Here is a 128,370-nt window from a genome sequence, read left to right on the forward strand (position 1 = left end):
TAAAGATGAGTAAGATTCTTGGTGCCATGATCAGGGCTGTAAAAAACTGACATAGTGGCTCATTATTGTTTGCCTGGATAATAATCCAGCTGGGACTCGGACCTTTCATTTCCAGCAGGAATATGAAAAGTTGCACCCAGACTTTTCACAAAACAAGTTTCTTTCTCCCTCCCAAAACCCAAGGTCTTCAGGTATTGGACAATTGGCTTTCCCATGCAATCCCTGTAAAGGGCTGATATTTAAACCCAGACTGATGACACCAAGAAGTCTGTAGACCAGGTCATTCTCACTCTAACCATGTACAAAGGAAAGATAAAGGGCAAGCCTAGAGAATGTCTTAAAGAGTAGATAGCTCTATCCAAACATAATTTGAATATCAGTGGGTATCCACTATAGATTAAGTGTCCCATTCTCTCTCTCTCTTTTTTTTTCCTTTAACTTGGAACTTACTATCCAAACAAAGACTCATTATGATGGGTACATCCCTTAAAGATCAGAAGGGAGCCAAAGCTACCTCTTGGTCATTCCCTGTGTCTGTCATGCTCTCCACATGTATGGTCTTTTATCCAAATGGTGGACAAGAAAGGCCACCTCTGCATTTGAGTAACAGGAGGTGGGTTGTTCATTTGTCTAAACTACTGCTAAAAGTTGATAAAGTGCTATCAATACATCTCCAAACCTGGAGGTCTGTTGTCCTGTAGGCCAAGCATTATTATCTCAAGGGCTAAGCATGAAAGCTAAGTGAAGCCTGGCTAATGAGCTCATCTACATTTCAGAACGATGAAGAAACCGTGGGTCACTTCTCCCCAGTAACTTTACAAATAATTTTGACAACAGCCTCCTCAAAACCTATAGAAATTTTTTTAAATGTCCTTGCTCCCTGTGATTGCTTCCTTTTCTTCTTATTTCCATTCCTTGTATCCTTTTCCCTTCTTCTCTACTTCTTGTTGTTCCCTTTTTCTCTTCTTCCTCCCTCATAAAGATGATGCTTGGGAATTGAAAGTATAATAATTAAAGCAATTATTTCTTTTTCACGTGGTTCTCTGGCCCTTCACAAAAAATAATTCTTCTATCTTAGGCTGACTCACATAACATTGCCTAAATGATCATTATATATGTAAATTTACTACATTAAAAGGTAAAAAGTTTAAAAATTAACATTTAGGCCCTTTTTTGGTGGTGCAACAGGGTAAGACGCAGCCTTGCAAGCTATCGCAGCTGCTTCAGTGTGAGTTGGATCCCTGGCCCCAGAGGTGATCCACAAGGCACAGCAGACTTCTCCTGTCTCACTCGCTGCTCCCCTCAAGAGTGTGTTTCGTGGCCCTCCCTGGTGGCGCAGCGGGTTAAAAGCACAGCAAAAAGAAGCTTAAGCCACTTCCGCATGAGTTCGATCCCTGCCTGCCCTGGAGGAGATCCACATGGCGCGGCAGACCTCTCCTGACCCGCCCGCTGCTCCCCTCAGCAGTGTACTTCGTCATCTGCCTGTTCTGTACCCCACTGTGTCTCTGGTGAATCCTCGTACCCTCCGCATCTCTGGCCTGTACCCCAGTTCTGTACAAATAAATAAATCTTTAAAAAAAAAAAAGGGAATTCCGGGATCTGACATGTTTACTTCTGCTCCACACTCTGTGCCTGGTGAAACCTCTCACTGCCCCTGCTCTCTGGCCTGTGCCCGAGCTCCGTATGTATAAATGAATGAAATCTTTTTTAAAAATTAACTTTTAAATATTCTAGTTTCTATTATTTTAAAATTAGACTTTGATTAAATACCATTTATATTGGAACTCCTACAATTACAACCATCATTTATGTTTTCTATTTTCCTTTGTCTATACAGGTATTTCTTGTTCCATTTTCTCTTTCTCTAGAAACCCATTAGAATATACTTATTATTGGTTTGAAGTTTTATTGGGGGTGAGGCTGAGGTGTGGAAGACTTATTAAACTAACATGAATCTAAACTTTTGTGGAAAGGTAGAGGAAGGCAAGAAGACATGAGATACCATGAGTTGAGCTCTAGATAGACATGTTTACTTGTGCCTGGCTGAGTTCATTTTAAAAGATAAATGTCTTCCCACTTCACTAAATTAAAATTGGCTTCTGGAATGTGTTTTTCAAAAGCCATCATACCCATACAGTTATAATGTCACATCTGTGGACAACATCACTGGTTCTTAAAACCCAGGTTCACAGATCTGAGGTCAGCCATGTCAGTTAACCCTTATGCAAAGCTTCCTGTGCACCAGGCACTGTGGGAGAAGCTCTTTATGTGGATTTGACTTACTAATTTTTTTAAACAATCATACAAAGTGTTTTAGTTGACTTGGGTTATCATTTTAAAAAAAGCACCAGAGACCAATGACTTAAACAAGAGTTGTTTTCTCACTGCTTATATAGCTTAAACATCTAGTAAAAACTTCCTCTAAGTTTCTATAATCATATCCTAATGGTTATAAATCCGTTCAGTAATAATTATTTGAAGATTTCACTACCTCTTCAGGATTTAAAAGTTTTATAGCATTTTAATCCAAATGTCTGCTCAGAAAACTGGAGTGTGGTTATTTGATGAGACTACTCTTAGATATCTTGCCTGCCAGTGAAGAAACCATTCCCCACCAGCTTACAGACTCACTATGTTCCAGTCAAAAATGTATTGAGAAGAATCTGATTACCTGACTGACACAGTCCTAGGCTTTTTAATGACAATGGGCTAAAGAGACAGTGCACTATTTGAGGGCAAAGTCTGTGGACTGTGGCTCTCTGGGTCTGAATCCCAGTTCAACCAGGTCCTTGAGCAAGTCACTCCACTTCCCTCTTCATAAAATGAAGTCTATTAGTTAAATGAAATGAATAGCAGGCTTTTGCCTTATGTGAGAATTAAGTGAGAGAATACATATTAAGTATAAATTAAACAAAGCTTGGCTCTTAAAAAGTCTGTTTTTTTTCCAGCTTCATTGAGATTTAATTAGCGTGTGGCACCATGTAAGTTTAAAATGCACATGTAATAATTACACAACTATTATTATAAGGTTAGTTAATACGCTTGCAATGTCACACATTTATAATTTTGTGTGTGGTAGGAACTTTTAAAATCTACTCTTAGCAACTTTGAAACATACATATAGCACTGTTAACTCAAGTCAAGCTGCACACTACACTCCCAGAATGTATTCCTCTCACAGTGGAATTCTTTTTACGTACATGTGTGCCTTTGACTGCCTTCATTCACTTCCCCTACCCCACACTCACCCTTCACCCCTGGTAATCACCAATCTGTTCTCTGTTTCTATGAGTTCAGATTATTTTAGATCCTACATGTGAGGCCACATGATATTTGTCTTTGACTTGTATCACTGACCATAATACCCTCAACTAAATAATTTTTTTTAAAGTGTAAGCTTCTAAAGAGAATGTTTTAAGTTTTTCATTTTTAATTTCCCAGTGTTTACCACGAGGGGATACAATGTTATGTAAAAGAATGAAATTTTTGAGGGATTATGTCTCTCTCCGACTCATTCTATTTCATTAGTTTCTCCAGGAAATAGTGGAAGCACTATCTTAAAGTGAAATGGGGCCTCAGAGAGGCAAGAACATTGCTAGACCACAGGCTTTGCTCTTAAACCGCAGCTACACACCCTATGAGAACTGAAAAGGAACTCTTGCTCAGTTCTCATGATAACAAGTTCTTATTGATGTCATTGTTGTGAGTTACTTAACAGAAATGTGCACATATGTTCAGTCTTTTTTGAGGAAGACCTTGTGATATAGGTCTTCCTTTTCAGAATCCATTAAAACAAGGTCTTTCAGTTAGTAAAGTAAAATGAAACTTTTAATATTACATAAACTATACTTTGGCCAGCGGAGTCTAATTTTAAACTCTTGCCATAGGTCAGCACAAGACCAACCCTACAACCACTGCAGAATCTGTTTTTGTCTCTTGTTATGGTTGGAAACTTTTGTTTTGTGACTTGGAGAGTGGACCCAAGCGTAGTTGCTGTATGACTCAGATGACTAAGAACGAAAAGCTCTGAGGGATGGTATATAGATTCTAGTCTACCTAGCTTGTTGGATTTGGGGTTAAGCCCTGATTACTAGATAGGTGAACATCAGAGAGCGGAAACACTACTCACAAAAATCTTTTATGGTCCTCAGTCCCAAGCACCATTGCTTCAAGTGTAGATAGAAGGAAGAGAAAGGAAGAGGCCATTTTCTCTGCTTGCTTGCAAATTCCACTCCATACTCCAGCCCCAGGAGGGAATCTGGATTCGACTGTTTTCAGGATGTTCAGTGACAGCTCTGCTGTTTTCCAAGTGGGTCCATCAGGAAGCAGACCTGGAAGAATCAGACCAAGAGAGAAAGGAGCAGGTGGCTCTGTGGCAGGTGGCAACTGGTTGATGCAACCTGTGGAAGATGCCCAGAAATAGCTGGAGGCCACTAAGGTCAAGTTAAGATCCTGTTATTACCTTTGTAATTTAGAGACATCAGAAGGAAACATAACCTGATTTTATATAGTCTAGGAGACCTGGACATGCTGTAACTAAACCATAATTAATGGACTACTTTATAAGTAACCTAATTTCACAGAATAATTGAGGGCTTACAATAAAAGGAGAATGATGATTTATAGTAAAACAAGAGGACTATAGCCATTGCCAAAATGTCAAGGAATTAGAAAGACTGAGACATAGTAGGAGAAAAAAATTGAGTTAGCATAAGCAAGAAGAGAAAAATACAGAGCTTAAGAAGACTGAAACTTCAGGTATAGTTTTTCCACAAGTTTCCAGCATTTCATTTCAAGAGTTAGGAAAGGAAATATGGATGGAAGGCAGCTGAAGGGCTTGTCTTGGGCATTTGTAGCCACTCTAAGACAGAAAATGTCAATTAGTCCCATCAAAGCAGTGGTTGTGAACATGAGTTTGGTACCACTGCTGATAGTCTCAGCTTTTAAGTCACTTCCAATCCAGCCTTGTCAACAAGCACAGGAACCCAAACACTGTCTTCCTCTCTTCCTGGTGAGAGCCCCTGGGGGTGTGGACCAAGAGTTCAACACTGTAGAAGGCATGGCTATGACACCAGAAGACCAAGTCCACAGATTCTCTGCACACTTTCAGTCAGCTGGCATTCAGCCAGAAGTTACAAGGAGACCCCTGTAGCGAACTCTTATTAGAGCAGCTTCCCTGTGAACAGGAACCAGCAAAGCAATCAGTGGCTTCCCAGCTTGACCACCTCTACTTGGCTTTATCTGCTCATCTTTCTGTTCTCAGCAGTAAGTCATTTCCTCAGGAAAGCCTCCTCTGATTAGGTTAAGCCTTTCACTGCCCTTTTTGCTTCTTCATAATACTTTAATTAATTGAGACATAACTGTGTGTTTAATTGTTGCATGTAATATGAGCAGGATTCTTGCCCATAGTTCACTGATGGACCCTCAGTGCCTGACACTGTAAATAAAAATATTTGTTCAATGCATAAATATATTGCCACCTGCAGAGTTTTCCCCCAGATGGCTTAGGCATTGGCTAACAGACTTGGTGTGTTGTCTCTTTCATCCAACTCCTGCTATTAATTTTTTAATTACTTATTTTATAATGTAAGCAACATGTGATGACATGTTCCTTGTCAGAAATGAAAATAACACATATGTACATAGGAAATTACAGTCGGACATATAAATTATGCCACAATGAAGCTATTTTTAAAAAGTTCCCCTGGCCCCAGGCAATTAGGCGCCCACCCAGACCCATTGCTTTCCCAGTCATAAACCACTGGAAACAGTTTCATAAGCAAACCTCCAGGTCATCTGTGTGTCTTCATAAGCACACATGTATTTTCATATACATATATTCACATAATTATTCATATTTTTATGCATACACATGATGTGCACATATACTCAGGGCATTTTAGTAAGATTCCAATCAAAAGGAAGAAGCCACACTAGATATTGCATACAGAAAGAATTTAATAAAGATGATGGGGAAGTTGAAAGGTCAGAGAAAAGCATGGAGCCACTATCAACCCCGGGGCAAGAGAAGTAAAGGTTTAAGGCACCACTATTATTTGACAAGGATTTACAAACAACTATTTTTGCTTCATTTTCATCTCATTATATAATGGAACCCTCCCCACCCCCAACCCCACTCCAACGCACACACTCCTAGAAGAATCTGGAACCAGGGCAGTACTTGCAAGCTATAGCTGGAACAATGGGAAAAGGGTATAGACACAGCAGGGGCTGGGGACAGCGACAAGATGCTACCAGACAGCATCTGAAACACAAAAACGTAGAAATAACCTGAATTCTTCCCTCCTCTCATTCTTCAGTCTTCCATCACCAGCTTTCTTTGACTGGGTCTGCAAGAGAGACTAAGAAAATGTAGCTGCCTGCAATGCAAAGCCGGGAACAGAGGGTGGTAGAACATAGATCTGGGAACAAACAGACAAAGACCAGCTTATGTGGTTTAAAATAAAATACATAAATAGCATCATGATATATTTAGTGTTCTAAATTTAGCATATCATTTTATAGAGATCTGGTTAAAAATGCCAAGGAAAGCAGGATTGATCCACAGAATCAAAGGGGTGGTAGAGAGCACAGGCGAGCAGCAGAAGGCAAGTGTGGTGCAAGAGAAATGAGCGCTCCACAGAAGGCAAGACACCTCGTGAGGTCAGGTCAAGGGTGACTGATGTGGGAACAGGTCTTATTCCCAGGGAAGCAGGCCTGTTCAGGGTTACAGACAGATTATTACTGACAAATTGGTTCAAAGGCTCATACATTTAGGACCTAGAGGGAAAACAGGTTTTCTAATTCAACACTGTTTTTTACAGAATAAGAGCTCAAAAGGCAGAGAAGGGAAATGATGGTTCCGGCAGCGCAAAGGATCTCAAGCCAATCTTATGTCATTTGGGGGTTTGGGGAGTGGCGGGAGAGAAGGGTGAAAAGTAGTTTAGCACCAATGTCTCTTCTTCCTGCTTCAATTACTGAACAGTCCAGCAGAAAAGATGAGAAAAGAGTAGCATTGAAAGCAACTTTCCAATGTGACCCATTTGGACATAGTGCTGGGTACTTGGCTTGACTACAGAGAAATTCACCAAAGAACATCTTTTCCACAGAAACTCCTTCAGCCTCGAAAATCTGGTGTTACTTGCCTTTAGCAAAATATTGGAAACCTTCAGTAAATTTCAGGCCCTGTAGGCAATATATAGGTGAACAAGATACAATAACCAATATACCAGGTCTTTCCACGAGTTCTGAGTCTCATGAGGAATCAGAAAGGAACACAAATGACTATGATGCAATAGATTAAATGTAGTAGTACTATCTGCAGAATAGAAGAGGAAGTGAATAATTGCTGGTGGAGGAGAACTCAGAAAGAAGGCTTCACAAAGGTGATACCAGAGAAAGTGTAGAAGGAAGGTTAAGGCTCTTCAGACCTCTAATTCCAATTTTAAAATAACAGCATTAAACCGACCTTCCCCAAAACACTACCATTATTCTGCAAGGATTTACAAAACAACTATCCTTACCTCATTGGCATCTCATTACATCCTGCAAACCACACATACACACACATCCCTTTTTTTTTTTTTAAAGATTTATTTATTTATGTATACAGAACTGGGGTACAGGCCAGAGGTGCAGAGCGGTGAGAGGATTCACCAGAGATAGAGTGGGGAGCAGAACAGGCAGATCGACGAAGTACACTGCTGAGGAGAGCAGCAGGCGGGCCAGGAGAGGTCTGCCACACCATGTGGTCACCTCTGGGGCAGGCGGGAATCGGGTTCAGCTTCTTAGTGCAGTGCTTTAACCCACTGCACCACCAGGGAGGGCCACACATCCCATTTTTTAAAGTAACTGATACATTGATGAATTCACAGATCCCATCAATTAGGATCAGCAGCTACAGATGAAAACCTTTGTAGACTCTGCAACAAAAAGTTGATAATGGTCCCCACATGTAACTTAATATCAAAATAAAATTCAGCGAAGTTCTGGCTTTTCCTAAAATAGCACCTTTTACATGCTTTTGAAAACTGTCAAATAGCTAAAGTGTTAACCATATAACATTTTTCTTACTACTTTGATTCCCTTGCATTGCTGGTACCTACAGGTGACCCTGTTGTGAGGAGGCAGCCCCTTCTCTAATCAAGACTCCCCAGGTGAGTTTGACCTCAACAAGTTCATGTTCCTATTTTAACCTAACAGACTTAAAATTGTTCTTTCACTTCCACACATAGTGCATGCATGATGATTTTCTTTTCTGTCCTTTTTTTGTCAATAAACACTTGCAGGAAATCAGCTGAAGGCCTAGTGGTCTAGTTAATCATAAAGAAAGGCTAATGTGAGATGTGTTTCCTTATACTGAGTTCAGCAGCTAATCACAAAAGGAAGACCGTATTATGTGGGGAGTAGTTCTGAGCACAGTTTAGAGACAGACATGACTGGTTTCAACACTTGCTCTTTCACTGTGCCCTGTGAGCTTGGCCAAGTTACTTTACCCTTGTAAGCACTAGTTTTATCATCTGTAGAATGCGCTTAGTAGTAGCACTATCAGCAATAATTCTGTCATCAAATTCTGTCAATGATGTGCCAGATATCTTTCTTGAAGAGGGAGAGAGCAATGAACAAACATCTTTGCCCTTCCACAGAGCTTATAGTCTAGTGGAGGAGGACAGACAACAAAATAACTAGATTGTATTTTATGTTAGAAGGGAAAGGGGCAAGGGAGCACTGTGAAAGTTGCCATTTAGATGGAGTAACCAGAGGAGCCTGAGCGGTGACTTGGTGAGGAGGTGACTTGCTGGTTACATGACAACAGCTGTTAGACATCCAGAGGCACCACCTTCCACGCAAAGGGAACAGCCTATGCAGAGTCCCTGAGGCAGGAAGAGGTCTAGAATGTTTGAGGAACAGTGTATCTGACTGAACTGACTGAGGGTGGGGACAGAGTGGAGGAAATGAGGTCAAGAATATGAGAACAGAGGAGTGGCATGCTCTGACTCACACTTGAATAGCATCACTCAGGCTGCTGGGTTAGAACAGACCTAGAAGAATGAGGGTGGAATCCAGGAAACTAGTTAGGAAACTAGTGCATTGATCCAGGTGAGAGATGAAGCATGCACACCCTTACTTTGGTGCCTGAGAAATGACTCCACTCTGCTAACCTGATGCAAATATACACATGAATGGCTGGCAAAGAAGAGCTCAGCTTTGTTCTTCTCAGCATTTTCCTCAGCTCTCCATCTATGGCTACCCTGGTAGTCTTCCTCAGTAAACCTGCTTTTAATCTTCCCCTTTTCTGGTCCCACTGCCTCCTGCTCATTCTGCTGTCTATTTTTTCCAAGGTACAGTTTTGGAGGTCTGTCTTGAGTCATAGGGAGAAACTGTGTGTCTCTTCACCCCTTGGTTCCACACAGTGCATCCAAAGGATGAAGGAACAGAGGTAGAGTGAAAGGCACAGAAGTTGCCAGAAGTTAGTACTAATGCCATGGACAGATCTTATGTCCCCCAGTCAAAATTCAGCCACAAAGAGAAAAGCCCTTCTAGGTGTTTCAGGTAATTCTTGAAAGGAAGATAATGCAGAGAGTAAAAGGCTGACATGATCATTGAATAGACCAGAAAAGCAAAGATCAAAAAACCATTTTCAGGGAATTAACAAATATAGGAAGTTTAGGGAAGCTACCATCTGTATAGTCTCATAGCTTAAAGCACCAAATCAAAAGATTCTCAGTAGGGATCTTTTGATATTGGCCACCACCTTGGTGTCACGATACCAGATAAGTTGTCAGAGTGGATAGTAAGGGTATTCCAAAAGATACACTGACCCTGGAACTACCCATGATTTAACCATAAACAGAATTGTCTGAAAAATCATATGAACTAAAGCCCAATTAAGTGAGTCCCCAATTTAACTTCCCCATAATCTGAACCTCAAGACACTAATAGCCACTCCAATTCCCCTGACAAGACAATGGAAAGGAAGTCATAGTGGAGAGAGACAGGATCCTACATGAGATCTTAAATATCCTGACTTTTGCTAAATTTACGTAAGCCTATAGCCCTGTGCATATATTGTTAGGCCCCTCCCAGGGCAAGGACTCCTAAGACTTAAGCTTCTCATGGAAAATCTGCCTCTGCCTAGAACATAGTAATGTACCTGTACTGGCTGGAAAGCAATTGTCTCATAGGAAAGGGCTCCACGTCACTGCAGTGGGTAGCATGCTGGCTGGATGGAAGGAGGCAGTCAGCCTCCAAAATGGCCCACATGATCCTCATTACCTGGGATTTGTATCATTGTGTTGACCCTTCCAAATCGGAATAAGGGTTGGCTTAATGACGACAGAGTTCTAGGAAAGTCATAGCTTATCAAAGCTATGTTATCAAAATCACAGCACAGTCTGCTTTGGTTCCTTGGGCCACATGTAGGAGAAGCAGCCTCCACGCTCAGAGGACACAAGCAGAGCAGACCTTTGAAGCTGCTCATGCAGACAGGCACTGAAGCCTCTCTCCAATAGTACTAACTAGCCAACTATTACTGACTCTCAAGAACAATGAGATATATATTGTTATGGTTGTTTAAATCACTAAGTTCTGGGGTCATGTCATGACAGATTACTCACAGAGATTTATAAATGGGTGGATGAATGGATAGCAGTAGATGGAAAGGTAGGTTGATGGATGGATGGAATTTTCAGTTTATAATAACATTTTATTCAGCTTGGAAGCTTCTGGTAACACTAGTAGGTTACTAAATTAATACAAATTTGAATTGGTAGATAATTGGTCTCCTCACTTAACCTTTGCCCTCTGACTTCTAAGTCACTCCCTTTTAAATCAATAGGCCCCAAGCCTGTCCATTCAACAAAAATTTATTGAGGTAACTCTGTAGTCACTGTGTAGTTCAAAAGTACACAGAAACTTTGTCTGCATGGGACCCTCAGGGAAAGGGACAAATAATCAAATAATCAGTCAGGTCTATAATTACAGCACTCGAAGGGAAAAGTTCAGGCTCCTACTGAAACTACATGACAAGAGAGCTTGATCTAGTAGAGACGACAGGGAAAAATCAAAGGATTCGTTTATTTAGTAATTATTTGGAGGTGCTTACTCTTTGCCTACTCAGGGCTAAGGGCCAAAAAAATCATAGGCAAGAAATATACCCCTGCTCTCCTGGAGGAGACATTCTCACAGCATCAGACTGAATCTTTCAGCAAATGTTAGGCTGATGATGATGGGTGATATGGGTGTCATTGAGAAGATGCAAAAGTTGGTGAAGTAGCATGGGCTTTCCGAAATGGTGACAGTGTGCTGAGGGGCCAGCAGAGGCAGAAATAACCAGATGGGGAGAAAGAGGAAGGGACTTGTGGGAGCTTCCTAGGCAAAAGCAGCTTTGGAAACAATGGCCCAGGGGTGAGATAGAGCTATAGGAAGGAGAAAAAAGACAAAATGGGACTGATATGGGTGGGGCAGCTCCAGGGCAGGACTAGTATTATAGCTACCAGGGGCTTGGAACTCAGGAACACTCTGGTGTTTCTAAACCAGTGGAAGCCCCAGAAGGTTCTGAGGAATGGAGAAACATGGCCCTATTGGCATTTAAACAAATAGCTCCAGCTACAGCAAGAATTGGATTACAAAGATTGCTTTGGAAGTACTTGCATCCTAATTACTTCCCTCTTTCACACTTCTTTCTGGTAGCCCTGGAGATTTAAATAAATGCACACCAGATAGGCAATTCAAAGCACCCAACAATGAGGGGCTGTGTGGCTTGAAGGAGCACACACTGCCTTAGTCAGGTAGGGCAGATTAGATCTTCCCTCCACCTCCAATCGACTGGTGGCATGGAGAAGTCACTTGCCCTTTCAAAAACTCACTTTCCAGCCCATACAGAACTCGGGAGAACAAAGTCTACTCCACTGAACTGAATGAGCACTAAAACAAGCGTGTGCCAATTACCTGGTATTTGGCAGACTCAGTACAACTGTAATGGGAAGTAATCTAGGAAGTAATTGCAATACAGTCTAGTTAGTAGAAAAATATTTATTCAAAAGTTATACAAGAGCACTGGGAATAGAACACAATATCTCCCATTAAGAAATAAATGAATTTGTGCAATATTTTACTTGTATGTAAATATATACAATTAAAATGTATTGCATACAGGTTATAAAATTTGAAACCTTTTTCAATAAATTATGTACAATTGTTCTCTGGGGAAACTGAATTCATTTGTTAATCTACCCACTCCCCACCCCAGACTGAAAAACATTAACTTCTCAAAAGTGATTTAATTTTTCTTTGTTTCTCCAGAGTCTATTAGAAAGCCTCACATTCAGTAATAGGTGCTCAGTAAAAACTTGAAGGATGGCACTGCTTATGGGAATACAAACTAGTACAACCACTATGGAAAGCTGTTTGGAGGTTTCTCAAAACTGCTAAAAATGGAGCTTCCATATGACCCAGCAATCCCACTCCTAGGTATCTACCCAAAAGCACAAAAACGCTGATTCAAAAAGACACCTACACCCCCATGTTTATTGATGCTTTATTTACAATAGGAAAGACATGGAATCAACCCAAATGCCCAAAAGTAGATAACTGGATTAAAAAGATGCAGTACAGATACACAATGGAATATTAGCCAGCAATCAAAAAAGTAAACTCATGCCTTTTGCAGCAACATGGATGGAGCTGGAAGGGATCATGCACAGTCAAATAAGCCAGAAAAAAAAGGAAAAATACCAGATGGTTTCACTCATAACAGAAGTATAAAGGACCAGGGATGGGGGAAATAATAATAACGAACAACTATATACCAGAGACATTTTACTGGGGTAGAGTGGGGAATGGGATCAAAAACAGGGAAGGGGGGAGTTCACTGGACTATGGTAATGGCACATGGGTGATTTGGTGATGGGAAGCCCATGGGGATTACAACTGAGATGGAAAAAGGCACAAAATGATTTAAAAATAAACTATTATATTATTTTTTAAAAAGTTGCTTGTGGGGCCCTCCCTGCTGGCTCAGCGGGTTAAAGCACTGCACTAAAAAGTTGCTTGTTTGCTTATAAATAAAAATTGAAATGTGGACCCCCCCAAAAAAAAATACACACACACACACACAAACTTGCAGGATGGAAAAATAGATCTAGAACAAATGAATAAATTTAACTTATGAGTATGGCAACTCTATTGTATAAGCCAAAATCCAGATACATTTTCTGTTATATAGAATAAATGTCTCAGGTAACACTTGAAATATTTGAAATGCAGACTATCCTAGAAAATTCTAAATGTATGACTCACATAGATGACAACTAGTGGAGTATAGTTTAACAAAGCTACACCAAACATTTCTAACAAGTCCCACTGTTAGCTGGTGTTATTCTTACTTTTCAGCATAAACACTGTCCTTTGTTCATAGTAAAGGGAACTATCTGAAAGATTTTAAAGGGCTCCCTTTAACCATTGACATAAGGACCCAGGATAAGCTTTTCTCTTATCTCACTCAGTATAATTAAATAATTGCTCCATCAGATCTCTAGTGGCCATGCAAGTGAAAAAGCCATACATTTTGTTTGCTGAACACAGCTGAGCCTGACTCAACAGAGTGTCAATTCAAAAGAAGGAAATAAAATATGCAGCAAAGTGAGGAGATGGGAAACAAAGAATACAATTAACAGAAGAGTTAAACAAGCAATTAAAATACCATCAAGAAGGAAAAGCCTTGAGATTCTAGAGAAAAAAAAAAGCTGGAGGGAAATGGCTGAGAGAAACTGGAAGCCAACATAAAATCAATGAAAACTTTGAAAACAATTTTTAAAATAATATCTTTAAAAGCCAGGTTTATTGAAGGATAACTTATATGCAATAAAATTTGCCCTTTTAGTGTTTTATGTGCTTTTCAATATTTCATATAGTTGTGTAGTTACCATCACAATAAAGATGTGTAAGTTTCAGTGTGGCAGACCTCTCCAGACCCGCTCGCTGCACCAGCAGGGAGGGCCCTAAAATAATTGCCTTTATAAATTTATATATAAGTGCATACTAGGTGTGTATATATAATATATTATATATAAATATATAATAAAATAAATATTATAAATTATATAAATAAATATATAATAAAGATTTATTATATATATATATACACACACACACAAGATCATATATGAAAGAAAGGATGTGAGGGAACATGCTGGAAAGGTGGTAATGTTCTGATCATGATCAGGATTCATGTTACACTAACAAAAACTGCTTGTCAAAAGTCATAGAGTGATACACTTTGTTGTATATAAATTTTATCTTACTAAAAACAAACACACAAAAAGAATCATAACTAAATATTGAACTTTAATGAAGTACACACTTAAATATGTGGGGCAAAGTGTTTGCAATATATGAAATGAATCAAAAATAATTGAAAAGAAGAATGAATATTCAGCTAGATACATGATAAAACCAATAAATACACTAAAAACTTAATTCAAGAAGCCAGTTGTGGTTGAATATGTGTGCGTGTGTGTGCGTGTATATATATATGTTCTAAAGATGATATTCTTTCATCTTTTCTAGGTACTTCATATTTTTTATAATAAAAATGTTGGGGGGTAGGTTAGGATTTAGGAGAAAGGAAAAATGAAGGTCAGACAAAAAGGGTGAAATTAGAAGAACATCAGAAAGACATATAACCCTGCATTTGAATATTCTAAGAACAATGTAAAAGAGAAGTGGGACAGAAAAGAGGAAAAGGGAGAAATATGGAGAAAAAGAGGGAGGAAGAGAAACAAAAAGAGTGACTCTGACTCTCTCTGAAGGAACATGGAGGTTACCAGAAAAATATGATGGCTACTAGAAGGGAAGGGGATAGGAGGTAGAAGGTAGAGGTAAAGGGGGTAATTTGATATTATAATGGCACTAGAACTTTGCTGGTGGGTGCAATGGTGTATATAAACCTATTGAGGTTTGAAACTACTCCTAAATTTATACAGTATTGTAAAGCATGTTGCATGGGATTTTTAAAAAATGTTTTAATAAAGTACCATTTTAAGGAGTTTTCATTGAAAGACAATGCAATGTGATTCTATTAGGGTATGAAATCAGCACAGAGGATACTCCTTCAAAAGCAAGAAATGCATTTCTTTCACATATACAGTCTCCAAGTAGTGCTCTGGAATCAACTCAGTGGCCCTGTTCAAGGGAAAATAGATGATTGGAACTCTAAAACTCTACATAAAAGAAAATGGCTGTCATGAGTTTAGCAGAAGGGTAGGAGGGAGGGTTTGGGTATGAATGTATCTGAAGGTAGACACTTGAAAATCTCTAAGATATATGCTATCATTTGTCTCATTGGTCCACTCAATTGCATCTCGCTTAGTGCATTCCTGTCTGAACATGCACCATATGCTAGGTACCGTAGGGAATAATATTAATAGCTTTCTTGTATCATGTTCCAACAAGTCTGAGATACATAATTTTTTCTTCACAATTTGGTATCTTTGTAATCAGGACAGGTCTTACAGTCAATGTTATGTCATAATACGGGCTATTTGCTTTCTAAATGGTACATAACATAATGTCAGATTGAATAAAACCCAGTACCTAGTGTTTCATGGTTGAAGATATTTTTATCTTATTTAAGCATCACAACATGATATTTTGGTGAGATGAGTAATTGTTCCTATTCCAAACATAGAAATTAAGATTCAAGGAGTTTTAAGTGACCTTTCCAAGGTCTTCAGTTAGACTATGATGAAACCAAAACTCTAATTTAAGCTCTTATTTGAAATATACTGTTTCTCTTAATATCACAAAGTACAGAGCAGAAACATGATCTTTGTCTTATTCACTCAAAGAGGTAGTGCAGCATCAGAGTATATGACATTGTTAAACACATAGCAGCTATTTAGAAAATACTTACTGAATAAATAAATATTACAGAAGGGATTAAAAGATCAGAATGGAAAGAGTCAGGTAAACTACAGTGGGCTGGGAAGTTTATGCTTTCCTCTCTTCTCTGCTTTGATGAACTTGTCTTTAATCACTCAAATAGTCCCTCTTCCATGACACCTTCTTTAGATTAAGCTATATGTTCCCTAATAACTTGACAAAGCATACTGATTTTTGCATGAGAAAACCTGAGCTTAATCCCTCCTTATTCGAATAACCTACTAAACATAAGATCTGGGGGGGGGGGGGGATTACTTAACATTGCTGAACTTCAGTTTTTTTATCTGCAAAATTGGAATAATAAAACCTGCCAGATCATATCACTGTGAGACTTAAATGAGACCAGATATGTAAATAGAGTCATGTAAGGGAGCATCTTGCTCTTCCCTATACCTCATTCTATCTGATGATGGTAAGCCTTTTTATCTGTACACTTCAAATTTCTCCCCCACGTGATTGTAAGATACTACTAGACCTCTATTTTGCCCATATCCACATTTTTGGAACCCAGGAGAATTCCTGACATATGCTAAATACCTTTAACTATAGTCAGAGTTTATACATTTAATTATTTAGTTCATAAATATTTATAGCATGCCTGTTATGTGTCAGGCACTTTCTTAGTTTCAGTGACCCAAACTAACAAATACCTATCTTTGTGCAGTTAAATGCACACATACATGAATAGGTAGAATATGATGAGGAGGAGAAAAACAAAACAGAATGGAGGCAGGAAGTGTGGGTGCAGCTAGGGTGATCTGTAACATTAATTTGAGTATTAAAGTCTTACTCATGTAGTGACCTTTGAGCACAGACTTCAAGGAAATGAGGATAAACTCATGCAGATGTCCAGGTTCAATTTGAAGAACAATGTAAATATTTGTTGGAAAAATAAATGAAAAAAAAAAAAAAGTAGGCAGAGCATTCCAGAATGTAGTGACATTTAACCAAAAATATGATGGAATTAAGTAGAAGGTTTGTATGGGCAATATTAAATGGACCAATCTAACAGGAATATCAGGACCTAGAACATCAAGAAAAGAATTTGTATTTTGGGGACTTCCCTGGTGGCAAGTCTCAGCACTATCAAGTCATCAGCAGCCACTGCAGCATGAGTTCAATCCCAGCAAGATTGCTGACCCACATGGTGTAGCAGACCTCTCTGGTCTCGCCTGCTGTTCCCCTAACAGTGTATTTTAATAGCTCTGCCTGTTCTGCCCCCCACTCTGTCTCTGCTGAATCCTCTCAACACCTCCCGCCCCAAACTCCCCGACCACACATACACACCTCTGGCCTGTACTTCTGTACCTCAATTCTTATTTGCATAAATAAATAAAAATAAACCTTTTTATAAAAAGAATTTGTGGCCCTTCCTGGTGGCGCAACAGGTTAAGATGCTGCACTGCATGCTGGATGCAGCCGCTTCAGTGTGAGTTTGATCCCTGGCCCCTGAGGTGGTCCACATGGTGTGGTAGACCTCTCCTGACCTGCCTGCTACTCCCCTCAGCAGTGTACTTCATTGTTCTGCCTGTTCTGCTCCCCACTCTTGTTTCTGGTGAAGCCTCTCGCTGCCCCTGCACCCCTCGCTTATACCCCAGGTCTGTATGAATAAATAAATTAAAAAAAAAAGAATTTGTGTTTTATCTTATGGACAATGGGGAATGACTACAGGCTTTTGAGCAAGAGGGTGTGACAGGGTCAAAAACAGAACCTCACACAGCATAGTTAGGTACAGCACCAGGAAGTATTAAAGGGAGAAGAGAGCAGCTTCTTTACTGACATTTAGAGCTTGACATCATGGTAAGCTTTCAAAAGAACATGCTCAGCAAATAGTTAGAACTACAGGTCTGGAGTTGAGAGAGAGAGGTAAGTGCCCGAGACTTGAGGCATACAGTCTATCTAAATCCTAACAGCTGATTATAATCATCTTCCAAGAGTCACAGACTCTGTGAGCAGCAAACAGATCTTGTAAGAATTTTACTTCTGGCCTGAAAACTGGTAGAACATTCCTCTTTGGAATTTTCCAAGCTTTGGCCAAGACTAGACAATCAAAGTCAGCAGTAATGTGAATGATATGCAAAACCCAGCAGGGAGACAGGGCAACAAACTAAGTAGGGGGGGAAATCCTGAAAGGTGGGACACAAAGTGCCTTGGGAAGCTTAGCATCGCGAGAAGTAGGGAAGAACATATATCATACCAGATGCTTCAGCCTTAAGGGAGGGCTTTTGTTTAAAAGTGTGCTGTGTGAAATGATTTAGGCACCCTTCAAAAAGCAACATGCCAATGATTCATCCTGTCTGAAAAAGATTACACAGCCCCTCACATTTGAATTTTCAATCTAACACTAACTGAAAATAACAAAAAAGAAACAAAAGTGATTTCTTTGCCATTTATAATGATTTTTCATTCACTCACCAATAAACAGTATGCGGGGGGGGGGGGTCTCACCTGCTCTGTGAAAAATGAGGAGTGAGATTTGTAAAAGGCAGGGAGAAAAGTTGCAGGAAACAGCTGCAGCTTTATATAAGGTTCTGGAGTCCTACCAATGTGCTTTGTGGCAATATGAAAGTGGAAATCTACCACTGAGAGAAAATAAAAGAAAAATGTTATTGAAATAAATTTGGTTCTTACCAGCAAAAGCAAAGGCCTGCCATTTTGTCTGGAATCTTGATCAGGAGTATCGTGTGTCTATTATTAGCCATTACTCCTGAGGAAAAATGGGAGAGAGAGGGCCTCCTTAACTTGAAATATATTATTTTAGCTTGAGAATCTTTAAATATTTTGCTTACATAAACCCCAAAAGACTTTTAATTATTTAACTCCTCTCATACTTTTACTTGACATCTAAAATCATAAGGTAGTGATGATAGATTATAATTGGGACAGGTATTTTAGGACACTATTTTATAAAACAGATTTTTAACTTCTCAACAAATAAAACACTCCAAATTTCTTGAAGAAATTATGTAAAATTTTTATAAGCTAATTAAAGCTTGCAAGACAAACTTTAACAGAAACAGCACCACTAACATACACAGTTTGTTTCAGATTCAGAGGTTCCCCTATAAAGATCAATTATTCCACATCTAAGCCAAACTTCAGCCTAAAGAGAAATATATAAATGATAGGGAAAGAATGAAAGCTAATTATAATAAATAAAGGGGTCTTAGCAAAGCCAATATTTATTTTTTCTTCTATATGCATCTACATATATTAATTAAAAAACTTCCTACACAGCCAAAATAGCACTGTCACACCTGACAAAAGTATCCAGTCCATATTAAAATTTCTCACATGCCCTCCCCTGACCCAAAGGCTATTATGGCTGATTTATCCAATCCAGGATCTATCTAATTCTGGGCCATACATTGTATGTGGTTGTCATATACCTTATATCTCTTTAATCTAGGCAATATTGTTCCCAAGAAGTGAAAATTGTTTCTTTGGAGATCATAAAAATCTTACTCTTTTTATATGCAAAGCACAGATACACACACATAGTATATAAATAAATATGTGATACTACATTTTTTTTATTACAAAGTTTATTTTTACATCATTTTGCACATTTTTTTTTCCATCTCGATTGTAATCCCCGCGGGTTTCCCATCACCAAATCACCCCTGTGCCACCACCATAGTCCCGTGCATTTCCCTCCCTTCCCCACCCCCCGTTTTTGATCCCATTCCCCACTCCACCCCCACAAAATGTCTCTGGTATATGGTTGTTCATTATTTTTGTTATTTTCTCGCCTGGTCCATTATACTCCTGCTATGAGTGACACCATCCGGTATTTTTCTTTCTCTTTCTGGCTTATCTCACTAAGCATGATCTTTTCCAGCTCCATCCAAGTTGCTGCAAAAGACATGTGTTTCTCTTTTTTGGTTGCTGAGTAATATTCCATTGCATATATGTACCACATCTTTCTAATCCAGTCATCTACTTTTGGGCATTTAGGATACTACATTTTAATAGGAAGGAGCAGTAATGTCTAAAAAGGTTCCTGAGATGGAACAGGGGGACAGATGGGCAATAAAAGAAAAAAAAAAAACTGGACTATGGCACATGGGTGATTTGGTGATGGGAAACCCAAGGGGATTGCAACTGAGATGGAAAAATGCACAAAAATACATAAAATTAAACTATTATAAAATTAAAAAAAAAAAGTTGAGGGCCTCTCTAGTGGCACAGCAGGTTAAAGCACAGCCCTAAGAAGTTAAAGCCACTTCAGCATAAGTTCAATCCCCACCCTGGAGGTGATACACATGGGGCAGCAGACCTCTCCTGACCCGCCCGCTGCTCCCCTCAGCAGTGTACTTAATCAGTGGACCTGTTCTGCTCCCCAGTCTGTCTCTGGTGAATCCTCTCACCACCTGGAACTTCTGGCCTATACCCGAGCTTTGTATATGCATAAATAAATAAATCTTTTTTAAAAACAGTTGAAAAATATCAATGAAGAGTTATTCCGCATTCATGACACTGATGAATTGATGAGGCTCCCCCCAACCAATATTTCACTGTACCCCCTTTGGCTCCTAGTCCAGCTTTTCACAGCTCAGGGCAATGGTCATAAGACTTAGGATGAGATGGGTGAAGACCTCAAATGTGCTGCCCAGCTGTGAGGAGTGTGGTTAGCTAAGATTCCTCAAGGTCTCCTTTCAGCTTTCCAGAACAGTTTACACACTTGCAGGATGCCCCTCACCAATGAGTGAGCACGGCTGGGGTGCAAAGGTCTGGCAACTTCTATCCAACATGAAACATACAACTTCTATGGAGCCTCCACAATAGCTGGTAGACTTTGTGGGATTTGCATTTATGTCAAATGACTTCAACTGCCCAACCCTGCCTTCTTCCTTTTCATGTCTGTCATTCCCCACATTCTTTCAGCATCTTTTTTCCTGAAAAACCAAACTGGGTTGTTCTTGGGAAAACATTTAAGAAAGGGTAAGCAGAGAAGTTGAAAATCTGGGAAATGATTGCCGTAGAACTATTCGTAACCTCTAAGTCTTCACTTCCCTAGGTGGAAAGAACCAAGTAGGGTTGAATTTAAAAAGCAAAACACTAGAAAATATATATCATTTTAATGAAGATTATATTATAGGGATTTGGTTGTACCCAACTGAAGGAGTTGGATTTACAACTATGTGAGGCTCTCTTTTCTATGTTCGGTGCTAAAGCCTGAAATTCTCAGAGAAGATATTTGGGAAATTATTGTCTAGACACCTTTGGGGTCTACACAAAGGTGGTTTGGGGGAGGGAAAATTTTTAAATAAGTTTTTAAAAGTATTAAATATATATGTATATGTGTGTGTATACACATATATGTATGTGTATATATATATATACATATATATATATAAAGGAAACTTCATTTACTTGCATTAATGCAAAATGTAAACATAAGCTGCTTTGCTTACATTATTAAACAAACAAATAAAAAATAATGGCTGTGAAGGGGAGAGCAAAAGCAAACTGCAGCCCACCAGCATGGATTGGAATCTATAATCTATTACTGATCTAAGCCCCCACTTTTTTTTTTAAGATTTATTTATTTATTCATACAGAACTGGAGTACAAGCCAGAGGTGCAGGGATCGTGAGAGCCTTCACCAGAGACAAAGTGGGGAGTGGAACAGGCAAATCAACGATGTACACTGCTGAGGGGAGCATCAGGCAGGTCAGGAGAGGTCTGCCATGCCATGTGGATCACCTCTGGGGCCGGGGATAGAACTCCCACTGTACTTTAAGCCCCCAGTTTTAATGGCAAAGTTATCTGTAGGAGAACTGGTGTCTTTTCACCATAGTTAAACACAAATCTGGTCCAGAGAGATTGGAGAAAATGCAGGCCCAGCCTCTGTTCTACTCCCAGCAATATGAGTCAGCAGTAAGTGTCCGTGTTGAATAATTATGATAGCATCTGTATCCTGTTACCAGTCTTCCAAGTACAAAGAGAATAAAGCTGCCATTTCACTGCTTCACTTTTCTCTTCCTATCTTGCACAAAATGTTTCTAGAAACCACACTAAGCCAGGGCTATGCAGGCAAGGTGATTCTGGTTGCTGTAGTTTCCCGTTATCTGAATTGGTATACAAATCCACCCCGTGGCGGGGGGGGGGGGGGGTCTCCATACCCAGTTTAAGATTCACTGATTTAACCAAGGAAAAAAGACCAGAAAATCTTTTTGAAATTTACACCTGGGAATTTATAATTATATTTCTAGCCTTGTTGCATATCATAAGAGTAAACATGTGCGATCTAAAATCTGACATTCAGCCATTAAGTAGGCGGTAGAGTATGTCTGAGAGACTGGGGAGGTGAAGGGAAGACATAGGGTAAGCTTTTGGTCTTACAGGTCTGGGGTTGAGAGACTAGTGGCTTTTAATCTCCCTGAATTTCAATTTCATCATTTATAAAAGGGACTGATAATATATAATTGAAAGGTTCTGCAAAAACCACATTACACAAATAGATAATGCACATAGAGCCTAAGTAAACAGTGGTAGTATATAGAAAGTTCTTAGTAAATGGCATCTGTGATTTTAAGGATGTTTTATAGCTTCCAGATTAATATAAGCATGTTGAGATCTTAGATATGCTGAATCTTTGGAGGATCACATAAGGCAAAGACAATTTAAGTCCAAGGTTAGGCCTCAAAGAACTATCAATTCATGTCCCCTGAAGCCAGCGTTCTCTCTACCTCTAAGAATAGGAGGAAAAATCACAATATTTTCTATTGGTTAGCTTCCTATTGTCATCTACAGCTGCAGGCAGATATTAGTCACTCAGAAACCGTGTACCAGGTTACAATTGCAATTCAGTGTTTCCTGGAGGCAGTTGCCGCCTTCATGCCTCAAAGAGTTGGAATCAATCTGGGAATCATGGGAGCAAATAGTTGTGGAAGATGGGGAAAAATTCACCCCTGTTTTATCATAATTGAAATCTCTCCATCCCTGGTTCTCTTACACTAATAAATCACTTAAGAGACACAAACACATTTTTGGTCTGAATATATTTGGTCTTGAATTAGTCAAGACTCTGGCTGCAAGAAACAGAAGCCCATGTCAAACCAGCTATAAACAAATAAATGAGTATAGAAGGATGAAGAAAGTAAGGGAGGGGGAGTGGAGTAAGATTGTTGCCTATTTGTTTATTGTTTATTTGGCTACTGCAATGGGAGCTAGACCTTGGATTACAAGGATTTAACAATGAGGTAGATATCTATTTTTTTTTTTAATCTCAATCTCTGTTCTGTTTCTATGCTACATCCTCTGCTACTACAGGTGGGCTTGCTCTTCTTTGAAGTGGAAAAGAAATAAACATGGTTCAGAAAATTCCTGGTTATTTCATCTCAGTTTAGTGACACAGCTTCCTTCACCCATAATCCATGTATTAAAACCCCAGGGAAAGGATCTCATTGGCTTATTTTCACCATAAACACATTTCTAAACAATCACTCTGACCAAGTGATTGTACAAATCTAAGGAGGCTGTAGTTGGCCAAATCTGGATCTAATGTTCATATCAATAGTGAAGACTGGTTTGGCAGCATATTGAAACCACAAAGAGAAGGGGTGAATCATTTCCCCCAAGTGAAATTGTATTGTAACAAGAGTTTCTGAACAGACACAATTGACAGGTATCCATTGTAGGTTTTTACTGTATTAAGGTTTTGTTTTGCATTCTAACAAATGTCTCTGAAAACAGAAAGGAATGGAAAAGCTCTTTGTTGGCAGAAAGATGAAAAAAAGTGTACAGAAGATTGGAGCCAAATGAATGATTGTATTAAAATTCTTTTGGAGGTATTTAATCTCTGTAAAAGCCATTCTCATGTTTACTTCTACCAGCATCTAACCCTCATGTGCAAAGCTTCCATGAGGATTATATGAGCGAATGCAGGCAGCACAAAGTTTGGTGCACAGAAAGCTATTTTTTATAACTAATCTGTGTATTTTCATATAGCATCCATATCCCCCCCCCACTATACACAGTGGGGGGTCTTTATAGCAAAAGCCTCTGCCTTTCTGCCCAAGGTATTTTTCTGACCAGGAACCCCATTCATAGAGTTAATGCCCTCAACTGACAGGAGTTAGTGAATTAACAATCCAGTTCCTCATCTCTCAGTGAGGCAACTGAGTTCCCTATGATGACAGGCTCTAATTGACCCATTTGAGAACATGCCTTTTGGGGGAATTTCCTTTCCTGTCTGCCTTACTAGTCTGACTCCCCAACCAGTATTTCCTGAAATAACCTCATAAATAAACTACTTGCTTTTGAATCCTTAACCCAAGATCTGCCTTTGGGACAATAAGTTCATCAAGAAAATATGTGGGAGAATATGCACTGAAATAAATGTTCACCATCATTACTCTATGACCAGTGAGATTATAAATGACTTTATTTTTAATCTACATTTAAATATTTTCTACAAATAGGAACATGAATAGCAATCAATTCATTATTCACACAGTGTATAGTTGTAGGCTTGGTTCTTAGACTCTGTAGGGCCTATGTAACCTTCTCTTCTGCCTGGTTCTAACTATGTACCTAGTAAACAAATCTTACTACCTCTGTATACACTAAGTCTATTCCTAGCTCCACACCTTACTCAGCACTTTCTAGTAATCTAACCTCATCCATAGGACCTCCCTTTATTCATTCAGCCCAAGATGCCACTTTATTTACTTTTCTCTTAAGAATTGTTTGCTATTATCAGTCTCCTATACCGTACATCATTTTGAAGAAATGTGTATAAAATAATACTTTGGTATATGTCTTTCAACTTTGTAGAAAATTTGGATCATCAGCAGAACTACTTGCAGTACAAAAACTGACGGTGGGTCAATTCCAGATAAACTACTGCCACTACCCTCTAGTTTTTTAAGATAATATTTGAGCTGCATCTTCTGTTTTAGTCTTTAACAAAAGATCTCTTTTACAGGATAGAAGCAATGGGGGAAGAAAGGGAAAGAACAGAAGCTGACTCTGATGCACTCATTCCACCATCCATAAATGATCTTTTCATGAGGACACAGCAGATAAGGAGTGAAGGAAGACAAAAAGCATTCTTGACTTGGGAATAGGATAGCAGCTTCCCCCATGTCTGATTCAGTTACTCAGAATGGCTTTCTTATGGCTGTGACTCTTGTGAATTATGAGTGTCTCTCTTTCTCTTCGCCCCAGGCTTCATACTAAAGACAAGACGCAGCTGCCAGGGCCTCCAGGGATTTCCTAGCAGCCTAGTATGGTGAAATAAAATACCATGTTATGCTGGAAAACTCTCCAGTCCTTTCTTCACATGGGCTGTGCTATCTCATGGCCAGGATAAAGGATCCCAGGCCTGGATATAAGTGCTTCTCCTGAGACTTGTGGCATGATCTTCCAGACAGTACTCAGTCTTTCTGTGTGTCTGCTTCCCTGCATGGTACTGATAATTGTCTTCTAAAAGAATCATATGTTTATATGATATATGCCACCTTCTTGAAATACTGTCCTGCAGGACACTTACCATTACAGTAACTATTATACTTCCAAAGAAAGAGATTCTGTGGCCCTGTTGTCACAGATGAATTGGAACTCTGACAGGCTTGTGATCTTCCCTGTTTGCATCTTTGGTGTTCTTACTACCAGAAGGATCGCATTATATAAATGGGCTGAGGTTTATACATAATGATTGGTTGAACTGTGTATGATTTTGCAATCTCAGTTTTATCTGCCCCAAAGGAAAATGCAGCCAGCTAAAACAGATCTATAGCATTGCATAGAGACTTGGAGTATACTAGTGAAATATTAGAAAGGTATCAAATTGAAGGCTCTCTCTAGGTAAACAGATCAAACCTTATAAAAGACTGAGGTTGAAACTAAACATCATGTCTCATCTTTGTAACCTGATTTCAATCTTTAAATAATAGTCTAGGCTTCAAATCCCAGTGAAGGCTTGGGTGAGCTTATAGTACAGAAGGAGGAATCATCTAAGAAATAACTGAGTTGTTCTTTGGATGACAATGGCTCTCCAAGTGTTGACAAAGAACCCTTCTTACACATTCTTTCCTCCCTCTCCCATTTTATCCTACCTATTAGGTGGCAGAAAGGATAACTAAAGGCCCCCTTTCTTGTTGGTTTTACTATACATTCTGCTCTCTAGTAGACTAAATTCACCAAATGCTAAAATTCTAATTTCTTTCTGACTTCTGGGGGGTGTACATTAAAGGATAGATAAGGATCAAAATGATGATACAAATGTTAATTTATATTCAATCAGAAAAATAGGTCCTTCCAGGAGCACACAAATAAAATCTGAAAATAGTTCAATTTACAACCGAGGAGCATAGAGGAGTCTTTTTTTTTTTTTTTTTGCAATAGATGCTCAGTAGAGTTGGACTGAATTATTAAATTGAAAACATCCATGTCTATTTTAAAGGACATAATCTGAAAGGAAATTATCAAATGCAACAAACATATAAACTATGCCTTGCTACATACATTGTAACAGTTGTTCAATTGTGAGGTTAGTTTTCCACATATTTTACTTTTTTAATATTTCCAAATATAATTAATGTTTACAAGTTGCAACAGTCCCCAAAAGAAGAGAATTGAGAGTCACCATCTTTTCATTTCACAGATGTGAAAACTAAAGTTGAAAGCACCCAGCCCAACTTAAGCCAGTTGGACCGGTCAGAATAGAATGATGAGAAGCTGTGCGAGAGAGAATAGAAATAACACCCAGAAATCTGCTTCTGCTTTGGGCTCCTTTTCATATGTCCTTGATCCCTCTGACTATGTAACATCTTAGGAAGCCCTGGTATTATGCCCTGACACATCAGGAGAAATCTATCCCTGCCCATTAGAGGAGAAGACAAAGAAAAGAGTCAAATCCCTGATCTTGGTTAAGGCAAGAGCTATATTTGTCCCCACTGTATGTATGCCACCTTACCCTGCATGCTCTTGCCTACCTAACTGTAGGCCCTATGCTTACACTAAATGTATGCCCACCTTACCGAACTCAGCACTTGACTTGGGTGTACTAAACTAGGAAAGAAAGGAAGGAAGGAAGCAAGAAGGGAGAGAGGGAGGGGAGGAGGGAAAATTTTGTGACTTCCATTTTGACTTTGGGACATTAAATCAATATTTCTTCAAATGGTAGTGTCAGTCCCCTCAGTAGAGAAAACAACAACAATAAACAAACAAAAACCCCTTAGCAACAACTATCTATTATTGTCCCTAAACAAAATGTGATAATCTTCGTCTCCAGACTGACCAGGGAACATATGTATTTGTTTCTAGTGAAGCCCTTTTCTAATACCTAGGTAAAAAAAAAAAAAAAAAATGAGAAAATGTGAATATCATCCATGAGGAAGGGTCTTCAACTATGATGAAAGGAGAAAGTAGAACAGCACATCCACTGAGCTACATGCCCTCAAATCCATCTTTTCATTTGGTCCTCACTAAAATTTTCTGAAGTGGATGCTGTTTTTTGTTCCCTTTTATATAGGTAAGGAAAATGAGAGGTTAAGTGTGGTTCTTGCAGTGTGATTCTTGCATAGAATCACACCATTTGCAAATGAGAATTTTAAACTAAGTCCATTTAATTCAGCTCTTTCAATGTTATGGTCTTCCTGTGTGATTTTTGTTCCCACTTTGATATCTTGACTCCTCTCCCAATTTTCCTTCTTTTTTCTCTCAAGTTCTGTATAGATGGTCCCAACTGACAATGATTCAATTTACAATTTTGGGCTTTCAACTACAGTTGAAAGCAAGATGGATTCAGTTGAAGTTGTGCTTCAAATTTTGAATTAGGATATTCTGCTGTTCCCTTTCAGTACTGTATTCAATAAATTAATGAGATATTTGTTTATTTATTATAAAACATTTGTTACATTCAATGATTTTGCCCAACTGTAAACTAATGAAAGTATTCCGAGCAGTTTTAAGGTGAACTAGGTTAAGTTGGTAGTTTAGGTGTATTAAATGCACTCCAGCTTACAATATTTTCAATTTACAATGTATTTATTGGTACATTATCCCATCAAGTAGCAAAGATCTATGACTTTCTGTTTCCTCTTACCTCTCTCTCTCCCTCCCCCTTCATATGTTTTATCTATGCACAGCTTTCTTTACATTCTCCAGGGGATCCATGATTCAGAACAATTCAATCTCAGAGAGTCTTGCCAATCCCAAATTCAAAAGCCAAGCAGGTATCTGACATCCCAGTTGCTGCCTAATTGCTGACTACATTCCAGATTCACAGGTTCTTTGAGGCTGGGGCATCCATGCATTTTGTCACATGGATTTCAAAACAGCAATTATTAATTTAAAAACCAGTGTTTAGTAAAGGTTGCCTTTTAGATTTTGTTAATTAGTTTGTACATATATATGCTATCAATATAAATAATTTGCATGGGATTTTCTGTAGGAATACTCTTTGCACTCCAGAAATTGTGTCCATCATGATAGTCCAGGTAGCAAATGTACTTCTTCAATCCAACATGTATAGACACACTTCTAACAGCTAACACTAATAAGGACTCTGTGGTTTACATACATTATTTTATTTAGCCAAGGTTTTAGGGGGTTAAACAGGAACCTAGTTGTCACTTACTAGTAGGTGGCAGCACCAGGCCTTCAATATAGGTGGGTTCAGTCATGAGGCTTAAGTTCTCAATCCTTCTGCTCTCAGTGACAAGCTTTGAGTTATAGAAGCTACAGAAGACAAACACACAGACACACACACACAGTAGCCTAATAAGGATCTTAGAATCCAGTTGCAAAGATTTTGTACATATTCACAAATATAATAAAAAAGGGCAGAATACAACTTAATATCATCCTCTTGGCCCAACCAATAAGGAATAGTAATAATTTCTTTAAAAGAAATTTTGTTTCTTTCATTTCTGTGTGATTTTAAAAAAAAAAAAAACTTGGAGGAAAGAGGAAACCACAGAGCATATTCTGAAGTGGGCAGCCTTCCAAACATCACAATTACTTCTGTGCAAAAGCAGAGCTAAGACTGAAAGGTTAAAAGTCCAGAATGGCAATGGCTGGGCGCGGGTTTAAAGCATGTCTTGTGTTTCTAGAGATAAAGGGTTCAGAGGGCAAAAGAAAGACTAGGTTAATGAAGCACATGGTAGTGACCCCTTGATATCAGAAGGGGCAGCTGCTACCACCAGCAAAGGCTCTGAGAATTAAGAATTAACCAATAACAGTGGAAGGCTGAGAACTTTCTTGGTTTATTTGGTTTTCCTATAAATCATTTACTTAATACATTGTAGTTCTTAGGATAGTACATGCTGTATTTATTTATGATCATTAGTGGATTGAGAGAGAAAACACAAGTTTATATACAAAAAGGAAAAAATCCTCCCAAATTGTCTTCTTTAGATAAATGATGATGTGAGGAAAATCAATGCCAAGACTCATTTTTTTAAGGGTTGGCTAACCTCCAAAAGTTTTAAGTGACTCCAAACCCCACCAAAAATTCTACATTTCATAAAATGTCTATCAGCCATACTTTTTAAAAAGTATTCAAGAGTTTTGGAAACACCCAGAGCTAGGGAATTCTGTAGTTGGTGGGAGAGCCATAAGGACTTGACTCTTCTCAAAATACATTCATCAAAGACCACTTTTTCCAAATGAGGATATTTTCTGCCAATTAATTTTCTGTCTTCAATCTTACCTCATAGTGTAAATGGTAAAGATCTATGACTTCCTGTTTCCTCTTACCTCTCTCTCTCCCTCCCCCTTCACCTTCACATGTTTTATCTATGCACAGCTTTCTTTACATTCTCCAGGGGATCCATGATTCCGAACAATTTAAATGGTATAGTGCAACCATTTCTTATAACAAAAAATTTATTCATATTATATTAGCCCACTTAGGGTTATCTGATTGCAATTATGTTTCTCAAAAAAAAATCTTGCTAGAATTTCCAAAGTTCTAACAGGAATTGATATGGAATAGTCAGGCAAAGGCAAGTGAAATCAGTGAGTGAAATCAGAATGTGCTGGGATCTATTTACATAGATCCCAGCACATTCCAAATATATAAGGAATAAACTTAGCAAGGAAAGTCATTCCATGCCTGAATTACATCTTGGAAACTAGGACCTAGGTGAAAGAAATACGTTATGTTAATACGATATGTAGAGACACAGCAGAAATGGTAGGCCTAAATGAAGTGCTCATGGAAGATTCGTGAGAGAGAAAGGCAAACATACACTAAGTAGATACTTCTCATAAGGACATGCTTTGCAATTTGAGCATTTTTGAGCTTGCAATGGAATTTTAAAGCCATCCAGAAACAACAGATGTTTGAACCCAAATGATCTAACTTCTTGATGCCAAAATTAGGGCTCTGAAGAAGAACGCTAGAGTTGTAACATATGAAGAAAAACGCCAGGATCTCCTTCCCAGGCTAACAGTTGAAAGAGATTTATTCTGTGACTGGCTGACCTATCCTTTTATTCATACCCATTTATATTCTGAGCGATAAAAATTTCTGTCAAGTGGAAATATTAATAACTAAAATGTAATTCTCTTTTCTAAGCATGACTTTAATCTCCCCTCCCTTTGAGCACTCTATCTCGAAATTCAGCTCTGATACCAGGAAGTGGACACTTTTGAACATTATTCCAAATTGTCACATACAAACACCAATCGTAGATTATGGTTGTACCTACACAGCCCAGACTTATCTAGTTCATTTAAGCAGCTAAGTCAGGTATTTCAAACAAACAAATAAAAACCAGCCAATACCAACTCTTGCTAACAATAAGTAAGTAAACTCCACTTTGCAGGCTACATTTTTTTCTAGATTAAATAGGTAACAGATAAATGTTACCTCTCTGCCTTCCCTTGTTTAAAAGATACGGCAAGGCTGTTGTTTAATTCTAAAACAAGGTAGTGGTTTTTCATTAGCTTGGTGGATTAACTCCCACTCCCAAGCCCTATGCTTTCACCTTCATCCCAATTTTGTCTTTGTTAAACAAATGAAAGCAACTTAGATGTTAAATCACTGTATTCAGTTTTCAAAAAAAATCTTGTACACCTCACTTACCAAATGAAGTTCCCAGCAAGGTGGCAAGGTTTCTTGGTTGGGGGGCGGGGGTGGGGTGGGGTGGGGAATATTAGCATAAAGATGTTTCTTATTTCAGTCACAATATTCAGATATACAGCAAAATAGCACTGGGTGAGAAAAAGTGACAGTATGGTCATGGTTCTCAAAGGGAGCCAGGAACTCAAAGTGTAACTGCATTTTAAAAATAGCATAGCAACTATGACTTTAATTTAGCTCCACAGCATGTAAGCATGGTATGAGCAGGAAAGGGGAGTACATCTTCTCAGTCTGATAAGATTCTCTAATGTAAGACATATGCTTGGTTTCTTAACTGAAGAGGTAGACATAGCCAGAAAGAAGAAAAGCCTGTATGTTTATTTTTAACCCAATGACAAATTCAACCTTGGAAGATTTATTTTAAATGCCTATTGAATCAAGGGATTAAGTCAAGAAATGCTCAGTGTAGGTTCAACTGTGAAAAGAATACCTTTATTAAAAATATAAAGCTTTAAAGTAATTTTCAGAGGAGAATCAATTAAGTGAGCCAAGCAGCGCAAACCTGTGTTATCTCAGGGCCGTCTTCACAGGGCAGAGCAGCTTCTTTGAGAAATCAGCGCTGATCAAGGAGACATTCCTGACAAAAGAAACTTCACTATCTAGAAAAGGCCAAAATTGAATTCACTAAAGCTCATGTATCTTAAAAACATTAAGAATTGGGCCCTTCCTGGTGGCACAACAGGTTAAAAGCACTGTACCATGAAGCAGAAATCACAGCCACTGCAGAACAAATTTGATCGCTGGCCAGGGAGTTGACCCACATGACACAGCAGACCTCTCCTGATCTGCCCCTGCTCCCCTTAGCAGTGTATTTCAGCTGAACTGCCTATTCTGCTCCCCACCCTGTCTCTGGTGAATCCTCTCAACCCCCACACCTCTGGCCTGTACCCCAGTTCTTGAACGCATAAATATTTTTTTTAATTCTTAAGAATTATTCATAATTCTCATGACAAATCAAAATGTGACACAATGTCTTTGAGTTACTTTTATATTCTGGGAGAAAAAACTAAATCTATACCTTGTTCATCCAACCTTCCTGTTACTGAGCCTACAAGACTGACAGGAATTCCACAAAACTCTGCCCAATCACTGGAGAGAACAGACCCTCGCTTTGCAGAGGCTTCCTACTTTCAAGCAAAGTTCCAGAGCTAGCTGAAACGTGATGACTGCATAGACAAAGGTGCAGAATATATGACTTAAAATTGATCACAGGCTCATTATCATGTTATAACTAGCACACCCCAAGATGCTAATGAGACATGCCCCTTATGAAGAAGCATGTAGATCAGCCTAAAATATACTGTGACGCTGCACCCTGCTATTCAATACCCTTTGTATTCAACACCATAAAATCAGGACCCTAGGACTGAAAATGTGGCTCAGGGCAGTTGTCCTGGTCTCACTGTGTGATCCCCAATAACTGTTCTTCCCTTGACAACGATTAATAGCTTAGGTCTTTCAAAATTTGGGGAGGGAGGTTAACTTGTGGAAGGTAGACAAGACATGTCAGAATGTGTAACAAAATGGAATGTTTATGTTTGTAGGTTAGTGTATTAGAGAACAAAAAGGAGATGAACGTGACTCAACAATGAATTATAACAGTGCATCAGAGTAGACAGACTCACATTATCCAATGTAGTCCACATGAGAGGCAATGAGAAAGAGCTGATACCAGAGCTTATCATCAAAATACAAATTGGATTTATTATCCTTTGACATGGATCATAACAAAGAAAATTTATAACATCTGGAAAAGAAACCAGAAAAGCAGTTAGGTTTCTAGGCTTTAGTCCTTTACAAACAAACTGAGGATTTTTCTTGTCATTCAGAATATGAATAAATTCACTCATTCAACAAGCATTTATTAAGTGCCTCCTATGAATGAGGCACTGTTGTAATTGCAAAATATAGGGCAGTAGGAAAGAGACAAAGAACATCTGGTAAGAGAAAGTCAATAAATACATAAGCAAGAGAACTTCATAGGCAATTAAGGTTCTTAAAGGGAAGAAAGGGGTGATGAGTAGAGAAAAATAGGAAGGCTTATTTTAATAAGCTGTGCAAAAAAAGTCTTCCCTGAATTGAGATCTAAATAATGAGAAGATGGAACTGTTAAACAGAAGAATGTTCTAGAGGTAGAGGTAAGAGTTACTGCAAAGGTTCTGAAATTGAAACAAGTTTGACTTCTTCAAGGAACAGAAAAAATTCAGTGAAGTCACAACATAGTAAATGATGGGGAGAAAGAAAGATGATGTTGGAGAGATAGGGAGAGTCCAGATCACATAAGACCTTAATCATGCTTGATCATACAGGAAAGCACTTTAGTAAGAGGTTTGGAATTATTTTAAGAGTAATTAAGAAATCATCAGAGATTTTTATGTGACTTTGACTTGATTTATATATTTCTTTAAGTATAAAATATTTAAAATATTCAAAAGTTATAGATAATATGAAATTAGATCCTAATTAAATTAGATTCAATCCTCTGATACTGTTTTCAATCCTATTTCCTTCTCTCTTTAATGGTAGAATTTTCTGAATTTTATGCTTATATTCTCATGCATATTTTAGTGCTTATACCATACACTACATAATATCAGTTATGCACACACACATATTTTGAAACTTCATATAGTACCATACCGTACATCTCTTTCTACAGCTTGCCTTTATTCTCTCTTGAATATTTTGAAGCTGAGTGATGGGCATAGAAGGGTACACTTTTGTGAGTGTTTGAAAATTTCCATGGTAAACAGTTTAAAAAGAGATAAGAAAAAAATGTAGCTCTCTTCCCATCAAGAAAATTGCCCCCATATGTCTCTTCAAATAAACATCCAAATAATAACCACTCCAAGTAAGTAGCTTGTCAGAGAATTCAGGAAATTCAGCCAAAGTTCTTAACCTCCTGGGGTTTGCAAACTCCTTAGAAAATCCAATGAACCATATGGGCACATTTCCCAGATAAAATGCACATATATCCAATTTTGCAAAAATTTATCGGGTGTTTTTAGTCCTTTTTAAAGATGATACTGTAAAGCAAATTAAGAAACCCAGTTAGGTTCAGTTAAAGACCTTAGTACCAAAAGTACTCAAGTAATTTGTTAATACAGGTTTTGTCAATTCAGTTTTTCGATATTCTGCGTTGGTGCTCCTACCTAGAATTTGCATAAAAATCATTGGGGTTTGACACTTCATCGCTTTTTAACTATGTGATCTTAGAAGTTACTTTACCTTGCTTAGTCTAAGCTTCCTTATCTGTAAATTTGAAACAGTAATAAATCAAGTGCTATTAGTGATAAAGATGAGTTCATATAATTGGAAGTTCTGTTTAATATTTAAAGATCAATGCAAATTGGTGGTAAACTTTTATACTTATTATGTGCTAAGCACTCTTCTAAACATTTTAAGTACCATTAATTTCATTTATATACATGAAGAAACTGAGTACAGTGAAGTTAAGTAGCTTGTCTAGCGTCTCACAACTACTAAGTGGTTGAGTTAGAATCTGAGCCTACCCAGTCTGTCTCAAATGTGTAGTTTCTTAATTTTTATGCTGCAAATGGTATTTTATTCATCTAAAATAAATACCCCTCCATTGCTACATAAAATAAAACAATGTTATGATCACTATCAACCTGTCTGAGAGGAAAGCTAATTCAAGAGCCAAATTATAAGGAAAAAAGTACACCATCTTCATACATAGTCAACTTTGTCTTATTTAAAATTTTTTTCAGTTGTCTATGTTTACTATTTATTTATGCTGTAAGATTTTATTTTACTTCAATTCTTTTTTGAAGAAGAGACTAACTCTGAGGCTGGGTGAGGAAAATATGAGTCTGGCAAATCTTGTGGCTGGAAAAAGGTAAGGACGTTCTCAATAAATTATGGCAGCACATGAAAAAGATACAGGAGCAGCCAGAAAAAGCACTCCCATGGCCAGAGGTGGACCAATTTGAACAAGAAATAACAATGCCCTAAATTATAATCTAATAAAGTAAGTATCCACGAATCACACTGATATTAATCAATACTTGATTTTTTTTTAATAAATGGGGGAGAAGAAAGATGTCTCTCACACAAAATTCCAGTTAATAAATGTGGAAGAAATTAGTAAAATAGGAAATTGAAACAGAACATCATAGTAATATGTGTTGCAGACAGGCCCCACCAATGGACGTTAAAATGAGTGGAATAGAAACTGAATATTTTCATAATTTTAGAGTGTCTCCCCTGATAAATTTAATTATTATAAAGGTAAAAAACAATGGTGTAGTGGAGAAACCTGGTAAATAGCACCTCAACCAAGAAATGGGAATAAGTATCACTATTAACAACATCAACATTGTGAACTCCTGGATTATGATGTCTATATTCTGGTAAAACACACACACACACACAAAATGCAAAAACTCAATTAAATCATAAGGAAATAGGAGACATAGGATAACTAAATCACAGTCTATAAAAACTGAACAGTTCTCTTCAAATTCTCTTCAAAGTGCCAAATTTATAAAAGACAAAGAGACTGAGGAATGGCCTAAGTTGTGAGAGACAAGTCAACTTGATAACTAAATGCAATGAGAACCCTGAATAGAATCAGAGAAAAGGAAAATGATATTAACAAAACAGGGTAAATCAAATGAAGTCTGTGGATTAGCTAGTTAATAGTAATATACCCATGTTAATTTCTAAATTTTGATCATTATATTACAATGTTAAGGGTAGCTGGGTGAAGGGTGCTCAGGAATGCTCATCCTATTTTTGTGATTTTCCCTTATATTCAAAATTATTTCAAAATAAGAAGTTAAAGACAAAATGTAAGCCCAGCATTCCTATGTTGTTTTAAACCATCATTTAAGTGATGTATTCCAAAAATTTCCCAAACTTACTCATTTGAATATCAGTCCCAGGATTTTTTGGATGATTTAATCAACACTTACTGATTTCTCACACTATTTTTATAATGGAGGAAACTGAGATTGTATTGGGAAAATAACCTATTCAAAATAACTGGGTTATTCATTAAAAAACTAATTATTTGAAGAGTAAAATTCATCTTCCTTATTTCAAAGAAATACTAGAAACACACTTCATATGGAGGGCATTTAATTTTAAGAGTTTCACAAAAGCATTATCTTCAAGTCAGGGCATTTAATTTTAAGAGTTTCACAAAAGCATTATCTTCACATCAGGCCCACCTCCTAACATTTGAGAGGGTCCAGTCAAAAGTGTACATGGGAGTCAACTTTTAAACTTTATACATTTAAAATATATAAATATTTTAAAGCTATAAATCAAGTTTACCAATTGTTAAACATTTAAATCCTTCTACAATGACATCTTCATAGCAATATAAAAGATTAGGTTTGAATTTAGAATTCTCAGATTATTTAGAGTTTATACCAGAAAATACAAGGAAGGCAGAAGAGAGCTGGTGACTTGCCCTCAGTCCTTGGCCTATTCATCTTTGTGGGGACAGAGCTGGGGATGAAGACATGCAAGGTTCTTGGACCAATCCAAGTCAGCTAGGATTCCTCTATCCAGCCCACATGTGACACAGATATTGAGTGGGTGTGTGCTTCTGTCCCCACACACAACTCATCTCATGGTTGGGATTCAGGACCAAAAGAGGGCAGGAAAGGGGCCTTCAAGATTTGGGGGCCTAAGGTCACAAATCTTTTTCACTCTGACTAAGGGTAATACTGCTTCAGTGACTTTTGTTGATCAATCCAAGATGAGGAAATAGAGAGTAAAATTTTCATTCTTATGGGTCCTTTGGAATATCACTTTGGAACTGAGACTTTTAATACAATGATACTGACAAGTTGAGAAAAAGTCAAATAGGGACTTTCAGAAATTCAGGTCATACAGGGAAAAAAAATAGAGTTGGTTGAATATTATTTATTTAGTACATTTTTTATCTAGTATATGATTCAGAAGACAATACTGAGTGAGAAGGAATGTGGATAGGAAGAGTGGAGAAAAATTTTACTCTTCAGTTGATACGACTCTTCACTATTGGATTTTTAATTTTGATCATGTAGCTATGTTGCACTTACATTAGTTTTTTTAAAAATCAAAAAAAAATTCTAAGTCTCTCCAGCAACTATAGAAATACAGAAGTCTAAATGTTGAATTAATTACCAGGCATAGGTCTTTTAGTTTCCAGATGAAGCACTGCCAACACAACATATTAGGTAATATGATAAATACAGAAATTCTATTTTTTTCTTAATGGCAACATTCACATTTGAAGCAAGCTGTCAGTAGCAAACAGCTTTGCTTGAGTTGCCTGGTTTAGCAGATGTCTTTGTTGGGAATGTGACAATTATCACCATTATTTATTTCACTGAATATCAAGTGGTACAAGGGAAGCCAAGACTTCATCAATAGCACACGTGGTTAATTACATCATTTTATCTCCTCATATGCATTATTCGTTGATACTTGCTTTTGAAATTATCATAAAAGACATATCTGAGACTTAATAAATAAGTGAATACAGCTTAAAATTATTATCAGCTGCCACACACAATTAAGCAGATTACATGGGAAAAAGGAAGTTTTTTTCTGCTGCTTTACTTGCTGAATAATAGTAGGTAATAGTTATAAACACTTACTCTCTACCAAATAATGAGTATTTTGCATACATTATAATCTCTTTTAATTATAATCAGAAATTCCCCTGATATTTGTATATATTCTTACACCTGCACTTCTGTGATGTTATTTTTAAATTAGACCATGACTTACTTTGATATGAGGAATTTCATGAATTTATGTTCATTGAATAATTCCCATTATAAAAGTCCTATTGAGGAAAACAACATAAAAATCTTGCTTTCCCAAATAAACAAATTTTTGTTCTTAGTTCTTTAAAATAAATCAAGAGAGTATTCCATATAGAACTTAGTAATCCAATGAACTATGAAGTAACTCCTACAGGAGTGCTTTGCATTCACTGGGTTGGATAGAAAAATGAATTAGACTCTGTCTCTCTTTTCCAAGTGTATGGTCTAATAAAGAAGAGGGGAAAAGCAATTTGATGCCAAGACAGATTGTGGAGAATTCTATGCAAGTTGCATGTATAAGCCAAGTTTTAGATAATGTGAAGAGGTTCTTGCTCTGACCTTGATGACAGGGCACAAACATCTTGGAGAAGAATGATTTAAGTTTTGAAGGCGAACTCAAAAACACTAATCTGGAAGGAAGAGTACCTGTCACAGGCAATAGTATAAAGACAATTGAGGAAAGAGACTACTGAGGAGAATTTGTTACAGATAAGGCTGCATGCATTGAGTAGATGATAAGACTAGAGATAGATTTGAATGAAATCATGGAAGACTTTGACTCTCAAAGGCAATGGGTAGAAAGGGGAAATTTGAACTTGAAGTGACATGCTCAGATCTGAACCTTTGGAAGAGGACTCTAGCAGTAGTAATACCAAGCCAATATTCAAGGTATTGGTGGAAAAGACAATTAAATGAGTCTAAGAATGGGAAATATGTGTTATTTTTATCACTTGTTCATTTTTTTTATAATATAGTAGTTTATTTTTACATCATTTTGTGCCCTTTCCATCTCAGTTGTAATCCCCATGGGCTTCCCATCACCAAATCACCCATATGCTATCACCATAGTCCAGTGCATTTCTTTCCCCAATGGGTTTTTTTTTTTTTAATACTAAAGCACTTCACATGTGAATAGCATGATTGATTTGCTTATATTTTACTAACTAGGGAAAATAAGCGAAAAGCAGAAAGAACATTTCAAGGGTCTAGGGAAGAGATAGTGAGTTTCTGAAGGACAGTAAACAAGAGATCCCAATGATTGATTACACAAGCTCAAGCACGCAGCAGTTAAAATTGATGAGGAAAATTGAAATGAAAGTTCAAGGTGTCTACAGTGCATCAGTCTGAGATGCTCAACACATAGTTCAGAATAATTTGACTAGAGGAACATAGATGAGGGCTGGAGACACAGAGTTAGGAATCATTCTCATAAAGGGGATCTAGATAGATTGAGCCATAAAATAGGGTGAGGTTACCAAGGGGCTATTAAGAGTTAAAACAAAGAGATCTGAGCACTGCCTCTTCAGAAAGCATATATTAAAAGGGTTTGTTTTAAGGGTGTGGATTGGTGGAGAGAAAACATAGAAGGAAATTAAACAGAAGCAGCTAATGAGGAAGGAGAGAGAGAGAAGAGTGAAAGAAGGAGAGAATGGTCAGTGTTGTCAAATTTCTTCAGAGAACAGAGTTGGATCACAAGGTATAAGAAATTTTTGGCTTTAGAATTTTCCATAGACTGTTGGTGTTGAAGATAAAGAGAGGGAAGAAACCAAGGCAAACAAAGCTAGTGGCGATGAAGAAAATGGAAATACCATGAAAAGAAATTTAGAATCAAGGGAGAGTTATAAGCTGGGAGAAGAAAGGTTTATAGGTATCAAGGGAGGGATAAAAAGGGAGAAAAACCCAAAAAATGCCAAGGGAGTAGATGACTGGGAGGAAAAAAAAGATAGATGGCAACGCTGGCATGAGAAACACTAGGAAGAAAAATCCCTGAAAGACCAGAAAGAAGATAAAAGTATGACAATGTGGACAAAATGAAATTTATATACAATATTCATAGCAGATGACCTACAGTTTCTCACAAAGCAGACAGCAAAAGAGTGTGGAGGTAGGTGTAGAAATCGAATGAGACTGCGTAGGATTGAAACAACAGCTGTGTGTATTTTAAGAGTGAACTGATGAGAGGTGAGAAAAAGAATTCCCAGGGTTGTTGAATTCCCAGACAAATTGAAAGGAATACCTTTCAGAGCAGCCAATTAACCTGGTTATCCTTTCTCCAGAAATGTTCAGCTGTCTAAAAAAGGGGAAAAAAGAAACAGACGCTCACCTTAGCCAGACCTGAAGATTAGCAGGATAGCTGTGACATGAGATAAATGTCATTAGGATGCAGATGTGAGCAGAGTGGCTAGAATTAGTGATCTGGGATGTTCTGGAAGCGCAGGAAGGATGACAGATAGAAAAAAACCAAATAGACTGGGCCTGCATATGTGAAAAGTGGGTCAGGAGTGGAATAACAGGAAAAACAGACAGACAGTGGTCAAAGGAAATTTAAAGCTGGAGTCTCAGATGTGGAGATATCAACAGTGGTGAAAAACTACGATAGGCCATAGGAAGGAGAACCTGAGGCAAAATGACATGTAAGTCACAGAGATCAAATAAGGAGATCAAACAGGCTAAATAGCTAGAAATATTATGACATTTAAGATTGAATCCTAAAAAACACAATGGTTATAGCCAAGATTTTATATATGACAGAACTCACAGCAATATAGTATTAAAATATTTGAGCAGGCCCTCCCTGGTGGCGCAGCCGGTTAAAGCACTGCACTGAGAAGCTTAAGCCACTTCTGCATGAGTTCGATCCCCACCTGCCCCAGAGGAGATCTACATGGCGTGGCAGGCCTCTCCTGACCCGCCCGCTGCTCCCCTCAGCAGTGTACTTCGTCGATCTGCCTGTTCTGTTCCCCACTCTGTCTCTGGTGAATCCTCTCACCCTCCGCATCTCTGGCCTGTATCCCAGTTCTGTATGAATAAATAAATAAATCTTTTAAAAAAATATTTGAGCAGCTAGAAATATATTCTGAAGACTCAAATTTATTTATTTAACAAAAATATATCAAGCCATATATTTAACATGTAACTATCAATGTATTTAATAAGCAGGGGATGGTAGATTCTCCTGAAACAATGGCTTTATTAACATTTCACTTAGTACTTCTTAGTACAATAACTTGTACTAAAAGTAGAAAATACAGGCTGATTGCTCTGAAGGAAAAACCATTATAGGAGATCCAAACCCAGTAATTGGGCAACATCACCATATATTTAAACAAATGGCTAGCAAAGTAAATAATAGTGATTCCCAAGAAACAGTATTAAACATGAAACTACTAATCACCCCCTAATGTTTTGCCATGGTGTATAAACTTTCACACCTAGAGTCTCTTGCAACAATCTGTCCATGAATCCCAAGCTGTAGCCTGTCTCCTCAAATCTCCTGATTGTCATGAGACTAGCTTGGTGGTGGCACATCTGGAGTCATCAAATGCAAGAACTACAGCAAACTGGGCTCACTGGTCCTTTGTATCCCAGATGAGGACAGAACCACAATTTTCTAAAGTTCTAAAAATAAATAAGTTGTTTTTTTAGAGACAAGTACAGTGACTCTATTATGTCTACTCCTCAGGCGATTGCACAGAGTTTGGGATGTTGTAATCCAACTCAAAGAAGAATTGTTAGCCAGATGTTGAAAAATATATGCAAATTGGCTTCCAAAAGAACATGCTATCTCTAAATCTTCCCAAAGAATGTTGACCTAGTTCTAAAGCATTTATTTACACATACTTTTGAAGCAATCTTTAAGCTCAGAAGTCCTATTCTGCATCACTTATGTCAGTCCACTATAGATAACACTAGTGGTAATTGTTGAAGCTGTGTGATGGACACAGAGCAATATATGAGTTTATTTTCCTCTTATTTGTACCTTTATATATATTTGAAATTTTTCATAACAAAAAGAAAGAAAAGAAGAGGTAAATTTCTTCACTGTGTGATGATAGCTGAAGTAATGAACCCCACTTGCATTTCATACATACACAAATCAAAGTCTGTCACCTTTGGACAAATTGCTTTCCACAGTTCCTTTTACTCCAGAACTGGATGGTAACTATCATTATGATCCCACATAGTCCTTCCTGCCTTTTTAAAAAAAAAAAAAAAAGATTTATATATTCATACAGAACTGGGGTACGGGACAGAGGCACAAGTGCGGTGAGAGGATTCACCAGAGGCTGAGTGGGGAGCAGAATAGGCAGATCGACGAAGTACACTGCTGAGGGGAGCAGTGGGCGGGTCAGGAGAGGTCTGCCGCGCCATGTAGGTCTCCTCCAAGGCAGGCGGGGATTGAACTCATGAAGTGGTTTTAGCTTCTTAGTGCTGTGCTTTAACCCACTGTGCCACCAGGGAGGGCCACCTTCCTACCTTTTAAAACTTTTTTCCTAGTGTTATCATTTCATTTACTTATGTGCTCACTGGTCTCCTTCCAAATAGTTGCCCTCCCAAAATCCATCCAAAAGAAAACAAACTTTAATCATTCACATACCAATCTTTATTGAACAACCAGTATGTGTTGTTTTTTAATATTATTTAAAACTCAGTAGCTAAATATCTATGTAATAACACCCAACAAAAATAGTAAAGACTCTAAATAAACATTTATTAAGTACTTACTACCTGCAAAAGAGTTGCCAAGATGTTAAAAATGTCTGCATGGAAACAAGAATGGGTGCAGACTAAGGGCTTTGCAGTCATAGAGGGGAAGTTATTTTTCAAAATGCAGATTTCAATTCTATGCACAGAGTAATTTAGGACTGCGGTGGTCCCAGGGAGCACTGAAAGCCACTGTCTAAATTACCAAGGTTAAGTCTAAGGGAGGACCTGCGGACACCAGTATGACCGAAGCTGACATCACCATCATAGAGTGTAGTTGGTGGGTATAAAACAAGCAGGATATGGTATTTGAAGCTGCATCCTGATGCCAGAAGGAATACAAAAAACAGGTGACAAACCTAAAGAAAGGATTCAGCAAGATTTGGGAAAGTGGTCTGGACTTAGTGGGCTTAATTTGGTTCAGACTGGGCTTTGGTCCTAGTGAAGTTCTCACAAAGATCCAGAAAGGATTGAGTATATGTTTCCTTTAGTGGAGCAGACACTGTGCTGAGCACTGTGCTTATGAAGTCTCATCTGTCCTCATGACAGCCCAGTGAGATACACTGATTTACACAAAGTCACATGGCCAGTAAGTGAGTGAGCTATATTTGAATGTGACTCTCTTATTGCTGCAAACCCTACGCCCTTATTGTCCATCCATGGTGCCTTCAGGCACAGGGCAGAGGCCTGTCAGGTTCACCCAGGAATGACAGATAGGGGCACCATTTGAGCATAAGGGGTTGGGCTGTGCTCACAAGGGGCATCAGACCTACAGGATTATTGCCACACCTCACTCCATAAGTAAAATAAACTCCCAATGGCTTTTAACTATCAGGGTTTTCATTATTTTCACTATCAAGTCCCAGGCAACATATAAACTTGTTTGCCTTTATTCTCCCTGGTATTATTTGTTTCTTCCCCACCCCCTGAGGATTGTTTTCACCACCATTCACACAAAGTAATACATATCTAGGGAACTCCCTGGTGGTGCAGGGGTTAAAGTCTCAGCACTGTCAAGCTATCTCCAGCCATTATAGCATGAGTTTGAGCCCCAGTGGCATAAGTTCCATCACTGGCCAGGGAGCTGACCCACATGGAGCAGCAGACTTCTCCTGTCTTGCCCACTGCTCCCCTCAGCAGTGCATTTCAGTAGATCCACCTGTTCTGCTCTCCATTCTGTCTCTGTGAATCCTCTTACCTCCTGCAACTCTGGCTTATACCCCAGTTCTTGTATACATAAATAAAAATAAATCTTAAAAAAAAAAAAGTACTGTATGTTTAAAACTGCCACAAAAGCATTTGCTGTGGGGACCTACTGCTTTTGAACAAAGAGCAGCTGCTTAGAAGAATGAAGCTGATATCAGAAGCAAGAGCTAGGAGTTAGAAGATAGGCTGAATTCCCTGACATCCTATTTGTAGATAGGCTGTAACACATTCACACTGATCCCATGACTATTTGAAGAGAAATAATAAAAATTTCAGGAGATGGGATGATCAAGATTCCTGCTGCTTCAAGGAGTCCCTCGGAGTGCTTTCCACACAACAGTAGCAGCCTGTCTGTACAAAGTCCTCATTTTCACAGGAAACAAATGTATGTGTGTGCTTTTCATAGTTACCAGTGGGTACAATCTATCAAGGCCTCTCTCTTTTGATAAATGAAATTATGAGGCATAGACACTGCTTTTTTTAGTATTACAAATATCAGTACCACCCTACCCTACAATAAACAGAGTAAATAATAATAGTTCTCTGGGAAATTCTCCTCCTGCACCTCAATTATTGTTCAATGAAAGTTTAAGATTATGGAATTTTCCTCTACTAACCTAAATCCCTTGTTAATTCAAAATCATTCTAGCAAAAACTTCTGATTAGTGGCTATAAAATATGTAAGTATGTGTGCTATGTATGTAAAGATGGATGGATGAACAGATAGTTTTAGATGTGTTTTATTTGCTCAGAGAATAATGGCCGGTAAATGTGATTCTAAGATAGATACCTATTGGTACATATACTAGTTATTTTCTTCAGATAAATTTCTAGAAGAGGAATTGCCAAGTCAAAAAGTATACACATTAGACACTATCAATTTTCAGAGAAGTGTTACAGATAGAATTGTGTGTCCACAAAATTTATGTTAAAGGCCCAAGCCTTTAGCACAACAGAATGTGGTAGATCACCCTATAATTGGGGTGACTAAGTTAAATCAAGTCAAGTAGAGTAGCTGTAAACAAATCTGACTAGTGTCCTTATCAGATCAGGAAATTTGGACACCCAAAGAGACAGCAGAGATGTACATGCAGAGGAATCACCATGTGAGGACACATGAAAGGGGAGTCATCTGCAAGGCAAAGAGAGATCTCAGAAGCCAAACCTGCATACTCTTTGATTTTGGATTGCCAGCCTCAGACTTGTGAGAAAAAAAATTCCTGTTGTTTAAACTACCCACGTTATGTTTTTGTAATGGCAGCCCGAGCAAACTATTATAGAGAGGTTATTTTCAAAGCCTGTGGCCCTTCTGCTTTGAGCTGAGGTTTATGTGGTGTAAGCTATTCTAGCCGATTGCTCTACTTTACTGCTCCCATGTTCTCTTTGGCCTTCAATGTCCTTATCTTCTTAGCTTACTGCAGCTTATTAAATAAGGGGTGTTTATTTGAACCTTGAGGAATTCCAAGGATTTTTGGATGTTTGTAAACAATGTGATTTTTTAAGTATCTCATTCTAACATGGCATTAAGATAACAGGAAGAAGATGTTAAAGTATTTTCCTTTAGCAAAGTAGCCTTTATTTTCACTACATGAATTATGAAACAAGAAGAAAGTCTTTCCCACATGAGTTCTTACACATTTCTTCCACTGATTGGTGAGAGTAAATAGCTCATCCCTGAAGATAATTTTAAATTTATTAGGTAAATTTTTAATTATGATATTAAATCAACCTACAGGTAAGGTAGAGTTAATGTACCTTTGAAACTTCACTTTAACTCAGGCTTCATTATATTTGATGTTGTATTTCTGTAAGAAAGAGGTAGGAAGGAAAGGAAATTGCTTGGGAATCTAATTTCTGCTGTGGCCATCCTCAGTAACCTTCACATATTTGACATTCTTTCAATTTCCTAAAGAAGACTGACTCACACAGAATTACATAGCACAACAGTTGGGATAGTTGATCTTAAGGACTTCTAATATTTTTTTCTTCCTTTAGCAATTTCTTGTACATATAAAGTGAAAGAATGTTTTGTTGGAGATTACTGCTTGATGGCAAAAAAAAAAAAAAAAAAAGAGTATATGCTACTGAATTACTGAATGAAGAGGATTTTACTTTCCTGATGTGCTCCATCTCTCTTTTTTCAGAGGTCATTTTGATTATGTAAGCACCATGGATCTGGGAAAGTTTATGCTTACTTTGCCCAAACAGGTTAAGAATTAGGTATGTTTCATTTTGAATTGATAAGGAGGATAAAGGGAGAGAAGCAGCTGAACTGAAATGAAAAGTGAAGGTAGACTAACCTTACCACTGGCAGTCAACTGAGTCATTTGCCTGTCAAGGGAATGCTAAAAAGAGATGGAGAGGGAAAGAAAGAGGAAGAAGGACAGGGAGACAGCTGGAGGGTAGGGAGAGATCTCATGGAGGTATTTAAAAATAACCCCAGAATTCCCAGCCATTTGAAACTCCAGGAGAAATTATGTAGGAGAGTTTATTCCCCTGACTTTTTTCTCACTGTATTTGTGTTGGAAGCTGAGATTAAGGTGTAAATAGGAAGATAATTATCTCTTCCTATTTGCAATACTCAAGTTCCATTAATTTTTACTCCCTTTTCTATGGTAGTGCTTTTTTGACCCTACCCAGTTTCCTAAGCTACATATGAACCCTAAAAACATTTGCAGTTATTTCCAGTTAACATTTGTTTGGGGCCCACTATGTACAAGGCCTTAAGTTAAGTTTGCCTGAGAGGAAGAGACTGCTAAAATTTAGTCTATTCTCAAGGTCTGCCATCAGATAGAAAGCAATTCATGATCATAATATGTTAAATTTCACAAGAAAAAATACTTTAGAGGTCTAGTGTCACTGATAGCATCTAAGTATCACAGACACTTAGCTCAAACAAGCAATATTTTGAAATAATAAGCAATTGTTGATCACACACATAGTGTGATAATGTACATTTGTACAGGTATGAACTTATATCCCTCAAACATGTAAGTGGCATAAGTCAACATTACCTCAATAAACATAAATAAAAATTTTAAATGGAGAAAGCAATACAAAGAAAATAATAATTAAATGAACATTTTTATGAGAAATAAGGATTTCAATGTTTCTTGGCCTTTTGGCTAAGATTAAGTGTAGGATTTCAGAAGTTTGCTCATTAGTGTATCATAAATTATAAAGGGAAAGAGAAAGTTGCAGTCAAACCATATGTGAACTATAGGGGTACAGAGTGTTGTAATCTCATCTGTATTATGTCTGTTTCAGTTAAATTTAAATTTATATACATCACAAGAAGATGCTATTACATTTGTTAGGTAACTTGGTTTAGAGTTGTAATGTCTCTTCCAACCCTTAAGGTATTAGATTCTGTTAGGACACAAATACAACCTTCTGGAACAATAACTTTACGAGGAAATGTCTATAGTTCAACATCATTTATACTGAATTCTTACCATTTTGAATTATAAAGATGTCTGTTATTTTGGTTTCATAAAAATCTGTTTATCTTTTTAGAATGGTTGATTGGCACAATGCTATAATTTACTGCCAGATTTTTGGAAGCTAATCAAGGAAAAAAAGACTGTCAACTGAAAACCAAAAATAAATCTGAATCATAATTCTTTCCATGAAATCAATAACATTAAGGATAACAATCATAACACCATTATTTACTTTTATTTTTCATCATCTATTTAAGTACCTCCTTAAAATAGGATCCAATCAATGTCAAATGATTAGACGCACATTATGAGGAGTCTGTGTGTTCTTGGGAGCCTAAAAGTGATTGAGTAATACCATTTTAACTATTACTAAGCACTTGTCCTCTGTCAGTCAGTCCCTATGGTAATTCAATGCAATTGAATAAAGCAAGCACATTAGTCTGGCACAGGCACTTATTTCCTCTCTGAATTTCCTGTTTTCCTGGATATGAGGTCTTTGAGGTATGCTTTCAGGAAATAGTCACTCATCATTGGACTGCTAAGAAAAGTGATTTGGAGAGGGTAGGTTCCCATTGTTTTCTAAAATGACAGTCTTGTTCTAATCTAATATATTCCATCTACATAAACTTAGTTCAGTTCAATTCAATTCAGTTCACTTTCACTAGCCTCTTAAATAGCAGGAGACATCCAGTCATTGCCAAAGTCAATATATTAAGTCTGTTTGTTGAAGACAGCTGGTTTCCTATAGTACCATGTGTTCCTCTTTTCTATTTCAATTTCTGATTCATGGAAAGGAAATGCCAAAGGGAGTTGGCAACAATGGCCTTTTACATTTATTTAATGTTTTTTGGACTTTTCTCCAGTATTGTATTTAGTGGTAATTTCTACTGTATAATCAGATTGGATGGCTCTATGACAAGGTGTTGATTGGCAAGAGAACCCTGAGGTGAAGGGCTTCCTCTCTTCCCTTAACCCAGAGGCCACTGTGCTGTGAGTCTATTACAAGGTACAAGGAGCCTTCAGCAGGAAGTGGGGCTCTCATCTGCTTTAGAACTATGTTTCCAGGAAGAGTTCTGGAATTTGAAAATTCCTTGAGTCTCCAGTGATAAGTTGAGATAAATCTGGCTTCCCCGGGTTGTCTGGATCCAGACATCCTATTTCTGCATTGCTTTCGCCCCCACACCCTCCCTGGATGGTGGGAAAAAGAAAAAAAATCCTCCTTCTAAGGCAAAGAATTTAAGGATGGGAGCTATTTGCTGTTTAAACAACCATTTTACTGTTTGTTTAAATCTCTAGCCTTCAAGTTCCATGTTTTCATTTTTTATCTTTGTCTTTTTTTTTTTTAATTACTACTACTGTGTCTTTTGTCTTCTCTTCCTTTGTGGGGTAAATTTTGAGCTTTACAAAGGAAGAGGAAGTATATGGCTCTATTTTTTTCTAAGTTTTGTTGATTAGCAGTCTAAACTTGCAAGTATTACTTGACTTCCTGACTATATAGATTCTTAACCTATAAAAGGGCATGCCAATATCTATGTAGAACATTACCACTGTCAATTATTTTACACTCTTGATCTCAATAGAGCTTCCTTCTAATAACTATGTTAATCATGAATTTAGTATTAGAAATTAGTATCACTAGTTTTTAAATATTTAAAAATTAAATACAAAAATATTTAAAATCCTTATCTTGATTCCCTGTGCTTTTCTGATACTTAAAAAAGATTTTGTAAGTAGTAAAAGACGCCTTTTGAAGAATTTCTTGTATTATGAGGGTTCAAATTCTCAATTTGGTTTGAACAAAATATATTTCTGTATTGACTCATAGAACTAAACTAGTTTCTGTTTTTGTGAATAAGCTGTATGACTTTACTTTTCACAAGAAAAAAGTTTTAGTTGGCAAATGGCTCTTGTTTCCATATTATTTCTTATTCCTTTTCTAATATTCTTCAAAGGAGGAATAAATAGCATCCAAGGCCTTCCATGGTGGCGCAGCGGGTTAAAGCACAGCACTGAGAAGCTAAAAAAGCCACTTCCGCATGAGTTCGATCCCAGCCTGCCCCGGAGGTGACCACATGGCGTGGCAGACCTCTCCTGACCCGCCCACTGCTCCCCTCAGCAGTGTACTTTGTAGACCTGCCTGTTCTGCTCCCCACTCTGTCTCTGGTGAAGCCTTTCACCGCCCTTGAGCCTCTGGCCTGTACCCCAGTTCTGTATGTACAAATAAAATTAAAAAAACAAACAAACAAACAAAAAGCATCCAAGGGGCCTTCCCTGGTGGCGCAGTGGGTTAAAGCACAGCACTGAGAAGCTAAAGCCACTTCAGCATGAGTTCGATCCCCAGGTGGAAGATGATCCACATGGCGTGGCAGACCTCTCCTGACCCACCCACTGCTCCCCCCAGCAGTGTACTGACAACCACTGCTCCCCTCAGCAATGTACCTTTTCAGTTGGCCTGCTCTGCTCCCCACTCTGTCTTTGGTGAATCCTCACGGCCTTTGCACCTCTGGCCTGTACCCCAGTTCTGTATGCACAAATAAATAAATCTTATATAAAAAAAAAAGCACCCAAGGGCTTTTTTTCTTTTAATGTTAGATATTAACAGGCATATTTTGCAGAATGCCTAATATCTTCATAAAATACACTTCTGAAATCATAAACTCCACTCCCCACTACCAATATAACCACGAGTGCTAAAAATTTTGGTAGTGCACAAAATAGGACAGACTTGTTCTACGAGGGGTACCATCTATAATGTCACAGACTTCCCATATCACACATTAACCATTAGCTACTTGCCTACTACCTAGTTATGGTCAGGAAATACTTGCTGGCTGAAGTTATTAATACCATATCCTGTGCTAGGTGCTGGAGATACAAAGGTAAGACAAGAGTCTCTTCCCTTAGAGAGTTTATACTCTAATAGAAAAGAGGAGTATTTGCTATAGTACCATCAATGACTATGATACCTGTGTGTGTGTGTGTGTGTGTATGTGTGTGTGTTTATAACATGGGCTGTTAAACGTTTTCGTGGAGAAAGTTGCATAGGGTATTATGATCTTATAACCTTTAATTCTCTATGTAATTTTCAATGGAGAGGAGTAAAGCTATTATTGTGTGGGGTGGAATTTATAAGGTCAGCATGAACAAATCTCAAGAACAAACCTGTTCTAGTAGAACCATATTGAAGTAAATACAAGATACTATGGAAGAGGACACCTCGCTCACTCTGGGGAGATCAACAAATTTTTAGAGAAAATTATGGCTAATCTGAGAATTAAAAGAGAAAGCAAGGTAAGGAATGCAAAATGTAACAAGTAAGTGGAAGTGTTTTAGATAGAGAGGACAACAAGGCTGTTAGAGTTTAGACAGAACAAGTTATCACATATTAACAGGAAATGAAGAACTGTCATGCTAAGTTTCTTGAAAAGTTAGAAGACTTTAAATAGGGAACTGACATAGTCAAAATCTAGAAAGGGGTATAATTGAAAAATGAGTTGGAGTAGAATAGGTACCAGATATAAAGCTTATTGAAAAGAAAGGAAACAAGAGATAATATTTACCTAACTAGAAATAGTAGTAGTAGAGATGGAAAGAAATGGAGATTTGCGATAGATGAAAAACAAAACTGACAATTCTTGATGATTGTGTGATGAGAGGAGTTTTTGATGGCTGTCAAGAAAATAACCATAATTCTGGTTTAGGCAACTGGGTTGATGATGATAACTATTTAGAGGCTGGCAATATAAAAGCAAGTACAATGAAAATGAATTTAATTTGGGATATATTATTTTGAGCATCTTGGGACATCAGGACATATTTTGAAGGCAGCCAGGTATACAGATTTATAGTGAGGAAAGAGAAATGAAATAGAAATTTATATATAGGAGTCATATACATGTATATACATGTATACCATATATATATATATATATATATATATAGCTATTCTGGTTCGTCTTGATGAAACAGACTAATACTTGAGGACTTCTCAAGTTTTTCAGATTCATGTATACCATATATATATATATATATACACTATATATATATATAGTAAGTGAAGTCATGGAAGTGAATTAAATCACTAAAGGAGAGAATAAAAAGTGGGATGGGAATAAAATGTAGGATGCAACTCTGGGATATATGGACATATAAGTGACTGGCAGAAGCTGGAATAAAGAAGCCTAGGAGGTAAACCAGGAAAGTGAAGTTTCTTGATCAAGGGACATAAACACAAAGGTCACAGTGGCTAGTACCCAATACAGGAGAAAGGTCAAATGAGAACAAGTGTCTCCTGGATTAAAATAAAGAGGCTACTAGTGACTTTGTGCAGAATTCAGCCCAGTGGTAGTGATAGAACCCAGAAATTTTGGAATAAATAACTTATTGTATGTAGTTCCTGGGAAGGCAGGAGAAAGACTCCAGGTACAAAGAAATGGCACAAAGAGAATATGTAGACACATGTGCCTCAGATGGGGGAGGGATATTTTGATGTTTGAAAGGAACGATGTAGATGCAGATAGGTTTATAAGTGTGGAGGCAAGTTCTTGGAGTTCCTCTCCTATGGGCTCCAGTTTTTGCTGAGATTAAGTGGTTTGAAAACAGTGGGGCAAATCTGAAGTGGCTCTTGTGGCAAATGGAAAGAAGACTATCCAGGAAAACAAGTATTGTTTAACAAAGTTGAAGACCCACTTGAAGTTAGACATTGTAAATATATAGAGGAAACAATTTACATGGCCAATCCAGAATTTCAGATTAGTTTTTAAAAATTCTGTTTCTGAATCAGAAGGCTGAGGTCTAGGTCCTATTTTACTAACAACTGTCATATAGCAAACAGCACAGTAGAGATCATAAAGGTAACACAATAATTCACTCTCTCTATTCCAAAATGTGTGCATGCATGCTCAGATATGTTTGACTATTAAACCTCCTCTGGAGGAAGTTCCATAGGATAGCAACATTTCTTTGCCTGTACCCCTCCATAGAATTTTCAATGAAAAAAAGTGAAGCTATAATTATGTGTCGCAGAGTTTGTAAGGACAGCATGAACAACTCTCAAATAACTTAATAAGGCTGTATTATGAATTTATACATTTTTCCAAGTGGAAAACAAAATCCACCTCTTCATATCCTCTATTCACTAATAATTCATATTCAACTCTACTCATTAAGAAATCCCCTTCAGGGCTCTCCCTGGTGGTGCAACAGGTTAAAGCACCGCATTATGAAGCTCTCCAAAGCAGCTGCAGCACCAGTTTAAAGCCCAACTGGGAGCTGACCCCACATGGCGTGGCAGACCTCTCCTGACCAGCCTGCTGCTCCCCTCAGCAGTGTATTTCAGTCGATCTGCCAGTTCTGCTCCCAACTCTGTCTCTGGTGAATCCTCTTACCCACCACACTTCTGGCTTGTACCCTAGTTCTATAAGCATAAATAAATAAATCTTTAAAAAAAAAAGAAATCTCTTTCAAAGAATTAGTATCAATAGAGATCATAGACTATTAGATTATATTAAACATTGATAATATTGGGGACAATTTATTATTTTAAGGTAACATATGCAGGTAACAATTATTAAGCATTTATTATGGACTCGCACAATCCAATTTCACAAGAACATCATTAGATAAATTTTACTACCATTCATAGGTGAGCAATGTGGATCACAAAAGTCAAGTAACTTATCCTGTCCTTGTATATATGGCTAAGAAATGGAAAAGCTGGGACTTGAACCCAGGCAGTCTGTTTCCGGATGCTACACATTTAAACTCCCTACTACCCTTTATTTTTCAAAGTAGACGTTTAATGAAATTTCCCCAAGTGAAATGTTCGTTTGGAGTTTCAAAATTTTAACCAAATGGTTAGATGGGCAGATGACTGAGCTGACAGACTTTATAAGCAGTTCTGCATTAAGGAAGACATAGGAAACAAAAATCAAAACAATAATTTTACATCCATGTAACCTCCATCTAGCTTAAGATTTTGTCACATTTTTTGCTTTCTAATTTTGGTAGAAAACAAAACATTACAGGTACAAGTGAACCCTTTCTAATACATATTCCTTTTTGGAAGTAACCAATACTGGGAATTTATATCTATTACTCCCTTACATGAACTTTACACTTTGCTAGCACTTTTTAAATTTTTATATATATTAGTTTATTTTTACATCATTTTGTGCATTTTCCCATCTCATTTGCAATCCCCTTGGGCTTCCATCACCAAATCAAGCATGTGCCATCATCACAGTCCAGTGCATTTCCCTCCCCCGCTTTTTTAAACTTTTAATTTATGGTATACTACATACATCCCTCTGCAACTTGCTTTTTCTTTCAATATTGTCAATTAACTCAAAATCAACACTAGTCGCTTTAGTTCATTAATTTCCATTGCTTAATATCTGTACTGTGCCATTTTGTAGAATAACGTAATTCATTCATTCATTCTGTAAATGGACATTTATTTCACTAATATAAGCAACACTGGTATAAACATTCTTACGCAGGCTTATGGGAATTTTATGTATATTCCTCAACATGCAGATTAACAGGAATGAAAGCACGTGTGCTTTAATGATACAAGGAAGAGGGCAATCTATACTCAAGAAAGGTACAAAAGACTAAGGGTTCTTCTAAGCAAAATGAGGTTGCTTTCACCAGGGAAGCACTAGGAAAGACTCCAAAGATCCAGCGCGCGACAAACACTGTTTCAGTAAGAGAACACCCGCATTTTAGCCGTAATTACTCTTTAACTGTTACCCAATAGTTTTACGTGCGTTTATTCATTTTCTCAATTAGGGTGTGAACTCCACGAGAAATTACACTGGCACCAACTAGGTGAGCCAACATAGTCGCCGTGGAAAGCCCGCAGTGGAAGCTGCAGCAGCTTCCCTCTTCGGTGTGCCAAGCCACCAGAAAGTGACAGCGCCAGACAAATAGATTAGAGCATCCAGGTCCTAATCTCACATCCAGCCCGAGTCAAGAAAGCTGACGAAACGGGGCGGATGGGGTCATGGACACCTGCCTCGATCTGTCTCCACTTTCACTCACAAAGCCACCAGGTCAGGAGCGAGGAGCCTAGGCGTAAACGCGGTCCCCGCCCAGAGAGAAGTTCCCAGTCCGGCTCTTCCAGAGGCGCCTCTTAGCCTTACGCCAATTACGTAAAGAGGCGCTAAAGCCAAACCCGCGGCACCCAAACTGCAAAACCTGACGTGAAGTAGCGCGGGGCGGCACTGACGGCGGCCATACTTAATTCGGGCAAAGCCCCACCCTCAGCCTCCATCGGCAGCTCCCTCTCTGCGTCCCAGGCTTTAAGCGATAAACTTAAAAGAGTTGACCTTAGATGCAGTGTTGAAGAAACACGTAAAAAGGCCTGGCTATTCATGACCCCGGAGATGTTAAATCCCGTCAATTCAAACATGGCGGCTAAACCCGAGCAGTAAAAGAGCGCTGACGCCAATGAAGTCATGTTCCAAATGGAGCTAGGCGGAGGGCAGGGTGAGGGTAATCTCGCGAGATTAAACCAGCCCTCGCAGGGCACGGAATCCTCGTCAGAGGAGGCGGGGGATGAGGGAGGGAGCGGGAGTTCGGTGGGAGCCAGTGGAGGAGTGCGCCTGCAGTCGCCTGCGTAAGCGGGGCTGCGACGCCAGGCGGCTACGCTGCGGAATCGGCGTAGGCGGCTTTGGAGAATCGGCGGGCTGCGCTGCTCCCCGTCTGGTCGCGGAGGGGGGAGGGGATGTCGGTCAGTGCGAGATCCGCTGCTGCTGAGGAGAGGAGCGTCAACAGCAGCACCATGGGTGAGTCTCAGCTTTGGGTCGCCGCGGCTTGGGTCGGCGGCCCCGGACGCAGAGGTGCTCTGCAACCGCCGGACGGGGCTAGGGGAACGCCCTGAGGCAAGACGGGGGCAGCGGCGTGGGGACGCGGGTGGGGGCCAAGGCGGGCCCGGGGCGCGGCGGCGACGGACTTGGGGGGGAGGGGAGGCGGCGGCGGTGACAGTTTGAATTGAATGTGAGCAGAGCCGAGGCGGCGGTATTTCCTGTGCCGCGGCGGGCGGGCCTGGGGAGCGGGGAGACGTGAGTCTCGGCCTCTGCTGCCGGACTGGAGCCGCACGAGCAGGGTCGACTTTGCCCGGCCCCGTCTCCCCCGGTCCTCCGGTCTTCCCGCATCCTGCTCGGGGCCCGCGGGTGGCGGGGCCCGCGGGTGGCAGCACCCGCGGCGGAGCCCACCCCCTGGGGGAGTGGGCCTGGCGGCGATGGTGGGGATGTGTGCGCGCTCGGGGGAGGGTGCTGTGTGGGCCGCCCCGGGAGGGCGGCAGCGTCCACGGGCGAAGAAGGATGCACTGGCTCAGGCTGCAGTGGAGGCGGCGGAGGCTGCCACTCCAGCCCCGGCGTCGCCCTCAGGTTCCCCTCCCCTGGCCTCCCCGGGCTTCCTTTCCCCAGGCGAGGCCCGGAAGGCCGGTGGATGGCGGGCGAGGCTGAAGAGTAGAGGCTCAGGAGTCTGCTTTGGGCTTAAATTTAGGAAAAACGGGAAAGAGAAGTCTGGGAAGGGCGCCCTCCAGAGGAGTGGAAAGAGTGGAATGGTCGCTGGTAAAGGGAGGGAGTTGGAGATACGGACTGGTGAAGTTTAAGGAAATTAATTTTTGGAAATTTATCAGTATTCTCTTAAGAAAGCCTTTCATTTCCTTTCCTCCCCTACGTATTGGAAAAGGAGCAAGGTCATTTCATTCACATTTTCCACTCCTTATTCCATTTCATACTGTGTGGATAGTTGGCAAATAAGTAACTGATATTTTTTCTAACACTTTTCCATTTGCTAAGTTACACTGTTTCAAATCTGGGCTTTTGTAGTGTAGGGAAAGAATTTGTGATGTCCAGGTGTTTGCTTTGTTACTAAAATAATTCTTGCAAGTTTATTGCTATTGTTCAGCTTTAAGAATTTCTTTCGGTTTTGTTATTTTGACGAAATGGGAGAATATGTTCCTGACTGCCTTGAGAATCACAGTGACTGAATTTTTTTTTTTAACATATTTGTATTTGCACATTCTGGTGATGAGAATTGTCAGCCCTCCTCTATCCCTTCCATGTTTATAATTAGGTTTTAAGGTACAGGTAAAATTTATAGAATCCTCATAGATTGAAGTGCTTTAGTGGTGCTTGGATCCCTCATTTCTCCAAATAGCAAAGGGAAGGGGCGGAGGCAGGAAACTGTCTTTCATCCCACCCAGCTGTTCAGTGGGTGGAGGTAGGGTAGTGGAAGGGACTATGAAATAAATGTGGGAACTACATAGCTAGTTATATGGTAGCATTTTGTCATTCCGATGGAATAATACTGTGGAACCAGTATATCTCTTCGACAAAAACACCATATTCTTAGGTTTATATGATTGAACTTCATAACAGAAATTTATTTTGTGTTTAAGTAGATTTTAATTTACGGAAATGATACATAAATTTTCTAATTTAGTTAAACATTTTGGTTTCTGGACAGGGTATTTGGATTTGTGGACAAGGTATTTGGTAACCAACTACAGGAAATGAGTTATGTTTCAGAAGTTTGTTATAAAATTGTTTGTTTGGATTTGTGCATTTTCCTGTAGCAGTTACCCTCAGTAAGTCCATTCTGAGCTAATGAGACAGAGTAGAACTTCTGACTGACCTTAGAGCAATGACAGCACATACATACACACTCCCTAAGATAAAACTGTGGTTTCTTAGGTTTTGATAATGGGGTGTGGTATGATAATGAGATCAGTCAGAGTGAACATAGTGGTAGAGCAGGTTTACTTCAAACTATTTAAAATTTGATGGTATACATACTCACTATGGACTTGTATTCTGGGGTTTGCAAATAGTTTTATTCCCTGACAAGGTTACCAGTTGAAAACCACATTTTCACATTTTGTACAAATAAACTATCTTCAGTTTTTTTATTAGCATTTGAAAATTTAGCTTGAGCATTGATGCATTTTATCAGCTTTGAGACAAAACAGTTTTTAGTATGCTTTTTTCCCCTTACTGTTTGACTGTAGATGACATAAGATTTATTGTACAATGAAAACTGATGAAGAAGAGAGTGTTTGAAGAGTGGATTTTAAGGTAGCATGATTATGAGTTGGACTTGTCATATGAGAGCATATTGTTAAATGTAGACGGTTGTCTATCGTCAGGTTTTGCTGATTGCAGGTTGATTTTAAATCAATTTTGTGATTTCTATTAATAGTTTTTTTTTTTAAGTAGGCAAGAAATAGAAAATAGCATGTTATACTTAGTATGAATTTGGGGGGGAGGGAATTTTTATTTTTAAGTATTGTGTGCTTGATTGGGATCTAACATTTACTTTTCATTAAGGATTTGCAAAAACATTTCTTTTTTCATTACGATTTATTTATTTATGCATACAGAACTAGGGTACAGGCCAGAGGTAAAGGGGCAATGAGGAGATTCATCAGAGACAGAGTGGGGAGCAAAACAGGCAGATGGACTGAATACACTGCTGAGGGGAGCAGTTAGCAGGTCAGAAGAGGTCTGCTGTGCCATGTGGGTCAGCTCCCTGGCCAGGGGGCCGGAACTCCAACTAAAGCAACTGTGGCTAGCTGTATAGTGCTGCCCTTAACCCAGTGCACCACCAGGGAGGACCCTCTTCCCCCAATTTTTTTTCTAAAAATACTTAGAGGATATTCAAGGTATGACTAAGATAAGACTTCATCAGGGCCAAATCTTTAAATCTTATGGTAGAATTTGGAGGTCTTGGTGTAAGGAAAGGGTGACTTTTTTCTTATTTTGAATTCATGTATTCTGTACTTCCTAGCTAGTGTGGTTAGCAAGCTTAGAGACCTGTTCCTGTTTGAGGGGAGGTCATTTAAAGTCAGGTAGAAACCTTCAAAAGAAGGTAGTACCATTGATTCTACCCTACACTTTAAGATTTTTTTTTTTTTTTGATCTTGGCCTTTTTCATCATCAGAGATTAAGAAAGTTAAGTTTGAGTGTGAACCTGGTGAAAAGGGGACAAAAGGACAAGGAGGCAGTTTGGCTTGCTTTCAGTGTTGAAGGACATAGGCCAGACACACAAAAAGTCATTGTGGTTTGTACCTGGTGTCATTAATCATTCCAGAGATAGAGATTTACACATAGGGGTCTGAGTTCAAAGTCTTAATAACAACAGTGTTATAATAAATAAGAATATGAGCTTTGGTGTTAAACATGTGCTCAAATTCTTACTTTGTCACTTACTAGATGTGTCAGTATAGATAGGTTAAGTTTTTGCTTCTTTAATTAATGAAGGACCTTTTTAAAATTTTTACTCTAATGCAATGTTGAGTGATGATATTGTAAATTGCTAAGTGTTTTGTAAATGCAAAATTAAAGAAAAATGAAGAGGAAATAAAAAAGCAATACAAAAGCCCTAATTTAATAGGTCCAATAAATATGAAATTACACTACTATGAAAGCTTCCATTTCTGTGTTCTTAATTTCTATACTTCTCTGATAAAAATTGGTAAATAATTTAGATTGGCTCACTGGCCCATAGACTACATTTTATTTTTATTTATTTATTTATTTTGGAGTCCTAAGAAGCTTTTTATTTTTTTTAAATATATGTTTTTTACTTTGTAAAGATTTATTTATGCTTACAGAACTGGGGTACAGACCAGAGGTGTGGTGGTTGACAGGAATCACCAGAGACAGAGTGGAGAGCAGAACAGGCAGATCTACTGAAATGCACTGCTGAGGGAAGCAGCAGGAGGGTCAGGAGAGGTCTGCCACACCATGTGGGTCATCTCCCTAGCCAGTCATCAAACTTGTTGTGCTGTAGTGGCTGTAGGAGAGCTTCCTAATTCGGTGCTTTAACCCTTTGCATCACCTGGGAGAGCCCTATTTTTAACTTTTTTTACATCACTCTTTTTTTTTTTTACATTTTTTCATTTCAGTTGTAATCCCCCTTGGGCTTCCCACCACCAGTTCACCCATGTGCCATCACCATAGTCCAGGGCACTCTTTCTACCTCACTTCTGTCCCATTCCCCTTTCCACAGGCTACACTTTAAATAGCAGTGGGTTTGACACTGCTACTCTACACAGATTTTAGTGAACGTAGCTAAATATGAGGTCTTGCCAAAAGTTTATGTACTTTATAGTTGCAAGTGTTTCTTAACTTCAAAACTACTTCGAAGGTAGAGGAGAGTAAATATCCTGCCAACATTATTTATTTTATTTTATTTTTTTTAAAGATTTATTTATTTGTACATACAGAACTGGGGTACAGGCCAGAGGCTCAGGGGCGGTGAGAGGCTTCACCAGAGACAGAGTGGGGAGCAGAACAGGCAGATCGACAAAGTACACTGCTGAGGGGAGCAGCGGGAGGGTCTGGAGAGGTCTGCCCGCCATGTAGTCGCCTCCGGGGCAGGCAGGAATCGAACTCATGCGGAAGTGGCTTTAGCTTCTCAGTGCTGTGCTTTAACCCGTTGTGCCACCAGGGAGGGCCGGCCAACAACATTATTTTTTAAATAAGGTTTTCACATGACATGTGTTTTATTAATATTGTTTGTATTATAAACAATATAAATATGATCACCCCTTCTCTCTCTACAATCTGGAAGTTAAAAACAAATCTCCCAAAGATGTAACTTGTTAATTCTGTTATTTTGTTTGAGAGGTGAGGCGCCATGTGAATGAAGGTTTTTAAGTCTCAGCACTTTTTTCAGTTAGAAAAGATGTTTTCCAGAATCCCTGTCTTCTACCAGCAGCATTTCTCTCCCAAGTTGTGCTAACAACAACAACAAAAAATGTCTGCGGACAGTGCCATATGTCATTGTGGGGCAGAATTGACCCAGATTGATAACCACTGCACTACATGTTAGGGGCTATTGAAGAATTTCAGGAGATGAAAAAGTTTTTCTTAACGATTTAGTCCATAATTCTTCCTCTTGTTAACAAGTGCAAAATAGTTGATTGACACTACATTCAGTTTCTGGGTGGGGAGGGACCCAGAAATCTGTTTCTAGGTACCTTCCAAGTTAAATAATTATATTTAGGTATATCTTATATTCAGTAAAATGGACAGGATTTAATTTAGTTCAGTTAATTTTGACAAATATAAACAGCATGTCACTTGTATTCCCATAATGATACAGAACATTTCTGTAACCCTTTGTTATTTCCCCTATTGCTCTAGGTAAGTAGTGATCTGATTTGTAAATATCTGTAGATTTGTTGTTTCCTCCTCTGTAAAGTGGAACCATAAAGTGTGGAACCATAAAGTTATTTATTAGACGATTAAATGAATAAAGTGACAAATCGCTAGTGTGATTTGTACTCTATGCTTAAGTTTGCATGCTAATTAAGCCTAAGTATTCCAACAAGCACTCTTATTAGAAAATTGTTATTCTTTGTGACAGTTGACGATTTGCTTTTTCTGTACGTTTTTTTTAAAGTCAGGGACCATTTTCACTTTTGTATTCCTGACCTGGCATTTGTTTAGGAAATCATTTGTGGTGTGATTTAAAGGTATATATAGTTTGGGAATATAGAACAGTTTATTCAAAGTGGGAAGAGTAAATCTTTAAATATGATGAGGAGTGAATATACAGAGAAGGAAGAAGGATACTAACTCTAGGCTAAGAAATCATACTGGTGTCTTGGTTTGAGGCTAGAGAAGTAAGCAGAGACCTGATGTGCTGTGCTAGAAGTAAAAAAAAATCTTTATTGAAAGGTTTTAAAAGAAGGGTATAGCCATGAGAACACACAAAGAGTTCAGTGAGTTGAGGGAGGTTAATGTAACTGTTTTAGGATTTACAGTTGAAGGACAAAACTAGGGCAATGAAAATTTTGGCTTAAAATCATTAGGGAATGGTTATAAGATAGGTATGGGTAGGTAACTGAGTTCAAGAAGTTGTGTAAATGAGTAATGAATAGGGTCATTCCTTGATATAGATATTTTAAAACATGAAATTGAGAGGACTGGAGGACATCCTTGTGAGAATGTTTGGTAGAATCTGGGTATGATTTCCATGTCTCCTAAAGTTAGATTGAGGTCTTGGGTAGTACTGAAGTGTTTACTTATTTTAAATTTCTGTTGGTCCATTTCACAGTAGAAGCTGTTTCAAACTAAGGGTTGTGCTAGTGTTTCTTTACAGGATTGACATTTTGTATCCTTAGTCAATTGACCATCCCATTGTAATCTGAGATCCTTTTTTTTTTTTTTTGAGGAAGATTATGGTATATATTGTCAATTTTAGAGAGTGCTGTAAATATCTTGAATGAGATCATAAATTGTTTAAGTTATAATATCTTTATAGTAATTTTATCTTTGTGCTTTCTGTTTATGCTATTATTATAATATCCAGTATGCCACATCATTTGTTACATGTAGCTTTCTGTAATGTGAGGTGATCTATACAAGTAAAAATTTTTTAGTAACTCATACACCTTCAAACATTAACATTTTAAACATTAAAAAAAATTTTTTTTAAGATTTATTTATTTGTGCACACAGAACTGGGGTACAGGCCAGAGGTGCAAGGGCGGTGAGAGGATTCACCAGAGACGAGTGGGGAGAGGAACGGGCAGATGGTCCAAGTACACTGCTGAGGGGAGCAGCGGGCTGGTCAGGAGAGGTCCCTGCGCCTTGTGGATCACTTCCAGGGCAGATGGGGATCGAACTCATGAAGAAGTGGCTTTTGATTCTTAGCTTTGAGCTTTTACCTCCTGTGCCACCAGGGAGGGCCCAACATTTTTAATTTTTAAATGCTTAGTAGATATTCTTAGTTCCTTTTGTTGAAACAAATTAATAGGGAGGAAAAAATTCAATCCCTGCAGTTTAATATGTATTCTTCCTTAATTACACATTTTTTCATGGTTGTAATTAGTGGTATATTAGTGGTTAGTGGTTCTTAATCCTGGTCAGGCATTGGAAACACTTCCAGAGCTTAACACACTTAGAGAGTTACTAATTCAGTAAGTGCTAGGTGGAACTCAGAAATTTGCATTATAAGTATTTTTGGTAATTCTGATGAGCACCCAAGGTTGAGAACCTCTGGAGTGAATTATATATTATGAGGTAATATATATCATGGTATTTTGTAAACTCTTAAAAGCAAGATATTCACTTAGTTAAATATTTTTTCCATATGTAAATCTATATGCAGGTTATTTTAAAGGTGTGTGTTTGTTAATCCAGTATTTAGCCATAATTTACCTACTTTATTGTTTTGAGATAGTTCTTAATTTCAATATTTTAGAATTATAAACAGGAAATTTAATAATATTTTAGTAAACTTCTCTGTTTTCACCAGTTATTTTCTTAGGGTATTTGTTAACTTGATCTCTTAAACCTGTTTTAATTTGTATTTCTTTTATTATTAAAGAGAGAAATATGTTATATATATTTTCAGTAGAAAATGGTATACTGAACTTGTTAAAATCACTCTCAGGAATATTTGGTTTTGTACTGTGATATACAAAGCTAATAAATAATGTGATTTGAGAGTTGCTTTTGTTTTTCAACTATACTTTTCAGTTTTTCCTCTCATGGATACACCTATCATCTGTCCTTGAAGTTTGTAGCTGTCCAGTTTGCTGTTACAAATACTTGTTTTAGTTGCTTTTTTTTTTTTCCTACTTAATTTCTCTTTTGAAGGTCTTTACTTGAAGTTAAGCATTGGGTTAGATTTCCATTTCTGGTTTCAAACTATATTGACATACTGAATGAAACGGGAATAAATGTAAATAGAAGTGATTCTTTTGTATGGAGGTATAAAATAATGTGCAAGTAGAAAATAGCTCCCAAACAAAATATGCCCACATTGCCTTATCTATTTTCTATTTGCTGAGAAGGGTGAATCAAGAAATTAACACAGTCTAGTCTAAGTTTGGAATAGGAGAACTTGTCATGAAAGGATGAAATTAGTGATCGTGGATAGTCCCGTCTTTGGTCTTGTACTAGAATATAAAAGTTGATCTAATACAAGGCAACTAAGAATTGTAGGTGTTGGTTAATTCAGTTGTGAACAAAAAGATAACTAGAATGATAGTTGGCAACTGGGCTCACCAAAAATGCTATCTGTTTGACCATAATGTTGTGCAATTAGAAGTATAATTGGCAACTGGGCTCATCAAAAATACTGTTTGTTTGACTATAATGCTGTACAATTGGAAATATAACTACATTGATGTTGTCCCTATATTTCTTTTTTTGAAATTTTGAAATGTTCTTGGACTTGCTGAAAATTGCACCCCTATTCTTTTAAAAGTTAAATATTTGGTCACTGTGGAGGAAATGCTGAGATAATATTACTGACATACACATATAGCATGCTACATGAAATAAATGCACTATCAACATTAATACTGGCCAGCATTAAAAGGATATGAGTTTTTGCTTGATAGAAATATGTGCTATTTTAATCTGTATTGAACATTTTGGGTAGCAGTGGGAGAAGCCATTATTTTTTAAATTGAAGGGATGTATTTTAAGTAAAGTTGATTGCTAGTGAACTCTGTTTAAGAAATTAGAAACTAACCACAAAGGAAGTTATTTCCTCACTTGTCTTACTGTTTCCTGCCCCTTTCTACTTTTAATAAAAATATCTTTCTATTTTATAGTATAGGCTGATAAGATTCATGTTATATTTGCTGGGTCCTATTTCAAGATTTTACTTCCCAGTTTCTCTACTGGAGCCTGGATATTTCTCTTCATCAAGGTGTCCAGATGTTTATGATCTTAGGCAGGTTTGAAAATAATTTATCCACAATAATGAAGCCCAGAAATCATAAAAAGGGCTATCATTTATTGCAAGCCACAATAATGCATATTTTTATTGTAATTCATGTATTTACAGTACCAAATATTATGTATATATCTTACAATAGTCTCATAAGTATGTTATCCCAAAAGCTAAGGCTCTAAATTATGGCAAAATCCAGATTTCTAATTATACTGCCTATGATTCTTTTATATATTCTTTTATTAAAAATTATGCAGTTATGGCCCTCCCTGGTGGCGCAGCGGGTTAAAGCACAGCACTGAGAATCTAAGACGGCTTCCGCATGAGTTCGACTCTCGCCTGCCCCGGAGGTGACCACATGGCGTGGCAGACCTCTCCTGACCTGCCCGCTGCTCCCCTCAGCAGTGTACTTTGTCGATCTGCCTGTTCTGCTCCCCACTCTGTCTCTGGTGAAGCCTCTCACCCTCCACATCTCTGGCCTGTACCCCAGTTCTGTATGCATAAATAAATAAATCTTTAAAAAAAAATTATGCAGTTATTTTAGAGATTCCTTGATTTGGCCTTTTCCCTCCACTCAAGATTGAATCATACTTTGTATTTTTGCTTCTACTTCTGCTGTTCCTCTTTAACATGAAGTCTCTTCCATCAAGGAAAGCCTGCCTTACAAACTAACTGCTCATTCTATGGAAACTCCCAATTATCTGATTCCTTGATTCTCTTTCTCAACTTGTATCTATCTTTAAGAGTACAATACTCTTTATTCCTTTTAAGATTATTCCTTTAGTAGATAACAAGCACTGTCAGATTTTTTGATGTTGTTGTTTTTCATAATGTCAGCTTGTTTATGTTTAATATTGATATTACAAATATTGTTGGTGGGGTGGCTTTTTTTTTTTAAGATTTACTTTAAAAAATAAAGATAAATTTATTTATGGGGTACAGGCCAGAGATGCAGGGGCTATAAGAGGCTTCACCAGAGACAGAGTAGAGAGCAGAACAGGCATATCATTGATGAAGCACACTGCTGAGGGGAGCAGTGGGTCAGGAGATGAGATAGTAGAGGTCTGCTGTGCTATGTGGATACTGAAGCAGCTGAGGCCAGCATGCAGTGCTGCTTCCCAACCCATTGTGCCACAAGGGAGGGCCTGATTTCTAGCTTTATTATAATTAGTACTTATCTTGAGTAGAGGACTGTTTTTATATTGAAATACAAGTTGAAGACCTTGGCTGTAGATAAAATTAGAATTTTAAGGTATCATTGTTTTGGTTACTTAAGTAGCTAGGTAAGATGGATTTTCAAATCTTTGGTTATAGTAAGTTTATAAGCATGTGGGAATATTTATCACAATTTATTAAGAATTTCAACAGTAGGGCCTTCCCTGGTGACGCAGTGGATTAAAGCACAGCACTGCAAGCTAGCGGCAGCCTCTTCAGTGCGAGTTGAAAACCAGGTCCCTGAGGTGACCCACATGGCATGGCAGACTTCTCCTGATCTGCCTGCTGCTTCCCTCAGCAGTGTACTTCATCAGTTTAACTGTTCTGCTCCCCACTCTGTCTCTGGTAAATCCTCTCATTGCCCCTGCACCTCTGGTCTGTACCCCAGTTCTGTATACATAAGTAAATAAATCTTAAAAAAATTTCAACAGTAATATAATTTGAATTATAATGTATATTTTTAAAGGTTGTACTTTCTTAGGGACTGTTTTAATCTCTAAGGGCTACCATTGGGTGATTGGGTGGCTAAAACAACAGACATTTATTTTCTCACAGTTCTGGAGGCTAGAAGCCTGAAATCAAGGATGCCAACAGGTTTGGTTTCTGGTAAGGGCCTCTGCTGGCTTGTAGTCACCCACCTTCTCAAATGTGTCCTTACATGGCCTTTTGAGCTTTGGAATATGTGTAGAACAGAGGATTTTGAAGAGACTTTGAAAAAAATGTAAACTTACCTTGTTAATTTTACATTAGCTGCATGTTGAAATAATATTTTTGGATATATTGAATTAAAGAAACATAATTAAATTTATTTTTTTGCTTTTAAAATGTGGGTAATGGAAAACTTAAAATTGTATGGCTTGTGTTAATTCCTCATGAACATAGCTCAGATCTTTGAATCTTTTGTAGAGGATTTCAGTTCTTGTAATTCCTTTAACAATGTTTATATGGCAAGGCATGATATCCCTCCAGCCATTCTTTTCACTTCCTTTGCTCTTGTTATATATCCCTGATGATACCAGGAACTGAATATCCTGTGATCTTAAAATTACAGATCAAAATAAGTCCATCTTTTGCCATCTTTTACATGCAATACGAGTCTGTTAGTGAGTTCTAAAGTTACCTTTGAGGACCACTTAATTTTCTAATTGACATGTTGTTAACTAAGATTTCTTAGCGTTTTCTTCCTGTGCAGCTATCGTTGTACCTGCTTATTCAGCAGTTTAAAAAAATACCATTTGAATGTTGATTGAGTGGGTGAAATAAAATGTTCTCCTACTCCCTTCTGACTTTCAAATTATGGTTTGGAACTGGGGGAAAAGCACATGATTTGTATCCACATTTCCACATTAAATTTCATTTGGTTTCTGAGTGTGTCTTTCTCAGCTTTTACCATCTGCAGGTTTGACAAGCATCTCTTTTACATTGTTATCAAAATACAAAATAATGTTACCTAGTCTTAATTAAGTATGAATCCTTATGGTGTATTTTGCTAAAGTTGACATGCAACTAACCAGCTACTCATTTTATTAGTATTCTAGCCTTTAATTCTTCTATAATTCCTTCCTTTACAGTCTAATGAATTTGTCAGAAATGGAAAAAAGATACACCTCCTTATCTATTAAAAATTAAATAAATACTGACTTGTGAAAATGACCTCATTTCCTTACTGTGATTTTTTTTAATGGAAATGTTTCAGATTTCTTGATGAGTTGGAAAATTAAAAAAGGGTATAAAACTGAAGTTTATTACCAAACAGCAGTGTTAAATTTTGGAGGAATTTTCTTTTTTGCTTTTTCCTTGGGAACATTAAAAAAAATTATAATGATGGTGGTATGGATGTATTTTTCTTGGGGAAATACTGAGGTTAATCATAGGTAGGTGTATATTTATCTTTTTTTTTTTTAAAGATTTCTTTATTTGTACATACAGAACTGGGGTACAGGCCAGAGGCTCAGGGGCGGCAAGAGGCTTCACCAGAGACAGAGTGGGGAGCAGAACAGGCAGATCGACAAAGTACACTGCTGAGAGGAGCAGTGGGCGGGTCAGGAGAGGTCTGCCACGCCATGTGGTCGCCTCCGTGGCAGGCGGGGATTGAACTCATGCGGAAGTGGCTTTAGCTTCTCAGTGCAGTGCTTTAACCCGCTGCGCCACCTGGGAGGGCCCGTATATTTATCTTTTTAGGAACTTCCCAAACTAAATCATAGTAACATTTTCATAGTCTCATCACAAGTGTAAGAGTTGCTTCACATACTTAACATGCTCACCAACAGGTAGAGTAGTCATTCATTAATTTTATCCTTTCTAGTAGAATTGTAGCTAATCTTGTGATTTTAATTTATATTTTTCTTATGACTTGTGATGTTAAGGATCTTACGTGTTTATTTGTTACCTTTGAGGCTATTTTAGCATATAGTTGTTCATAGGGATCCTTCTGATCCTTTGCTTGTCTAAATTTGCCCCCTCTTTCATTCCTGAGTTTAGTAATTTTAGTATGCTGGTATTTGTTGGTTAAGGCAAGGCTTGTCAATTTTTTCAGTCTGTTCTCTAAAGAGCCTTATGGTTTTATTAATTTTTCTTATTTTGCATTATGTATTTCATTTCTATTCTAATTTTTATTCATTGCTTTGTGTTTTAAGTTGATCTTTTTGAGGTAGAAGTTAGTAATTGGTTTGAGATATCTTTCCTCTCTTTTCAACATGGGCATTTACTGCTATAATTTTACTTCTAAGCACTGAGTTAGCTGCATCCACTATTTTTTGGTGTGTAGTGTTTTTCTTTTCATTTATCTCAAGTATATTCTGCTTTCCTTTGTGATTTCTTCTTTGGCCCACTGGTAAAAAGCTTAGTGTTTAACTTTCACAGATGTATGAAACTTCCAAGTTTCTGTCATTCATTTCTAATTTAAAAATTTGATGAAGACCATCTATAGTGGATGATTGATTTCATCCCTTTAAAATAAGACTTACTTTGTGGTCTAACATTAACTATCATAGATAATGTTCCATTTGTACTTGAGATGAGCATATTTTGCTGTTTTTTGGTGAAGTGCTCTCTATATATGAGTCTAATTGATACATATGAGTTACCTTTCTTTAGCCTTTTGTTTAATTGTCTGTTAGCATTTAAAGAAGTGCCTTAAAAATATTTTTTTTTTTTGGTTCTTTGACCTTGGTTATCCTTTAACTTATGTATTACTGCTCTTCTTTTTATAGATAAGTATTTTAAAAGAGTGATTTACTCTTACAACTTGTACTAACTGCTTAGTACTTGAGTACATGATCACTCAAGAGCAAGAGCATTTTTTATAGTTAACAACTTTTTTTTTTTTTAAAGATTTATTTATTTGTGCATACAGAACTGGCCAGAGACTCAGGGGTGGCGAAAGACTTCACCAGAGACAGAGACAGAGTGGGGAGCAGAACAGGCAGATCAACGAAGTACGCTGCTGCTCTAGCGGTGGGTCAGGAGAGGTCTGCCACACCATGTGGTCACCTCTGGGGCAGAATCGAACTCATGCAGAAGTGGTTTCAGCTTCTTAGTGCAGTGCTTTAACCCGCTCCGCCACCAGGGAGGGCCCCTATAGTTGACAACTTTTTGAAGGAGCTCACTTCCTTGAATTGATTTTATAAACTACTTTTCTTCATTTTTCTCTTTTACCTATTCCTTATTTTGTGTAAACAGTGGTGGGATGTTGATATTGGTTCTAACCTTCTTCCTATTTGATATACTGTATTTGGATTCATACCCATGGCCTGATACCATTTAAATTTTGATAACTTAAAAATGTTAATAACCTGTCTAACCTAGATGTTGCTAGAACTTCTGTCTTTTTATATACAGCTGTCTTCTGAGCATATGTCTCCTAAAGTGCAGTTACTATCTTAAACTCAGTTTATTTCTGTTTTTAACAATTGACATCACCATTAATCCAGTTGCTCAAATGAAAAATTCAGAAATATGAATCTTAACTATATATAACTGATTACCAAACTCTACATTATCCAATAGTAATTAATGCAAGCCACATAAATAACTTAGATTAGCTATATTTGATGTCTCGTAAAAATTGAAATTAGTTTTAGCACCATATTTTTCGTATACATCAAAAATTTATTTCAAAATGTAGTCTATATAAATTTTTTTTCTTTTTTTCATAATAGGTTTTCAAAATTTACACTCCCAGAATATCTCAGTTCAGACTAGCTACATTTCAAGTGCTCGGTAGCTTAGTGGCTACATTAATGGACAGTAGCATATTAACATTTTTCTTCATCCCCATTGCTTCTGTCTTTATTCAGGTTCTAAATTCTCCCTAGGCTATTACCAACAGTTCCAATATCTCCTATAGTTTATAGGCTTGGTATTGTTATTGGTAATTTTCTAAAATATGAATGACTTTACATGTGAATTAATATGATTGTGTATTCTTCAGATTTTTTAGTGTTCTCCATAACCTTATCAAGATAAAGTCTAATCAGAGATCCTTAACTTCGCCAAAAAAGCTTTGTGATAAGACTTTTTCTTAACTTTCCTACATTGTAGCTCCAAGGCATTGAAAAATAAATTATATCAAACTATTTGCAGCTCTTATTAAGAATCATAATCTCATGTTTTGGGACTGCCATTAGTTACATTGCTCGAGACCCATATTCTCCAGCACCTACCCACATTGTTAAACAAACTAAGGTCTACTAGTCTTCAGATGTGATTTCAGGATGGAACAAAACATCATTCCTTTTTTGTCCTGAAAGCTTTCCTTCTATGATTGCCTACTTAATAGCACTAATTACTGTGTTTTTATAATTGTGTTCTAACTTAGCTGACCTGATGTAGATTTTTAATTTCATAAGCAACAGCCTTTGCTTTTGGTAGCTTTATATCTCTAATTGCTAGTGTTGGAACATTTTTAAAGCTCCAGTAACCATGTTGGATGAATGGTCAGTATCTAGGGGATAGATCTTAAATTCCAAGTTTAAAGGGATAGATCTTAAATTCCCAGTTTAAGGGGGGTAGATCTTAAATTCCCAGTTTAAGGGGGTAGATCTTAAATTCCAAGTTTAAGGGAAGGAAAAAAAAAATCTATTTGAATTTTAAATTATCTGGTTCTTACATGTATTCATAGTTAAGTATTAAGATTGTTTGAACAGATTAACCAAGAATTCAGAATAGGACTAAGAAAGCAAGACTTCGTTCCAGTTGTTTATCTTAATTAAAAGGGGTGAAGCTGGAGACATGCAAAAGTAAGACATGAGACTGAAAAGAAATGGGTGAGTAAACATCAAAGCCAACATTTAGGATATGCCTAAATATGTAACATTTTAGTGTTACTATTTTATTAAATTTAGAATCCACGTTATTTTAGAACAGTTATATTTAAATTATTCAAAAACATTTAAATGATGAAATTTAACTTCTAAAACATTTTTTTCTTGTGGGTGACAGAGAATTTTACTAAGGAAGTGCTAGTTGTTACTAATGTAGGCAAGTAAATTTTTGTTATTAATGTAGACAAGTAAATTTATGTGTCAGCATGTTTTCATTTTTGTAATCTGGAGCTGTTTCATATATTTAGAACTTAGACTTTAAAAGAAAGACATTTGACTATTTTTATTAGTGTGCAAAACAGTATACCTGTGTTCTAATAGCCAAAGGGGAGGCAGATTGATCTTGATGTTACTAGGGTAAGACTTGAGTTTATGTTTGAAATTGAAAGTTTCTAATGTAAACATGATATTTATAGCCTGAACGTTTTTTAAAAATTGCAATTACTGAGGGAAGAAATAAAATTCTCTTCAGAGTAAGGTAATTTGAGACCGAACATCTCATTTTGTAAATATTGAGAGAAACGAACTTTCCTTTAAGGAACATGATTCAATTTTCTTCAGATTCTAGTTTGCAGTTTCTTACAGCTTCCCTTGATCAATTAGCTGTTGTCACTAAACAGCATTATTTTAGCAGTTTTCAAGATAAGTTCCTGCTTTTCAATATTGGAAAATTTGTTGAAGCAGATACTAATATTTAAACTTTAAAAGTGACAATGGGATTTTGGGTGTCAAGATTTTGGTGATTATTTGGAACAAGAACAAATGGTAAACAAAATAATATAAAGAATTCTTAAGGGTTCCAATAATCTATCTGTTGGAGCCTGTTTGGAACATTTTATTCCTTGAATAGAATTGATGTCTAGAAATAAATTGTTCAATACTGAAATTACTGGATAGTATACTCAAGTTGATTTTCCCCTAAGCAGTGAAATTAAACAATAGAATTGTTACAGTTTGAATTTCTTAAATATGAATATTAACAGAATTATTGAACAACTTTCTTATGTAACTGATGCTTGAAATTAATATTTTTAAGACCTAATGGTATTTTGTAGAAACTGGACTAAATATACTTTTATCTGTACCCACAAAGGTATTGTAAGTGTCATAGTTATATCACTTACATCTATAAATAATGTTTCCTTATGTAGAGATTATGTTTAATACTGGCACTGTGAACATTTTATTTGTGCAGGAAAAGAATGCGTGGGTGGTTACATGTTCAGAATTAAGGACTGGTTGATTTTAAGATTTAGGGTAAAAAAAAGAGTCTTATGAAATGTGAATCTGTTTTAGTCAACCAATGTTCTCTTATTAGATAGTCTCAAAATCTGTTTTTGTCTTTGGGTATGATTTCTTTCTGAGAAGAAATTTTCCTGAAAGTGTGTTTTAGTTATTCAGCTTTATGGAATATCTCCTGGGAGTATAGCTAGAAATATTAGTGTGCTAGGAATAAAGATAACACAGATGACATGATTTTTTCCCTCTAGGAAATTAGTCACATGGGGAGACTGAAAATGTATCATGTGCAAAGTATTACTTCTTCTCAATCTCATTACTCATCCTTTTTACATTACTGAGATTGCTCTTATCCAAAGTTACCAATAACTTCATTTTCTAATTTTATGGTGTTATCTCTATTATTTCATTTGTTTTCGGTGTACAGAATTGAGGGACAGTAAGCCAGTCCTGGCTTTTCCTTCCTTCTCACTGACAGCTCTTTCTCACCCTTTTCAGTAACCCTTTCAACCTTTAAGTAATGGCATTCTCTAGAAACTGCTAGTCCTCCCCTCCTACCTATAGTTTCTTTGGGAATTTAGTCTTTTTCCAATACAATCCATATGCTACAATTCCTGAATCATTGGCACTCGCCAATCCTGGAATTTGTGGATTCTTGTGTTTAACCACTGAACATCTTTTCTTGAATATCTAATAGCTATCTCAGCTCAACATGTTTAAAGCTGTTTTTGATTTTTTTGTGATTTCGCCCTCACCACCCAATCTTTTGCCCTCTATTGTTCTGTTTCCCTAAGATAGAGTTCTAGCCACTGAGTTGCTCAAGTCAAAAACTTAGGAGTCAGTTATTTTTGGCCTCTTTCTTTCTCACATTATCTAGTCTATCAACAGTGTCCTGACAACTCGACCTTCAAAGTATATTTGAATTTTTATCTCATTGTCCACTACCATCTAAATTCAGTATTTTCTTTCTTTCATGGACTGTTGTAGTAGTCTCTTTACTGGTTTTCTTATTTTCACTCCTCGTAGCAGAAGGAGCTATCTTTAAAACACAAATCAGGTCAGGTCACTTGCCTATGTAAAAACCCTCCAGTGGCTTCTCATCATGCCTAAAATAACATCCAAACTTCTTACTTTGGCTGGGTCCCACATGATCTGGCCCTTGACTGCCTCCTGACCTGGTTTCTTCACTCATTCCCAGGTCCACTACCTCATTTCGTTGTAGTTCACATACCTTCTTTTTGTTCCTGAGAATATCAAGTTCATCTCTATTTTAGAGTCTACCCCTTTGCTAGACTTTTTACCCTCAATCCAATCCATACCACATGGCAAATTCTATCATAGGAATTGAGGATAAAATAATGAATTAGACACAGACAGACTAGACTGTAAGGCATTTCCTTATGCTTTTTATATCTAATGTGTTTCTTGAATATGTTCCCTAAAATATTTTCTCCAAAGAAGTGGCTTCCTCTTTTTTGATGTCACAATTTATGTAATTCATCTAATTTCTGCCTTGACGGAATTTAATTCTATTTGGAGTTGTGGTGGGCTGAAAATTGCGACAAGATGAGTAAAATGTATGTTAGGTGATAACAAGTGATAAGGAGAAAACAGCAGTGAAACACTGAGGTTTAGAACTAGGGTTATAATTTTAGATAGGGTATTTGAGGCAGACCTCTGCAAAGGTAACATTTGAATAATCATTATCATCATCATCTTGTGTTCCAGGAAGAGAAAGCAATAAATACAAAAGTCATGAGGTGAGAGCATACCTCATATGTTTGGGGGAGTAGTTTTACTGTGGATGGAAGAGGAGGGAAGGATGAAAGATGACCCTCTTAACTTCTGAGTGGTAGGAAAGTCAGATATTTTTAAGCCTTGTATAAAGGTTAGTGGTTCTCAGCTCGACTGACTATGTTGGAATTATCTGAAGAGCTTTAAAAAATACTGATAATGTGGACTCTCCCTGATGGCGCATCGGGTTAAAGCATTGCATTATGAAGCTCTCAGAAGCCACTGCAGCATGAGTTTGATCCCCAGCCAGGGAGCCGACCCACATGGCCTGGCAGACCTCTCCTGACCCACCTGCTGCTCCCCTCAATGGTATATTTCAGTACATCTGCCTGTTATGTTCCCTACTTTGTCTATGGTGAATCCTCTCATCCACCACACTTCTGGTCTGTACCCCAATCCTGTAAGCATTAATAAATAAAATGTAAAAAAAATACTAATATGTGTAGGTGACACTCCCAGACATTGATTGAATCAGGGATATAAGGTATGCTATCAAAGTAACTTTAAGATGCTTCTAATGTTGAGAACTGTAGGTCTTTATTAGGACTTTTGTCTTTTGCTTCTTGGGGGGATATGGGGGAGAGAAATCATTAAATCATTGGAGGGTTTTGTCATGGGTAACATGATTTTGTATTTAATTAGCTTTAAAAACTGGATTTTCATCCACTAAATCTAATTATGACAACTGTAAGACTACAGTAATGTTATCATGCTGTAGTCATGCTGTAACTAATATCTGTGTCAACATAGAATAAAATTGATGGACACTTCTCAATGATACTTAGAGTAGTCTATTTTCTTTATACTTCATTTGGTGCTTTTCATTTTTCATAGCTAATATCTCCATTTATTTTTATTTGCTATTTTTAGCTTCCTTTCTTTTTCTGTATCCATAAGTCTCTATTTCTTCTGACTCTGAGCTTTAGTTTAATAGATCTTGAAATACAGTGCTCTATAAAGATTTTAGCTAAAATGTTTGCATTTGTCTGGTTTGGACTATAGAACCTAGTGACAAAGCAAAATTATATGCGATTTTATTTTCTTTTTGGGATGTAAAATGTCCCATTATATCTTCTTGAAACATTATAATTTACATTTTTTGGCACTATTTGTTGTTAAGACTTCAAATGCTAGGCATAGTAATGGCCTATATTATAAGATAGGAGGGGTTTTTTCTGTATTTTGTCAGAAAATCTACTGAAAATGGACTAAAACTCACTGAGCCTCATGTCCCAATGAAGAGATTACTTAGACGTGTATAGGAAAATAAATTCTTTAATTTATTTGTAATTTGCTCTCATTTGTTGAGTTACATTTAAGTAACTTGTATTTTTCCTTTTTTTGCTGTGTTCCAATGGATTTGGCTCTCCTGTTTGGACTCAATGTGTCATGTACATTGTTGGAATTCCTCGATTACTGTTCCTCTGTGGATCTGTTCTGTTGGAATCTGGAACACTGGAATGATGGAAATGTGTTCTTTACAAAGTAGCTGTGAGTATATTAGTTAATTCATACAGAAACATTTTTTTCAGCTCCAGTTAACATATGTAACTTACAGTTGGATGAAATATGAACCAAGGAAGCCTTCCATTTAATGTGTAGATTTTTAGCTCTAGAAATATTAAGGCTTTCAAATATTTATTTTTAAAATAGTATATTCTGATTAGTATCCTAATTAGTGTTTTTAAAATTAGCTTTTCAATTTGATTGGCTTGCTTAATTTTCAACATTTGGCCTGAAAAATTAGTTTACATGAATGAGAACAAAGGGTGAAAGGTTATGGATAGAATATTTAGTTACATGTATAATACTAGTGAGGAATGTAAGCTGTTCTTTTTGTTAAAACCAAATGTGTTGAACTGATGCTTTGATCTCATATGAGTTTTTTTTTAAATAAGAATTTAAATGTGGCAAAACTTACAAGAGAAATGTATACCCCAGGAATATTTTGCCATTTTATATAATGATGAATAACACCCACTTCTAAGTAAAATTAACCAATAAGACTCTACTCACTCAGATGGTCTGAACTATGGACAGTTTTTCTCACCAATGGGTAAGTTAAAAATCAGACTTTTTACTACACCAATTTAGAAGTAAGTTTCTTTAAATTACTCATGAAACTACAGTTGAGGTTATCAAAGAATCAGAAACCAAACAGAAAACTGAATCATAATTTGTTTTAAAATTAGATAAATCTGATGTCTCTGACAGGAGCAACAGGTTCATGTGAAGCAATGAAATGACATAAATTGGATTTCAAACAAAAAACACTATTTATTAATTGATGTTGATCATAAGAGCTTTCAAGAACTTAATAAAAATTGCATTGAATGTAGCATTTTGACTTCCTAAAAGGATGACAAAGTTTAAGAAGCTCACCTGTGGTCACTGAGCAAAGGGAACATTTTAAAACATTCTTAATAATTTAGGGTGATTTAAAAATTTTTATTATGAAAAATCATCTGTTTTTTTTAGTTGATAGGTCATAATGTTATTGCTGTTAACTTATATAAATTAAAATCTTTATTCTGACACTGGTGTCTTTAATTTTTTTTTTATTTTCTTGTTTTTTTGTAATAGGCCATTATGCTGTTGACTCATGCTCATTTCATTTTGTCCATTGCTGCAATTAACTAATACTTTTATTGGTAATATTATAAAAGTTGTTTGATTTGCCATGAATTACAGTTATTTATAGTTTTCTGAAGTAGATTAATGCAGAGAATTTGAAATGTGTTGTAGAGAAGTTTTGTTGATACATGAGTAATTTGGCTCTTTTTACTTTTCTCAGCAACAGAAGAACCTTGAAGGCTATGTGGGATTTGCAAATCTCCCAAATCAAGTATACAGAAAATCAGTGAAGAGAGGTTTTGAATTCACACTTATGGTTGTGGGTAAGATGTGATTTCTCACTAAAATTGAATATGCTCTAAGTTTTAACCTGTTAATCAGCTTTGCATGAATTAAGAAAACACTAGTTAAATTATGGCAGTTGTATTTACTCTTATGATATATGAATACTTTTAAAATTTTAATTTGGTGGCAAAATGAGGTTTACATATTTTCTTGCCTTTTTTTTAAATTGTTGCATAGTTTTGGAAACAAAAAATTGAAAAATGATGACATGCAGAATAGAGAAGTGTTCTTCAACTGATAATGATACAAAAGGAAATATAGCATCTGGCGGTTACTTATACTCCAAATGTTTTTATTCTCTGGTTTATATATTGTAGTGGGTTCAAATCCCATGATGGGATAGAGAATCATAATCATAAATGATTGCCATGGAAATTCAGTCAGTGGGTGTAAACCCTGGAGCGATTTAGGTATATTCATGTTCTCTAATTTGTTTTATCCTGTGAACACATTACACTACCTATTGTCCATTTTAAGAGAGTTTCAAGGGTTATTTCAATTGTAGGTTAGTATCATCATTATATATGAAGAAAAACTATATAAAATCTTCGACATGACAATCTTAATCTTAAATGGTTATTATATTCTCTATTGCTTACCTTAGAATCTAAATCTGAATTATGATGCAACTTTATTGTAAGTTTTTGTTTGTATCTATAGAAGAAGTTGAAAAGCAGGATAGTAAATTGGCTATTCTTGGCAAAGAAAATTGAGTTGTGTTGGGTTTTTGCATTATTTAGTTGTTGGACTCCCTTCTAGTGGGTATGGAGTCCTTCCCACATCAACAAACAATTCTCAGACTCCAGCAGGGTGTTCAAGAATTCTGTCATTATTATTATCTATATATACCTGGAGATAGCATCAGGTTATATATAATTATATATAATCATGTTATAATCAATTTCCCAAGGTTGCCATCTCCTTCACGTGCTTGTATCAAACCCAGGCTGTTACCTATGCTTCTGCCCAATCACTGGCTGTGATATGAGGATTCCCATAATCCCCACCTCAGACTTCAAATGCTCATCATGAGCCTCGATTTTTATCTGTACTTCTGACCTATTGGCAGTTAACCAGAACTTCCCAAGACACCTTCAAGTTCCTCTAAATTTGCTAAAATGTTGCGCAGAATTTAGGAAATCTGTTTACTCACTACATCATCAATTATTTTACAAAGAATACTACAGAATATGAATCAACAGCTGATGAAGAGAAACAAACATGGTGTGAGATCCCAGAACAAAAGAGCTTCTTTTCTCATGAATTTGGGGTTTGGCAGAGCAGCACCTGGAAATGTTACAGTGTAACCCAGTGTGAACTGGGCTGCCTGTCTGTGGGTCCTCACCCACAGGCTTAAATTTTAGTTGTACTGCAGGCACACACAAAAGGGTAATGGATTTATTTATAAAAAGGGAAAGGAAAAGGAACAACCCAGGGAAAGAGAGAGAGAGATACAAGGTAACTAAAATATCTTACCAGCTCCACTGACTTGGAGCTCTAGTACCAAGCAAACTGATAGTCCCCAGTCACACCGTCCTGAGAGCCAGTTGCCCAAGCAAGAGAGCCATCCAATGGCTCCCTATTTATCTCCCCAAGCCCCAGAATGCCTGCTTAGCTCTGCCCTTGGGTCCTCACAGTTCTGTCCTTGGTACTGCTGGGAGTTGTTGTTTCCAATCACTGGAGTAGCAGGGTAGTGTCCAGAAAGCTGGAGTTAGGGGGTGGAGTCCACAAAACTGCAGTTCCTTTAGGACATTTTTTCCCTTAACAGAAACACTGTGGATCCAAACCTGGAAGTCTCTGAAGCCCCTTCTTTTTGGGGCTTCATTCTTTATGGTATTTCATTACTTAGGAATTCTTTTTTTTTTTTTTTAAAGATTTATAGTATTCATACAAAAACTGGGGTACAGGCCACAGATGAAGTGGGGTAAGAAGATTCACCAGAGACAGAGTGGGGAGCAGAACAGGAAGATCAACTGAAATGCACTGCTGAGGGGAGCGGCAGGCTAGACAGGAGAGGTTTGTCATGCCATGTAGATCACCTCTCTGGCTGGAGATTGAACTCACCCTGCAGTGGTTGTGGTTAGCTTCACAGTACTGCGCTTTAATCAGTTGCACCACCAGGGAGGGCCAACTTAGAAATTTTTGCTTAGATTATTGGTCATTGGTCATTGAGCTAGTCTTCAAGCCTCTCTTCCATCTCAGAAAATCAGAACTCTTCTATTCATGTTTGTTTTCCTAGCAACCAGTCCCCATTCTCAGATGTTTTCCAAAAGTCACCTTTTAAAAACAGTGGTCCTCCTTGGTGGTACAACAGGATAGGACATAGCACTGCAAGCTAGCTGCAGCCACTTCAGTGCAAGTTCAATCCCCAGTCCTGGAGGTGATCCACATGGCACAACAGACCTCTCTTGACCCATCTACTGCCCCCAGGATCAGTGTACTTCGTCGATCTGCCTGTTCTGCTCCCCACTCCATCTCTGGTGAATCCTTTTCACAGCCCCAGCACCTCTGGCCTGTACCTCAGTTCTGTATGTCTAAATAAATAGATAAATCTTTGGCAAAAATTTTTTTTTTAATAATTTGTATGTATATGCAATGGTTTTTGTGTAAAGTGTTCTAATAGATGTCCAGCAAGCCTGTTTGGTCTGGCCAGTCATTTAAGGCTATTGTTTTCCTTTTTTCTCCATTTTGTTGGTCTGTCCATAGTTATAAATGAAGGCCTTTTATAGTTCCTTTGTATGTAAGGCACATTGAAGATTGTTTATCTCTGTTTCTAGTCAGTGTCAGCTTGGGTCATTTAAATGATTGGGTGTGGTTGAAACAGCAAGAAGCAAAGTAAAACAAAACTCTGGCATTTTAATCATCATCAAATCTTGATTTTTAGAAGAAATGTGCTATCTCAGAATGTTGAATTCTTATTTATTAGTTTTTCTGATAGTCTGTGAACTGCAGCTTTTGTTTTTCCCTTTCCTTGTTTTATGATTCAATTGAGGATAAAGGAGAATGGGCATTTATGTCATCACTATTTTCCCCCACTGTATTCCCCCATTGAATATTATTTAATTAGCTGTCTTTGTAGAGACTTGCTAAAGGCAGGGATTAAATATTTTCACCTCTATAGTTGTAGTGTTTGATACAGTACTTTTAAAGTAAATGTTTCATGCATTGATCTGTTTTTCAGGCTTTCGGCTGAGCCGTAGAGCATTGGCTTGTGAAATAGAAAGCTGAAACTACCATGTTTTAATATTCTTAACTTGGAGACTGTGAACTACTTGCGAGCCAAGTCCTCATTTTTGAAATTTAAGTTCACACTTTGACTCTTTATGACAGTTCTTGATTCAAGACATAAATTGATGGAAACTGAGAATATATATTTAATGTTTGATTTCTTTATGAAATTCTTTGTCCTTTGTTGGAAAACCTTTATCCTTTATCCAGTAACCTTGCTTCATAAGTAACATTTTTTGAGTACTTACTGAGTAACATCAAAAAGCACATACTGATATATTTCCATGTTTTCTTTCTTAAAGAAGTTTATAGTTTAAATGACAAAAGTATATATATATATATATATATATGACATTTTCAGGAAGTAAATAAATGTCAGTCGAGTCATACAGAAATTAAGAGCCATAGAGTTTTAAGGGTATAGGAGAGGTTGTCTCTGGTTGTAAGTTATTACCTGATTTGAAGTAAAGGTATAGGTCAGCTTTTTGAAAAGTAGAATTGGCATAAGCAGTGAGGGGGCAGTCTTAGTTGGGAAAATAGTAGCTAACAAATTGTGTAACTTACAATGAGGGAACTTGACTGTCTTGTGTGTGTCATGTGTTTTTGAATATGACTTTAGGAGAAAGTTTAGGAGGTATTTAGTGATACTGAGATGACTGTTGGAGTTGTCATTCCTTTCATTTCCTTGTTGGGTTTTGAATTGCTGTAATAACATCCAGTTACTTGAAGAAATTGCAGGGTGATAACTGTTCATTTTGTGTATACGCTATCAAGCATTTAGTGGTATTATATTTAATTCTGAAGTTGAATACTTGAAATGCTTCAAGTAATATTTTAAATTTTTCTTCCTTGACTCTCTATTTTACTTTAAATAAGAAAAATAATTAACAAAGATAACACAAATTTCTGAATATAGAAAGCACTGAATTATATACTTTAAAATGGTGAGTTTTAAAGTATATAATCTGTGGCTAGTTTTAAAGCTAGCTACAGATGCTTTAGTTCAGAGTTTGATCCCCAGAAGTGATCCACATGGCAGTAGACCTCTCCTTTCCTGCCCACTGCTCCCCTCAGCAGTGCATTTAGTCAATTTGCCTGTTCTGTTCCTCACTCTGACTCTGGTGACTCCTCTCACCATCCCTGCATCTCTGGCCTGTCCCCAGTTCTGTCTGTGTGAATAAATAAATCTTTAAAAAAAAAAAAAAGTGAGACTTAATGGTATATATTTTATCTCAAAAGGAGAGGTAATTTAACCAAAGCAGAAAATATTTAGAGAGGAAAACCACATAATTTCATATACCCACTATTTCAGCTTCTGTATTCCTTTTTGGCTTTTCATTGGCATTAAAAAGCAAGTGCTTTAGTGTTGTGATAAAGTTAATAGATTTCATTGTAAAAATTAAGAGATGTGGGAAAGCACATTCTATAATGAAAAAATTTTTCATTATAGAAATACAGGATTCCTGTTTGTATCTCTGTTCTATTACTGCTTTTTGAATTTAGCAATTGTTACCATCTTTTGATGGTAGGTACTCTGATGATATGGCTCTATCAAATCTTAGATTTTAGGGCTTATGTAGATTGGCTTGTTTTGCCTGGTTGTTCAAAATCAGAATAGTTAACAATAAACACACTTATAATATAACTGTTTGCCTTTTTAATGAGGATGAAATACGGAACTTAATTTGCTTCTTTTTTAAGGTTTATGCATTGTTTTAAGTGTTCCTAATGTATAACACTGAATTGCCCTAAAAGAGATTATGTTCCATTTTGCAAACCCATCAATTATAGATAATCCCATTTTCTTTGCATATTGTCAATAGGATATCGCAGTCTTTCTTTGCCAATTTGATGTCAAAAAATTGGTATCTTATTTTCATCTGTATTTCATTGTTGTTGGTTAACTACTTTTTTGTGGTAAGTGATTATAAGTAGGTCTTCCAAAACCATTTATTACAAGCTAAATTAAATTATCTATGAGCTTGGTTGATTTCTCTTTCCCAACACATTTTGTTTAGTTCATATTATAGTTCTTCATATATAAATACAGTTTTAATACAATTATAAATTACAGTGATAATGTTACTTGTGCAGGAAGATTACTAGAGTTTGTTAATTTAGGGAGATAGGCAAATAAAACAGTATATAAAGCAATTACAGATTGTGTTATTTTCGGGGGAGGAAATAAACATGGTGGAATCTATTTGGAGTCATCATGGAAGATTTGTCTGAAAAGTAAACTTCCATAGTAATACCTGAAAAATATAAAAATTAAGAAATACTAAAAAAGACAAAAAGAAAGATGACTTAATAACAAGAGATAATTATCATTAACATTTTACTGTATTCTCAATTTTTCACTTTTATAGCTGCATAATATTTCCATCTGTTAGTATCTCAAATTTTAGCCATTGCTTTCGTGTTGATATTTGAATGATTTGCTGTGTTTGATTTCATAATAATACTGCAATAAAAATTTTGCAAAATGTTTGGTCAGCATTTGATCTATGATGCTTAATGAGTCCACAGTCTTCTAATATATGTCTATGAATGACTATAATTTTTTTTTAAGGATTTACTTATTTACGCATACAGAACTGGGGTACAGGCCAGAGTTGCAGGGGTGGTGAGAGGGTTCACTGAGGCAGAGCAGGGAGCCGAACAGGCTGATTGATGAAGTACACTGCTGAGGGGACCAGCGGGCGAGACAAGAGAGGTCTCCCATGACATGTGGGTCACTTCCAGGGCCGGGGATCGAACTTGCACTGAAGCGGTTACAGCCAGCTTGCAGTGCTGTGCTCTTACCCATTGTACCACCAGGGAGGGCCCGACCATAATTTTTATAATTTATTTCCCCAATAATGAACATTAAATTTATGTTTACCCCACCTTTATTACAGACAACATGGCAATGAAGATTTTTAGATACATAGGCTTTGTATTTTGTGTGTTGGGAAGCAGAAGGTAGTATCATTATTTATTTGTTTATAGTCCCTGAAGTAAGATTACTATAGCAGAGTTTGAACAATTTTGGTTCTTGGCACATACTGATAGATTGTTTTTTAAAATGTTTTTGCTATTAAATATTATACTTTCCAGAAAAGGAAAATACTTTTCCCTACATTTGACATTTATGGTTTATTTGATTCATTCCATGAATGCCTTAACTGTTTACATGCTTGAGGGAAGAATGTGAGGTAGAGACTATATAAGGGAATAATAGAGGAATTGAAAAGTATGTATAACTACATCATGAATCATTATGGTGATAAGTAGAATAAGAAACAAATGCTTTAGGAGGAATTTAGAAAAACACACTTTATTGCTAAAAAGCATAATTATATTAAATCATATACTATAATTCTTGAGAAGATGGTGTTAGGTTTTTCCATGAGGTTGTGCATTCGTTTTTCAGTATATTCATTTTTTATATACTTAAATCTTTATTTAATTTCATTCAGTCATGGAACAGTTTCAACTATTTAAAACTTTTTTTCCTGATACATTTTAGATGCATGTACCCCCATGGCATTCTCCCTAAATACTTGTGTATTTCCCATCCTCAAGGATATTCTCCTGCATAACCATAAGGTAACATCAGAATTAGAAGTTAGAAATATATACATACAAACATACAAATACACATTACACACTTAAGTCTATATTACATCCTATCTATATGTACATATTAAAACTTGTTAAGTTTCAAGTGACATAGAACTATCTCCAGTTTCAGTTCATCACAGAAGTCATTCTACTTGTAATGTTTTTTATAGCTGTAAAGTCCTTCTGATGGTAAGAAATGATTATTCTTAATATATTTATTTGATTAATTCCCCTATATGTAACTAATCTGTCATATCCTCCCTCCCATCTCTGATGCTGTGGTGCTGCTCCCAAGTGTTGGACGTTCCTCCTGCCAGGCCACTTTTCTCATGCAAATGTTCTCTCTTCAGTCCCAACAGTTTGGATTTCCTTGCCCCCAGACTTCCTTAATTTGTGTGCTATGGCAGGCTGCTCTGGACTGCTGTGTTCTCCCTCCAGCATGGACATTTGCCTTTCTCAACCCCAAATAGTGATTTTTATACCGAATTTTCAGGAAGAAAATTGGAAAAGAAAGAGTTGAAATAATTTTGAAAGGTTTAAAAACTATTAACTGTATTAGGAGAAGAATTTTGTTTTGATGCTTATGTAAAAATAAATTGGTAAAATTGTGATTTTTTGAGCTACTGTAGAAAAAGCGACTAATGGCAATAAAACTTTGGAAAAATTATTTTGGAAATTAAAGTTACTTGCATGTGTCTCAGGTGTTTCATTTGTTTGTTACTCTAACAGAGTTTGGTGTTCTCAAAAATTACTAAATATTGAAACATAAGTAAACATGAATAAATACAAGGTAATTTTGTAGCATGTTGTTTATTCTAAAGTTTTTAATGACAGAAGGTGATAAATTGTTTATGATATAACAGGTGTTAGTAATTACAGTAATAACAAAGAATGAGATCTTCCATAGCATTTTTGCCCATGTTCCTGAGATTAAATTTTAATACATTATCAGTAATTCAGTTACTACATACCCATTGGCAGTCGAGTGCTAGGAATTAGACCTAAGCTAAGGGTATAAAAATTAAAACAAGCACTTCAGACCTCAGGGGAATTTCCAGGGAAAGTCACATTACTAATTACAATTTGATAAATATTTTAGTAGTATGCATTAAAGGTGCCAGGTAAAGAGGTAGGGGACTTGGTATTTGGGTTTACTGGAGATAACATCTTATTTGTCTGATAGGCTAGACTAGAATCCTGGCACCATTGTATCTAACTTTCAGATTTCAAATTTATTTTCTCAACTTTGTAAAAGAGCATAGTCATACTCATTTTAAATTTGTTTTTGGCATACCTTGAAAATCAGTCCTCTGTATTTAAACTAACTTAAATCTACCATATAATACTAAGTGCAGCAGCAGCTACACTAAAAATGAACTAATAAGCACATTGATTTTTAAAAATTTAATTAATAATAAGTGTTTTTTGAAGACTTGTTTATGACCATTTAAAACAAAAGTATTTAACTAACAACTACAAAATATAGGTAAACTAAGGTAACACTTTTTACATACAGAATTAGCATATTAGCCTATTTTAAACTCTTAATTTTCTCCTATTGTGAGCTTTATGACCTTGGACAGATCACTTTGAATCTCAATTTCCTTATCACAACAAACATTTACCTAGTCTTTCTAAACTAGGAACAATGCATTGAGAATTTAAAAAAGAGAGAGCCACACCTCTTAGGAATCTGAAGGTGTGAGATTGTGGTGGATAGAGACAGTTAAGACATTCCTACTGTGTGCTGTAACTACCCCTCTCTAAGAGGGCATTTGAGATAATTGTGCAAAGGAGTGTGCCCTGTATATAACTGCTTATATAATAATAATAATAATAATAATGTGACAATAAATCTGTAAATTAAAGATGTTAAAATGTATCAGTACATTTAAAAAATATGCATGCATGCATGCATACAAGAATGGGGTACAGGTAACAGGTGTAGGGGGTGAAAGCATTCACCAGAGACAGTAGGGAAACAGAATAGGCAGATCAACTGCAATACAGTTGAGCAGTGGATGAGGCAGGAGAGGTCTGTAATACCTTGTGCGTGCCTGGCCTGGAATTGAACTCATGATGTAGCTAGTATCATCTTGCTGTGCTTTAACCCTGTGTGCTACTAGGGAGTGTCCTATATATTAGTACATTTTTATGGCTAGATTTTGACATCCAGATACCAGGAATGAAGAGTCTGATAGATCAGAATGGTTACGAATGTTATTGTCAGCCAACATTACAACATACATATATATGCAAATTAAGTTCTTAATTCTTTACTTTTAACTACTTTGGTTGAATTCCTTTATGATTATAAACATTCAGGGCATACATGCTACCTTCCACTTTTCAGTTCAGTGTAGATTGCTGAGCAAAACTATATTCTGGTGAGAATCAGATTTAACTAATTTGAAAGATGCTTGAATATTTCTTTTCCCATTATAAACAAGTTTTAGCTGGTAGTTGATGTTCTTGTTAAAAACTGAGTTTTATATTTGGTGCATTTCTAAAAAAAGATGAAATTTAAATATTTTGCTCTTTTTTAACATTGGTAGATAATTTTAAGGATACACATGTATTATAGCTTATACAGTATTTGTGCTGTACCTTACAAACACTTTGAACATCCTAGGTTCCCTTGAATAGTGTCAAGTACTTAGTGTTAGTGATATAAAGAATATTAGAAAGTTTTCATTAAATATTGACCGTAAGATTTTAAGTTGGAGTCTCAAATTATTCATTTAGGTTGGTGTTTACATATGTTGTTGCATCATGTTAAATCAGAACTGTAATTTGATCATTCACAGTATTTTTTCTTGGTTCAAACCATCGTTGTAGCTAACGTTGGTCTTAAAAAGAAACTTCATAAAGTTTTAGTCATCCAAAAGTCCAAATAAGCAAAGAAATTAAGATTAAGTTAATTAATTAAATAATTTATTTAATAATAATTGTATAAATAGAATACTCAATAATTAAGATTAGTTAAGATAAGTGGGCGTTCCTTGACACCTTTAATCAAAATTGACTAGTCTCACTTTTTTTTTATTCATACAGAACTGGGGTACAGGCCAGAGATGTGGAGGCTAAGAGAATTCACCAGAGACATAGTGGGGAGCAGAACAGTCAGATCAATGAAGTACACTGCTGAGGGGAGCAGCGGGCGGGTCAGGAGAGTTCTGCCACGCCATGTGGTCACCTCCGGGGCAGGTGGGAATCGAACTCATACGAATCAAACTCATGCGAATCGAACTCATGTGGAGGTGGCTTAAGCTTCTTAACCCGCTGAGCCATCAGGGAGGGCCCTGACTAGTCTCACTCTTAAAGATGCTCATTCCTGGCAATGTAGGATTCTCCATTTTGATTAGAATTTACTTTTTCCATTCTAAAGTTCTATGCTTTGATGTTCAGACAAAGGAATCAGTGAAATAGTTTTTGAAATGTTATACTTTTGTTAATATATTTATGATATAACAAAGATAATTAAGATAATTTAAAGATAGTCTTCCTATAAGATCTTTTTGTTACAAAATAGCTTCCATTAACTGTTATAAAGAAACAATACAGGGTTTTTTTTTTGTCAATAAAAAGATACTTCCATTGTATAAATATTTTTTTGTTTTCTGTGTTTCACAAATAGCTATAATACCACATTCAGTTTTACATATTTTCACTAGTGCCAGGAGAAACATTTTTAACCTATGTGAAATTTTTTTAAGATTTATTTATTTATGCATACAGAACTGGGGCACAGGCCAGAGGTACAGAGGTGGTCAGAGGATTCACCAGAGACAGAGTGGGAAGCAGGACAGGCAGATCCAAGAAGTACACTGCTGAGGGGAGCAGCAGGACGGTCAGCAGAGGTCTGCTGCACCATATGGATCTCCTCCCTAGCGGGCGGGGATTGAACCTCATGCTGAAGTTACTTTAGCTTCTTAGTGCTGTGCTTTAACCCCCTGTGTCACCAGGGAGAGCTGTGAAATGTTTTTTAAAAAGCTAATTTTCAGTGATTAATATTATTCTCATGGGTATATCATAGTATATTTAGTCTATCTCCACTGTAGTACCTGCAAGGTTACCCCCAACAACCTATTCAGTAAATGTTAAAAGTAATATCGCAATGCTTTTCTCTCGTATTTAATTCCCAAAAGCAGAAGACTGTGGTGAAAGTGTAAACTGAAAATGTTATACTAGTTTATACAGTTACCACAGATGTGTAAATGCTCTTGTTTATCTTACCCTTGACATTGTTGAGTAGAAACCTACTTAAAATGCCATATTAACAGAAATGTTGTTGCTAACTTAATATTAGAGGTTCCACATTTCTGATTTAAATATTTTTTGCTAGCCTTTAAACAAGTCCATACAACTAATGACAACTTTTCTTTTTTGTTTTATGCATTGTGAATGTTAGGACTATATACTCATGTTTTTTTAATCATGGGACAGATACATATAGTCACCAGGACAAATTATACAACCACACCGCTGTTCCTTTGTGTTAAATTTTAAATTTCTAGAACTTGTAAGATTCTGTAAACCACCTAGTCCAAGTAGTCTGCTTACTTGACTTTGAAAGCACCATCTTCTACAATGTGCTGCTCCCTGCTTCAAAATAAGTTAAATAAAACCTTGCCTTCTCTATTCTGTGCACTAGGCATTTGAATAAAACAGTCTCTTGGCATGGTCCTCCTGTTAATTTCTCTTTTACTTACTCCTTACTTACACCGCCTGTTTAGCTTGTATTTTAGGGTTAGCATGTATGCATATCTGCCTGTATGTCAAAGGACCTTATTAGATTTTGAGGAGGTTGAAATAGTGTTATAGCAAATCCCAGGTTACATGTATGGAATATACCTTGCAAGTAACCTATAATCTATAGGGTTGTTGATAGATAACAATTTCAGAGAGAAACACATTCAAAATTGAATGTGTTAATTTCTTAATTTCTCTTTTACTTACTCAAGGCCTTATACCGCCTTGACCTCTAAGTTTCATTGGGCCATCATCCACTCTGATACTTCCACAAAATATTTTGCAATAATTTAAAGGAAATATTGGGATAAACACTAACTTAATTTCAGCACTGTTTCAATTTTGAAGAACTTACAGAAATTTGATGTACAATTTAGGAACAGTTGCAGGCACTAGCCAAAACAAGATGTTTTAAATACAAAATTTGGTAATGCAATTTTTTTTTTGAATAATTAGTCATGAGAAAATAAATTGCAAGCAGGCTTTTTGGTTTTTCTTGTAACCTGAGAATTAAAAGGAAAAAAAATGTAGTTAACTACTTGAACTGGGCATTTCTTTGCTATAGCCTCCCAGCTTTACATAAATAGCAAGTGAAAGCTTTTTGACTTGGTAAATGAGATAATTATTGAGTGGTTCCTTGGAATGTTTGCTATTAGCTGCTCAGAATTGTTACTTAACTACTTAGTGCGGGTGGTTAATTACTATAATTAAAATAAGCAAACCTTGTTTAGATAATTGCTGAACCTGTTTAGCTTGTATTTTAGGGTTAGCATGTATGCATATCTGCCTGTATGTCAAAGGACCTTATTAGATTTTGAGGAGGTTGAAATAGTGTTATAGCAAATCCCAGGTTACATGTATGGAATATACCTTGCAAGTAACCTATAATCTATAGGGTTGTTGATAGATAACAATTTCAGAGAGAAACACATTCAAAATTGAAACAGAATAGCACCCTCCCTTCATAACATATCTTTACTTCCTGAATGGTATCTTCTTTTCATTTTATAACCAAGATGTAAGGAAAGACTAACTCTGCACTTTTTAATTTCCCACCCATTCATTACATAACTCATCACCATTTGACTTCTTAATGTGAACCACCTTTATTAAAGGTCAGTAAAATGCTATCTAGTCCCTTGGTCACCTTTTTATAACCTGTTATTTGATATTGTTTATCAGTTTTTACCTTGAAATTCTTTCTCATTCTTTTTTTATGATACTGCCTCCTGGTTTATCTGTTTGTTTAGGATACTTCCCTACTGGTCATCTTGAAATGTTGGTGTAATCTGTCATTTGCCCTATCTCTTTTTGTATTTACCAGTTTCTTAATTTCATCTACCTTTCAAATCATTTTAGGAAAAATCTTCAGAATATATCTGGATATGTTTTCAAAGTGTCATTGAAATTTGGTCTTTCCAGGCTGGTGTGATTTCTCAGTTCTTTGAAATATTGATGCTCTTGGATAGCTCACTCATAATCCTGACCATATTATGCCTTGTGTTAATGGTTATTTGTATCTCTTGCCTGTAGCATACTTAAGATTTTTGAGAGCAAGCACTGCAGTTTAGAGTTCCTGTTCATTCATTCAGTACAAAATGGTCATCTACAGACTAATTCTAATCCCTGAAAATGCATAGCTATAAAAGAAGGAGGGGCTCTGTCATTTACTAATAAGCCTTAAGAATGCTTTTTAAATTAATGACAATAATACAAGCTTAGTGAAAGAAACTTACAGCAGACAGGAATGTGAAAATCTAGGGAAAAAAACTTAACTACGCTTTTCTCTGTTCCGTGCTAGGCATTATTAACGTTTTCATGGGTTGCTTTTCAGAATTCTTTTTTTCACCACAAAACTCATGTCCTGTTTATTCTTCCTCTACCACCTCTCACCACCACACACACACGGAGATAAATTATCGAATAAGGTATAAACTTAGGTTTGTTAGGATAGTGTTAATTTTTGAATATGATTATACTTTTACACTCAAAAAAGTTTCATAAGTATTCAAATTTTGCACTGAAGCATTTAAGTGAAAATATTAAAGATTCTTCTGATTATTCCCATATGTTTTGACTTTATTCTAGTTTTGAAGGTATAAAGTTAAAGCAGGAGAAAGGATGGAGGACCTATAACTTATTTTCATGAGACTTAGAAATTTCTGGCGTTTTTACATCTAGAAAAATTGGTAGCCTCCCGTTCAAAGGGAGTAGGATATATTATCTGAAGCAGACCTTACCTTTCTTGAAAATCAATATAAAAACAACTCAGACTAACAGAAATATTAAGGTTAATATTTTAACATTAGCTGTTTGGATGGAAGATGCCTATTAAACTAGCTTAATTATTAATAATTAAATTGTTTAACTGTGCACCATATTAATTGGCATAATTTGTAATTTACTTTAACCTTGTATATATATATGCATTAGGACTGTTTATATTTTGGTAAAAAATATGTTAGTTATGGTATACTAGATTTCAGCATGGAGAGTAAAAGAAGAATACCTGATGTCAGAAACTGTGTCTTAGCTTCCTTAGCAGAGTACTGTAAAAAATAGCTGTGATTTTTTTTGGCATCTGATTTATGAGGAGGTACCCTTCTGTGATTGGTGTGTGGGTGAATAAACTGTTAGGGTTTTTGTTTGTTTTTGTGGCTCAGCTTTATATTAAAATACATTGTGATCAATTTTTCTTTGTGTCAGCAGATTTCTACATTTTATAGCTGCATGATGTATTTATTGCTTTGTCATTATGTGTTGTAAAAGGGCTTATTTATTTTACATTTTATTTTACTGAAACAGCAATACATAATTTAACTTTGGTCTCTAGTAATATGTTACTATATTATCAGATATATTACTTTATTTTTAAAAATTTAATATATTAATTTATTTTCCCACCATTCCAGATACTATTTTTAAAGAATGTAGAGTTATAAAGCTCAAAAAAAACTCTTTGTAATATGAGTCTAATTTGATAAGAACATGAGGAACATATTCTAATAGAACTAAGTTTTAAAAGAAGTGATTTCTTCATATTGTATTTCCTATCATGAAAAACTTCCTTGAGACAAGTTTGATTATAGCATTGTGTGAATATTTAAGGTCAATAAAATGGTGCGTTTAACAGATCTCTCCTGCCCTTATTTTCTTTCAGGTGAATCTGGACTGGGAAAGTCAACATTAATCAACTCATTATTCCTCACAGATTTGTATTCTCCAGAGTATCCAGGTCCTTCCCATAGAATAAAAAAGACTGTACAGGTATGTATATTATGTTAATTGATAAGGTAAAGTAATGTTAACACATGTTAAACATATGCTTTAATTTATTGTGTTTGCCTTGAACTAGGCTTGAAATTTTCACAAGTAAATATAGAGCGGTAAACATTATTGTTGATAAAATTAAAAAAAGAGATAAGCATAGATAAGTTACTAGAATTTTCTAAGTTTGTGCTCAGGAACCTTCTAGTGATTATGTTATGATGTAGTTAGTAAATCATACCCATAAAATTATGACATCTATTATGATAGTGACTAACACTTATGTGGCTGTTTTAAGTTTGAATGAATTAGAAATAAAAATTAAAAATTCACATTATTGATTAAACTGTTACAAATGCTCTGTTGTCTTGTGTGTCATGTCATTATCATTTTGGGTAGCACTGATATATTTCTACCATTGCAGAAAGTTCTGTTAGACAGAGAAACATGATATGCAGAAAAGCATTATTTATTTAAATATAGTGTTCTCTATTAGTGGCATACAACACATGATATCGCTGAATGTCGGTAACAGTTTGTTAAGCCTCCCAAATTATGTTGGGGTCTAATTCAGTGCTTCTTGATCTTCAGGTTACATTCAGATTATTAGGGTATCTTGACAAATTTAGTTTTTGTTCCTTTAGGACTGATTTCACATTTTTAACATTATCCTACATGATGCCATTGCTACTGACTCATGGATAATCACACTTTATATTGTAAAATGCTAGATAGACCCTGCCCTCTAGATATGCATTGTCCAATATAGTAGCCAGACATGGCTGTTAAACTTTTAAAAAAATTGGGTAGTCCAATGGCCCTCCCTGGTGACACAGTGGGTTAAAGCACAGCACTAAGAAGCTAAGGCCACTTCCACATGAGTTCGATTCCCACCTGCCCCAGAGGTGACCACATGGCGTGGCAGACCTCTCCTGACCCGCCCGCTGCTCCCTTCAGCTGTGTACTTCGTAGATCCTGCCTGTTTTGCTCCCCACTCTGTCTCTGGTGAAGCCTCTCACCGCCCCTGAGCCTCTGGCCTGTACCCCAGCTCTGTATGCACAAATAAATAAATCTTTTAAAAAAAAAAATTGGGGGTAGTCCAAATTGAGATGTTATGCAAATATAAAATACACCAAAGATTTTTAAAACTTACTAGGGTTTTTTTTTTTTTTAAGTGACATATCTCACTAATAGCTTTTTTGAATTGATTACCTTCTATAGTGATTTTTTGGTTATGTTGAGTTAAATAAAATAAGTTAATTTTATCTGATACAACGTTTCAGTGTGGCACTGAAAAATTTCAGATTTACTTATGTGGTTTACATTGTGTTTTTGTCAGGCAGCACTGCTCTAAATAAACTCTTAATTGTAAAGAATTGTTGGATGCCATAATACATAGCACACATACAGTGAATAGATGACTTAGTAGTTCTGGTTAGAATTGATTTTACTGAGACAGTGATGCTAGAGCTGAATTTAAAGGTTTTGTACTAATTCTACCAGTGCACAAGATGGAAGAATCACTTAAAAATTCTGGGCAGAAATTCTTTTATATCAAGCTACACATGCAGTTTAGTCATTACATGTCTTTAGTCATATAAAGTATATCTTTTATCCATATCCAGTTGCCATCACTGATTCTCTAAATTGTGAGACTGAATATTTTTCCTTTTTACTATACTCATTTTCATGCTTTATAATTTAAAATGCCTTTCAGTAAAGAATTATAGTAGGAAAGAACAAACTAACTATAAGGATTAAGATTCATGTTAAGAATTGGTTCTAGATCCATTTAACAAAACTTAATCTCTATCAAATCCAAAAGTAAATTTGCCGAACAGACAAATTTACCAAATATTGATAGACCATTGTGGTGTGCTTACCCCCAAGCCAGTGTCCCTTCCTGAGTTTTTCCTATCTGAATGGTAGCTCCATCTTTCCAGTTACTCAGAAAAATTTGGAGCTATACTTACATACTTTATCTCTTACTCCACATGTAGCCCACCAGCAAATTTCATTACCTCCGCTATCACAGTATATCTAGTTATGTATCACTTACCTAATGCCACTTATATCCAGGACACCATCTTTCTTTGTCCTGGATTATAGTAGCTTCTAGACTCCTTGATTTGATCCTTGGCCACCATCTCTCATTTAGAAAACTAAGCAATATGGCTTCCTATTTGAAAGCAATTAAAAAATTGGAAGAGTTAGTTTATTAGCTGGGATATATTAGATTTTAAGGATATTTTGGGGTTTTAAGTGAAGTGACTTTAAATAATATTTAAATTTAATAATCATTTTTGATGTTTAGTTGGTTATTTTAATTTTTCTTGAGCATTTTACTAAATTTAATTTTTAGTTACTCTATAGATTGTATAATGAAAGGACACAAATTCAAACAGAGTATGATGAACTTTTTGCATATATATTCACAGATTTAGAGAAAGTATATTTCAGCAACCCAGAAGATTCCTTGTGCCTCCTTTCTCTCAGTGTTATAACCACCTGCAAAGATAAATTCCTTTTTGACATCTCTCTCCAAATACTAATTTTACTATACAGTTTCATTTAGATACACTTTTATGACTGATTTCTTTCAGTAAAGGTTACCCATGGTGTTTGTATATGTTATGCAGTTGCATTTCCTTTTCATTGCTATTAGTATTCTACTATATGAATATAGAGTGAAATATTCATGTGTTCCATAAAAATGGGAATATATCCTGAGAAATGTGTTATTAGGCAGTATTTTTTTTTTGTCATCGTGTGAACTTCATAGAACATAATTATCAAACTTAGATGATATAACCTATTACATACCTAGACTATAGGGTGTAACCTGTTGGACCCACCATCATATAGGCAGTATTTTGTGCTTTCAGTTTATTTTCTTTGAATTTTTTTTTTTAAGATTTTTTAATTTATGCATACAGAACTGGGGTACAGGCCAGAGGTGCAGGGCAGTGAGAGGATTCACCAGAGAGAGAGGGGAGAGCAGAATAGGCAGACTGACTTAAGTACACTGCTGAGGGGAGCAGTGGGCAGGTCAGGAGAGGTCTGCCACGTCATGTGGTCACCTCCGGGGCAGGCGGGAATCGAACTCATGCTGAAGTGGCTTTAGCTTCTCAGTGCTGTGCTTTAACCCACTGTGGCACTGGGGAGGGCCCTCTTTGAATTTTTTTATGAATTTGAACATATTCATTTACTCTTCAGATTCCATTAAAATGTTTTTACCTTGTTAATGTTTCCTAGTTTTTCCTGTTAATTTGGAGGATTTCCTTATCTAGGTTAATAGTTCCTTATATTTAGTTATTGCAGATGTCTTCCAGGCTATTTTTTGTTAAAGATGTGAGAGGTTCTCAATTTGTTATAATTCTTTTTACATTGGCCTAGCTGCAAGATGATCCTGTCTAAATTCACTTTACCTTTTACATTTCAAAAGTGTCTTCTTCCATTGTAAATGTCTTTTGACTTCCCCTACCTTAAGAACAAAGGAGTAATTTAAGTCTTTCAGTCATAACTCCTTAGTAAGATTTTTAAGCCAAAGAAAGACCTTTGTACCAAAAGTAATACCTTTAACTTCTGAGAATTAGATTGACCCTGTGAGTCCCACAGAATTTCTTTCTTCATACTTACATGGAGGTATTCTTTGATAGACTAGAACTAAGTTGAACAGGAATTTTCCTGCTCTCTGAAAATCTATTTATGTGCTTCTTAGTCTCACACTGTAAAGGAACAGTGAGGAACAACCTAAATCTAAACTCTTTTCTGTACTTATCTACAAGATGACATAGCACATTATGGACAGAATTAGATTTACTCAGTGTGGTACAGAACTGAATGTATTTATCTTTAATAGTTGGCTAGCTATTCAGGAGGCTCAGTAATGTAGCAGATGATCTGCTCTTGGATGCTCACAGACTCTCTATGTGGATTACAAGTGGTTACAGACTCTCTATGTGGTTACAAGTATTGTACCTCAGCCCAAACATAAAAGTGAAGAAATACACTCCTGATTTTCAAATGGCGAATTTCTGCATTTTCCCTAACCTGAAGGCTTTCTTGAATACTTCCAGCTGTTAATGAAGAAAATTCTTCTCCTGTTATGTGATCCAGGGGTGGGAGGAGTAAAAACACCACAGTGTTGTAATCTTCATTAGCATTATTTACTTACAAGAGACTTCGGTCTTAATGAAGAAATTGGTTTCCATTCATAGTCTGGAAAGTAGAAGCTATTGCAGTAAAGAAATGTTTGTAAACTTTCCTGTATCTCAGTGGTTCTGATTTAGTGAAATTTTCAGTATTAGGTAGAAGTCCTCTAAGATTCATTCTTAACTTCCTGTCCTAGGTCTTAGCTACACAGATCTAAATGTGAACTGATGTGTGTTTTGGAGTTCTTTGTACTAGTGTTCCGCAAATTTAAGTATGTAATACCATCATTTTTAGGGTTTTCTAAAAGAGATTGCCGAGTCCTCTCCCCAGAGTTTGCTGTCTAGTAGGTTTAAGGCAGGATTCAGATAATTTGCATTTCTAGTAAGTTCTCAGACTTCTGCTGCATGTCTGGGTGTTACTTTATATTGTTTCTGGCTTGCTGCAAACTGGTTTCATTCTTTTTCTCTAGGGACAAAACAAGAAGAAGAACTGTTTTTCTTAGTTCTTTCAGAATATTTGAGAAACAGAAAACTTACCTTTTTTCCAATAGATATTAAAATAAGGGTTAAAAAGAATGAATACTTGCATTCTACCTCATGTTTCAGTCTTAAATATAGACCTCTGGATTAAAAAAATTTTAAGAAAATATTACATATATTAATTCATGTATAGTAACATTTTCACAGCTTTTTTATATTTGAAAATTTTTAAATTGCATTTTTGTCAGTGAAAGGTTGCCAGCTATCTTTTTGGGAAACACTGTCTTTTATTCAAATCCATTTCAATTCTTTTTGTGAAATAAGAGTGTTCAATTTTTTGTTTTAAGTTTTTAGGTGCTGTCACTTTAAAACTTATTTTCTTGGTCCGTGATGTTCTGTAAATCACTTGTGTAGATTAAATAGGTTAAAAAATTTTGATGATGAGGGCTCTTCCTGGTGGCACAATAGGTTAAGGCACCACATTATGAAGCTCTCTGAAGCCACTGCAGCACAAGTTCCATCCAGGGAGCTGATCCACATGCTGTGACAGACCTCTTCTGACCCTCCTGCTGCTTCCCTCAGCATTTATTTCAGTAGATCTGCCTGTTTTGTTCCTTGCTCGGTCTCTGGTGAATGCTCTCACCTCTGGCCTGTACCCCATTTCTGTAAGCATAAATAAATAAATCTTTAAAAAAAATGTTGGTGATAAGAAAAAGTAAAAACAGTGAATCTGGTTCCTGGTATAATGTGTTATAGACTCCTTGAACTAATTTTTAATATTTAATAATTTTTGAACCAGTCATTGATACAATAGACAGTTGAATGTTTTCCTCAAACCGGTTTAGGACCTATAGTGGTAATGGGGCACAATCAGAGTTCTTAAGGATCTCACAGTCAGGTGAAGATTATAGCAATCAATTATGATTTATGAGAAAGGTGCTGCTATAAAGAAATATTTTGTCAAGAGATTCTAATGATATAGTTGGAATAGAGGGCAAATGGTAGTAGGATAATAAATGAGTGGTAACAGAGGCAGTGAGTGAAGGTGGTATAGCTATGAAGGAAGGAGTAAGGGGAAATATTTAAAGTATTGAGACTGAGATATTGTTTTGGTATTTATTCCACAAAAAGACCTTAAACTATATACTATGGAGGAGTCAGGCACTAAGAGATGACAAGTTGAAAATACGGAGGAAATTGTCTGTACAGTTGCTCTTTTAAATAGAAAGTGATCAGATCTCCAACATAAATTGAAAAATTAACCTTAGGAAGAAATGTTGTAGTCTTCTGAATAAGAGGGAAGACTCCGTGCTGTTTCAAACTAGATGGGGATGCTCTCATCTTCTAGTAGAGATGAGGTACTTTGTTGAACACGGTGGGAGAGAGAGTGGAACTCGGAAATAACTGGAAGTAGGAAAGGTATTGTTATGGAATTAACCCAGTGGGAAAGGGCATAAGTGGGTTTGAGTCCTCACCCATGTACTTAGAAAAATAAGTATAAGACTTGTAGACAGATATAGAGAGAAACAAGAAAAATGATTTGATTTCATATCGAGTGAGCAAAGAAGGAAGACCTGAGAGAGAAGAAAATGTGTTCACTGACACCTGGCCAGATGTTGTCTATCCTACCTCTAGATAGCATCCAAGATGCAATAGGAAGTCAGCCCCCCCCCTCCAAAAAAAAAAAAAGAGAGACTCACACCTCCATCTTTCAGAAATCAAAATGTTGGCTCCACTCACTCTTAGTTCTCAGCAGTCCCTGCTCAGGAAGTCAGGGGGTTGGAGTCCAGAAAGCTCTAAGGCCTTTTACTATGGAGTTGACTATAAGAACTCACTGACTTTGATGAAGTATTTAAGATTGTCTCTTGAGCCAGTAAATCAAAACAGTTTTTATGTTTGAGATCAGTGGAGTACCCACCAATGTAGGTAGAGCTAAACTCTTGACAGGGAATTTTAATCCTGTCACCAGAATAAAATGTAACACATTTTATTTACCTTAACAATTAGGTATTAAAAATTAGCTTAGTAAAGCTTAGTGTGTTAAACAGTTCTTTCAAAATGAAAGATATGAAACTAATAAACATTGAAGTTTTCACTTTTTTTTTTCAGACTGAAAAACAGTGTTTTGCAAAGTTTATGAAATGTGGGATTCCAAAGAGGCCTAAATACATTAATTATACATAAACAATAATATGGCTTTAATTTTAGTTTTCAGAAACCAGTTGAAAATGTCATTGATTCGTTCCTTCAATATTAAATTACGCATTTAATCTTAGTGAACTCTTCAGTGATGCTATAAAATATGTTGACATGACCTGCTTTAGTAAAGATCATGGGAAAGTGGCCATTTGGAATAGATTTGTTAAGAAAACTTTGAAATTCTTGGACTTGAACTAATTTGTTTTCTATGGATCCCATGAGGATACTTGTAAAGCCAGATGATAGGATATGGTTGGATCCTGTGAATGACACTAGTTTACAGTTAAGTTTTTTGGATATTTTCCCTATGTTGCTTTCTCCATGTATAGATACAAAGAATTTCCTGTGCCAGATAAGAGAAGCAACTTGTTGAACAAGTTTTAAAACATAGACCATAATTTGTCTTATATCCAAAAGCACTTAAGTTGTTAAATTGATTTTTTTTTTAATAAGGCAACAAATAACTTAAGATTTAAGCTGTTGGGGTATGTCATTAGTATACAACCTATTACTGGAGGTAAAATTAGTTGTGTAGCAATAAGTGATCCCAAAATAGTATGGGGTAATATTGTGAAATGATTCATGTGGAACAATTTTTACATCGGTCTCTGATACATAATATATGACATTTAAAAGAATTATTAGATAAAGTGGTGGTATGATTGTTTTGGGTGTTTATACTTCATTGAAAGTTAATATAAATGACTATGAAAAGGATGGCGGTAGGGTCAAGATAATTGAGTCATTAGAATTGACCAGATTTCTCCCTGTCCCTTTTAAAACCTTTATTGAGGTATAATTGACATTTAACCAGATTGCCCCTTGACTAAAAGATCACAGAATGAAATGTGAACTTCCTAAGTCATATGAAATAATATCATTTAATTTGTTTTTAGTTTTGAGAATCTTAACACTGATGAGTCTGATTTCCTCAATTATCTACCTTATAAGAATAACCTGATATCAGACATGATCTGTTTTCTTAGCTATGTGATGTGTCTGAGTTAGTGTGCATCCATCATTGATGCTGAAGATAACCAGAAAATATTAAAACCTAGTTTACGGTTGTTTACTTTTTTAAGCTACAGAGAAATAAATGCTTATTAATACATAATGTTCAGGTGTAAATTGTTTATATTTGGTATATTTTTGATACTCAGAATTTTCAGATTGGCTCAAGCCCCCCCTTTTTTTTTAAAAAAGATTTATTTGTGCATATAGAACTGGGGTACAGGCCAGAGGTGCAGGGGCTGTGAGAGGATTCACCAGAGACAGAGTAGGGGGCAAAACAGGCAGATCGTCGAAGTATACTGCTGAGGGGAGCAGCGGGTGGGTCAGGAGAGGTCTGCCGCATCATGTGGTCACCTCCAGGGTGGGGATCGAACTTATGCTGAAGTAGCTTTAGCTTCTTAGTGCTGCGCTTTAACCCACTGCACCACAAGCGAGAGCCACCATGCTCTCAATTTTAATACATTTTTCTCTTTGATAATATGCTTTCAACAACAACAACAGCAAAAATCCTTTGATTGCTATAGAGCTGCATAGTCCATTTTAGTAAGCATTAATGACATGTGACTATTTAATACAGATTAAATGGAAATAAACATTCATCTCCTCAGTTATGACAATCACATTTCAATGTCTAAATAATCACATGGGCAAGTGACTACCATATTGGATTTGCAGATGCTCATACCAGAAAGTTCTGTTAGACAGTGCTGCTATAGACTTTCTCACTTAATTTTCAGTCTCAGTCTTCATGCCTTTGCTGTTAAAAAATAAAATTCCCAAGGCAAACAGAAAGACATCATCATTTCTATAATCTCTACAGGTGCACCAAGGTGTTACTCACCTTTCCACATTTTGTTAACATAAAATAGTTGAAGTTGCTTTTCACCTGTCCATTGTTACATTTACCCCTTCCAGCTGGTAGTACTTCATTGGCACCATCTTCTGGAATGCAAACTTTTGAGTATGATTTTGCTTCTTATGTTACCCTATCAGCATACTTGGTTGGTGCCTCTTGGGGAAATTTACATTTTCTGTTTGAAACAGCGTTTTATCTAGCAGCAACATACACTTAAGGTGAATGATAAATATGTTCTGATACAGAGCTTTAAGGTTATAGAAAGTCTTAAATTGTAAGAGGAATTGTTGTTATTGTTTCAGTTTAAAACCCTTTCTCAAATTCTTCATGCCAACTGTGAGCAATGAGCTTACAATTTACATTTGTGCTTTTCTTTCAATTTATTGGGACTTAAAAATTTATAGTAGTTGATTCTAAAGAAAATGAAGGGTAAAGTGGTTAGATTTAGTTTGGAGAAAGCTTATCAATTAGTTTGACCAGCACTCATATCCCTACCTTTTACCCCTTGTAGGAAACATGCATATGTGTGATATAAGCTGTTAATCTCTGCACCAATGACTCTTACAGGTGGAACAATCCAAAGTTTTAATCAAAGAAGGTGGTGTTCAGTTGCTGCTCACAATAGTTGATACCCCAGGATTTGGAGATGCAGTGGACAATAGTAATTGGTAAGAAGTATTTATCATCATTGCTATCCATTGTATTTGGGCTATGAGGGTGATTAGACTTTTCTCTGCTTAACATTTTAAAACTTTTCATCTTAGCAAAGATCATTGAACTTAAAGTGATGTGACTTGGATTCATATACCAAATTTGCCACATGATGATGTTGCTTCTAATTTCCTATTAGTTATAATTGAAGTTAACATCTATCATATTTTGAAGACAAAGTATGGAACAATAATTCTTAAGAGAATTCTTACTGTATAAATTTTCACCTGAAATTTAAGTATTAAACCTGATTTTGAACCTACCGGTTTTTTGGTAAGTCTTAAGTGAAGAAAATATCCTTGATATTATAGTCAGAAATAGCATCTTACTATTTTATTATCTTATAAGCAATATTTTAACTTTTCCTTGAACTCATTGGTTTTGAAGTAAGTTTCTCTCAACCTTTAAAATACCTAAGTAATTTCATCATAAGGTTTTTATATTTAAAATTGGTTTTTATTTAAAAGTACCAGTGATATGATTTTCACATTATAAAATGTGTTAGTGTAGATATACTTATTTATGCAAATAATGATACTTCAGTTGTTTTTTTACTCTAAAAATATTTTTTTCATTTGGAAAGGTTAGAAATAATGAAGACATTCAGTATAACTCACACCTGATTTTGAATCAATATATGTAGAATAATTTGAGAAATCTTCCATTGGTTAAGACTGGCTTGTCTATTTAATAATAAAGTTACCCTTACCAGTCATAGTTTTATATGTAGATTTGCAACTTAGCTTTTTTATTTTTATCTTTGTTCGTAGTTGGCAGCCTGTTATCGACTACATTGATAGTAAATTTGAAGACTACCTAAATGCAGAATCTCGAGTGAACAGACGTCAGATGCCTGATAACAGGGTGCAGTGCTGTTTGTACTTCATTGCTCCTTCAGGACATGGGTCAGTACCTTGAAGCTTCTGATAACTTTTTGTTATTTATTATTACTCACTCTTTGGGAATATAGTTTAGTTAATAATCCTCAATCTTTGCAGAGTGCATTTTATCTATACCAGTTGTAAAGTTTTTCAAATTCCATATAAAAATGGTTCATTAAAAACTTTTAAGGCCTAGATTAGCTAATCATGATAGTACTTTTTAGTTCTCATGTATAAGACTTTTTCCTTGCTTCTTGGTTTGATGTCTCACTGTGACTAGTTCAGTTTACTTTTTTGACCGCTCTGTCATTAAATACCAAATAAGGAAAAACAGCCCTAAAAATTAGCTTGGGCATATTCTTGGAAACTACAGAGATGTCATTTACTATAATTCTGAAAGAGTATCTTAAGTACTAAAGTTTTCATGTATCATTTCTTTCTTCATTGAATTGATTTGACTTTTGTTTCACTTTAGCTATCATAGACATATTATTTAAACTACTTATTAGGAGTAAAGATGTAAGTATATATATACATATATAGATATATGTAGATATCTATACACACTGATGTACATATCTATACATAGATATGTATCCATGTTATCTGGATATACACACTGATCTGATCTGTTACAACCAACCTGTACTGCCTTTTTTATTGTTTGTGTTGTGTGATTTTGAATATATTCATTGATATATAGATATCATTGTCAACTGCAGATATTTGTAATTCTCCTTTGCTCTTTTTGTTTGGGTAAGTGACTTAGCATAATTTAGCCACATGATGATTATAAATGTACAGAAGGGAACTGGACTATTGCATAGCAACAAACTAAAGAGCATTGTCACCTCACATCCAGATTATAGTATTGTGAACCAGTTGTTTCACTATAAACAACTGGCTTTTTCTATGTCTATTTTCTACGTCTCTCTCCACCTTTTTGCTAGATGGGCTAGTAGTGCTCATTATCATTGTCTTAGTTGAGCAGAAAACCTCAATATATCTATTTTTCAGTCAGGCTGTAGTGGCAAAATGTTTCTTCTATATCCTTCTGCAATGTTTGCAGAAGTTTACATATTTAATGTTCAGGATTGATTCTAATTAGACTTGTTGATTGAAAAGGCTCAGGAAAAGTACCCTCAAAAATATAATACACTGTATAGTTTTTTTTTTTATTATTTATTCATACAGAGCTGGGGTACAGGCCAGAGAGATGCGGAGGGTGAGAGGATTCACCAGAGACAGAGCAGGGAGCAGAACAGGCAGATCAACAAAGTACACTGCTGAGGGGAGCAGTGGGCGGGCCAGGAGAGGTCTGCCATGCCATGTGGATTTCCTCCGGGGCAGGCAGGAATCGAACTCATGCGGAAGTGGCTTAAGCCTCCCAGTGCTGTGCTTTAACCCGCCGCGCCACCAGGGAGGGCCCCATTGTATAGCTTTTTATGAGAATTTGTGTAGCTTCTTCCTGAATTTATATTTTGTTATCATTCCAATATAACTTGTTAGGGGTTTTTCCTGTAAGACAACAGTAAAATCTTAATCTGCTGTTAAGTCAATAGAAATCTGTCAGTTTATATTCAGTTTTATTATTTTAGATCTTTTGGACTTCCTCCAAGATTTAGTCATTCTCATGAAAGCACATTCCCCTTACCTCTCTGGGGGAAAATAGTCCTTAAAATTGCCTGGGAAATACTTTTTCTTGTTTGTTGCAAGAGACAGAAGTTCAAATTATTTGCTATGTTCAAAAATGTGCTTTGAATAATTTCTCATTTTAATAATTATTTTTAGAAGTGGAACAGTTTTGCCCATGGTTTTGTGCTTCTATGTGAAAGAATATGACATTGCATTTTACCTAGAGTTTCAAATACCCTTCTCACTATAGACTGAAATTCCAGGCAGTCTAATAAATGGATCAGGGTCTCTCTTATTTTGCTGGGTAGTCCCTGGATTCCCTTTTCAGAAGGATCCTGTTCTTGAAGTAATTAAAATTGGTCCAACATTGTATTTTCAGCCTCTCCCTCCCCGCCTCCCCGCCCTTATCACCTTAGCTCACCAAGTGTCATGACTGAGTATAGAGCAAAATTTTTATTTTCAGCTTTTGTTATTTAAGTTTCCTTGTTCAGTGATTTGTAATCACTATTAAAGTTACAAACTATCTTGGAGCTTGAATTTTCAGATGTTGTTTTTATCCTTTTGAGTATTGCCACTTTAAAAAAAACAGCTATTTTATATATGAGATTTTTTTCTTAGTAGCATGTATTAAGACTTTTTCTTAATAACATATTATAAATATTTGTCATTGTAGCCCTCCCTGGTGGCACAATGGGTTGGGACACAACACTCACTGCAAGCTGGCCACAGTGCGAGTTTGATTCCCCCCACCCTGGAGGTGACCCACAGGGCGTGGCAGACCTCTCCTGACCTACCTGCTGCTCCCCTCAGCAGTATACTTCATCAGTCTGCCTATTCTGCTCCCTACTCTGTCTCTGGTGAATCCTCTCACCGCTCCTGCACCTCTGGCTTGTACCCCAGTTCTGAATGAATAAATAAATAAATCCTTAAATATAAAAATACTTTCAAATGAATGTAGAGGCTACTCTAGAAAAACCTGTTAAGAGTTTTTCTGATTTTTCAAAAATTTTTAGACCAAATTTCTTAGGATCAGAATGTTCAAGAGCAGGCACTCCAATACTACTTTCTTTATTTTTTATTTATATTTATATCATTCATTTTTTTATGGTGTTTGATTTATCCTCTCAGGTGCCATCTCCATCAAATTATCACAAGACACCAATGCACCTACATCATAGACTTTTCCCTCCTGTTTTGATCCTCTTACCGCCCCTTCCGCAGATGAATGTCTCCGATTTATTGTTTGACTGCTAGTTTTGTCTTCTTTATTTTTCTGACCCCTTTTACGGTTTCCCTATGTTCCTCCTGTAAGTGAAATCATCGGATACTTCTTTTTCCTTCTGACTTATTTCACTGAGCATAATCCCTTCCAGCTCCATCTGTGTTGCTGTGAATGGTGAATTTTTTTTTTGATTGCTGAGTAGTATTCCATTGTTTGTATATACCACATCTTCTTGATCCAGTCACCTGGTTGGGGACATTTAGGTTGTCAGCATATTTTTGCTATTCTAAATAGCATCACTCCAATACTTCTTGAAGATTTCATCTACTTAACTATGACTGACCTAATTTATCGTCTGAAGGTGTTTGATAAGTAAAGTGGTTGTAATATATTTAATTTAGCTCTGGGTATGTGAAGATTCTTCTAAATTGATCAAACATTTTAAATTTTGTTTATTTCAGACTTAAACCTTTGGATATTGAGTTTATGAAACGCTTGCATGAAAAAGTGAACATCATCCCACTTATTGCCAAAGCAGACACACTCACACCGGAGGAATGCCAACAGTTTAAAAAACAGGTGACCAGAATGAGCTTGAAACTTGGGTTTTTCATACCATTCATGAATATTTAGTACAGTATGTTGCTATGTATTTCTCTTGCAACTACACTGTATTGTCACTTATACAGCATTAAAAATAGCTGTAGAAAGTATACTCTCTCTTTTCTTCCTAAATTCTTTGTCCATTTAAAATTTTAAGGCTATTTAGATGTTTTTGTATAGCCTCTACCCACGCTACTGAGATTCTTTCTCTAGGTAAAACTGTCACCAACTGCTGCATTCAGCTAAATCAATAGAGCTTATTAAACTCATCTAAAAAATTTAGAATAACTTGGCAAAAGCATGTACAACTAAGTAAGTAATAGCATTTGTTCCAGGACAAAATATTAATTGGGATTATTTTGTTAGATTGAATTCCACAGGAGAGAATTCCTTTTTTAAAGGCTCTCATTATTTTATAGTTCTTTTCCCCCCATATTTTGTCATGGTGCTTTTCCAATAATACAACCAAATTCCTTCTATGATCGGTATGTTTACTTCAGTGATTTGACATTATTGTCATTTTTTTTAGAACTTTATTTGGAATAAAGTAGTATCTAGTCATGATCTATACATTCCATTTACAGAAAAGCTTAATTAGTAAAAGGCACAGGTTTATTTTTCCTTACCTTTTCTTTTTTTTAAATATATGACATCTTAAAAAGTATTTGGTCAGTTTTGTGTTTAGAGGTTCTACTGCTGCAGGGACCCTAACAGTGAGAGTAGGCCTGAACTGTTCAGTATAGTTAGAAATCTAGTGTTTTGGTATATTAGATATTTGTTTATCATGAGCTTGAATAGGGTAGGTAGTGAGCATTATTTGGATGTCTAGATTCTGTTTAAAATGTGGGCTGATTTGAGACAAGATAAATTAATTTGAGGTAGGTTAACATCATTTCTGATGTTGTTAATAAATTTTCTTTTGTCCCCAACACCCCCTCCTTCCTACATTCTCCTTTTTAATGCTTTAGCTTCTTTACTTACGCTTTATGCTTTACCTCATCTTGTATCTGTTGTTCCTTGATTTGTTTGTATGCACATATACATGCAAGACAATTTTCTAATCAGTATGCAAATTTTTTTCTCCTGGAACAAATGCTGTACTTAGTTTTACTCACTTTTGCAAGTTCTAGTAAAACTTTTAGATGAGTTTAATTTCTATTGAATTTAGTTAAATACAACAAATGATGAGAGTTTTACCTAGAGAAAGAATCTTAGTCATTGTAAACAAGTGACCTAAAGCTGTATAGTAAAAATCAACCAGGGAATCCCTTCTGGAATCTTACATCATTTTTATAATTCTTGATATTACAACCATTTGATTTTGACACTTGTGAAGTAATTGGATTTTGTCAATGGTATTTACATAACAACAATCTTAGTTAAAAATAAAACAACCAGAATAGTATTTTGATTTTGGTTTATAGCTCTATGGAATCGACACAGTTAGCAAAGGACCTAGAGCTGAGGATTTATAAGAATTTAAGTAGAGAAATAAAAAAGTAAAGCTAATGTTAAAAAAAAAAAAGCTAATATACTGATTATGTATGTACTCTCTTGGCTGTCATTTTAGATTATGAAAGAAATCCAAGAACATAAAATTAAAATATATGAATTTCCAGAAACAGATGATGAAGAAGAAAATAAGCTTGTTAAAAAGATAAAGGTAGGTTTATTCTCATATATATACTAAAATGATTTGGGACCTGAAAAACATTATAATAGCATTTGGAAAGACCAAAAATATCATTAGCTGGTTTATCTTTGTAAAGTGTTTTTTAAGTGTTGAGTTCAATTTGCAATTAACTTTTCATAAGGTACTTTATGGGATAGTAGGATGACATAACTCTTTTTTATGGTTTTTGATAACTGATTTCATATTATGTAATTTCCCCCTTAAAAAAGGCTAATATAGAGTGCATTCATATTTAAACAGTATTATGTTTAATCTTTGTTTTAACAGTCACACAAAAGAATGACAATTTGTCCTTTTATAAAAACCCACCAAAAATTTATACAAACCTAATTTTATGTGTATTTGACTTATAAGTAACTGGAACCCACTAATGGTTATTGATTTATGATGTTAGGTAGACAAATAATTATCTGAAAATAATGAGCTATTTATGACTAAATGATAAAAAATTTCTGAGATTAAAAGTAGTCATGTATTTTATTTTTAATGTATTTCTGGAAGCTACAAGAACTTTGAAAGGTACTCTTAATTAACTTCAGTGCATACAAATCTAATCCAGTCGATCTGGAATTCCAAAGGTTGAATTTAGTGAGCATAAGGTTCTCTGTTTCCAGGGATGTTGAGAATGGTTTATGATCTGGTAGGCAGCATAGTCACAAGCCTTATTTTTCCTGCTACCAGCCAATACATTTTTTACCCTTAAAAATTTTTCCAGAGTAAAAAAATGATTTTTTCCAATGCGAAACAGCATCTTGATACCATTTTTTATTTTTAACTTTTTAAGAAGATTTATCTATTTATACAGAACTGGGGTACAGGCCAGAGGTGCAGGGGGTGGTGAGAGGCTTCACCAGAGATAGAGTGGGGAGCAGAACAGGCAGATCAACGAAGTACTGAGGGGAGCAGTGGGCAGGTCAGGAGAGGTCTTCCGCACATTTGGATCACCTCCAGGGCCAGGGATAGAACTTGCGCTGAAGTGCCTGCAGCTAGTTTACAGTGTTGTGTCCTAACCCATTGAGCCACCATGAAGGGCCTGGCTCCATTTTTTAAACCAATAATTTGATCAGCATATACCTTAGTATTCTTAAAATTTCAGAGAAAATGAAGTTTTATTCATTATTTGTGTTGGTAAAATGTAGGCCCTCCCTAGTGGCTTAGCGGGTTAAAGCACAGCACTGAGAAGCTTAAGCCACTTCTGCATGAGTTCGATCCCCGCCCGCTGCTCCCCTCAGCAGTGTACTTTGTCAATCTGCCTGTTCTGCTCCCTACTCTGTCTCTGGTGAATCCTCTCACCCTCCACATCTCTGGCTTGTACCCCAGTTCTGTATGAATAAATAAATCTTAAAAAAAAAATGTACTGTAATAGCAGTTGACTAAATAGAAAATAGTGGCCTATGTAATTTCTTTATTCTTGAATTTGTGAGGACTAAGATCTATTTGAACAAGAACACTTTGTTTTATAGGACCGTTTACCTCTTGCTGTGGTAGGTAGTAATACTATCATTGAAGTGAATGGCAAAAGGGTCAGAGGAAGGCAGTATCCTTGGGGTGTTGCTGAAGGTAAGATTTTCTTCAGTGAATAACTTTTTTTTGGTAAGATGTCACAGTGTCAGAACATTTTTGCATTTATAGTAAATAACATGTATACTACACAGATTAATTGTAGATTTTTGAAGATTTCAGTTGTTTGATATAGTCTCATTTCATTGTAAGTATGTTCCAATTTCCCAGGCTGTGTGTCCTAAGTCAGGCAAGTACATGTTAAATTCTTATGTAATACTTTTATAGTCACTTGGTCTTCTATCCTCCCAGCTCTTCCCCAACATTACCTTGTTCTTGTTTTCTTTACCTTGGGTAGAGAAATGTGGGAATTCTTTACCTTAGGTCCAAAGATTACTTCCAAAGAATCTAATAAAACTTCTAGGATTGCAAAAAAAATGTTGGAGAAAAGGTCTTTCACTTTTATCCAAGTCTGAGGTGGGTCTGGAACCCTCAAAAACGATAACTTTCAGAAGCCCATTTGAAACAATCACAGTCTCCTTTTCTTTGCATTGCATTTTTAGATTAAACCAATTATTAAGAGATCCACTTCAAATTTCGTAAAATGTTATACACATCAATAAAATACTAGTTATAGGATCATACATCAAATAGGTGTGTATATGTTATAGTGACTTAACATACGATTTAATATGTGCTATAAGTTATATTTGGAACCCAAATTGAGCCATGATTATTTGTTTGTCAGTATTACTTAGAAAATTCTATTATTTTAGTTACTGTTCTTATCAGTGAGTTTCCCTACTAAATAGCCTTACAGCCATTACTAGCTCTCTTTCATCTCCAAGTAACCTTCAGTTTCTGAGCCCGGGTTTTAGAATTTTTATAGCCCTTAGAAATATGCATTAAAAAAATTCATATTTCCAGGTTATTGGTGTTCCTTCCTAGTCTCACCCTCCAAGAATGTTCCTATTTGTGTTATTCTTTAAAAAGATAAAGAACCTTGAAGTTCTTAACTTTTCATTCAGATTATCTTAAGCAGATTTTTCTAAAGTGATTCTCCTGTATCCCCAACACTAAATTTTTTAAATGTAGTTTATTACGGAATAAATATATATTGTCTAACAGTATAGGGAAATACATAATTTTCCTTCTCAAAATTTCAAAATTGCTTACTTCAGGATTACTCATTTGCTAGGTTTATATATTTTTATCACTGAGAATGAGGCTACAGTAAAGTAAGATAATTTACTTCTTTTGTACACACTTAACAGTGCTATTTAAACCTTGATTTTAAAAAAAATGAGCTAAGCTATTTTTAATATTTTCTCATTGTTAGCATTAATTCCCAATGAAATTTTCTTTAAAATACTCATTTTAATGAAACTAATTTTTGTTGTCTTTTTTTGTAGTTGAGAATGGTGAACATTGTGATTTTACAATTCTAAGAAATATGTTGATAAGGTATGTGTAACTAGTAAATAAAATGCCAATTTTTTCTCCCTAGAGTTGGACATACATACATACATACATATATATATACACACACACACACACATACATATGTATGTGTGTGTGTGTGTGTGTATAGTCTTCTGTAAATATTGCTAATTTAAGTGGTTATTTTCACTCTGGCATTAATATGCACTGCATAGAAACAATTTGGTACTTTAGAGTTATAAGCAAAAATGCAGAATTAGCTGTGTGTGGCTGAGGATATATAGGAAATTAGTGTATTATTATACTTTGTGTTGGGGTTATACTAAAAGAAGTCTGGAAAGTGGAAAGGAAAAGACTCTTCTTCTATATGAAAAGCTTGGGAAAACTGGAAGGGAAGGCTAGGTTTTGATTCAAAAGCTAGACTTTGAATGTTAAAAGGTACATAACCTGGTAACTGGTGAGTGGGGCACTTGTTGTACTGGAACACAGTGAACAGAACCAATCTTCCTCCCAGGCCAGAAAACATTACTCCTATAATGTACCTTGTGCACCTGATGAAAGAGAAGAAAAGCCTGTGAGAGCAGGACATTGAGGTAATCTTGACTAGAGGACCAGGGATTAAATTAGAAAAGCAGCAGCAGAGAGGAAGCCATAAAGGAGGAATTTAAAGCAACTGGAGATGTTCGTGGACAAGGAACCACAGTGCTTTCATATTGAGACTGAGTCCTTTCTTTTGTCACCTCATACCCTTTCCCCAGTTTTCTCTTATTTTGATTACTTCTCCAGACTCTCACTATGTATTCTCCTCAACCTCCAAGTTTGAATAGCCATCTAAAAAAGTTAATGTTCATTTTCACACTACTCTCCTCTTTCCCAAGAATCTCTTTAGCTGTGTGGAAGTAGTAACATACACATTAGTTATAGTTAGAAACCATGGACGAGTTCACTCTCAAAGTGAGGGGGTAAATTTGAGTCAAATGGCCACCTCAAGAGAGACTAGAGATGAGAGTGAATTTTTGAAACCAGAGATTGCCATATAAGTGATTCTGTCAAAGAAGTTTATAGGTGGGTGTTTTCAGTAATGAAGTACATGATTTGAGTTGGCTTAGCAGTTGGGGTTGCCATGCATCACATAGTGTGATAAGAGTGATTACATATAAAAGTGGTTTTTAAGTTTTATTACAGAATGCTTTCAGTTCCAAAGATGTGACTTCAAAAAGAACTAAAATGTAATTTATTTTGTGACATTATATGTGTTGGTAATGTTTTATGAATGTTAATTACCAGTGTATTCCCTCTGATTTTACTATTTTCCTAAATTTTAAATCTGTTACTTGCCAAGTGCTTGATACACTGGTATTCTTTAACTTTGTATTTTAAAAATACAGAATCAGTTACCTTCATACCCAAAACACGATAGGTATTTAAGCATTATAGATATAAAAGTAAAGGCTAATTATGAATCAAAAACTAGTTGAATGTTTGAAGTTGTACCTAATATGTACTACTTAAAGTGAGAATACAAAAGATGATGTCATGTTTCTTGTAAAGGGGTTTTATGATACAAGTGGAAAGGTTATATATGGTGTCACTTAAAACATATACTTGTACCAAAACAGTGAAAGATAACCAAGGAGATGATTGTCATAGGGTAGAGTAGCTTGACTTCAAGTCTGGGAAGAGAGCACCTAGAGTAGTAGAAGTCTTAGAAGTTTGGAGAGTCAGTGACAAATTCATATGAGTTTTTCAATTCCAACCAGTCCTGGACGTGCTAGGCTTAAGAAGTTTCCTGTGTGACTAAATTGGAGTCTGGTGGAGCTTTCAGTGTAATGGTAGTGACTGTAGAAAGGACAAATTAATTAAGGGACAGAATATAGAGAGATGAGATTTACACAAACCCCAGACTTGGAACTAGAAGGATGGTGCATGGAAATATTAGATAGTAGGAGAGGAATCAAAGTAATTGAACATCACATTCTGCTCACAAAGAGAAAGGTAGAAATAAAGGGAGTCATGGTAAAATGGTAGAGATAGAAGATGGCAGATGGAATGAATGATGAGAAAGGGAGAATCAAGTGATACAGAGCACTGCCACATCATCTGTATCCAACAACATGGCCTTGATAAAGAATATCTACAGAGCAACTCAGAGTATCTTTAACATTTTGAGCCATAAAGGAGTAGTAAAATTAATTTATCCAAAATTCTATATTAACTGGAATGTTGAGTAAAGAGAACAGTGAAGTTTAATTAAAACTTCATAGGTGATCTCAGTTACCCCTCAAGTTTAGTGAAGACCCAAAATTAATAAAAAAGAAAAGCATTTTTTTTTAGGTTTTATAAGGTTTAATGGGAGCTATACTTTTTCCCAAGTAAGAGATGTATACTGTAAGAATGAGTACTTTTCTTTCCAAATGTCATCTTTTAGTAACTGCATTAAGTGTACTTAATGGCTCTAAAATTCTCATTTGGAACCAAAATTTCCACTGGGTCATGCTAGGTCATTGTATCTTGCTGTGCTATGAGTGTAAATGAAAATTTATGAATACCATTTTAAGACTAGTCTTAACTGTTTAAGTCTGAAATTTTTCCTTTGATATATTTTTCTATTTAAATCAAAACTTTTTAAAATGGAAGCAAATTCTTGATGTTTATAACAGGACACACATGCAAGATTTAAAAGATGTCACTAATAATGTACACTATGAGAACTACAGAAGCAGAAAACTGGCAGCTGTGACTTACAATGGAGTTGATAATAACAAGAATAAAGGGCAACTTACTAAGTAAGTATCCATCTTTTCCTCCATAAAAGACATGTATGTACTAAATTTTTAGCATACGCTGGCTACTCAATAGAAAATTGAATAGGAAGTCATATAAAGAAAGCTTTAGTTTTTGTAGTTTTATATTTTACTGTATAATTGTTAGAGAAAGTGTTATCTTTTTTCTAAGTGACAGGCATGCATTTTCAAGTCTTGTGATTTGATTTGTCATCATCTTTAAAATCTTTAATCACACATTTAATCATATGTAGTTAGAAACCAAGGAATTCCTCTAGCAAATATTTTTTTTAAAGATTTATTTATTTATTAATACAGAACTGGGGTACAGGCCAGAGATGTGGAGGGTGAGAGGATTCACCAGGGACGGACTGGGGAGCAGAACAGGCAGATCGACGAAGTACACCGCTGAGGGGAGCAGCAGGCAGGTCAGGAGAGGTCTGCCGTACCATGTGGATCTCCTCCGGGACAGGCAGGGTTGAACTCATGCGGAAGTGGCTTTAGCTTCTTAGTGCTGTGCTTTAATCGGCTGCGCCACCAGGGAGGGCCGCAAATATTTTTTTAAGAGAATAGTCACTATTAAGATGTTAGCCCATTTTACTTTAAGACACATTTCATAATCTTGTTAAAGATACTAAACATAGAACTTCTGTATCTTCATGTCTTTTTAAAATTTTTTGATGGCAGTGTACTCATGATTATGCAGAAAGAGGAAACAGGACCAAATGAAAGAAATATTGACACAAATATTCTCTGGGTACATAACTAATAGAGTAAATTTATTCTGCTGATAGGGTAGTGTGTGTCTATTAGAAGCTTTACTCTAAGCTAGTGTTATCAAGCTGTGATTATTTTATGAAAGAATAGGTATTAGCTGATACAGTTCTTGGTAATAGTCCGTCCTTTTTTACTTAATTTGAGATTGTTGACCATAAGTGCAAAAACTTTTAGCAATGTATAATGTGTGCAGATTGGTGATGTTTATTATCATTAGAGAGAGTAATCCTGAAGGAACATTTGTATTATTAATAAGAAAGGTTAAGTTCATAAAGCAGTAATACTACATAGCAGTCAGTATTCCTTATATTGGGGGAGAACTGTACTTAATGTTTTTGTTTGTTTGTTTGTTTGTTTAGTATGTCTCCAGTGTCCTTAAAAAAAAAAAGCACACAAAGCATTAACAGTCATTGGCAAAGTCACCAGCAGTTCTCTTTTAAAATTGATCTTAATTCTGTTTATTTTCTTGCATATTTCCCAAATGGTGCTTGATTCTTAGACCCTAATTTATTTATTTATTTATTGACTTTGAGTTTCTGCTTATGCTAATAGCATACTTACTTGAAGTTTTTAATCAATCAGTTCCTTAGTTTTCTGATTTCAAGGATTCTGAGTGACTGTTAAAAAGATTCTGATTCATTAAATATGGGATGGGTTTGTATTTTCAGTAAGCACTCAAAATAATTCTAATACAAGTGACCAGTAATGCATGCTTCACAAAACACCTCTAGAAACTTGCTATGGTTATTTTAAAAATTAGTTGATTTTTAATTTCTTTTTTTTTATAATTAAAGGACAAGATTCTGTTTTGAGTTGACATTTTATACTGCTAAAAAGCAAATTGTCCCAGAGTTAGTAATTATTTGTTGTCAAGAGTAAATAGAAAAATATTTTTTCTATTTGGGAATTCCAGTTGGGAATGACTTTAGTTGAAATTGATATTGTTATAATTTATTAAATTGGGTTTTTACTACTTTATTGGATAACACATGGTGAAACTAAATGAAGTCATTTGGAAGTTTTATCCTTTGGTTGTAAATGTCTTGAAAATGTTGGCAATATTAGAAAATACCCCAGTTGAATTAACAAAAGAAAAAACAGTACCCACAACTAATGGTGCTTTAGCTCATGTGAGGTACTTTTGTAGCTAAGGAGCTAGCTATTCATGAATAACTGAAAAGAATAGCTAATACTTAAATATATGAAGTAAGCAAATATGCATTTTGGTCTTCTTATTGACCTATTTTTGCTGTAACTGGACTTTTCCCTTCATAGCACTATATCCTGTGAAAATGATGACAGCTGAGCAAATTGATGTTGCAGGAATTTTGAAGTCAAAGAGGCAAGGTCATTAATAACAGATTGCCAGTACTACAGCTATCTTACTTTGCTCAGAGTATCCCTACGTAATCCTAAATAACACGTTTGTAACATGTAACACCACACATTGTTTTTAATAGAAACATGTTTAATATTGGAAAATACAGATCATCTTTGAGGTTATGATATAATGCCGTTTTGTCATCTGGAAGTTTTCATACCTTCAGCTACTTTTGGAACAGTATAGTGTAGGTAAAGAATAGATAAGAGAGTGTAAGAGGTCTTCTTGTAAAATAAGATGGGTTATCTGTAATTTGAAGACTTTCAGGCAGATCACTTTAGGCAGAATTTTTGAAGACTTTCAGGCAGATCACTTTATGCAGAATTTTGTATAGAAGTTAAGAATCTGGACATTGATTGTCTTAAAACTGCCCATGCCAGTGTGATCTTTCTGAATACTCTATTTCTCACCTTCAGGAAGGTGTTTATAAAATGAAACGACAAATTTGTATTGTAATTTAAGATGGTGTCCAAATAATTTGTTTATCTTGAAACTTATTTTTTAAAAAGGCAGAGGGGGCCCTCCCTAGTGGTGCAAAGGTTGAAGTGCAGCACTATGAAGTATCTGCAGCCACTGCAGCGTGAGTTCCATACTCTGCCAGGGAAGTGACCCACATGGCACAGGCAGACCTTTCCTGTCTCGCTTGCTGCTCCCCTCCAAATCCTTTCACCCCTGGCACCTCTGGCCTGTACCCTGTTCTTGTATGCATACATAAATAAATCTTTTTTAAAATTTCAAAAGGCAGAGAATTTAGTAATCTAAATATCTTGTTTTTAAATCACTTTTGAAAATTTTAGTATTACAGTTCTAATGATTTCCTCAATATTCATAACAGGAGCCCTCTTGCACAAATGGAAGAAGAGAGACGAGAGCATGTGGCTAAGATGAAGAAAATGGAAATGGAGATGGAGCAGGTGTTTGACATGAAGGTCAAAGAAAAAGTTCAAAAACTGAAGGACTCTGAAGCTGAGGTAATCAACCTAGGAGGTCTAGCTCTAATGACACAGTGTTCCTTTTTGAAATGATAAATATCTTTAATAAGAGATCATAAATAATATAACCTTTTACTCATTTTTTATAATATAATACCCTATAACAAGATGGATAAATACAAGCATGTGTTTATAATAAAGTGATGTATGCTTCAATATGTAAATGTTTGCACACAGATTTATACTTGGTAGGAAGATATGCTAGTTCTAATATTTATAATGTATTACTGCTTTTGATGAGCAAGTTAAGAAAAATGAAATCATAAGTTCTTGCATATACAGTGTATAAAAAAAAGATAAGCGTTTTGGGTGGATTAAGAGTACAAACTAGTGCTGGTATAATAGCAGGTGTGACTTCATTGGAATAAGAATGAGAATGAACCTTTCATTGAACTAAGGACATGCTAACAGTCAAAGGGAAAGAAAATGAATTGGTCTTATTTGCAAGATAGTTTCAAAGTAATTGTCAGTGTTACAATATCAGATAGGATAATGATAAAGCATTCCAAGAATATGAAATATTTTTAAAAGAATGTTTAAAGATAAAATTGAGTGAGATCTGTGTCATGTGGCTCCACTTATAAAAATAATCTCTTACCCAAAAAAAGGGAGAACTATATTGTTTTATTTGTGATAAGGTTAATTAAGCAGGGTATGAAATTATCCTCCTGGTTTGAGATTGCCAACCAGGACTAGTATTCCATTTGGAGATTAAATTTAGCCTTTTTTAGTTTACTAGCATGTTATTAAATCCGTCTATTTGAGTCCCTAATTGATAAGTAATCTGGAAGATTTATATCAGAAGGGACATTAAAAACATGATTAATTGGCCCTCCCTGGTGGCGCAGCGGGGTTAAAGCACAGCACTAAGAAGCTTAAGCCGCTTCTGCATGAGTTTGATCCCCGCCTGCCCCGGAGGTGACCACATGGCATGGTAGACCTCTCCTGACCCGCCTGCTGCTCTCCTCAGCAGTGTGTTTCGTCAATCTGCCGGTTCTGCTCCCCACTCTGTCTATGGTGAATCCTCTCACCCTCCGCATCTCTGGCCTATACCCCAGTTCTGTATGAAAAAATAAATCTTTAAAAAAAAAAACATGATTAATCAAGGTTCTGCATTATCTCTATATTTACGGCCCATTGACAATATAAAAATTGAATTTATAGTTGGTATAGAAATATCCATGCTACCAAGAATAAATCATATTGACAAATAACTATAAAACTATAATCAAAGAACACTTTAGAGTTTTCACGATTGTTGGGAATGGTAAAAACAAGAGTTTTGAGATTCTTAATTATTCTTTGAAGTATGGAGTCTTTCTTAGCATTGAAAGACCAATAAAGAGGGTAACGTTTTCCCTGTATTATAAACCGTATAACTGTATTAGTGAAAAAACCTATTTGGTCTTTTTAAATAAATTCATATGTGTTACTAAAATTCGGGGTCTAGCTGCTAATAATCAAGCTGCATGGTGCATCAGTCACAGTGCTAAGTAAGCATCTTAACATATTGTTATTTAATCCACATTACAGCCCTGTGAGAGGTGGTTATTTTTTATCTCTCTTTTTTACATGAGGTGAAAGATAAATTGATTTGGTCAGTGCTATCTACCTGTTTCGATCAAATAAGTAGAATCTCCTAATTTAACTCAAAGTTTGCTCTTAACTCATCACCAAGTCCACAATCATGTACCCACAATTTCAAATACTAAAAAGCTCTAAAAACTGAAAAACTGTACATGAACTAACAGTGTTTGGCCCACTTGAGGTGAACATTCTACTGCAAAAAATAGTATTGTATGTGATTATAAATGCCAGGTAGACAGTTCAAAAGATATTTTGTAAATGTAGTCTATAAATCTTTCTGCGCATCTTCTCAAATACAAAAGATTCTGAACTGCAAGAGGTTTTTGAGAGTTAGGGATTGTGAATTGTATTTTCCACTGCACACAATTAATATAAAATATGCTCGTGTAAAGAATGATGAACACTTGTCTACCTACTGACCACCTTAAGTTCAGTTGAGGCTCCTTTGGGCTTTTGCCTGTTGTGTTCTCTCCTTCCACAAGTAATTATTCTGAATTGCATATGTTAGATTACCTGGCATTTTTCTAATAACACATTTTTCTGTGTTTCTACTTTTTGATATTTTTATCAGTAGGTTTTTAGTATCAGGAATTTATCTCAAATTTGACTCATATTAAGTTTATCTTAGATGGTTTCATTTTGTAGGAGTTACATGAAATATTTGTAGTAAGAATGACTATAAAGTCACTTTTTTGTGAGTCTGTTATGCAATTGAGAACAGATTGTATGCAAAAGTATTATTACAATCCAAATCAAGATGTAATATGATCTCCAATAGAACTAATTCCTGGACACTTGAAGATTTTCAGTAATCCTTGGATATTTAGTGTAGTGAGGTTTAATTTTATTATTTTTAATTTGTAAGACTTTTCTTCTGAAATAGGTTGACTAATGCCTAAATGAAATCATTCAATGAATCATTAAATAAGCTCCTTGTTTCTGTGTTACTTTCCCACCTTTCAACCGGCATTTTATACAGCGTGTTCACTATGTGAGAAGGGGTACCTGCATTAGAATCACTGGGCTTGTTATGTTAAAAATGCAGTTTCTAGACTTACCACCTGAAAATTATAATTTAGTATGTCTGGGTGAAGTGAAGTATACTGTATATCTAACAAACAATTCAAGTGATTTGTATGAAAATTAATCTGTGAAAACCACTTTATTAAGATCAGAGGCCCTTACTTTGATCTTGGAACTTATAGGTACTTATAAAGTGCATAAAACTGTAAACAAACTTGTACTTTTTCTTTCTATTTGCCAAGATTATCTCTTGGGAACTTATTCTCACTGGTCTGTTAGTTGCAGTTCCTATAGGAGGAGGAATCCTATATGGTACTTCCAGGTTGTGCTGTTAAAATTGGGGTGCCTGGATCAAATGTACTTCTGCTCCTGATTTCTTAAACAGTTTTGTTTTATATATTATGCTGTGATTTAGCTCCAGCGGCGCCATGAGCAAATGAAAAAGAATTTGGAAGCACAGCACAAAGAATTAGAGGAAAAACGCCGTCAGTTTGAAGATGAGAAAGCAAACTGGGAAGCCCAACAACGTATTTTAGAACAACAGAACTCTTCAAGGTAATTAATATCAGACTCCAGGAAATGTGCATATATAAGTATAAATAATTTAATTTAAAGATTTATTTTTCTGTTTATAAAGTGGCATTGTAGGAAAACACTACAACATGAATACCAACTGATAAGGTTTGGATTATTTAGAAGATGTGGCATCCTTATAGTGAAATACTAGTCATCAGGAAAGAGAATGTTGTTATTTACAACAACAGAAAAGGAGTTTGAGGGAATCTTGTGTAGTAAAGTAAGTCAGAAGGACTAAGATAAACATTGAGCATTTACAAGGCAAACGATTCAAAAAAGTAAAGTATTAAAATAGAGGATGCTAGTAAATGAAGTGGGGCTTCTCAGGTTAAAAAGGATGGAGATAAGAAAAAGGGTCAAAGAGGATTAAGGAATGGTGATAGAAAGAAAAAATAGTGGGTACAATAATATCCATGAAACTAAATAAAAAGAATAAAGATACCACCATTTTCAAGTATTGCAATATTTTTGTGAATGAAAATTTTTATATCGATATAGTCTGGCTATAATAGTATTTTTTGCTACATTTTCCATGAGTTAACAAACTCCAGAATTAGCGTTTAACATTTTCATTACATTGTCCCACTGGATTTAGTTTAATTTCTTATCCCCTTTATGTTGTACATATCAGTCGTGTTCAGTTCTTAGCAAGCATAGAAGGTACCATGTACAATTTTTTTTATAAATTTAGAGCTGTTTTAATTGTATTGGACTGATATGAGGTAAAATTTTGGATATCTGATCCCTAATCCAGCTAATCAGTTTCTTAAACTCAGTAACATTTGCACCTTGGTTTTCTTTTTTTCCCATTAAAATGTGAAAAGTTGGGCCCTCCCTGGTGGCACAGTGGGTTAAAGCACAGCACTAGGTAGGAAGCTGGTAGCAGCTGCTTCAGCACTACTTTACAAGTTTGATCCCCAGCTAGGGAGGCGACCCATATGGTATAGCAGAACTCTCCTGTCTTGCCCACTACTCTCCTCAGCAGTATATTTCAGCCAGACTACGTTCTGCTTCCCACTCTGTCTCTGGTGTATCCTCTCACTGCCCCACACCTCTGGCCTATACCCCAGTTTTGTATGCATAAATAAATAAATCTTTGAAAAAGTATATGAAAAGTTGTATCCTGTAAGAATTCTACATTTCCAAGATTAAGTATTTGGTCTGTAGTATTTCCTTCCAGTAATTTTTTTCCCCAAGTAGGAGGAAAATATATTTATGAAAAAGCAAATGTGTTGTGGAATGCAGATGTTTGTAGCAGAGAAGGAAACTTTGATGTCAGTTGATTGTTTTTATTTTATGCTATTACATTTGGGGAAAAGATTGTTCTTACATTTAAAATAATGGGTTTTTGTTACAGTTTTTACTTCTTATTCTGGAATTTCATCTAGCATTTGGTTGTCTAAAAAGTACTAGTAAAGACTAGTACTGTTGTTAATGTTCACTTCTAAATCTTAGATATTCATCCAGTATTTTAAACGAAACAGTGTAGTATTTGAAAATCAAACACAGTTGTAATTATCTGTTGCTCTCATTTGTTGTTTATAATGTCACTTATTTTGATTATTTTCCTTTTAATCATTTAGAACCTTGGAGAAGAACAAGAAGAAAGGGAAGATCTTTTAAACCCTCTAGTGACCACCAGTTACGTATTAGTTGCCAATATGCCAGCTTGGACATCAGTGTTTGTTGGATCCGTTTGACCAATTTGCACCAGTTTTATCCATAATGATGGATTTAACAGCATGACAAAATTTTTCTGTTGTTGTTCTTGATGGAAATTAAGATGCCTTTAATTGTATAGGGTGTTGTGTACTTAGAAACTAACAGCTCTAAGTACCTTTCCTACATTTTTCTTTTTTTTTTTTATTAAACAGATGTCTTCAATTTAATGCAAGAAAACATTTTACTGTTGTACAATCATGTTCTGGTGGTTTGATTGTTTACAGGATATTCCAAAATAAAAGGACTCTGGAAGGTTTTCATTGAGGATAAATTGCCATAATATGATGCTAAACTATGCTTCTCTCTGATAATTATACTACAAAGGTTCCATTCAATGCAGCGTATACAATAATGTAATTTAGTCTAACACAGTTGACCCTATTTTTTGACACTTCCATTGTTTAAAAATACACATGGAAAAAAAAACCTATATGCTTACAGTGCACCTAGAGCTTTTTTATAACAACCTTTTTTTGTTTGTTTGTTTCGGATTCTTTAAACTTATATTATTTTCATTTAGTGCCCTCTTTAGCCAGAATCTCATTACTGCTTCATTTTTTGTGATAACATTTAATTTAGGTATTTTCCATATATTGGCCCTGCTAAAATAGAATATAGCATCTTTCATATGGTAGGAACCAACAAAGAAACTTTTCTTTAATTCCCTTTTTACATTTTATGGTAAGTAGCAGGGGAAAAATTGCATTTATAGGTCATTTCTAGGCAAAATTGTGAAGCTAATGACCAACCTGTTTCTACCTATGTGCAGTCTCTTTATTTTACTAGACATGGAAATCATGGCCTCTTAAAAAGAAAAAAGACACCATTCTGCATTTAGCTGTATTCATATATTGCATTTCTGTATTTTTTTGTTTGTATTGTAAAAAATTCACATAATAAACAATGTTGTGATGTAACAGAGTGTGGGTTCTTAAATATTTGTAAACTGATATACAAGAGTAGAAGATATTTGGGAAGAAACTTTTCAGCTGAATTTTTCTTCTCCATGATATAACTATCTTTTCTCTTGTATGTCTGATAATTTAAAATGTTTATATGCATATTTAATAGCGAAAGCATTTCTCTACCCATTGCCGTTTCTTACTAATTTTACTTCTCTGAAAATAAACCCCAACTCATTCCCATTAAATAAATTCTCATGTCCCTAGAAATTAAAGTTATTTTAACTGGAAAAGAGGAAGTGAATTTCTTTTTTACTAAGGTCAAAATGATACAGATTTTAGCATAATACTTTATGGCATGCCGAATATAATTAATGCAACCCAGTTCATCACTTCAAAAAGTTTCACCTTAAAATTAATGATCCAAGCAGAAAGGAAGTAAGTAATCATTCCAGTTAGCCAGTATGTTTGTTTACTTCAGTTGCTGAATGATTTAAAATATGTCAGTATGCTTGAAAGATTTATTGCTTTTCCAAACATACATGGATCTAAAATGTAAAACATGTATTAGGATGGTAATTCATATTGTAGAGTCCTGACTTTACATATAAGTTTAACCTAGGGTACTAGTTTTAAAGTAGATGTTATGGGACATTACTTCAATAATCATTTGTGTCCTTAGTAGCCATTACTAGTTAAATATTATCTTAGTTTTATCTTAATTAATCCTAAAGTATCTTGGGATACTTGTTATGCTATTGGAGAGCATAACATCCTGTGAGTTGCATTTTAAAAGACAGGTGGCTTTATTCCAAGATCTAGAATCAAATGATCAAGAATAACTAAGCAATTATGTGAGGGCAAGTGGAACTAGTGTGTTTGACTTCTTGCATTAAGAGAGGCTGGGTTAATAACTCTAACCAGAAAAGTTTGGCTTTGGGGTATTAAGAACAACCTACTGAATTGAAGGATGCAAAATGAGAAAGTTTTTATAGACTCCTTGGCTAATTGGTGAAGTACTGCTGATTCTAGAAACTGGTTCTCATAGCTACCTTTTAAAATTTCTGCATACTTCGATTTGTACACCGCCTTTATTTTTACACGCTAGTGAAAACTTTGTCTTTATCCATGTCAGACCTAGGTTTTTACCTGAATCTGTTCTAGAATCTGTACATTACTGGATCTTTTAAATGTTAATTCCAGATTTTTCAAGCATGCTGAGGGTTATTTTTGCTACGGTGGGCCTGTGGATTGTCACCATTTTTATGTGGCCATTTATATGTAACATTATGAGTCTTGATAGGCCACCTATTAAAAAAAATTGGGCATTACCTAGTCTCTAGTATTGGTGGCATTGTATAATGAAAGTAACTCTTTAATCACTTTTTCTAATTAAGCAACCTTGACCAAGTAAATACTAATATCTGAAAAAGTACTTTGGCCATCCATGATGAAGTTTTACTGCCACCTAGTGGAATGAGATCTAATTGTTTACCAAGCTCACAAGTAACAGGAAGTGGATAGTAAATGACACATAAGGTTAATTTCTATATACCGCAGGTTATATAATTTTGAGGGCTGAGGAGATAGACTCTTGGTTCTCAGACTCATTAGTTTAGTATCACACTATCACTTGCACATTGACACCTTGCATCTTATATGCCTTTTATCCTCTTAGTGAAACTGACCTAGGAATATAGAGATCAGGGTATATAGTAGGTAAGAAAGAATAAAGTTTAAGGCACTCTGATAATGTCTCAAGAGCCAAATGTTTATTGAACGAGCAAGTGTCTAGATCACTCACTCTAAATGTAAACTTGATCACATTTCCTTATTAAAATATTTTCAAACATGTATCCCTAATTATGAAATAAATTACATAACTAACTACAAATTTAAAGAGGAAGGAAAAGTTTAGCATTCTTCCCAGGTTGTCTGTCTAATCCATTCTACTTTGGATGTCATTTAGTATGTAGATGGTTAATATTCAACTATTGTTGAAACCTCAAGGAAGTTTTAGTGAAGACTGCTGTGGTACCCTATCTGATGTAAAAGGAAGAAGTGTTGTCTGCCACTCTGTAAGTTAGACCTTGTTCTAATAAAAAGTTTGCAAATGTAAACATCTACCCCAGGATATTTTCCCTGCCCTTTTATAATAGTAATTCATGATTTCAACACTTAGTTATAAGTAGTAAGCAAAATAGTGAACATTATTCACATTTAATTATTCATAGGTAGCAGTACCATCCTGTCAAAGATGTGGAAACAGGTTTGGAGATGTTTACGTACCCAGTAGGATTGATGGTAACTGGTAGAACTATAGTGTGAACCCGTCTTGGTGGCCCCAGGGCCTGTATGCCTCAACTTCATGCTATATGATCCCCAGTTTATGCTACTATACTTATACTATCAACAGACAGCCTGGAGGAGGAGGAAACTGAATACACCACCTATGTTCAAATACCAGAGTCTGAATTGAGGGTGTACTTTTCCTTTCAAAATATTTCTTTAGCTCTAAAATAGGACCCACCTCTCATTTTGGAATGAGCATCACTTTGACTGCTATATGACTGTATATATGAAAGTGGGCCTGAGGAACTTGTCTGAATGTTGATGGCAGTAGTGATGCCAGGGCCATGACCATGACCAACCCAAGAGTATTGGTTTTCCAGTTTTCAGTGGTGGTTCATTTGCAGTGTCTCTGTGCTCTAATCAGTTCCCAAACCTACTTTGTACCCGGAGATGACCTTTTGGAGTTAGGAAATGTAGTATGCATCAACAGTAAGGAACACCATGGAAATAAACTAGTTTTGATGAGAATTTTTAATGGGAGTTGTAAAATACATCACTCTTTGCAAATAATGTTGAAATGGTCTATCAGAGTGATCACATCTTTGGTGAAAGCATTACTGCTTTTCAAACAAACTTGGTCCCCATGATTTGGAACTAATCCATAGAATGTTCAAAGTTTATAGTGTCAGCTGTTTTCAGCAGAAAATAGGGTCCGACAATTTCCTGTGTTCTTTAGAAGTCTTTCAAAGTTTCACAGGAAGAATGAAGACTATTCTTACCCTGAATGTTTGCCCCATGGGGTGCTGGGCCCTGCAGAGTGGCCTTGTATTTGCAAAGGAGAGTCAAGTGAAAAGGAGACCTTGTTCTGTGCCAGACTCTCAAAGGGTAGCCTGAGACCTCATGGGCCACACAGAACCACTGTTTTGGATGCAGTGTTTGTAGATCTGCTGAAATCTAATGCCACTCAGGCTTTCTGAATTCCTCTGGGATTGTCAGAGGGAGTAGTTAACACCTCTGAGAGCAGAGTTCTGTGGAAATGTGGCATAAGATGGGGATGTAAGGAGACTAAGGCACTGCCAACAAATGTCTGTTTTTGTATTCTCTCTTCAAAGTGGACCCCCAGTTGTTGCTAGTCGCCACGCATGTTGCAAGGAACAGTATTTCAACCTGAATCGTTACAGGAAAACAGCAGGCCATAGAACTCCCATGAGTGAAAGACTGGCTCTCACACAAGTATGGGTGACTGAACTTGATCTATCAGGGGTCTACAATTTTTCTTCCTTTAATTCCCTTGAGTTTGAATGTCACTTGTCACATATTTAAATATCTGCTCTGCTCAATTCCAGGTGCAGAAAAGTTCCTGTATTTTGGGTTACCATTAATTCAAGTAACTTGAAGACACTTGTCAGGATGGGAGCTGTGACACAGACCTAGGTGTTAAACTCTTTTGCCTACATTTCAGAAGTCAAGGAATATATATTTTGTCTAATTGGAAGTGGGGGAAGTTGTCAATTTTTTGCCTAGGGATAAATCTTATAATCTTGTGGTTATGCAAATCTATGGCTTAGCTTGGTTTACTTTTTTTTTTTAAGATTTATTTGTGCATACAAAACTAGGGTACAGGCCAGAGGCACAGGGACAGTGAGAGGATTCCCCAGAGACAGAGTGGGGAGCAGAACAGGCAGACTGACAAAGTACACCGCTGGGGTAGCGGACAGGTCAGGAGAGGTCTGCCGCGCCATGTGGTCACCTCCAGGGCAGGCAGAGATTGAACTCCTGTGGAAGTGGCTTCAGCTTCTTAGTGCTGTGCTTTAACCTGCTGCGCCAAAACCTAATGTAATATTTCAAGAACACAGTTTTTTCACTCAGACACAAAATCCTCCTTAGACCTGGTAGCTGAGATACTAGGAACTAAAATTAACATTTCTGGAACTTCTAGTTCATTAGGGCCTAAGTAAGCATTAGTGCCTGCATAGTCAGGTTCCTGGAAGGTGGAGTAGAGGCCACTGATGCCAGTTCACCTCTGTGATCGTTATTCAGATGGGACTGGCCTAATTACACCTTATGTCCTGAAAAGGAGATGGGTTTTCCCTCCAGCTTATACTGGGGGGACTTATAAATTCATCCTACTAAATATAGAATATTCAGCAACATTCATATAGGGAAGACTGTTTATCAAGGAAGATATCTCACTTGAAAATCTGAGGGGGGCCCTCCCTGGTTGTGCAGGGGGTTAAAGTGCAGCACTATGAAACTATCTGCAGCCACTGCAGCATGAATTCAATCCCTGGCCAGGGATGTGACCCACATGGTGCAGCAGACCTCTCCTGTCTTGCCTGCTGCTCCCATCAGCAGTGTATATCAGTCAATCTGCCTGTTCTGCTTCCCACTCTGCCTCTGGTGAATCTTCTCACCCCCTGCACCTCTGGCCTATACCCCAGTTCCTGTATGTATAAATAAATAAATCTTTAAAAAAAAAAAAAAACCTGAGGGGAAGGAATCTTAGCAAAGAGAAAAGTGCAGCAACCATCTAACCATCTGAGAACTTTACCAGGGCTGAAGGACCTGATTCCAAGATCTGTCACTCAGATCACCTGCAGTTTGCTAGTGGAGACCTCAGCCCTCCCTTGCCACATTGACACCTCTGTTGGGCTGCTTCTGTGTCCTGGTAACCATGGCTAGCCTCCCTAAGCTAGTGATCCAAGTGAGAGCAAGGTATAAGCCACAACACATTGTATGACCTAATTTTGGGTGTCACACAATGTCATTTTTTGCAGTATGCCTGATATAGTTCAGCCATGTTCAGTGAGCAGGACTGCTGTGCAGGAGCTATAGAACTGAAGACTGCTACCACACTTTATCTTTTTTGGTGGATGTTTTTTCAATTTTACAAATAATACTGTAGTACACATTTCTGTATACATTATCTTGTCCAGTCATACAAAGCTCGTATAGATTTTTGTATCAACATGGAATAAAGTCACAAACCTATGGTTTCTAGGTTCCTAAGATGTCAAGGAATCAGAGAGGCACCATGCAGAATGTCTTATTCCTGTCTCCTTCCTACTCTGACCAGATGACTGCACAGCTTCATGTTACGGCCTCAGTTAACTCTAGGCTTATATTTTTACAGTGCCATGGTCAGAAAAGACATCAGGATCTCTCTCTTTGGAGTTTGAAAAATCTCAGGGAAGAACTGCAACTGGCCCATTGTGGTGGGTGGTTAAGCTACTCAGAGAACCTGTGCTAGCTAGACAACATTCCTACTCCCCTACAAAATTGCACCCTAGGGATTGTGGTAAATATATCTATTCTACAGACAAATTGGACTGTTTAAAAAAGTTCAGTTTATTACTACCCCAATCACCCAAATTCTACTCTGGTCCTAAAGGTGCACCATCTCAGGCCTTGGCCTATGCTGGTTATTGAGAAGCTTTGCCAGGACTTTAGCCATCTTCTCACACCCCAGAGTCCTTGAACCGGCTCTACCTCTTTCCCTCCCTTTTTCCTGCCTGCCCTGGTTGTGAGTTGACACTGGACCCTACTCTATGGGTCATGATGGACACAGATCTCACACAATCCCAACACCCCTGCCCCAAGGCTGGCTTCCGACAAATAGCCCCAACAGATTGTCATGCCCTCTCCCCATATGTATATATATATATATATATATATATATATATATATATATATATATATATATATAAGTTTTATTTATTTATTCATACAGAACTGGGGTACAGGCCAGAGATGTGGAGGGTGAGAGCATTCCCCAGGGACAGAGGGGGTACAGAACAGGCAGATCGACGAAGTACACTGCTGAGGGGAGCAGCGGGCGGGTCAGGAGAGGTCTGCTGCACCATGAGGGTCGACTCCAGGGCAGGGATGGAACTCATGCTGAAGTGGCCTTAGCTTCTTAGTGCTGCGCTTTAACCCGCTGCACCACCAGGGGGGGCCATTTGATATTTTTAATAAGCTTTTTCTTCTGATTTCCAATTCTGATAAAATGTATAAAATATAGTCCAATTTTTTTTTCTGAATCATTTTTGAGTCGTTTGCTCCCCTGGCCCCTTATTTTAAGTACTTAGATGTGTCCTAGAAACAAGGAAGCTGTCATATATCAGTACAATAAATAAAAATGATGAAATTTAATGAACCATTAATAAAACTTTAAAAAATTACATATTTTTTTTTTACCTTATCTTCAACTATATGACTATGAATTAGCATTTAGCTACATTGCATTTAGCATGCTGGACCAAAGTCCCCAATTTAATTGGCTGTTGTGCCTTCATTTCCTTCAAGTACATTTCAAAGGAATCATCTCAGAATCTCTGGGCCTGCACCCTTCCTTACCGTTAAATCCTGTGACTCGACTGGATTGAATCAGTGACAGTGTTGATGCCAATCTCGTGTCCAGGCGCCCTATTCATCTTTCTGCCTTAGGGGACAGACTCGTTCTTTCCCACTCTTTGTTCGCTCACTCATTCATTCGGCCATTCATTCATTCAGTCTGATCACCTCTGAGCACTAGTCTCACCCACAAAACAGCGGGAGGGAGGGTGGTGTAGGTTCTGGTTGCAAGTGTCAGCTCTGTGCAGGACACACACCTCAGAGAAACTACAATGAAACACCCAAGGGGATAGATACTTGGTGCAGGGCCACAGTAGCAGAAAATTGGGTGTGGTCAACATGTGCTCTGGTTTGAATGTGCATATTGACTGACCTCAGGTTCACCTCTCCTGCGTCCTAGGTGGCAGTAGGCCCTCCTTGTCCCTAGGGCAACCTTTGCCATCCACGGAGACTTCTGCTGCCTGATGGGTGAGACTAGAATCCTGCTGTTACCTCCCAGGGTTCGGAGGAGTAAAGTAACTGGAGGAAGTGGCCTGGCTAGCTCAGGTCTGCTTTGACATAGGTGGGCTCCCC

General features: G+C 36.4%; 1 protein-coding gene and 1 long non-coding RNA gene across 4 annotated transcripts in view; one reads left to right on the forward strand and one right to left on the reverse strand.

Annotated features, from left to right (window-relative positions):
* Window positions 1–4,558, reverse strand: part of LOC105853208 — a 6,361-nt gene extending 1,803 nt beyond the window's left edge. Inside the window, exon 1 of the long non-coding RNA XR_001145061.1 lies at window positions 4,130–4,558. This is a non-coding gene — a long non-coding RNA (uncharacterized LOC105853208). The remainder of the gene's footprint in view (window positions 1–4,129) is intronic.
* Window positions 4,559–54,474: 49,916 nt separating this feature from the next.
* SEPT7 (septin 7) lies at window positions 54,475–121,167 on the forward strand. 3 transcript variants are annotated; one of them, XM_004676853.2, is made up of 14 exons: window positions 54,475–54,757; window positions 56,185–56,186; window positions 76,047–76,149; window positions 90,918–91,024; window positions 100,292–100,392; window positions 101,206–101,340; window positions 104,635–104,752; window positions 106,347–106,439; window positions 107,933–108,029; window positions 109,382–109,433; window positions 112,070–112,195; window positions 115,186–115,321; window positions 118,368–118,507; window positions 120,112–121,167. In XM_004676853.2, the coding sequence occupies exons 1-14, from the start codon at window positions 54,697–54,699 to the stop codon at window positions 120,149–120,151; spliced, it is 1,311 nt and encodes a 436-aa protein (XP_004676910.1). In that variant the 5' UTR covers window positions 54,475–54,696; the 3' UTR covers window positions 120,152–121,167. The 3 variants fall into 3 exon arrangements, with proteins under 3 accessions (XP_004676910.1, XP_004676909.1, XP_012576478.1); XM_004676852.2 differs by lacking the exon at window positions 56,185–56,186 and adding an exon at window positions 74,739–74,743 and having other exon boundaries at window positions 120,112–121,163; XM_012721024.1 differs by lacking the exons at window positions 54,475–54,757; window positions 56,185–56,186 and adding an exon at window positions 75,273–75,308 and having other exon boundaries at window positions 120,112–121,163.
* Window positions 121,168–128,370: the final 7,203 nt, after the last annotated feature.

This window comes from Condylura cristata, unplaced genomic scaffold, assembly GCF_000260355.1.
Source record: "Condylura cristata isolate star-nosed mole 26May11 unplaced genomic scaffold, ConCri1.0 scaffold00005, whole genome shotgun sequence".
NCBI lineage: Eukaryota > Metazoa > Chordata > Mammalia > Eulipotyphla > Talpidae > Condylura > Condylura cristata.

Coding starts and splice junctions, on each gene's coding strand:
- SEPT7 (XM_004676852.2), top strand. CDS start 54,697: ATGTCGGTCAGTGCGAGATCCGCTGCTGCTGAGGAGAGGAGCGTCAAC. Junction 108,030..109,381: donor TCCTTGGGGTGTTGCTGAAG/GTAAGATTTTCT, acceptor CTTTTTTTGTAG/TTGAGAATGGTGAACATTGT. Junction 112,196..115,185: donor AATAAAGGGCAACTTACTAA/GTAAGTATCCAT, acceptor TATTCATAACAG/GAGCCCTCTTGCACAAATGG.